Source organism: Sus scrofa, chromosome 16, assembly GCF_054392235.1.
Source record: "Sus scrofa isolate SSC_HxYL_T2T_F1_AM1 chromosome 16, Sscrofa_HxYL_maternal_Yorkshire_Landrace_v2.0, whole genome shotgun sequence".
NCBI classification, from domain to species: Eukaryota; Metazoa; Chordata; class Mammalia; order Artiodactyla; family Suidae; genus Sus; species Sus scrofa.
This window is the reverse complement of record NC_139398.1, coordinates 19,832,936-19,977,114: the sequence shown is the minus strand read 5'-3', so window position 1 is coordinate 19,977,114 and position 144,179 is coordinate 19,832,936.

Genomic DNA, 144,179 nt, shown 5'->3' with positions numbered 1-144,179 from the left:
ATAGGAACTCCACATAAGCACATTTAAAAAATATATATTTTATTGAAGTATGGTTGATTCACAATATTTTGTTAATTTCTGCTGTACAGCAAAGTGATTCAGTAATACACACACATACATATAATACATACATATTCTTTTTATATTATTGTCCATTATAACTTACCATAGAGTATTGAATACAGTTCCCTGAAGCACATTAATATAAAATATGCATAAGTAAAGATTTTTAGCCACAAATATTTGAGGGCTGCCTTTTTCAACTTTGGCCTCCTGTTTGTACACTCCCCCTCTTGTAGGTGATTTTGAAGTGACTGTATTTATTTGGGGGATCCAGCTATGGGAAAATGATTTGGGTGACTGTTACTTAGGAGTTAGCTTCATTCATTTATGTTCATAGTAACTTCAACACATTTTTTAAGTTATTTCCAAATTTCTTAATGTTGGAATATCTTCCAGAAACACTACTAGGGCCTGGACTTCTGACTCATACAAAATTATGAAACTAGAGTTTTATATAATATGTGTTTATACTACTCATTGTATTAATCTAATCAGAGAGGAAAAAGCTTCCTTCATAACATCTACATTTATTGGTTCTCGTTACCTTGCAATTTTTTAATGCATTCTTATTTCAAGTTCATCTAGCTGCTATTATGTAATTTTTAAGTTTAATAAAATTATCTGCCCACTAAAAATCTGTTCAGGTTTTGCAATATTTTAAAACTTATTTTCAAAATCTGAGATGTGAAACCCAAACACAAATAAAATGCTAATGTTTATTTTTAAAGTTGATATGGCTCAAATCTGTCATTCAATTGCAATTCTAAAAGACATTTCAGAATGTTTTAATAACACACAGGAGAAATAACACATGCTTAATTTCGAACAGTTATGAAAGGTATCCTTTTTGTTGGATTAATAGTAATTTATTGAAGAACTGAAAAAAATTTAGATTCTTAAATGAAATTTGAAACCACAATGACAAACATAATCAATGTAATTAACAGAGAATATTTTGATGTTAAGAAGTAAATTGTAACAAAAATTTAGATAATATAAAATGTAATAATTCATTAAGAAAAAGATACAAATTCCAAAATTAATTAATGAATAGTTTGAGTTTTGTTAATCCATTTATATAAAGAAATTAATCATAAGAATGTATATCAAAATTGTAAATCAATTGTTCATTTGACATATAAGACTGACACCAATGGGGATAATACAAAAGCAATAAAGTGTCATTTCCATAAAGATATTAAAGAAAAGCAGTTAATGAGTGAATACTGAAGATTATTAACTGAAATAAAAATTTAAGACACTTTGAAATCTTATGATTTATGGATTTAAAATGTTTAATAGGAATTTCCTCAACTTTACCAATTCTAAAAAATTGTACGACATTATAAAATATTTACTATGAGGCCCAAAGCTACTTTTCTAAATAATCAGTAATACTAATAATAATGTGTCAAGTATACAAAGAAAATATTGAAATATTTTCTTTAAAAACATTGTAAAACATTTTCATGTTAGAGGATGATCAGAGTATGTTGCCAAAAATATTACAGCAAGAGTTCCCACCTGGCTCAGGAGTTAACGAATCCGACTAGGAACCATGAGGTTGCAGGTTCGCTCTCTGGCCTTGCTCCATGGGTTAAGGATCTGGTGTTGCCATGAGCTGTGGTGTAGGTCAAAGACATGGCTTGGATCCCGCATTGCTCTGGCTGTGGTGTAGGCCAGCGGTTACAGGTCTGATTAGACCCCAGCCTGGGAACCTCCATATGCCGCGGGAGCGGCCCTAGAAAAGGCAAAAAGACAAAAAGACAAAAAAAAAAAAAAATATATATATATATATATATTACAGCAAAAGCAATATAGAGGTGTGTCAGGCAGTTGATTAATACAAATATGCTGTTTTTCCTAGCTTTATAATTTGTGAACCTTTTAAAATTTTATTATATTTTTATTTATTTTCTAATTTTAAATATAGAGTTGCTTACATACTTATTTTTCTATTTTTTTTTTCTTAAAAGTGCATCTTTATGTCCCATACTCTTGAATTTATCCCAACTTTGGAATGAGGAGTGTGTAAGTACATGTCTTTGCTAGTGGAAAGCAGTGGATATTTTTTATTTAAGCTTCGAGCAGACAGAGTTAACAGTAAGGACTCCAGTCAGGAATCCACTTCCTCCTTCCACACAGGTCAGTTGTTCTGCAGCCACCATATTACATAACATTTCCGCATACAAGATTCTCAAGGGAACTTAGAAAGTTTTCAGTGTTCCATATTTGCCATAATGATAAGAAGATAGATGGCAGGGTGTAGCTTAATTATTTACTTGAGTATAATACTTAAGATTATATCTCTGAAGTCTTGCGGAAACTTTGTTGAACCATTGATATTCTTGGTAGTGTTAATAGGATTCCTTTTAGATACACTGAGAGAGGATTCTGGGCAACACATACCATCAGAAGAGTCAGGGATAATGTCTGCAAAAGCTTTGGCCTCATGAACTTGTGGGGAAATACAGAAGGGGGCAGTTTGCTGCATGTATGATTTCATGGCATTCAATAGTCCAGCCAGATTTAAATTCAAAAGGAAACATTTACTATTACTTTTTTTGTGACATCTTCATTGAGATATACCTTACATGGGGTAAGTTCACCTATTGAAGAGTATAGTTCAATGATTTTGAGTGCATTTACAGAATATGAAAACATCAGCATAATTTAGCAGTACTTCCCTATCACACACTTTCACCTTCATCAGCCATAAGCAACCACTAATTTTTTTCTTGATGGGTTTTCTCTTTGTCTTTCTTTAGGGCCGCACCCATGGCATACGGAGGTTCCCAGGCTAGGGATCGAATCAGGGCTGTAGCTGCCAGCCTATGCCACAGCAAAGCCAGATCTGAGCCACATCTATGACCTACACCACGGCTCATAGCAATGCCGGATCCTTAATCCAGTGAGTGAGGCCAGGGCTCTGACCTTCATCTTCATGGATACTAGTCAGTTTCATTTCTTCTGAGACATGATGGGAACTCCCTGATGGGTTTTCTTATTTTGGATGTTTCATATAAAGAGAAAATCATACAATGCCATCTTTTGTGACTAGTTTCTTTCCCTTAGCACAGTGTTTATCTTTACTGCAGCATGTATCAACACCACAATCTTTCTATTGCCTAATAATATTCCAGTGTAAGGATGTATATCCCTATGTTTATCAATTTATCTTAAATGGACATTTGTGTTATTTCCTTTTTAAGCTATTAGGTTTAATGCTGCTGTGAACATTTACAGACATTTTTGTGTATATATCTTCTCTTGTCTCTTGGCTAGAAGTTTAGGATTGGAATTGCTAGATTAAATGGCAACTCTGTTTTTAAACTGCTAAACAATTTTCCAAAGTAGCTTCACTGATTTACTATTCCACCTACTATGTATGTGAGTTCCAGTTTCTCTACATCCATGTCAACACTCGTTACTGCCTGTACTATGGTTCTCTAGAGAAATGGAACCAATGGATCTTAAAGGAGTTTTATTATGAGGAATTGACTTCAGAAATTAGAGGGGGGCCAAAAAATCCCGTGTAAGATGGGGTCCTAGGAAAGCCATAAATTAGTCTAATTCTGAAGACCTGAGACCAAGGGGAGCTCATGATATAAATCCCTGTCCAAAGGCAGGAGAGGATGAAATGTGATATCCCACCTCAGCAGTGAGACAGCAAAAGAGGAGTCACATTCCAACTTCCTCTGCTTTTAGATCTATTCATGACCTCAGTGGATTGGATTGTGGCCACTCACATGGGAGAGTATGATTACTTCAATAAATCCATTGATTTAAATACTACTCTTATCCCAACACTCTCATAGACATACCCATAAATAATGTTTAAGTGAATATCTTGGCATCCCTGACCCAGAAAAGTAGACATGTACAAGTAATTATCACATGATCTCATTTATTATAGCCCTTCTGGTGAATGTGAAGTGATATATCATTATAATTTTGATCTGTGTCACCCTAACTAATGTTAGGTGACTTTTCATGTGTTTACTAGCCTTTTGTACATTTTTAGGGAACTATCTATTCAAATACTTTGATTTTTAATTTTAATTATCTTTTTATTTTGAGTACAATAACTATAATATTTGCATTAGTAGACTGTATTTTTGAAACAATTGTTGATTTATAGAAAAACTGAGCAGACAGTACAGAGTTCTCATATATTTTTACATCTCCCTGAAAAGTTCCCCTGTTATTAACATCTTACCAGAGTATGATAATTTATGATAATTTTCTTACCATTAATAAAATAATATTGACATATTATTCGCTATAAAGCCCATAGTTTATTCAGGGTGTTATTTTTTTTGGTCTTTGTAGGGCTGCACCCATGGCATATAGCAGTTCCCAGGCTAGGGGTTGAATGGGAGCTGTAACCATTGCCCTACACCACAGCCACAGCAAGGCGGGATCTGAGCTGCGTCTGTAACCTACACCACAGCTCGTGGCAATGCTGCATCCTTAACCCACTGAGCGAAGCCAGGGATTGAACTTGGATGTTATTCAGATTCCTTTCCACTGAGCCACGATGGGAACTCCATGGGTTTTTCTTTTTTTTTTAGTATTTGCCTAATGTCTGCAGCTTTTAACACCAATATTAAAATAACTAAATGACTTTTTCAATCATTTCTTGCTCCTTTGATTCTGCGCAACTTCATCACAAAGAAGGCAATAGAGTGTTTCTGAAGATAAAATATCAAAGGACTTTAAATATCCTTGGGCCAGATATATAGCCAACAAAATTCGAGCTTCACCCTCACTCTCATGAGCCCCTTCCAATGTCCTGTGTGGGACTCTAGCAATGTGTTCACATGATCACAATTTTTTAACTTAGAAAAATGATATGTTTGTAAATATAAGTACAAAAGCTTAAAATCCCAAATACTTTTCATTATTCTAGAATATAGGACAGGGTTCTCATCCAATTTTATATTCTGTATTAAACATTTCGAATTACCTATATTTTAACTGGTAGTTAAGGTAAAGGGTGCCCATCCAAGAAAACCTATTATTGGGAGTCAAAAAAGTATGATAGGAAAATATGTCATCTTTTCCCCATTAATCATCCCTAGGGAGAAATGCCATATCCTTAGGAGAAAATGGAAGGCAGGACAGTGGCAAATGCACTCTGCTTTTTTGGGTCCCACCAATTCTGTTTGAATAGTATCACTTCTATGATTAATGCTAGTCCTCTGTAAAATAAAGGCATTTTATATTTAAAAATCCATCAACACATTTCTTATCATGTCTGTTGAGAATATTGTTTCTTACATTATTCATATCTACTTGAAGACTCTTGTGAGAAATTCCTTCTGAGTCTTAGTTTACACATAATGCTACAGGGCAAATAATTTTACTTTTATCTTATGAATATGGTGAAGTGTATGAATTATAAAGTATCTGAGATATTTGCTAGAAAGCCTAGAGCTAAAATATAGGATATTCATCTAGTGAAGTGTCTGGATTGATTTATCTATCTATCTATCTATCTATCTAAAATCTATAAAATACCTTTTTAGCTCAAAGTCTTCTAACTCTTGTTTGGTCATATTTTCCTGCTAATACTTAGGATGTTTCATTTTATTTTATATGATATCTTTTTACAGGTCACTTTAAAATCTATTTTTAAGTGAGGCATATTATAAATAAAAATATATGTAATAATCAAATAATAAATACAAGTAACTTTGAGTAATAAACCTAGCTTTATGAGTAGTTTCATTAGTTTACTGACAGAGTTTTAAAGTTGAGAAAATGTAATTTAATCTCATTTTGCTATTTTAAAAAATAGCTTTTCTAGTATATTTTAGTTAGAAATTCCATGCTAATGCATGCTCATTGATTTCCGTTACCTAAATAGTATCTGCATTTCACCCATCAGTTTCCACAATCTAGATTTTGAAGTTTGATTGATTGATTTTTTTGGCAGTATTAAGATCCTTTTGGTACCCACTCAAGACTTACCTATTTGGCACTAATCTTGAATCAATTCTAACAATTAGTTTAAGAAATTTGCCTACAATTGTGAGATGTCTGGATTTAAATTTATAATTTCAAAGATCTATGAATATATCTAACCTTGTCATGCTAACACTTTATATCTGTTTTCTTATCAAAATTTTGTTTGATTTCCTTACTCATTCAATATATGCGGAAATTGAATCTATATCTTCAATTCAATTATTCTTGGAACCCTAAACTATATTATATCTCCCATTTCCCTAGAGAGAAATTGGATGCTTAGCCAAAACAAAAGAACCACATCCTACCATAAGCCTGATTCCAAAGGGTCCCCAATTTAAAATATCTTGTCTGCCCTGTTCCAAAATGATTGTTTATCTTGTGATCATTCGATGCCTAAGATTAAGACTTGCCTAAAAACTGATTAATGCTATTGCCCTATATCTGGCCTGTTTCAATAGCCTTACATCTCCATTGAGCCATGCTGCTGCAGTAGAACAAGGCTGCAGAATTATGACACGGTCACCTTCTTCTTGTTCTCCTTCCTATGGGGAAAATGAGCAAACATGGAACTTATTCCAATCATACCCATTTCTGCTTTGAAACAAGTTACAGTATTTCCATGCAAGATGTGCAAGGAATATTCAATAGTTTAGGCAAAACCAGTGCTTCACCTCAAACTCTAGTTAAGGGGATATGGAGTTCATTAAGGTACAGGGCTCATCTTGACCATCTTTTTGCCAATATTTTTGTTTTTCTTATAGCTCAGGGCCAGAATATGATAAAAAAAAATTTTATGAAAATTTCTCTTTCTCTCTCTCATTTTTGCACACACACTCACTCTTCACAAATATAAAATTTCAGCAGTAATGTTCTGGTTCAAGTTCTTCTAGGTTTTCCTGCAAAAGAGGCCCACTTGCACAGTGAAAACCCTGCCTCTGTAGAATCTCTGTATCTATCACAAAGGAAATTTGGAAACGCTCTCACCACCAAAATTGTCCACCATTTAGTGACTTTTTAAATTCTATGCCCAACCTATTGATTTTTTAGAGAGAAAAAGAGACTCCCAGAGGCATACTTGTTACTGTCAAGTCAAACGTGTGTTTTTACACTAATGGCTAAAAATCAGGGATTCTGTGCTTAAGAGACTAAGCAAGGAGTCCTAGGAGTAGAAATGCTTCTGCCTGTGAAGGCAGATGTGCTTACGAGTAATGAATGACGGGATTTCAAAGCTGAGCAAATAACATGGAGAGAAGATTGATAGATGCAAAAGCTGTAACAGGCAGATCCTTTAGATAGTTTATCTATTGAACATTCCATGGCATTTGTGTACTATGGATCACTAAATTCATCATATTAGCCTGCCACTACCATAGAAACCCTTTATGATTAATGATCAGAAACCATCCTAGTAATATAAGAATAGAGAAGGATATTCTGTTCAAGGTTGTGGAATATATTATCTCAGTAAGTACTGAAATGGCCACAGACCTGAAAACAATTAAGTGTCATGACCTGATTTGTTCTGGATGTTCCATCATAAACACTGTCCTTTATAAAGGGTGGCTTTTGTGATGGTTGTGTGTTGCAGAATATACTTTCAGTAGCAACATTAATTCTTGTTGCCATATATTAAATCTCAACAAATTGGGGACCCAAGAGAGTGCAAAACAAATTGTGAGACTAAAATAAATCTTTTGGAGTTGACCCATTTGAATAGTGAGGATAGACTGGGTTCTATTGTTCTATTGCAAAAACAAATATCAGGGGCTGAATCCAGCAGAGGTATGTATATTCCTTGATTGTGTCAAATACAACCTGAATTTCGTAAGTTTTTGGATAGCTGTTTTCTGTGTGATACCTCAGTAATTCTGCTACTTCCATCGTGCTGTTTCTCCACCTCCAAGCACAGACTCTTGGGTACCCCAAAGCCTAAGAGAGAACATAGAGAGCTTACACTTCTTAAATGCTTCCTCATAAAAATGGGACAGGTCACTATTGCTTGCACCCCATTGATGAGTACAAGGAAAATGCCCCATTAACTACAAGGCCTGAAAACTGTGGCCAGACAGCTGCACAGAAAATTGAGGACTAGAAATATCTACAACATTACAGGGCAAGAATATGAGGTGGTTTTCTTTTCTTTTTTTTTTTTTTTTTTTGTCTTTTTGACATTTCTTGGGCTGCTCCCACACCATATAGAGGTTCCCAGGCTAGGGGTCGAATTGGAGCTGTAGCCCCCGGCCTATGCCAGAGCCACAGCAACATGGGATCTGAGTCGAGTCTGAAACCTACACCACAGCTCACGGCAACCCCAGATCCCCAACCCACTGTGCAAGGCCAGGGATCGAACCTGCAACCTCATGGTTCCTAGTCGGATTCGTTTACCACTGAGCCACGATGGAAACTCCAACATGGTTTTCGAAATGAGGTGATATGGTGATATGATACAGATTCTGTCTAAATTGTCATGCTTTTTGTTATCCTGTTTCTACTATTTATTTTTTATTATAATACATTTTGAGTCGACCCTACTAGGGACTGGATTATTCCTTGTTTGAAATATATTTTGAATTCTGAGTCACTAAATTTAGAGAGATTAACTTATTTATATAAGAAAATCGTAAGATTATACATAGTGATTGTATTAAACACTATCTAGATGTCAAGGCATCTTTTGTTTCATCTCTACAGAACCTGTATTTCTAGACTGCATTTCTCACTAATTTATTACACAGAGATGGGACAAAACTGGGCATATACTGAAGAAGCAATGATGAACAAGATTAGGAACCAGTGTGAGGCAACTGTCACTTCTCTCTGCAGTATGTTTCCTCTCCTCACCCCTACTACCAAAACAAAGGCTACGGAAAATCAGCAGTTCTACAGTTCTCAGTTTTAGACATTAACGATGGAGGCCATGAGGACATACATACACATTTCCTAGCCAAGTTTATGTTTTCATTGAAGTATAATTGACTTACAACATTTTATCGGTTAGTGCTGCCCAATGTAGTGACTCAACATTAAATATATGTTCCAGAATGGTTGCCACAATCAGCCGTTGCCATCTGTCACCATACAAAGTTATTACAATGTTTTTGAGTATATCCCTATGCACTAGATTGCCTCTCTATGACTTAGAATTGGAAGTTAGTTCCCCTTAGTGCCCTTCTATTTTGTCAATTCTTCCACCTCCTACCACTCCGGTAATCACCAATTGGTTTTCTGTATCTCTAAGGCCATTTCTGTTTTGTTAAATTTGTTCCTTTGCTTTATATTTTAGATTCCACATGTAAGTGAAATTATAAGTCTCTGTATGACTTATTTCATTAGCATAATACCCTGTAGGTTAATCTATGCTGTCATAGTGGCAAAATTTTATTCTTTTTTATGGCTGGGTAGTATTCCCTTACAGTTATAAGCAGGAGCATAATATTAGTATTTGTAAACCTGATAACCTCCCTCCAACAAAATCTAAATAGGATTAAAAATCGTGTTTTCCTGTGGACTTCGGAAATATTGATTTCAAATTTGAATAAGTCCTTTTCCTTAAAAAATGAGATTTTTTTTTTTTTTTGGTCTTTTTAGGGCTGCACCTGTGGCATATGGAGGTTCCCAGGCTAGGGATCTAATTAGAGCTGTAGCCGCCAGCCTACACTATAGCCACAGCAATGTGGGATCAGAGCCATGTCTGCAACCTACACCACAGCTCACGGCAACGCTGGATCCTTAACCCACTTAGTGAGGCTAGGGATAGAACCTACAACCTCATGGTTCCTAGCTGGATTCATTAACCACTGAGCCATGACAGGAACTCCCAAAAAATGAGATTTATGCTAGAGTTTTAGACGCCTATTTAATTGCTCTTTCTTACATGCCAATATTAATGGTTAATTTTAGGAATATCATTTTAGGAAATGTATGTGTGTGTGTATATATATATATACACACACTTTATTTTATTTATTTATTTATTTATTTATTTTGCTTTTTAGGGCCATACCTGTGGCATATGGAAATTCCCAACCTAGGTGTCAATTGGAGATACAGCTATTGGACTATACTACAGCCACAGTAACACATGATCCAAGCCACGTCTGCAACCTACACCACACCTCACAGTAACATTGGATTCTTAACCCACTGAGCAAGGCCAGGGATCCAACCTCCATCCTCATGGGTCCTAGTTGGGTTTGCTACTGCTGAGCCACAATAGGAACTCCAGGAAAAGTTATTTGAATTGTATTTTTGACTGATAATGATTATAGGGTGTTTTTTTTTTCCCCAATGGCAGATTTTAGGCTTTAAATAAACTCCTTACACAGATCTCAGATTTTATAGAAAGATTTTACAGTTTCTGAGGTTCATTTTATATTGTATATGTTATGTTTGCTGAAATATCTAAGTGCAGAAATTATTAAATATTATGAAATTCTATAAAATTATTGAGGATTTAATGCATATATTTTCTTACATAAATAGTTTGATACCATCCATCAAATTTATTTCTACGATATCTCATTATACTGGTTTAAATATTTTAAGAAAGTGAATATTTACCACAAATATTAATGAGCAAATATTTAAATAACTTTCCCCCAGATAAAAAAATGGAATGTAGTTTACACATTTTCCAACAAGTTTTATTAGTTATATCAGTAGGTTTTTGTTGTTGTTAAAACAACTATTATGGGCATTTAACCAAACTGGGTCATAAGGTAATATACTTAGATTTCTTTATTGGATTTGGTTTGCTTTTAACAGTTTGTTTTCATGTTTGCTCTTGAGTGTTATTATATTACCTTTATTTCAAACTCTCTTTTTAGTTTCTGGTAAAAAAGTTTATGCTAGTTTTATAAAATGAAAAGGAGCATGACTTATCTTTTTCATCTATCAATATTAGAATTACTTGAATCTTAAGTAGTTGGTAAAACTTAGTAATGAGATAATCTAAGCTGTATGTATGTGTGTGTACGTTTGATTATTTTATTACTAATATAATCACTTTAACTGTAATAGGCCTATCATATTCAAGTTTTCAATTTCTCCTTTAATATGTTTCTGAAGGTTAATTTTTATAGATACTTTATTATATATAGATTTTTATTTTTTATTTTATTTTTTGTCTTTTTGCCATTTCTTGGGCCGCTTCAGCGGCATATGGAGGTTCCCAAGCTAGGGGTCGAATGGGAGCTGCAGCCACCGGCCTACACCAGAGCCACAGCAACGCAGGATCCGAGCCCGTCTGCAACCTACACCACAGCTCACGGCAATGCCGGATCCTTAACCCACTGAGCAAGGCCAGGGATGGAACCCCCAATCTCATGGTTCCTAATCGGATTCGTTAACCACTGAGCCACGATGGGAACTCCAATATATATAGATTTTTAAATGCTGGCATGAGTTGTTTGTATTTTCTTTTTTATTCCCGAGTTATTCTTTGCACCTTTGTTCTTTTTCTTTCTCTACCTCTAATCTCATAAGAAGGATGTTTATCTTACAAAATTTACCTCAATTTCTCAAATTAAAAAGGTATATGAGGATAACATTGGCCAACATATTTTTATTTTGTGGAAAAATTTGAGATAATAGGGTTAAAGTGATGCAAAATTTGATAATCAAAGGCATATGCAAATCTCATAAATTGTTAATCCTATAAATAGATAGATGATTAGAAGACAGATAAATATCATTGTCCCTTGGTATCCACAGGGGAATTTTTTCAGCCCCATAAACAAACACACAGATACCAAAGTCCATAAATGCTCAAGTTACTTACATAAAATGACATAGAATTTTCATATAAACTATATACATCCTCCATTTACTTTGAATTATCTCTAGATTACTTAGAATACTTACTACAAGGTAAATGTTCTGTAAATGTTTTGTGTGCCATAAATTCAAATTTTTTCTTTTTGGAAATTTTTGGAATTTTTTTCCAGATATTTTTAATAGAATCCATAGAGGTGAAATCCATGTACACAGAGGGCCCACTCCAGTGTATTTATAGATAACATATTTTAAAATTCAATCAGTTTGAGTTGATCACTAGAGTAATATAGTTTCAGGATTTTTTCAATCAGAATTTTATAATAATTACCTTAGTAATATACCTTTACTGACCAAGAAAATTATGCAGCTTTTTCCTGAAACTCACTCCTGTGTAATAAAAAAAATAGCAAGAGTAAATAGATTTTTTAAAAATAAATTTTATTATTAATCTATAAATGGATGAGCATTAATCAATGGATGGCCATTCTTCCTTAATTAAATTGGAGATAGTTTCATTTTGATAAACAGCTTCTCAGGAGAAATGGAGCTAGAACTAGAATAAGGAGTGTTTTGCCTTTTGAGCAAGAATGTGCTAGAAGTCAGCTGGGTCATAAAGATCATCTGGCTCTTAGTGGATGGGCTTTGTTTTCTTTTAAATTCTCTTTATTCATGTCTAGCATTAATGAGCAGGAGTGAAGCTGGGTGAAAAATATGACTTTCTGTTTAATTTCTGTTAACCATTTCAAATAATTTTTCTCAATTTTCTTAAGAAAATGATATACCTGAAACAAATATTGGACTTTCCCCCAACCTACCTTAATTGATATATATATATATATATATATATATATATATATATATATATATATATCAAAAAATTGACAAAACAAAATGCTTGTTAAAATATAATAGTTCACAGCAGAATATCTTCCAAATAGACCATCTGCAGTCAGCAACATCATAAGTCACCCCAAACTGGAAAATATGGCTTAAGGTAAGGTGAGTAAACTAGAGCAATCAGGGAACTCTATCTCAAATTTTAGTGTGGGAGTTCCCATCATGGCGCAGTGGAAACAAATCCAACTAAGAAACATGAGGTTGCAAGTTCAATCCCTGGCCTCGCTCATTGGGTTGGGTATCTGGAGTTGCTGTGAGCTTTGGTGTAGATCACAGATGTGGCTCGGATCTGGCATTGCTGTGGCTGTGGCAGAAGCCGGCAGCTGTAACTCCAATTAGATCCCTAGCCTAGGAACCTCCATATGCCACACGGGAGTGGCCCTAAAAAGCAAAAAATAAGAAAAAATTAAAAAAAAAATCAAATAGTAGTGAGGGAGAAATAAGTGTTCAGATTTTCTTGAGAGGCACCACAAATTTTAAAATTTTATGAAAAGGAAATTCAGAGATTGTTCTGATTATATTTACAATACTGTATTTTATCTTATATGTATATATGTTAAATATTTCAAAATAAATAATGAAGAAAGTTTCCATTTGTCCAAAGACTTTATTTGTCCCAATCTTTTTTTTTTTTTTTTTTTTTGTCTTTTGTCTTTTGTCTTTTTAGGGCTCCATCTGCAACATATGGAGGTTCCCAGGCTAGGGGTCCAACCAGAGCTGAAGCTGCCAGCCTACACCACAGCACAGCAACATGGGATCTGAGCTTCTTCTGAGACCTACACCACACCTCACCACAATGCCAGATCCTTAACCCACTGAGCGAGGCCAGGGATCGAACCCAAGTCCTCATGTTTACTAGTCGGGAACCATGTCAGGAACTCCTGTCCCAAACTTTTTAGCTTGCCTTAGTCTCACCTTTCTTTTCTTTGGGATTTTCTAAGATTCTGTTATCCTGAAGGGACTGTTTTACTAAGATGTTATTAACAGTTTGTATTTTTAATATACTTTCACATAGACAAAACTCCTGTTTCCATGTGGACCTTACGATTATTAGGATTTAAGAAAAAAACTGTTTTTCTCATTAAAAAAAGCTTTCTCTTTCTATTAGGGTGACATATTACTGAAATGAAGGCTTGCACTTTCAAAATACAATTTAAGCTGCTGTTTTACTTACAAAATTTTTTAAAATGATGCATGGTGTTACATATTGGGGTTTCCTGTGAAAATTAATTGCATGCTTCTAAATGGGTGGTTGCTTTCTGGTTTTCACTCCAGTAAAAATGATATGTTGATTTTTACTGAATATCCCTTGATATTAAATCTTTAGCATAAATGAATAAAATTTCTTGTTGTCTAATAGAGCTTGCGTGATAATTCATGGACACTTTTTGGTGTTAAAATAATGTGATATAGTGAACTCAGTATAGACATCATTTTTCTTTAGTAAACTATGACAAATTTGGGTTTTAGTATAAGTAGACTGTTTCAATTTATTTTTCTTCTTTCAGTATTTTGCTGTAGTTGCTGAATAGTTTCTTAGCAAGGGAAGAAAAAGGATTAACTTGACTAAAACCCAGTTAAAATGCAAATGAAATGAATTTCTGGGCAATAAAGCATGCATTAAGCTGGAACTTTAATGAACATAATAGTAAAAAGTCCCTGGAATATTTTATGCACCTCTATCTATTTCATCTTTATGCTCATTTAGATGTAAGTCTTCTGATTATTTTAGAGGCTTTGCATTCCTGCTTGCCACAAACATGATTAACAGCTGTATTACTCCATTTTCTCCAGAGAGGGCTTTGTACCTATTTCATTTCACTTTCTCGAAACCCAACCATGAAGCCCAAAAGAACTCATCTGACTTCTAAGTTTTACACTCATTTCAAAGAGATTACTGAAATTCAGTGTTAGAAGTCGTCTATATTATAAAAAAAAGGCAGAATATGGTTATGAGGCTTTGGTACTTCTTTGGAAATGAATTTTATATTTAAAACAAAAGAAAATGTAATGTTTGTATTATATGTGTGTGCTAATCATTAGAAATAGAGATAAGAAAGAATATTTCTGTATTTGTAGAAACAGAGACGCTAATCTTATCAACTTAAAGACAGAGGATTGACATTTGCTGGGTAGGGAGAAGACGGATTTTTTTGGGGGGGAAATGATGGATTTTGCTGAGTCAGGGATCTCTTTTGTTGAGACAAGTCAGAGTTTAAGCAAATGTAACTAGGTCATTTCTTTTACCTTGTTAGACCTATTCACATTTTGCTCAAAAGCTTTTTAAAAATTCAGAGGATTTGAATATATTATCCTATAAAATAATTGTATAATCTATTATTGTAATAGATCATAAAAGAGTACGGTCATTATGGAGTAAGCACTATTCTAGAATCATAAAATGTTAATAAGTGTTCAAGGTCAAGAAAATATAGGATAGGTTGACAGTTAAATCTACAGAAGCTGGTTCATTGTGAATCGAAATAGCTGCAAAAGATTCATGAAGTCTATTTGGTGCCAAGAACAGTATCCCTGAAACTCATTTAAATGATTAGTTTTACTTTTTTCCATGCTCATCCTTTAGAAAGCATATGGTCCAGCCTCAGTGATTATAGCAGTAAAAAAGGACAATTTGCTAGTCATGGCAATATTGTGACAATGAGATGTAAGGTCAAATAGAGCAAAAGAACAGTAGTCTTAAAACTAAGAGCCATAGAATGTGTCATTTAGTGTGCATTATCCACTTTATACACAGTAAGCTTTTGATATTAAAAAGAAGGTGTTTTGGTCTCAACTCTGTATTTCCATCTAAATATGACAGAGGGAAAAAAATCATGGAATTGGGTGGGGCAAATGAATTACTCCATGAATGACTCCTTCGACTCATCCAATTTGATAGACTATCTTGGTACTCTCTTTCTGAAGCCAGAATTAACTTTGCCAACTGCTTCGTGACCAAAAGATCCTCTATCAAGTATATGCACTGTCCTTAGGAGATACAAAGTATGGTTCTGCCTGGTGACTCAGAAACCACTTTAAGTAGCTGAGGAAATATAACTCTTTTACTGTCCTATTTAAATTACCTTTCTACAGTTAAAATTGCACCGTTATTTTATCATAAAATATGTATCTACATACTCATTTACACTGATTTACATGTGGTGGTGGAGTTCTTCATCCTAGTTTCTTGGGAACAATTAATTCTATTTCAGTCATGCTCTAGGTATTGCTCTTCCCTGCCATTCCTATCTGTTTCCACCTCAACATTCAACTGGAGTTCTAACCTATTATTAAAGAGAATAGTCTCAAGGTGCATATGCATTACCTGTGCTTTTCTGAGGTAGCAGTGCTTTGTCTCTATGAAATGTTTCTTTCTCTAATGCATAATATAGTATTTATACTTTAAGGCAATCCACTAGTTCAGTCATTAATAGTGGTGGTTGATAGTCTACATTATTGGCGAACTGTGTGCAGATTGGTTATTGGCTTAAAGATGAGAAAAGTAATTCACCTGATTAAATACCACTGCCATTGTGTGGCTGTCCAACACTTTTCCCTCTAATATCCCTACAGGTATAATGTCACCATCTATTTATAGGAGACTTTCATTCAGTAGGACATTCTTCTAGTAAACGCTCAAAGATCCAATGCCATTGCCCCATCCCTCACCTCTGTGATCAATTCAGGGATAATGGGTCAGCCTGATAAAACTCATCCCAGTAGCTGCTCTACTATAAAGGGAGGGGATACTTTTCTCTTTGTTTTGATGGAATCTATTTGTATAATCCAATATCAGAATAAGAGGTTGTTGTTCTAATGTGGTTATTTTGACAGGCTGGGACCTGGGACCTGGGACCTTTTGCTGCAGTGGCTGCAATGCTTGTAGGTAGACACACATCTCCTTGAGCAACAAAACACCAAGAAACTATAAGGGACAGAAAATAACTGCAGATATGCTGCAGTTGGGGCAAATTATAGACAATAAGATTCAAATAATCTAAAAACCCAGCTGACACTTCTGAAAAGCCAAGAGCAAGATAGCAAAAGCAGGGTACTTGGCCCCTGTATACAACTCCACCAAAGGAGTGGGCAGACCAACTAAACCATCCCTCTGGCAGGACCCCTGGACTTGCTCTTACCCTTGGCCATAAAATGAACCAGCTCACTCCTCCCAGGGAAGCTGGCAAGCAAGGGAACCTGTTGTTTGTTATCTACCCCCGCCACCCCTGCCCCTGCTGCAGCAGGGGCTGAATTCAAAGCCTTGCCTGAATTTTCCTTTTTGGCCTCTAGTCAATTTTTATTGATTAAGGAAGGCCAAGAACCCAGATCAGTGACAATTTCTATCAAGAAAGACAACAAAACACATATATTTTTTTCATATGCTTGATTTAAAAATGGATCTATTTTGACATGCATACTTTAATGTTTCTAAGAAGGAGTATATGCTATAATAATTGTATGATAAAAATTGATGCATGCAGTTTGAATCAAAATATAGCTTCAGGAGAGTATAGGAATGCATGGTATTCAACTAGAGACATTTCTTATAAAAATATGAAACATTATTTAAAAATAAGATACGGATAATTCTGTAAATGAAAATTGAGTAATACTTGTAACAAGTTGATAAATTCTGGAAAGGAGTAAAGCACTGGTTTGCTAATAATGTTTTCCTTGCAGCACCATGTTATCTAGGTGTTTGAGATTTTGAATGAACACTAAGATATATTTAAGTCAATTATTTAGGACTTAACTATTTACTAAAATATATATTAACAGGAATAGATTCAAAATGTTATAATAATAGCAGCAAATAACTTATAAATTCATTCTGGTGATTTTTAAAAATTGATAATCAATCCAATTTCTCCATAACCAGTGGAAGTAAGTTAATTTCACTCAGTCATCCTATTGTAAGTATCTAATATAATGCATTAGGCTATGCTTATCCATGGGGTATAAAAGCCTAAGAAATACACTCAACCCAGGATCCCTTTTGCAGCAAGTGTGTAATTATCATGGAATCACTACCATTAAAAATAGAAAGTTTTCATGTAGCCTAATGTGAGAAGAGTTTTTCTGAGAGGCCCCAAGCTATTTATAGTTTTCTTGTGCCCCTGAACTCTGGTTTTCTCATTCTTGTACTTTCTTCCTAAAGCTGTCTGTGGATGATGCCTTATTCAGATCCTCCTGCACACATTTATCTAAACCACACTGATGCCTGTAATAGGGGACTTCCCCATAGTCTTCATAAGGCTAGTGCCTCCAGGTTCAAAATCACAGATGGGTAGCAAGGACCTATTTTATAGCAGAGGGAAATTTACTCAACACTGTGTAATAATCTATGTGAGAAAAGAATCTGAAAAAGGAATGGATATTTATATATGTATAACTAATTTACTTTGCTGTATGCCTGAAATTAACATAACTTTGTAAGTCGACTATGCTCCAATAAACAAACAAAAAAAACAAAACAAAACAACAACAACAACAAAAAACCCCACAGCATTTCCAACCATCTTCACTGCAGTAGTTTACCTTTTCTTTTTCACAACTTCCCTTCCCTTAAACACCAGCCCTCTCTGTAGAGAAAGATCATATATCATTTCCAAGCATCTCAAGCATGAAAGCTTCTAGCTGGTGCCAACTCTGACTTGGATTAGAGTAGGAAATGGAATTTTTTCTCCCTGAAACCACAGCAACGGGTGGGTGACCATCCCTGACAGATGCTCATCTCTATCCCTATGTGCCTGGGCTGTGTGCAGGGTCGTTCCAATAATGGAGTGACATGGAGGTGTGGATTATCAGAAGCCACTTGTGCTAGTCCAGGTGATGCAAGTTCTTAGTCCTCCACAGTCAAGGGTCTTGGAGGGCAGCGACGTACAAACTGCACCAAACTGGACAAATGTAGGCTTTTGTGTGTATATATGCCTTTATTACCACTGCTAAGAGAGAGAATTAGGCTGAGGAAACCTAGTTGAGAAGGTTCAAAGGTATAATGTGAGAAGAATTGGGATTTATAATAGTGGGTGATTAGAAATCTATTACTCTTAATACTTTGAAAGAGAGAAGAAACAGAACCCCAGATGATTGGAATCACATGATAACTGTTAAAAGAAATGTGTTTGTTCAAAAATGTTTATATGAATAAATGATGATAACACTCAGAGGAGAGAATCCAGGTGTTTCTGTCCCATTTGAATTGGTTGCTCTCTTGATTCCTTCTCAGACTCACTATTGTCTTGCTTTTTTTTCCTTCCTTCTCTGTCTCCCATGGGACTCAGCTTCACTAGTGCTTTCTCTCTATGAAATATTTCTTCTCCTAATGTTAATGTGTTATGCTCTTTATGTTAGTTGATACGTCACCCAAGTCATTAATGTTGGTCATTTCTACTCTACATTCTAGATGGAACCCATATAGGTTATAGGCTAGAAGGCTGACAGGTTAAGTTGTTTGACTTCTTGACTAACCACAGCTATGAGCCAGGAGAGCCTGAAAATAGAAAGATTTTACAGCAAGGAGCCATAGTATTTAAAGGGAATAAAAGATTAAACATAATATTCAGATACCACCACAGGAATTTACATTTGATTAGGAAAATCTTATATTAAATAATATTCAAATTCCAATTGGTGTGTTTGTTTGAAGTTCAGGGAACAATACATAATGTCTCCACTCCACGGTCATTACAAACCAGTTGAGGGAGATTTTTCTCACGGTTGTGATGGAGATGGAGACATTCTCTTCTTGGTTTGAACTACACTGAAAATACACGGAAGGACCAAATGAGGTCTGTCCTCATCTTCTCAATGATAAACCATTTTTGAAAATTTAATGGTAAGATACAAATCATTATATCACAGGATTTTTAAGGGAACAGATTACTTTTAACATTTCATCACATAATGTTTTGCTTCAAAAGCAGATTATTTTATATTAATAGCAAATGTATCAAGGGTAGTTTGCAAACGAGACCCAAAGTGCCTTTTTTAGGCATTCTCTTCTGCTCATGATTTTGTACTGATTAAAATAAAACACAACCTGTCCCACCAGTTGTAAGCTATAATTTTGTCCTAGAGTACTTTGAATATAAAGAGATTCAACTATTTTATCTAATATTATTCAATTAAAAATAAAAAAAACTGGTAGTTTGGCTGGACTGTTCTGTTTTAGCATAACACTGTGTAAGACCATACCTTAGTCTTAAACACTTTTTAACATTTTCCACATTTTACTGCTAATGCTCTTATTTTGTTCCCATTTTACCTCCCATCTTTTAAAAGTAGATCTCATCTTCATGTTTGTAGAAGCCATATTTTTTAAACAAAATTTTCACTGCAGCTATCCTTCTCAATTTTTATCTACAAACATTTTGAATATAACTTCAGGAGTGTTCTTTAATGATGAATTATATCATGGTTCACTCCAAGGCATTCTCCATATCCCAAGTGGAAAATGCCTTGGGATGAAATTTATGGATTTTAAAACGTGGTACTTATTGATGCCATGCAGCTTCATACAGCCCAAACTCTGTTCTGGGTTCTGCAATATAGCACTCAACAACTTAAAGTCACTTGTATGAGACATCTCTTGCACAATTTCTGATCTGCCCTTCCTCACCCTTCTGTTTTGTTCAGCTTGGTGGTAAGCATCTCTCCAGTTACCACCTGCCCGCCTGTGTGCCAGTCCAGTATCATGTGCTTCTTGTTTCAGAGTTGCTTTTGACATCACTATAAGAATCTACATCCTGTCCATGCATTTACAACCTGAGATCTTAATGCCATGTGGGATGAAACTTGGATGGATGGGAAAGGGGAGCCAAAAGACAAATTCCTTCTTTTTTTCCATCAACTGAGAGTTCCAAAATGCACTTTATGCAGTTTCTTTGGGACTTAGCAACACTGTAAACTACTCCAAATTGTATAAATGTACCTTTGACCCTTACACCTCCTTATAATTATGCATCCTAGTAATGAATAGCACATGTGCCCTTAATTTTATATTCTACTTTATAATAACCTATACAAAAACAGTTGGTATCAGAAATGTCTCTAGATAAGTATTTATTGCTGAATTACTAAGAACCAGAAGACCAATAATGATCTCTGTGAAAGAAAGAACTGTGTGGTGATACCCCTGGCACTTAATGGCATCAGAACAATCCTGGTTTTCACTTGTGCCCAAGTAGGATGACCTCAGGAGTAAAGTGAACTGGTGTGATGCCCATTTGCAGCAGACTTAACCCATATGGGAGAAATAAATATAAAGATGGCAGGTTTGTTTGGTTAACTAATATAAAGTCTCAAATATCAAAATGCTAGGCTAGGAGAAGCACAGTTCAACTAAATGATAAAGATGTTTTATCTAAGGTGACTTTTAAACAGATCCTCATCTTCTAGAGCTACAGAGAGGTCTGTGCGAAAAATCAGATCCAGGATCAAAATATGAGGGTGGCTGACCTACAAAGGTTAGATGGATTTCTTATGTCAGAGTCAAGATGCTCTGGAAAAGAAATTAGTGGAAATCAAACCTGGAATGAAATGTATGGATAAGAAACCCAAGAATCTTAAACTCCAACTATCCCTTGAACACTCAAGAGGGGGTTCTAAATATGCACATTTAAGTTTAAGGTAAAGAATAATTTTGTCCTTTTTGAGGATTGAGGTCTAAATATACATAATGGGAAGTAATGCATCTCGGGAGAATTACTAAGGGTGAGGGTAATCTAGAACATGTGGTGGAGAGGGAAGATGATGAATATCAATTACAGCCTGTAATCAGCTGTAATGATAGGGTACATAGCTTGCTTAGTGTCTTTCATTTATGGTATGCTGTGGTTCATTGAACTTTGACTTTAACTCTTGAAAAATAAGCAAGGACCTCTTATGCTCATAAAAAATGGTATCCATGTATTATATTATGGGAATCTTCTGTAATAAAGGAAATGAGGTGGTCCTAGTCATACAGGGAGTAAACTGCATCAGACACATCAAATATGGCATTTCATATCTACTTTGCCTCACCTGTATCTTTTTCCAGTTGCCCCAATTAGCTCTGAACACAGGTGTACTTGACTTCACCTGACTTCATGCCAGCTTAGCATGTCTCTCAACTAATTTTCTGAATTATACTCCTGATTCCATTATGGGAATCCTTAGGTACCCATTCATATGCTACCTCGGAGGGTGGAGGAATTGAGAAGAAAAAGATGTCTTTTTAACAATGGAACAACAGAACTAGTGGGTAAATCCCCATGATTGGTGTTCTGAGATGTACTTTAAATGGCAAACATAGTATGTGCCTGCAGTTCAGACAATTGCTTATTTACAGTGGTGTCTTGGAACCTTGATAAAGCATATTTTGTTCTTGTACTGGGCCAACCTCCTTTCATCCTCTGGTTCCCTCCTCATGTTCTTTGTATTACATGATAATGAGGTAATAGCAACAGAGATCTCTGCCCCAGATTTCATTTCATTTTCTGGGAAACTCTGATTAAAAGATCATTCAATAAACACAATTAAATTATTTTAAATTAACAAATAAACCTATTTAGTGTATAGGTAATACGCTAAAACTAAATTTGGCAAATTTCTTTCTTTTCCATTTTAAAATTTAGTTTTTGTAAGAAATCTACTATACCGTACTTCTGTTTCTCAGAGTTTCTTATATGCTGCTGCTCCCTTCTCTGAGAGAAAATATGGAGACAGTTGCAATAATTTGTCCAAATGATCTAATATAAAAAGTATGCAAGATATTTCATAATTATGGCTATCCTATGATTTATGCAATATGAGGAAAACATCATAAACATATGTATAGTCAAGATACATAATTTAAATAAAATGTGATACATATAAAGGATGAAATATTATGCAATGGTTAAAATTCACATTCTAGAAGCATATGTAAATGTCTATAATATGATCCTAGGGAAAAGTCTGTTAAAACCTAAATACAGTATGTGAATTTCATCTTAGATAGATGCCAAAGTATCAACATAATATTAATAAGTATTATAGATACCTATACTTTTTGTAGAACATTTTCTTATTTTGGATATACTTTTTAGGTTTTAAAATTTTATGTAATAAAATTATTTCTAATTTAGATAAATGACATTTATTATCATAAATAATTTTATTTTTGTATGGTAATATTTTATCTTTAAATACTTCACATCTATTTTCATGATAAATGATCACTCCTTTAAATATTTCACAGTAAATAAATGTTCATGTCTTTCTCCTACCAAGTGCTCTCCAAATACTTTTCTCTTCTCAAGTAATGTTCACGACAGAATGTATCATAGAGATTCAAACACTTGTTAGCTAGTCTCTTACCAACATTTCCAGAATCTGTAATGGAAGATAAGCAGTATATTTTAAGACTATAACAACTAGTTGGCCTATTCTAGAAATATTATCAATGCTAATATTATTAAAATATAAGAAACAATATCAAGACGTTAATATTATATTTACTTTTCCTAGATAAATTTATTTTCATGTAAAAATCTAAAATTATATTCAAATGTTATGAGCAAGAATCCTAATGACACCTAATTAATATTCCTAAGTTTTCTACTGATAGCTCTTATCAGATATCAGATAATTTCTTTCTCCAAATTACTCCTTCAACCTCCAGTATTTACCATCTCATTGGTAGCAAGATTATACATCCATCTGCTTTCTACCTAAAACCTGAAATTCATTTTATTTCTTCCCTCTCCTCAATCATTTTAAGGTCTATATCCAATACATTAAAAAAAAAAAAACCTTTGGCTTAATACTCCAAATATATTTAGAACCAACCAAGCAGAATGCTTATAATATATAGTTTTCTTATGGTCAGTTCCAGTTTTACCAACCAAGAGCACAGCTCCAGTTCTTACTTTGCTAAAGCACAGCTAAAAGAGTCCCACAATATCATTCTCCTTCTTAAGAGGAGCAGTATTGGCGTCTTTGAAAAATAAATAGTATGTTATTAGCTCTTTGCTAAAACAAGAAAACAAAACCATGATCAAATGTGCCTCTGTTGCATGTAGGGTAACTCAGGTGTCTCAAATGCCTTACTCTTCTCAGATTTTCTGGGTCTCAATGATCTCATCCCTTCCTACCTCTTGCATCCCTTCAACTTACACCTCCTCTCCGGAAAGATGTTCTGTCCTTCTTTTCCCATCTTCTCCCACATGATGCTCCATTCTTGATGAACATAAAATGAGAGTGCTTAAACTCTCTTCCCCAAAACTTCATGTGGCTGGCTCCTTCTCATTAACTGGGTCATTGCTTAGAGGTCATCTGAAATAAGTGTCCTCTACTCTGACCACCTACTTAAAGAGGATTTCCTTTAGAAGTCACTCTCCGTAATGGTTTTGTTATATCTTCTTTGTAGCACTTAACACAAACTAATAATAACCTATTTTTGAATTTAAATTATTAATTTCTGTCCACTAGAAAAAGGCTCCAGCAGAGCATGGATTTCTGCCTTTCATCCCTTTTGTATTCACCTAGTATAGTTTCTGTCAGAGAAGAAAAAGAACGAACCTAAAATAAAGCAGCAACTTCCTTTTCTCATCCTCCTCCATCCCACCTCCTCCCCCTCATCCACATCATCTTCCGACAATCTGTCACAGGTGCAATATAAAGATCATGATGTAAATTTAGGCAAATTAAGAGAGTCACTTGATACCTGAACAACTTAACAAATTACAAATTGGAGCATCACTCATGATTTAAATCTTGTGTTTTTCTTTTATTCTATCATGGTTTTAATTATGATAAAGAATAAAGAAAACCAGGAAAATCTTCAAAGCCAAGGTCATTCTTATAACATTTCATGAAGGTGATGGAAAAACTAGAGATTGGTATGTTGGAAACAGATTGTTGGAAACATTGTAGAATGGCCTCAGAATTTCTAAAGAACCTCTACTCTATATCCACATGAACATTGCTCAAAGCTTCCAACTCATTTGTTGTCATGAGACATGTTTCTACAATATTTTCTTAGCCTCTTTGCTGAAAACTCCATCTTGTCCTGCTTTACTTTACCCCATCTTCCTACTTGGAAAACAGGCACAGTGCTGGTAAATGACTTAAGTTTAAGAACAAAGACCTAGGAGTTCCCGTCATGGCGCAGTGGTTAACGAATCCAACTAGGAATCATGTGGTTGCGGGTTCGATCCCTGGCCTTGCTCAGTGGGTTAACCATCCGGCGTTGCCGTGAGCTGTGGTGTAGGTTGCAGAGGCGGCTCGGATCCCGCGTTGCTGTGGCTCTGGCGTAGTTCCGGTGGCTACAGCTCCGATTGGACCCCTAGCCTGGGAACCTCCATATGCCGCGGGAGTGGCTCAAGAAAAGGCAAAAAGACAAAAACAAAAAAACAAAAACCTAAAGGCATAAGTTATACATAGGGTCAGCTGAATGAGGACTTAATACATTGGTCTAGGTGCACTGGACCTGTGCAGATTGCACAGCATGATACAGCCTCTTAAGAATAAAAGAAAGAGGAGCCTCATGGCCCCAAGGGATTTATGAGGGGTCATTAGCAGGATATGCATTAGCAAGGAGAACCTAGGTGCAAACCTAGGCACACTGGGTTGCTGCAGATAGGCAATAGGCACTCCATCTGCAGAAGCACAATGGTGATTCTCTGGATGCTATGCATAGATAGCTGACACCAAGCTTCCTCAAATGCTAATGATTGTTAAATGCCTAAAGTTCAGAATAAAAGCTTAATCAGCAACCGGCTATGTGACTTTTAAAATAACTTAAAAAAAAACCTATATCCTGCATCTACAACCCCCCTTCTCTCTTGACTTAATCCTAAAAAACAAGATAAAACCAGTGTGGTTTCTTGAGGTGGTGCTCTTGGTTCCTGAGACCTTGAGTGCCCCAGTTCCCACCTTTACTTAAGAAAAATGTCTCTGTGTCTTGTTTTATGTTAACTTTTTTCCTTAAGTTTCACAGCACCCGTTCTTTAGCCCCATCCTGCTGAGCTGGTCTCGGCAATTTGTCACCTAAATCTGGTGAAGGGGACTGGAGAGAGCTACCCTGTCTTCCACTCCCTTCCTGAATCTAGCAAGCATTTGGCCCAGTTGGTTCTTCATCTTGTGGTGCATATGAGAAAGAGTGTCATACAGCCATTCAATGTGGGATTGAATATCATGAGATGCTAGGAGACAACTTTCCATTAAATCCGATAAGTTATTGTTCAGTGGCAAGGAGAAAAAAATGAGGCACTTTTTTGATTTGCTGAAACCACCTGTCTAACCTGTGTAAAATAGGTTAAAGATCATACAATTTCCATATCTTCCGTGTGGCCATGACTGTGTAGAAAGGCTGCTTCAGCACAGCCTGGAGGTTCTGCTCTCAGAGAAAATATCTATGTGCCTTCAGCCACTAAAGATAAAGTCCAGTGGTAGAGACAAAGTCACTTTGCAGAAATTATGATAATTGCATTCAATTTTGCTTGCTAACATCTAATTCTTTCTTGGTTAGTAAGAAAACCATAGTTAATAGCTTTGGAAAACTTTTTGACACATTATTTCTGGAAATGCCATGATCAACAGCAACTAAAGTCAGAGAGAACATTTATTGTTGCTTCTTGAAGCTCAGGCAATAAGAGAGTCAATTATTGACAACTGATTTGAAAATATATATTAACATGTGCTCCAATAGCTAATGATATGGAAATATTTACCTTTTATTTACCTTAAATATCTCAAAAAGACAAATCAGCTGAAGAAATTATAAGATTGGGCACTGGCCTATATTTCTTTTTTTTGTTTGTTTTGTTTTGTTTGCCTTTTCTAGGGCTATTTCCCAAGGCATATGGAGGTTCCCAGGTTAGGGGTCTAATCAGAGCTGTAGCCACAGGCCTACACCACAGCCATAGCAACAGCAACTTGGGATCCGAGCCACATCTGCCACCTACACCACAGCTCACGGCAGTGCCGGATCCCCAACCCGCTGAGCAAGGTCAAGCTCATGGTTCCTAGTCGGATTTGTTAACCACTGTGCCATGATGGGAACTCTCTGGCCTATGTTTCAATATGCCTACTTGGTTGGCAAAACCTTAACTACTGCTATCTTTTTCTTTTTGACTTTTGAAGGTCAACTCCCTGACCAAGGATGACTGTTAAGACTACTGCCATTAAGGAGTTCTCGTCGTGGCGCAGTGGTTAACGAATCCGACTAGGAACCATGAGGTTGCGGGTTCCATCCCTGGCCTTGCTCAGTGGGTTGAGGATCCAGCGTTGCCGTGAGCTGTGGTGTAGGTTGCAGAGGCGGCTCAGATCCCGCATTGCTATGGCTGTGGTGTAGGCTAAAGCTCTGATTCGACCCCTAGCCTGGAAATCTCCATATGCCGCGGAAGCGGCCCTAGAAAAGGCAAAAAGACAAAAAAAAAAAAAAAGACTACTACCATTAAAAAATATGTTCCAGGGGAATACATAGCCAGAGGACCAGAGAATGAATGTTCTAACCTTTGTTTTCTATGTAAGCCCACACGTTATAATATAAATATTCTAACCAATCTGACTGTTTTTCTAGTTTAGTTGTGTAGAGATTTGATATTTTATTAACCTAATGAAAAGGAAAAAAAGCCTATGTACTTCCATAATGGGGCTATGAGCAGGTACAACACTTTATTTGGGATTCTAATGATTAAAATAGTCACATTTCCTCAGGAATGGTGAGTAAAAATAATAGTAATAATAACAGAATACTACTACTAATGTATGTCCAGTACAATTATATATATACACACACACACACATATATATAAAATGCCTATCTAAAATCTCATTTAAATGGCAATTATATATATGTATATATGTACATACATATATATGATGTATAAATGTAAAGAAAGATAGATTATAGATGCTGAATAAACCTATAAAACATCAATTTATCAGCACTGTTTTGGAATTCCTCCAACACAAAAGGAAGTAAGTTCTTTCATTTGCTGAAGAATGCCCAACAAATAATTCTAGCAATTTAGTACTAGCTACAACTCCCTCGGTCTTCTCATTTTCTTCCTTACCAGCTTACATTCTACGGCTGATTCTTATGAAGCCTTACAATTACCCCAGCTTCTTCTTTCCTTTTTTTCACAATAATATGCAGTTGATAAAATCACACTCCTGCTCAAACCTAACTATCCAGAACTCCTGCTCAGCTGCTCCACTTGAATGCACTTCAGGGCACTGCTGACAGAATTACACAGGTCTGACAAGCTGCACTTAAATAAACAATTCAGTCACATTGTTCCGCAAAACAGTGAACCTAGACTTTACAAAAATGTCAGTGTCATGAAAAAAAAAAAAAAAAAAAAAGAGGCTAAGGACCTGATCTCTGTTCAAAGAGGGTAAAGAGACATGACAAATAAAAATAATGTGCAACCCTTGCTTGGATCCTGAATCAAACAGAAAACCATGCCTACGAAGTTCATCATTGAGATAGTTGGATAAATCTGAGTACTGACTGCTTATTAGGATGTGGCATGTATAAATAAAACCATAGTATATTCATATGTATTATATTATTTATTAGGTAATATTGCATTATATTCCTGAGGGTGATAACTATACTGCGGTTATGCAGAAGGATGTTCCTTTAAAAATGTCAATAGATTGTCAAAAGGAGCAGAGTCGAGAGAAGTTAATCCACAACCCCAGTAGAAGAGCATTGCTGAAGGACTGAGCAGTGGTGTCCACGCAGAGCAAGACAGAAAAGGGGGTGGTGAAATGAACACAAGAGTCTCTAAGAGAAGGTTAAACCCTAAAACTCCTGGACCACAGAGGCTTGTCTTTTCCTATTTGGAAGGAATAGCAGGTCTGGCTTATGCCTTGACAAGCATTGCAAAGGGAAGGAACTTCCTGAAGAGCCAGTTTATGCGTTGAAGACATCAAACATGAGAGAGTCTGCGTGAATCCTCAGAGATCATTGGTAGATCTGTTTTCCAAAACAAGAGCTCCTAGGCCTATTGTTAAGAAGCTCCAAGCATTTAGTTAGCTAAATTGTTCTTAATACTGAAGGCTATGAATAATCTTGTTAGAAATGTTGACTTCTAAATCTAGAGTTAAGTTTAGGAATCTACGTTTTAACAAAGAATACTGGTAACTTTATGCAGGTACTTTAAAGATCTCATAAAGAAACTTAGATCTAAATTATTTTTTTTCCTATGTGTTTTTGTGATAGTTCTCAACTTACTATGGTTATTTTTTTCCTGATAAGATTGAAAATATTCATCTCTATTTTGCATTTCCAGATGACTTTTTTTCACAATGCTGGAGAGGTCTGCCACGCTGTATGGCTATCAATGATCATAACTCATCACCTATATATTTTAATTACCCAAGTGTGTTTATATAGAATGATGTTTTTCTGAAGTGAACCTGAGAGCTGCTGCTCTGCCAGGTTGGTAGGGCAGGGGCCAACCTCATTTTCCACATGAGAAAATAAATTATAGACACCTTAAATAACATTTGTGTAACTTCATTAACAATTTTTATGAAAATGTATATTGTCAAGAAAACAGCACTTTATGTTACTCTGGTTTTATGTCTTAAATTACTGCATTCACACAACTCTTGGTCATTGGTTGGCAGAATAAATACCTTCTGAGGGTAGGTGCTGCTATATCTTTAGCACCTAGAAGTATGACTGGTGAAAACAAAAACTAAAAAGAGAGAGAGAAAGGATAAAAGTAAGAAGAAGAAGAAAAAAAAAAAAGAATGGGAGGAAAGGAAACAGATCTAAATGTGTAGTGATGAAACTAAAATATCCCTAGAAGTTTCATTTTACTTCCCCCCCCCCACCAAGGGAGGAAAAATATGTATTGTGCCTCTTGTGCTTAAGTGTAGCTTTATCTTCTTATCCAAAAATCTCTTCTTATGCTTCAAGCCCCCAGGTATCTCTTCATTTTCCATTATATTCCATTCTGAAACACTTTTCTTACCCCGTAGTAAATTTGAATTAAAGAACCATATGCTCTTCTAAAGAGCTTGTTTCTATTATGTGTTCATTACAATTATGGGCACCATTTTCAATTTTTTGCTGCTGGGTAGAAGAACAGGAAGCAAATCAAATAAATATGATATGTGCATGCATGTGAATACGCTTTTTGACCTATATCCTTACCTTTGCATATGATTAATATTTTACCTCTGTCAAAATTGTAGTCAAATATGTTGATTTATTTTATTCAAGTGATTGATGCAAGTAAAATGCAATAGAAATATAGAACTATTTTTAAGAATCATATTTGCAGCTTTAGGTCATAAACTGCAACCATTTCATGTGTAAAAGAAGAGTGTAAAGATATATGCTTGAAACATATAAAATCTGTTTTGACTATCAGGCGATAATAATTTGGATTATATAAAAATTTTTCAAACATTCTTTGGCATGTGTGTGTGTATGAATCAATTTTCCATTTGATTTTAAACAGGCAGTGTTTTACTGGCATTCATTTCCTACTACACAATCTCAAATTACCCAGAGTTCTTCCTTCCTAGAAAAATTTAGCAAGTTCTTCTCCATAGTAAAAGGAGGTATACTAACATCATTATTTTTAAAAATATTTATGAATCTTGGAAAAATTACATATTCTAGGGAGAATGGCTTTGGGGATTTTATTTTATTAAATTTATAATTGTTTTCAATCCCCATAAACCCAATATTTTGAAACTTCATGATTCAAAGCTTTTTAAACAAATCCTATGAGTATTTTTCTCAGGCAGAGTATAAATACTGGGATAGCAGATATTAAATATGCATTACAGTTGAATAAATCTGTTTTATCTATAGAGTGTGTATCTGTAAATACATTCCTAGTCCTACAATGACTGGTGCTATAGGTTGGAGTGGATAGGGAAAAAGAAAATAATAAAGTAGACTTTTACCGTGAAAGAGTGGTCCATTGTATTTCATTCTACACCTTCTTCAAAAACACAGGCTTCCCTCCCTCACTTATTCTTTGCCTCCATATTTGAATTATTCCCTCCACTGCAAATAACACAGGGAGACTTTTCCTCTTTAAGAGCAAACATAGTCATTAGCCCCAAGGACCTTTCGCTTAAGACGATCTTTGATCTTTGTTACTTTTAAATTATAAGCTATTTCTTACATGCAGTTCTGAAAGACAGTTCCCAGCTTTTCAACACTACCGTTAACTTCGTGCAATTTTCATTTTTTCTAAGAAAGTAAAAATTTGCTTGTACAAAGGAACCATGGTCTATACTCAATAGATGAGTTAACAATTAAGGAGCCTGTGGTAAAATGAGATTTGTAAAACATTAAATATAAGGTAAATTTCTGTATTAGCTGTTGTCTCTACAATGTATGACTGCTTAATACTGAAGCACTGATTTAAAACACGGAGAAGAGAAAGGGTGATTTTTCCTCCCCTGCATCTCTCTCTGATGCCTAGTAAAGTGAAATGAATATAAAGCAGTTAAAATAAAGTTCACAATTTGAATAACTAATGTGGAATATGGAGGGAGGATGCCATTATTTAGCATTTTCCTAAACCACTGTGCACAGAGTATACCATATACAAGAAAAGAAAAAGGAGAAGGGATAATAACCGAGAAGAAAATGTAAGAAAAGTGTTTAGAAGAACTATTGTTTCAGGAAGCAGAAAATATTAAGGCAAGTACTTAACTCTTTTGCAAAACTTTTTGAAAGTTTGTGAAAAACTTTAAGCAAAACTTTATGAAATGTTCTATTTTTATCACTGTGAATTATCTTTGATTTTTACTGTGTTTGAGCCATTTTAGAAATCAGTATAGATAACTGATAGTAATGCAAATGATTCTAGTCTACACAAGTGTAAATCATAGCATGTGGTATAAAACTGATTTTTACCCTGTGGATTCTGATGAATTTTTGCAAATTTGTAAATTTATTTTGTTACCACAAATGGCATATATGTGTGAGTGTGTATATGTGTTTTGAAACTGTCTTTGAATCAATTTTAGCATCTTACTGCTTTCCTCATTATTAATAAGTTAAATAAATCTTTTCATTATTTAACCTTTTTTTTGTATTTAATTGTAATTTTATTTTAAAAAATAGATCCCTTTTCAAATATCTGTTAACCCAGACCACACAAACACTAAAATAATCATAATTTTGATAATATCACAGAAGGCTATGGCAAATGAGCAGGAGAATATAGGAAATGAATAGTAATAAAAAACAGTAATGATTCAAATTCATTAGAAGTAGACAGAATTAAGTCAACAACACTGAAGCCATAGTCAGTAACATGAAGAATAGTTTAAGAAAATAATAATCCAGAAAAATAGTAAAGTATTGAATTGAGTGAATAAATAAGATTTTTGTGGAAAAATTTATATGAAATAGAGACACCATTAAATTTTAGGAAAGAATTAAAGTAATAGGCTAAAGAATTCAATTTTTTTTTTTTTTTCAAGGCTGCAACCATGGCATATGGAAGTTCCCAGACTAGGGGTCTAATCAGAGCTATAGCTGCTGGCCTACGCCACAGCCACAGCAACACAGGATCTGAGCTGTGTTTGTGACGATGTATATACCACAGCTCAAGGCAACACCAGATCGGATCCTTAACCCACTGAGCAAGGCCAGGGATTGAAACCGTGTCCTCATGGATGCTAATCAGATTCATTAACCACTGAGCCACAATGGGAACTCCAGAATTAAAATAATATCAATAATAAAAAAGTTTTCTGGTTTTCAGCTATAAAAATGACGATCTTAGAATGGAAAAAAAAAATAAGGGTGACCTGATCTTTCATCAAAAATAAAGAAAAAAAAAATCAGTCAGAAAACAATAAAGAAAAGTTAGGAGAGAGATATAAAATAATGAGAAATTAGGAGTTCCTGCTATGGTGCAACAGAATCAGCGGTATCTTGAGAATTCTGGGTCATAGATTTGATTCCTGGCCCAGCACAATTGGGTTAAGGATCCAGTGTTGCAGCAGCTGTGGCTTAGGTTGCAACTGTGGCTTAGATCTGATGCCCAGTCTGGGAACTCCATATGATTTGGGGTGGCTGAAAATGAAAAAAATAAAAGTAATTATTAAATGTCAAAAGAAAATGAAACCAGTTTCTTCCATAAAACTAAGGACTTGAGGACACAGGAAAGATTATGGCAGAGTCAGCCTAGAATTTTAATCTTTTGATTGTCCTAATTTCTCCCCCCCAAAATGAGTAAATCAGATCATTATACAAACAAACAAACATCACTGACAGATGACTGCATATGACCACCAAGCATCTGTGTGAATTAAAGCGGACCCAAGCAAATTATCCACTTATCCATCTGAGGATGGGAAAACCTACAAAGGATGAAGAGGTACTCATGGGCAAGTGGGAGTGGCCAATTTAAAATCAGCCTCTGATAGTGTGAGTGAACAGGAAACTTGGAGAGCTAGTAAATCTGGAAGCCAAGTAAACTGTTTAAGACAATGCCATACCCATGATAAAGACCAATAAAAAAGTTCCACAGTGTATATATACCACATCTTCCGAATCCAGTCATCTGTCGATATACACAATGGAATACTACTCAGCCATAAAAAAGAATGACATAATGCCATTTGCAGCAACATGGATGGAACTAGAGAATCTCATCCTGAGTGAAATGAGCCAGAAAGACAAAGACATACACCATATGATATCACTTATAACTGGAATCTAATATCCAGCACAAATGAACATCTCCTCAGAAAAGAAAATCATGGACTTGGAGAAGAGACTTGTGGCTGCCTGATGGGAGGGGGAGGGAGTGGGAGGGATCGGGAGCTTGGGCTTATCAGACACAACCTAGAATAGATTTACAAGGAGATCCTGCTGAATAGCATTGAGAACTTTAGATACTCATGTTGCAACAGAACAAAGGATGGGGGAAAAATAATGTAATTGTAATGTATACATCTAAGGATAACCTGACCCCCTTGCTGTACAGTGGGGAAAAAAAAAAAAAAAAGAATGTCAAAGTGACGATATTAAAAACAAAAAAACAAACAAACAAACAAACAAAAAGTTCCACAGGAGCAGGGACCCTAAGGACAAAGGAAGTAGAACTTTCAAATGAAAATGAGGGCGAGAAAGAGAAGAACTCCCACATTCCCTTAAGCTATACTTTGGAGTACTGACGAAACCAGTAGAAGATGCTCTAGCATTGTGAAATTACAAGTCTATTCCCACCTACCTCACCTCCCCCACTAGAACATACCTCCTTAGAAAATTTGGGAACATGAACTTCACATAAAATAAACAACTGAAAAGGATTGCAGTTAGATCATATAAAGATTGTCTTTTATTAGAGTAATGTAATTAAAGCAATATCTCCCCAAAGGTAGAAGAGAAAGAAAATAATTTCATCTTAAATATGCACTAAAATAGAATGTGATGCACCTCACAGTCAATCCACTAAACAACAGCCAAGGCAAAAGGAAACCTCACCCTTTAATGTAGCTGAGCAGTTACAACTCATTATATAATGTCCTCACAAGCAATAACTAGTCATAAAGAAAGAGGATTTGACAGTACATTTTGTCACTCACAGGTCAGCTTAAGTGCACCTGGTCATCTGGGGTGGCCATCTGCATTAACTCCATGTAATAGAAAAAATGTGATAACACATAGTATTGCAACTTGGAATGAGGCTCCCACAGAAGCTCCTCACCTCCTGCAGGAGCCAAGAGAAACTGAGGCTCTGCTTCCCTTAAGGATTACATTTCAAAGAGATGGTTCCCAGTTTCCTTAAAAAGAATTTTCTGGGTTCTTAAGCTGGGCAAAATGTACATTTAGGTTTTTATTTTTATTTTTTTTATTTCCCCAATACATTAGCATTTTTTAAAGTTTCATGTATATTTAAAGAGAGAGAGAAAGAACTTTGTTGATTAAATAAGAAAAGGAGTCGTTTTCAGAGGGAGAACTAAGCCTTTTTGGTTTCTTATAGTTGTAGACCTCCTATTCAGTGTAGCAATTACCTACTTAGAATCAATGATTAACGATTGTCATCTTGGATTGTGTGTGTGTGTGTGTGTGTGTTGTGTGTGTGTGTGTGTGTGTGTGTGAAAAAGTAACTCTGTTTTCCAAAACAAAACAAAAAATAGTGAATTGAAGGTCACTATTTTACATTTTCGCATTTCTTTTTAACTCCTGGCTTAAAAGTATATTGCTGCATTGTCATTCCTTCTTCCGCATTCAAAGTGTCACCAAATGTTATGGTTGAAGTATATGATGAAAAATATATGTGCTATATATGCTCTATATTAGAATGGAACAGCAGATGTTGCTATAGCCTTGGACTTTGGCAGATGCCACATTGTGGCCCCAGGGTTCAGCGTCAAAAGCCCTGTTCAGGCTCCCTGGCCATTCTGTCTCCAGAAAGAATAGAGAACTCAAACTCATGCATGTACAGTTTACTCCTGTCATCTGGCTTCAAGTGGTCGCTTTCCAGCACAATCTTTAAGCCAGGGTCTGTCCTTCTCCACCTAATCCAGCCTCTAGGGTGAGGTTTCAACACACTTTGATGCCAGGAGCTCTGTTAGGGAGGGGTGGCGCTTCCAAGTATTGCAGTTGTGTGTTAAGTGTTGTGAACCATACTTTTTACTGGCTATAGTCTGGTGTAAGGGACCTCAAGTCCAGGGACACCCAGGTGTTTCTCATCCCAGGACTCCCCTGCCAGCCCCGGTAGAACTTCAGAGATCTCACGAGACTAGGCTTCCTCTAGAAAGAGTGGGAAAAAAGGCTATGCGTTATAGTATAGTGAAGGGGGTCCTCCCGATTACTGAAGAAGAAAATATGTTATTTAATACAGAATAGATGTTGGATCCAGGATAGGACTATAAAAAGGGGAGTAGGTACATAGGTTTGCGAGTAGGAGAAGTCAAAGGAAGAAACTTATCTTGGTCTAGAAATTTGCCTGAGTGTCTGAAGTGCTCCTCTAATTTTGTTAGAATTCAAAAAAATAAATTTAAATGAATTGAAATATTGTTATACTACACCAGGCTGGATAGTTTCCCCAGGCTACCTGGACAGAGTTTCTGTTGGGAGGAGTGTAGTTATGTGCAAACAAATGTAATTTTATGCTTTAATATAAAAACACAGCAATTTGCACTATTTGAACACCTTTGCAAAAGAAATTATGGAGGCACGTGTCCTAAAAATTTCAGTATGGTACATGAAATTACCATTGAAATTTACACTAGAAGGATTATTCACAGGTATAACTTATTTACTTTGGAGATTGAGCAGTGTTTGTGGAATTTGATGTAGGGAACATATTTTGAGATAGACAAGAGGTATTAACAAACATAATGTTTAACTGTAAAGTACTCAACATCCTAAATATATAGTGATGAACATTTCTAAAATTCATCGAGTAACTTATCTTTCATTATACGGTGGCTCCTGTGTGTGTACCTGTGTTTGCATTTCAGATTATAACATATTGATTTATACAATCCTAGTTAGGCTACTCCCAAATGCCATTAGTTTTATCTTTCTATTTAGCCAACATTTAATAAAACATCATAATTTTCATAGTTAATTTGAAAATATCAACCCCCTCTAAGAGAAAAGAGCTATATTTAAAAAAAAAAATAAGAAGAGGGCATGTTTAATCCTATTTTCCAGATACAACCATTGTTAATATATTTGCTGTTTTCCATTTTTGGCAAGTTCATATGCAGTGCCAGGTGCATTTTATGAGAAATTGGCTTATGCCAATTTTCATCAGTATATTATAAAATATCAATCACATCTCTAGGCATAAATTTGCAAATAATGTGAATCTCCACAGATTAAAATTTTGTCAAAAATTAATTAATTTTGAAGTTCTCGGGCCCAACAAATTCCAAAATGTTTTTATACTGATGCCACATGATACCACTACTTAAGCTAAAATAGAGAAAGCTCTCCCAGATTTTATTAAGACAAGCCTTGAATTATGAACTATTCGAATTGAGCCAAGTATTCAGTCTTGCATCTCTCACAAAAATGCCACATTCCTGAGTATATTTCTCTCTCTCTTTTTTTTTTGTTTGTTTTTTTTTCACATGTGTAGACTATGCTGTTTCCAGTGCAACCAGGTTAAATCTCCCTGAAGTTTCTGTGAGACTAACCAGGAATTTAATTTTGATGTAAAAAGATGCTTTCTAAAACTGTGACTATTATCCAGATATTACATGAAGAACTGTTACATATATTTAACAAGGGTAGATATCATGAAGTGTTTATACAATATCTGTGAAATTCCACTTTTTCCCAGAATTTCTTCTTCCTTTTTATTTACCATTTATCCTGAGAATATGGGGTGACCTGTCTATTGAACTTGTCTCAAAGGTGTAATAGAGTTATGATTTTGGATGGCTCTATGGTCTACTGTTTATACTCTACTGGAGATAATAAATGATCTCAAAATACCATTTCCCAAAACCACCTGTTAGAAAAAAATTGCCTATAGGTCTGCAGTAAACCCTTTAGGAAAAATAAAAAGAGCTAGACTTAATCGCACTGTATTGCCTTGACATATGATGAAATCCTATCATTAATTGATGGCTGAAAAAAGTGTGATGTCTTCATGTCTGGTAACACACACACAAACCCTTCAAGTGGGCTTGGTTTCTGTGTTCTGAATGATGTTCCCATTACTATGTTAAAATTTATGTATATACTTACATTTTATATAATGTATGTATATATGTGAGCACATACATGCATATATAGGTATACATACATATAGCTACATATACATATAAATATACATATACATGCATACATACATATGTATATATAATGTTTTAAAGAGGCATATTCAAAGAAGTATCTTCTGGCTTAAAGAAGTAAGTCTTACTGAATTTTGACAAGATCCTGATCTGTTCCATCATCTGTTTCTTTCATTTAACATTATGTCATGAGTGTTTTCCTTTTGTCATTAAGTAATCTGTAACAACCTGATTTTTTATGACTTATACTTCTACTACTAACTACCACCACCACTACTAGTACAACTACTACTACAGATTACCATCATCACCACTGGTAGTACAACTACTGCTACTATACTATCACTACTGCTAGTATTATTACTGCTCTTCTCTCTACCACCATCTATGTCAGTAACTCCTCATTTTAGGACAAAGCGATTGAAGCATAAAAGGGATATGCAGGTTGTCAAGGTCACACATCTATTAAGTAGCAAAAGCCAGATTTCAATCCATGTTACTTTCACTCCAGAACTCTCACTCATAATCACTCTGACAATGTCTCACAAATGACTTCATATAATTTTACCTCAAAACTATAGCACAATTCATTTCTATGACTATTTAGAGTTGTCCAAAATGAAATTTTATAAATATCAATGCAGTAAATATATTGTATAGAGGCTTCTTTTTGGTTTGAAATTACACTAAGTTAATGCAGATTTATATTCCCACATGTTAAGCCTCATCACTGTTATAATATATATATGTTATATATATATTATAATTATAATTTATATATATATAAAAACTTTAGATATGGTTTCTTTTAAAGCAGTACATGTTTACCTCATGCTGAATTTTTTTGATGAAAAATATGCAAGTGGTTTATTTTATACAATTGTTGATATAACATTGATTTCAGACTAAGCACTTTAAATGAAATAAACATCTAACTGGAAAACAGAAAATTTGGAGGCAAAATATTTTATAATGAAAATGCAAGAGAAGAGCTGAAAATGAAATAGGTAGAAAATTCACATCCCTTTTACACACATGAGATTTTTGAGCCCACATAGGACTTGAATAATTTTGTATCTTAACATAACACACCTTCTGACATTGTTTCTTGATATGTTAAAGGAGAATTTATTATTAGAAGCAAGTTTTAAACAGTGATTTGATTATGTCTGAACCCTCATTATTCAAGAGATAAAAGGGTATAAAAATGCTAAAACAAGTAGACACCTTTGTTAAGACTAAAAAAAGTATAAATGTAACTTCCCAGATTTTAATAATAATTTAACATTTCCTTTCTTCACACATATACATGCAAATAGCCAGGGATAATTTGTAAAAGTTAGCTTTACCTCAGCTCATATGTTCTTTTGAATATTTTTCATTATTCATATATTCATTTTGTGCATGTTTGTCTTTCTTGACTCCATCTTAATTTTTTTTTCAGCCCTAATCCTTACCTCTCCAATTTCTGCACATAATTATTGGTTAATTTTATTATACTAAGTTTTATTGATTTTTGAGGTTTCTTTGAACTCTTTCAGGACAGATGGAGTATAAATCAATATTTAGCCCTAATGGGGGTGTCATCAACCACTGCCTCAGTTTGGAAAGTCTCAAGAATCTTTAATTCTGCTTTCTTCAATTACCAGCGCAAGTAGAGATATGAATTACCCATCACCATTTTGTTTGTTTTTTGGGATACAAATCTCTTTTACCTGAAAATAAAGTAACCCTGGGTTATTATGTGAAGAAATGCCTATTCCAATGGTGTGAAAAATAGTAGGATAGGTATTGTTAATTTTGCTATACAGTTAGTGTGTTGGAGATGCTTAGAAAAGAGGCAGTAATGGAAGGAGCAGCCAGCTGAGTCCTTGAATGCTGGCAGCAGGTCTTTCTTGTTGGAATAAGATTTGGGGGATTTATATGTGCTGCCTCACCCACCACTTTGCTCCCAGACCATTGTAGACTCTACCTTTATTATTTGCAATTAGTTCTTCTCTTGATAATGCCTTTTGTTTGCCCTCAGCCTCATACGCTCACTATTTTCTTGGTAGTAAACTTTCTACTTCTCTCCACTGCTTTCCCTTTTTAAAATATCCCTAATGATAATCATGTCATTATCATATTAGAAGGATAGAAAGCTGGCAAAATCAACATGATACAACTGGTTTTGAAATATATTACTTATTCTTTTCCATTTTTTTTTACTAAGATATAACTGGAATACAGCATTTACATTGTATATAATGTAGATTCCAGCATGTTGATTTGATACACTTCTGAATTGCAAAATGATTACAACCATAACATTAATGGTTATAAAGCATTATACAGTGATATATATGATTTGATATAACCTCCATCATATCACAAAATTATCATTTTTTGTGATGAGAATATTTAAAGATCTAGTCTCTTAGTAACTTTCAATTATATAATACAGAATCTACCATGATCACAATACTGTGCCTCAGATCCTCAGAATTTATTCATCTTCTAATTGCAAGTTTGCCCTTTGACCAACATCTTTCCAATTCCCCCACCTCTGAGCACCCGATCACCACCATTCCACTCTACTATTTATAGGAGTTTGGACTTTTTTGATTCTACATATAAATGATATCACCCAGTATTTATCCTTCTCTGTATGATTTATTTCACTTAGCATAATGCCCTGAAGTTACATCCATGTTGTTATAAATGGTAAAATTTCCTTCTCACGGCTCTGTGTGTATGTGACATCTTCTTTATCCATTCGTTCTTTGATGGACATTTAGGTTGTTTTCATATCTTGGACATTATGAATAATGCTGCAATAAACATGGGAGTGAAGATATCTTTTAAAATCATCTTTCCATTTCCTTTGGATATATAACCAGAGGTGGAATCACTGGATCATATGGTAGTTCCAATTTTAACTTTTTGTGGAACCTCCCTACTTTTTGTGGAACCTCCCACTTTCCATAGTGTCTGAATCAATTTACATTCCCACCAAAAATGCACAAGGACATGGATAGCCTTTTATGCACATCCTCACTAATAACTGGAATCCCTTATCTTTTTGATAATAACCATTCTAACAGGTGTCAAGTGATCTCTGTTTGTGTTTTGACTCACATTTACCTACTTACTAGTGATGTTAAAGAAGCTTTTCATGTATCATTGACCATTTGGATGTCTTCTTTGGACAAATGTATATTCAGTTACTCTGCCCATTTTCAATTAGACTTTTTTTGTTCATTTTTTTGGGGGGTATGTTTTGCTATTGAGCTGTAAGTCTTCCTTAATCTTCTGGATATAAACTCCGTACCAGATTTATTATTTGCAAATATTTTCTCCATTTGTGTATGTTGCCTTTCATTTTGTTGACTCTTTCTCATGTTGTGAGGAAGTATTTTATTTTATTTTTAATTTTAATTGATATTCTTTTTATGGCTGGGCTAGGGTCAAATTGGAGCTGCATCTTCAACCCATGTCACTGACATAGCAACACAGGATTCAAGTTGTAGCTGAAACCTATGCCACAGCTGGTAGCAACAGCAGATCCTTAATCCACTGAGTGAGGCCAAGGTTCGAACCCACATCCTCACAGAGATTACATTGTATTCTTTTTTTGTTGTTGTTGTTGTTGTTGTTGCTATTTCTTGGGCCGCTCCCGCGGCATATGGAGGTTCCCAGGCTAGGGGTCGAATCGGAGCTGTAGCCACCGGCCTACGCCAGAGCCACAGCAACGCGGGATCCGAGCCGCGTCTGCAACCTACACCACAGCTCACGGCAACGCCAGATCATTAACCCACTGAGCAAGGGCAGGGACCGAACCCGCAACCTCATGGTTCCTAGTCGGATTCGTTAACCACTGCGCCACGACGGGAACTCCTACATTGTATTCTTAACCCTGTGAGGCACAATGGGAACTCTCTGGAGAAGACTTTTAGATTTATGAAGTCCCAGTTATTTCTTTTGGCTTTTATTGCTTTGCTTTTGGTGTCATATCAAAAAAAAAAAAATATTACCAAGATAGATGCCAGTGTACTTTTTAGCTAGGTTCTTTTTTAAAAGTGTTACAGTTTCAGATTTTATGTTTAAGTCTTCAATTAATTTTGAGTTAATTTCTGTAAGTGGTATAAGAAAGGACTTTGATTTCATTATTCTATATGTCATTATCCAGTTTCCTTCACACACTTTATTAAAGAGACTTTATTTTACCTTTGAGTAACCTTGGTTCGCTTGTCAAATATTAATTGACTATTTATGCAAGGGCTGATTTCTGGGCTATTGATTCTGTTCCATTGGTCTATGTATCTCTTCTTATGCCAGTACTATACTCGTTTAGCTACTAAAGTGTAATATAGTTGTCAATCAGGCAATGTGATGCCTTCAGCTTTGTTCTTTTTCAGTATTGCCTGGGCTATTTGGTGTCTTTTGCAGTTCCAGGCAAATTTATGGTTTTTATTTTATTTATGTAAAAAAGGTCATGAGAATATGAATAGGAATTGTATCAAATCCATAGCTGGATTTGGATATTATGAAAATTTTGCAATATTAACTCTTCTATAGAATAGACTAATAAATTCCTAGAGATATATATGCAACATACCAAGGCTGAATCAGAAGAAATAGAAAATATGAATAGATCAATAATGAGTAAAGATAGTGTATTGATAGATAAAAACCTCCCAATTAAAAAAAGCTCAAAGACCAGATAGTATTACTGGTGAATTCTACCACATATTTAAAAAAAAATGAATTCCAGTCCTTCTCAAAGTCTTTAAAAAACTGAAGGAGAGAAAACACACCCAAACTCATTTATTAAGCCAGCCAGAAATCAAAGTCACCCATACACTAAAATAAAACTACAAATATACCTCATAATATAGATGCAAAATTCTAAAAAAAAAAAAAAAATCAGCAAAACAAAATCAACAGCACAGTAAAAGAATTATATGTCATGACCAAGTGAAATTTCATCCTGGGATGCAAGGACAGTTCATTACTTAAAGCAATAAATGAAAAACGCCACATTAATAGAATGAAAGAAGAAAATCATATGGCCCTCACAATAAATTAAGAAAAAGAATTTGACAAAATACAACATCTTTTCTTTATGAAAACCTTAAGAAACTGGGTGTATGGGAACATACACAATGCAATAAAAGTCCTATGTGACAGGCCCAAGCTAACATCATCCTCAGTGGTGAAAAGTTGAAAGCTTTTCCTTTAAGATCAGGAGCAAGATAAAGGTGTTCACGCTTCCAGGTCTTATTCAACATAGTCCTGGAAATCCTACCCAGAATAATCAAGCAATATAAAAAAGAAAAAAAAGGCATCTAAGTTGGAAAGGAAGAAGTAAAAATGTCTATATTTGGAGATGATGTGATCTCATATATAGAAAATCTTAAAAACTCACCCCTAAAACTGTTGGACCTAGTCAACAAGTTTAGCAATGTTGTAAGATACAAAACCAACATACAGAAATCATTTGCATTTCTATAAACTAATAATGAAATAATTGGAAAATAAAGAAAGCAATCCATTAAAATTAAAACAAAATACTCAGAAATAAATTTTTAAAAAGACATGAAATATCTCTGATTTAAAAAAAAAAGCTATAAAGTGTTGATGAAAGAAATTGAAGAAGACACAAATTATTGAATGATAACCTGTGCTCATGGACCAGAGAATTTATATTTTTGAAATGTCTCCTCTGTTCTCTTATCTCCTTTAAAATATCTCTCCTGGCTCTCAAGTTGTTTTCCCCAAAGGAATTTTTGTCATTCCATGTTTTCTGTGATCAGACTTTTAGTTCTTTGCCTAATTTCTGAACCCATTTTTTTTGTACATTTGACCCTTGAATAATATGGCAGTTAGGGTGCCCTATATTGTCAACAGTTGAAAATCCACATACAACTTTCCAGTCAGCTCTCTGTATCACATCCAGAATTCTGCATCCAAACAGTCAACCAATCATGGATCATGCAGTTTTGTAGTACATATTTATCGAAAAAAATCCACCTATAAATGGGCCTGTGCATTTCAAGCCCCTATTATTTAAGTATCAACTATAAATAGGGCTCAAGTGAAGAGACACAATAGTAGTATCTAGCCCATAAAAGACCGATTGGTCCAAGATAGTTTTTTTTTTTTTTTTCAATTTACCCCCAGCTCCAACTCCAAATTAAACATTTAAGAATTTTTGGAAACAGGCCCTGTGTCCTTTCACTGTTTATAATATCTCCTCAAGTGATTGTGATTCACAGAGAAGATCAAGAGGCACTAGTTTAATTTACTCATCTTTGTTCATTCCTCCTGCCAATAAATACCCCAATCCCCTTGCTAGGAATTGATCTGGTCAGGGATAGAGTTGCATTTTTACAATCTTGACCAACGAGACATTAGAAGTTTTCTAGGGGACCTCTGAGAAATGTTTACTCACTCTTCAAAGTTAAATAAGGATGAAGCATACTTAATTTTATTCGACTGTTCCCTTGTCAGGATCTGAGTCCTGCAGTTCTGCATCGAGTGATCCTGAAGTAATAACAGGATAAATCCAAGAAACTGAGGAGTGCTAAGCATTAGACAGGGGGAAAAAAGTGGTTTTTAAACATATTTTAATGAAATTTACTAAAAAAATGTTTACAACATTTAAGTATTGATTGATCAATCCAGGTACAAGAACATCTCATAATTAATACTTAGTGGTTTAAGATATGTTATATTAGATTTTTGGCTCCATGCAACTCAGAATTTTTATTGTGTTTAACAATTCCTAAATTGTGTTGTTACTGGCCAGAAAACTTGCTTCTCTTACTATTTAATCCCTAGAAGTTAGCAAGAACAAAGAAGTACATTCATAATTTTAGAGAAAAAAGATAATGGGGAAAAAAAGAACATATGAGTCGCTATATTAATACAGTCTAAAGGGATCATATCTCACAAAGCTTTCATTAGTCACTATAAAAAAACAATCATTTTCTAATGCCATCTCACATTTATTTACCATTCAAACTTGAATATTGCATATTTCAAGCAATATGTGGATGTGATCTTTTGGAAACTTGAAAAATAAGACACCATTGTCTGAATAATAATGATTTTTTTTTTTTCCTGCTCAGGTATGGTATGGGCTCTGTGAACCTTAGAAAGTTAAAATTTCCCTGTACCTTGCTCAAACATAATTCTCATTTACTTTTGATAAACCAAGACAAATTTTAACATCTCATAGATCTTTTAATTATAATTTCTTTTGGGACTTAACTAAAGGGTGCTTGCTGGGTACATGTGTTTCAACACACGTCGACCCTATAGAAACCCATATGCTCAGTGGAATTGAGTGATGATAGAAAATAAGGAACTTGAAACATAACAAAAAATACCTTTGTTAAGTAAATTAAGCTGATTGTTCTCACGGCTGCATCACTGATCACATATTACCGCCCTCTCATCCACCTAATGTCAAAGGCAGTCACTAACTGCAAAGTCACCCATACAAAAATTTTCCCTCTTATGTAAACATTACATGATCTATTACGTGTAAAGACTGGATTACAATAGTATTCTCACAGAACTGCCCTATGGCAATCATGGGTCAAACACAAGCCCAGAACATAGAACATTCACTATCTATCATAACATGATGATATGGCTCTTATGTTGAATGTCACTTTCCTCCTGCCCCCACTTCCCATATAGATGCTTTTGGGCACAAAAGTATGAACTATAGTCATGTACTGGAGAAATCAGAGAGGTGACAGACACTGGATTGATTCCCTTGTATCTCTACATCACACTTGAAAAAGCAGAATCTATCATTAAACAGAGAAAATGCAAAATAGCAATAAAATCAATGAAAAAAATCAGCATATAGTTTTGTATTGGGTAATACAAAATATATTAAATAGGCATTGCTCTTGTTTTTAAAGTGTTTAATTTAAAATACTAAAATGTAACTGAATTGTAGTTCTTTTTCCTTACAGTTTTATTGATATATAATTGACATATAACACTGCAATTTTTTTTTTCTTTTTTATGATTGAACCTGCAGAATATGGAATATGGTTCTCAGGCTAGGTGTTGAATTGGAACTGCAGCTGCAGGCCCAGGCCACAGACACAACAACAGTGGATCCTTAATCCACTGAGCAAGGCCAGGGATTGAACTCATAGTCTCATAGACACTACACTCTTAATCCACTGACCCTCAATGGGTACTCTGAGCACAGTAGGTTTAAGATGTAGAGCATAATGATTTACATACATACATCATCATGAATGATTATGCCTTACATACATCATGAAATGATTACCATAATATATTTAGTGAACAGCTATCATCTCATACAGATACTAAATTTTTAAAAAAGATATTTTTCTATGAGGAGAACTCTTAGGATTTACTCTCGTAACATATTTTGTATATAACCTAATCACAGTGTTAATTATATTAACTATGTTGTACATTACATCCTAATACTTATCGCTGGAAGTTTGTACCTTTTAATCATCTTCATCCTATCCCTCCACCTGCTGCCACATCTTTCACCTCTGGTAACCACAAATCTGACCTTTTTTTCTATGAGTGTGTGTATCTATTTATTTTAAAGTATAATTGCCCTACAACACTGTATTAGTCCCTGGAGCATACCACAGTGATTCAATATTTTTATATACAAATTGACTACTGAGGTAAGTCTAGTTACCATACAAAGATATTACATTATTACTGATGATATTCCCCATACTATACATTTCATTCCTATGACTCATTTATTTTGTAACTGAAAGTTTGCACCATCCAATTTTCCTCACCTATTTCACTCATTCTCCAACCCCTCTCCCCTCTGGCAAGTCATAGATACAGAGAACAAACAGTTTTAGTTCTTTGTACGCATAATATTGAAATCTCTATACCCTAGACCATGTATGGGATGTTAGAATTTGACAGAATTTAATATTCACTAGAATGCTACATAATGACAACACTCTAGTTTCCTATTATAACCCAGAGAACTGGGTTCTAGTATTAGGGTCTTTGCTGTTGAGAAATAGCTTTGTGACTATTGTCTCTAAACACTAAACACATCTTGACATGGTACCTATGAAGACACTATCAATTTTGTTGTTTCAGGTCCCCATATAAAATTTTCACTAATATTTTATTGCTCTAGGAAAAACGCTATCTTTTCTAATGGTTTGGTGAGCATACTTTCGAAGGATAATTAAACTCACAAAACTCATCCTGTTTATGTACTTGCCTTAGCCATCAAGAAACCTAGCATTAAAATCTCTTCTCATTCCCAGTTATTCCTCTCAGGCTAGATTCTTTGGAAAATGATTCTCCCTTTACTCCATTCCTTTTCCATAATCATTTGATTTTTGCTTTCATTGCCTTATTATTTTATTGTAATTTAGCTTATTACAAGCATCCTCCAACAATGTGACCACATGTTCACTCTTTGATGGTGTCATTTTATTTAATCCAGGAAATATTGCTTTGCTACAATTAGTATTATTTATGTACTTATGTTGTTTATGTTTTAGAGATGAGAAAATTGGGTGAAGCAAAGTTAAATAATTTGTCCAGGATTGCATGGTAAATATATTCCCTAGGTCTCTAGCTGGAGTTTCAGGTAAGTCAGAAAAATTGTTTATGTTCTATTCTAAACAAAAAAACCTGTTCATTTTCTGTTTCTTTCTCTTTTCCCTCTCTCCCCTCCTTCCTTCCTTTTTTCTTTCCTTCATTCCCTTATATATTTTCTTCTACTTTTCTTTTTAAATGTTTATCTTTTTTCCTTTCTTTTTGTCAAGAGTTCTTACTAATTGAACATTAATATCTGTCATCGCTGTTCCAGGTGCTGAAAAAAGCAGTGAAAAACAGAAAACAAACTCAGAGACTCTGTTTCCATCAGAGAAGAAGGAAAATGTCATAGTTTTCATCCTCATCTTCAAATAGGAAAATTAAAAATTAATAACATCCTATCATGATTCCTTTAATTTTATATGTCTAACATATTACAAACAGCTTTTCTGTTTTACTATTGAGTGCATTTTGGTATTTATTCTATAGAAGACTCAGGTAAAAAAATCAAAGATCTAATCTTGCAATGAAAACATTTTCCATATGGGCCTATAAAACTTAAAACATAACAGCCAACAAGTTTTATGATTGCTATAATTATTTGTTGTCACATGAAACCTTCCCATTCTTATCTTTCTTCCCCAAGCCTAGACTGTAAAATGTTCAAGCATCATGAAAACTCATTAAGTAAAGGGATAACTGTATGTTTAATGTTCAATTTCTGGCCTATTACTTTAGAAAATTTCTGAAAATATGGATAAAGCACACTGCCCCACATTAATAGCTCTAGTTGAAGATTCACTATCATTTTGTAGTTATTTATAAGCTTTTGGCAGATTTTTCTCCATCCCATCTTCTTTATGTTACCTTACTTCTATTGGAATGCATTATTTTAAAAATTGTTCCCTCAGAATTTCATTCAGCCTTTGGCAACTCATCTCTAATTTTTAGATTCCTTCTTAATGGTAATGATGTGTCTCTCAGTGTATTACCAGGAATATTCAATTTACTGTCATTTGACAATTTAAAAATAAGCAGCTTGCTACACACTCCTTATTTCCTTATTCAGAATAGGATTTAATGCCATGTATTGTTTGGTTTGCTTCAGCCTTTGATGCACTATTCTATATTCTTAACATATGGTTTTATCCCACTGTAATTGTGAAAAACTACTTAAAATATTCAAATATATATACATTTTTATCCTGTATATATATTGGATAAAAATCTATCATATGTTGTATGTATGTATGTATTTATGTATGCATGTATGTATCATCTATTATTACAGTGGTATTTTGTACGGAACTCTAAGGGTCATAATAGCTGCAGTAATAGAAAATATTCTTAACATTACAATAAAGTTTTAAGTGATTTGTTTTTTAAATCTCACAGTAAGCCTATGGTGTAGGTATTGCTGCTATAATCATTTTACTAAAGAAGGAGTTGAGGCAGGAAGATATTAAGTAAATGGAAAGACCACCACGGTTGGCAGGTCAGAGAGATCTGGTACCAGCAGGTTCTGTTTCTACTGTTAATCTGTTCTGGCTGGATCCCAAAGTGCTGCCTTAACTGATTTCAGGATATATGCTTTTTTAGTGTGTATTACACACAGCACAATCAGCCACTAGACTAAACTAACTTTTGAAAGTCCCATGTTGCAAATGATTTAGAGAAAGGAAAAAAACCGCTATTCTAATTTAGTACAGAAATATTGAGTGCAAGGTTTGCTTCCACATACCAGATGCAAATGTAAATGTGCAGGATAAAATGTAAATGTGACTATGGATAGGATACCTGCTTTATTAGATCTCCCTTTGTAATTCTGCAAATTTTTTTTCACTGAATCTCTTTAAAAAATTGTTGATCAATTTTACCTCAGGAAAAGCTTGACAAGATTAAAATAGATATATGTCTCCACAAAGAAAGTTTCTATAGTAACAGAAAATACACAAAAGAGGGAAGCACAAAAATGTAAAGTTCAATTCACACTGAGCGATTGTATTTATTCTATTTATAAATCCAATACCATGTTGGAGTCAATGTTAATTTCCATCCTCAAAATTTTCTAGTTAGTTTGTCTTAAAAGCCCATAGAGTGTTCATTCTTGAAAGATAATTGAAGAAAAGATATTCCCATTTTCTACCATGAAAGGGAACAAGGAACAACTGAAAGAAACAATGATTAGACATGCATTTTAAGTCTTTGTATGTGTATCCCTCCCTCCTCCAACCCATGCACCCACTTCCTAAGAAGATTACATTCTGCAACATGTCCTTGAGAACTCAGCCCATAAAGACATTTATGCTCATTTATCCCAGTTCTGATCAGATATCCAAGACTCTCCTCCCAGTAGAGCTATTATGTATCTTAGTTTGATCCAGTCTAACACCATTCTCCCTGTTACCACCACTTAAAAAAAAAAAAAGAAAAGAAAAGAAAAGAAAAAAACTGAAAATAACAACTCGGCCCTTTCCTCTAGTTTCTTGGACTTAAATTCTGCCGTAATTAAATTTTATTATAACACTCTCCATTTCTTTTATCAATCTCCCTTTAACTTTTGGCTTTAAATGAAACCTAGTTATTCCTTAAAAACAATGCTCCCCTTCTTTGAAATCTTAATGTCTGAGTGTATATGTTTTTATTCTCCATGTGCCTGAAGATGGTATAAATTTCTCGCAATATGTTGCTTCTTCTTACACATGATTTACCTTCAATAATCTCACTCTCTTTAAGACTGTAGGCATAGTCTCTCACTGCTTCTCTAATTTACAATATTTCCAGAATTCTTCTATTACATACAGTATTCACTCTCTTGATGAACTGTCTTTTCCTTAGGACTCCAGTACAACTGGATTACAATTAGGCATACCTACAAAAGAGGTCCAGCTATTATGTGTCCAACACTCTTCTACATTGTTTCTCTTGATCTTCTGCATTTCAGTTAATAGCCTCATCATTTACTTAGAGTAAAATATGGGAGCCTTTCCTGACTCATCTTTTACTTGCACTTCATTACATACTCATCAGCAAGTCCCATAACATGTAAACACATAGGGACTTTTAGACTACTTTGAGCAGTCTGTATTGTATTGTGTTCAGATTCTGATTGTAACCCACTGGAAGTTTTTAAGTACTGAAAAGCATCTGACTGTCGAACATACCCCTGTGGCTAATCCATAGGGAAATGGCTGAAGTGGAACACTAGTGGAAGCTGGAAGACCAGGGAGAGGCTGCTTCAAAGTTAGAGAAATAAAGCACTGATACAGACGTGGGAGATTTCAGTAGAATAGATGAAAAGTGGGTACTCTTCCAGATGTTCATTCCAATCTGGCCAGGTTTTCTTGCAGATTCTAAAACACAGGGAGCTCATTCTTGCCTTAGGGCTTCTCCCTTTGTTGTTCCCTTAACTTTGAAACATTATCCAGTTACTTTGCAAGGTATTACCTTATTTCTTAACAGTCTGTTCAGATATCACCTTAGAGAAGCCATCTTAGTACATCTTTAAATACTCTCAATCAATCACAATCTATTTCACAATCTCATTTAGTTTTATCTCACATATTATTGTGTTATATCAATCATACAGGCCTATATATATATGCATATAAGTAATATAAATATATTATATACCATATGTGTTTATTTTATACCATTTATAAATGAATGATTTATAAACTTTGGGCTTTTAATTATCTTTTTAAACATAAATCTTTAGTACCTACAACAATGAAAAACTATATGATGTTTCAAACAATGGTTGACTGAAAGAATGGAAGTTTATTAAGTTTAGAGCTTAGAAAATTTCCTGCTGTGGTGCAGTGGGTTAAGAATCCTACTGCAGCAGATTGGCCTGCTGGTTCAATCCCTGGCTTGGGATCCCTGGCTTCGTGGGATCCAGCTTTGTCATGGCTACAGCATAGATCACAGCTGAGATTTGTATTCAGTCCCTGGCCTGGAAACTTCCATATACCATGAGTATAGACATGAAAAAAAAAAAATAGAGCTTAAGGTAGAATGTAGTCAAATGAAGACAATTTATACTAACATCTTTATTTTTTAGGTGAAAAAACTAAGGTCTGGAGAAAATAGGGCAAATATTTAAAGCGATAACCAGATTATTGCAAAGCTAGGTGTAACACAAATTTTCAGTTCCAAGACTGTACTATTTTACAAAATGCATTAAACAGATAGAAAATTACATATATATGTATATATATATATAGTATATATATTTAAGTGGAAAGATATGGGATTCTGGAATGAGACTATCTGTCTTAAAACTCTATACCCACTTTTTTTCAAACTATGAGAAATTGGAAAGATTACTTAAACATTTTGAGTCTCACTTCTTCAGTCTTGTTCAATGACAGTAACTGCACTTCCCTTGCAAATTTGTATCAGGATTTATCGACTCTATGGGAAGTAACTAATAGTGGACACATGTCACTACAATCTTAAATAAATGATAGTTCTGTGATGTTGCTCTTGGTTATCACTGCTACTCTGAGCCAAAGAAGCTACAATTTGAAGTGGTCAAATATTTTCTCTGTAATTAGCTAATAGTGGACTATATTTTTCATCATGGCTATCTTGTAAAATTGTGTCAGGAATGAATTACATAAGATTTATAGGAAAAGCAATATGCACTTTATTACCAATAATGTGTGTGTTTCTGTACATCAAAATTAAATATACATTTGCTTCTAAATCAAATAATCCTTCTGTCAAGAAATTAATCAAATCATCCATTTTTCATTTGATTTGTTTGCTATGGATTTATTCAAGCGTATTAGTTTCTGCTGTATAGCTGTTATCTAATCTTGACTTAGATACTTTTTCATTCATTAACAAATATATTGCTTAAGGGTAGACTATGTTCCTTTTTTTTCACAACAATTTCATATGTGAAGTTTATTTACATTAATCCAATATTATTTGTCCTAACTGAAAGTACCCTTGTGCAATATATTTAGGGCATTTATTTTAGCTTATGCAGTGCAAAGATCTTCCCACACAACTCTCGGCAAAAAGCAGACATTTCATTGTGTGTGGGAGTGTTGTCTGACAGTCTAATGGATAAATGACATTTAAACAATTTTACTATATTAAAGATTTTTGTCTAAAGCGTTTTGGGGTTACTTTATTTCCAGTAGTAAATGACATATTTTAGAAACTTGAAGTTGATGTTCCTTGTTTAACCTGCCAATTTTAGTCTGAGAAAACATGGTGTTCAGAAGTCAGGCTATAAGCATAGCTTTTTACATATTTTCTACATTGGTTCTGTTTTCTTGCATTAATAACTTCTATGATGCTATCACATATTTGTACCTCACTTAAAAATTAAAAAAAAATTATCATGGATATTGGATTACCCATTAAAAGGTTATTAGGAATAAGTCAAGTTAAATATAGCCTATTGTTGACATTGCTCATTGGAAAATCCTATTTATTTTTGTTTCTCTTGTATTACACAGCTTTCTTCTTTGAATGCTGTAACTACCTCTTCTGATTGGCTGGTTTTCTCTTCCTTCTCCTTAAAGATTTAGTTCTTTGTTATGTTCTTCATTATATGTATCCTTACCCCCCACATCCAGAAATTATGTCTGAGCTCAAAGAGTTAAACATCATCTCTCTGTGGATGAAACACTTCACACTAATAGGAAAACCAGGTTTTCCTTCCATCTAAGAATATTATCCAATGATCCATACATGAACAACTCTTGCTCAGAAAGGAGAAATTCAATTACGGCTAGAGAGAGCAAAAACAACTACTACCACAACACCAAAACCTTGGCCCTGATGGTTCCAGCCTATTTACAAAGTTATACTGTAGTAAAACTGTAAGCAGGTGCTTCTGTTATGTCATCAACCTGTGCAAATGTCTTTAGTAAAATTTCTCTCATAAGGACACTCATGTTTGTTTATGTGTATGTGGACATATATTTCCATGAGTTATTCACTATCAAAACATATTCATGCACAAACAACATTGCATGGAATCTAGAAGGTCATTGATTTTAGGCTATGCCACTGTTTTAATTATCCTTAAGAAAGAAATTAAAGTAAGCCTATGAGTTAAATTGTGACAATCAATTCTAGGACATTTTCTAATTTTAAAGATTATGAAATGTGAAAAACTATGACCTAGAGTTCATTCATCCTATATATTCTATTTCCACAAGAAGTTGGGAATTCTTCAAAGGTTGGCCAATTTTCCAATTGGAATTTTTTTCCATTTCTTTTTTTTAAATGATATTTTCTATTTCCATTATAGTTGGTTTACATTGTTCTGTCAATTTTCTACCACACAGCAAAGTCACACATACTTATATACATTATTTTTATCACATTATCCTCCAACATGCTCCATCATAAGTGACTATATATCATTCCCAGTGCTATTCAGCAGGATGTCATTGCTTATCCATTCCAAAGGCAATAGTTTGCATCTATTAACCCCAGACTCCCAGTCCATCCCACTCCCTCCCTCTCCCCCATGGCAATCACAAGTCTGTTCTCCAAGTCCATGATTTCTTTTCTGTGGAAAGCTTAATTTATGCCATATATTAGATTTCAGATATAAGTGATATCATATGGTATTTGTCTTTCTCTTTCTGACTGACTTCACTCAGTATGAGAGTCTCTCGTTCCATCCATGTTGCTGAAAATGGTATTATTTTATTCTTTTTCTTATGGCAAGACATGAAAACAACCTAAATGCCCAGAGACAGAATACTACTCAGCCAATTTAATTTTTTTTTATTTATACAGGAGCACTGGAAGATGGGAGGATAGAGCTAGGTAATAGATAAGAGTTATGTAGCAAGTCAAATTACATGCTATATTCTAGAAAGATGAGAGTCTATGCAGTGCATGGTCAGAGGTAGATGGGAAGAGAAACTGATGTCTTTCAACAAGATACTGGAAAAATTCAAAGGGTAATATAAAAGTGTCCTACTGGGTTCCCAAAGCCAATCAATGTGCCTCAGTAAGGAATGGTTGGATAGCATCATTATTAAAGCCCAACCTAGGTGATATAGTTTGAGGTGGCAGAGAAATAAGCACAAGAAGCACAGTATACCTTTCCATTTTTACTCATATGGATTTGTCCAGTAAATGGATCTCTTACTCTGCAGGACATATTAGAACTACGGAAATTAGAGAGCATTCCATTCATGGATTTTACAATCAGGGGGACTATAGGTGAAGTAAATTAAAGTCAGAGAAAGAGAGAGAGAAATATGTAGAGATAGAGAGGTCTTTTACCTTAAAACAGTTACTGAGATAATGATGAAAGGACTTTGGACAAATGTTGTACTCATTTTCCATTACTAATATATGCACTTTTCTCCTATTTAGAGGCTTAAAACCACACAAATGAACTCTTTCATGGTTCTGAAGGCCAGAAAGCTAAGTGGACTCAACTGGTTTCTATGTTTAGGGTCAGTTCAGGGTCTGCCAAGATTGAAATTAAGGAATTGTCGGCCTAGGATTTATTCAATAGAATAAAAAGAAAGAAGAATCTGCTTGCAACAAAAGTAAGAGTGTGAGCAGAATTCAGTTCCAAGTGGTTGTAGGACTGACATCCCTGCTTCCTTGCTGGCTGCCCACTGGAAGTCATTTTCAGCTTTTAGATGCCATCTGAAGTCCCTGGTTCATGGCCTCCTTCATCTTTTCAGTCAGCAAGCCACTCCCACCCTCATCACTCTTGCTTCCAATAAAGTTCTCTGCTTTTAAGGGATCGTGTAATTGGACTGGATAATCCAGGGTAATGATCCCTATCTTTTAAATCCATGCAAAATACATTTTGCCACATGAGGCCACCTAGTCATATGTTCCAGAGACATTTGGGAGGACCATTCTGCCTACCATGTATATATACATCATGCACAACTTTTTAAAGTCAGGACATGCTGAGACATAATGGCTTATCTGAGGTTAACACACTGAATTTGAGTGCTTCATTTCTCTTCCTAACTCTAGTTCTTGTCCCCTCCTCATCACCTACCTGCTGATATCATTGAAATTATAATTTTACATCTTATACATTTCACTCTCCACTCTAGGAGTTAGCATCCCAAAGAGTATGAAATCATGTTTGAATATGCCTCAAGGCAAATCACTCACTCAACCTATACTTTATTAAATAAACATAAGAGTTATGTACTTTGGAAACATCTATAATTAAATAGCACTATGGCATATATAAAATAAATTAGTACCTTTGTTTTTCATTTTCATTTGGTGAGTTCTTAATACACTTAAGCAGTTAAATGAAAAAGTATATTCCTAAAAATTTGGTATATGTTTATCCATATTTTGGAAAAAGTATAAAGTATCTATTACATTTTCTACTCTAGCTACAGGAAGTACAGCAGTGAACTAGACAATGCATCTACTCTTGTGGAATTTACATTTTAATTATCAAATTCCAGAAGGTTAAAGTGATAGAGGAAAACAATATTAAAAGTTTTCTTTGACTTTTCAAGACTTAAATTTCAGATGTATCAAGTGATAAAGAAAATTAATTTTAGTAATGCAGTTTTTAAAAGTGTAATTAAAGGGAAAGATGTTTATTTTGTCCTCAGCTCGTGCTTCAAAGATTATAAACTTATTGCTGGGAGCTGCAGGTAGGAATTTAATGATGCTGAAGTTCTTTGCATCTGTTAATTAAATTAAATCAGTCTAATCAGTATCCACTTCATATTTTCACCAGGGTTTCATATGAAGGGAGAATAGTCTTGGTCATGAGCCACAGGATATCATAGGGAAGTCTTTCAGGAAGAACAATGCTGGTAATATACACTACCACATATCAAGACATTCTATACAAATCAGCAGTAATTAAGAGAGTATATAGGCATAAAGATAGATAAAACTATTTTAAAATGTCCGTAAGCAAATCTGTGCTTATATAAGTCCTTGATTTATTTAAAAAAATGGTAGTATACAACAGTGGGAAAGAATAGTCTCATCAATAAGTGAATCTTGATTAATCATAGACCCATATGAATGGGAAAACATTGGGCTCCACAGCACACATATAAAGAAGGAACATTAAACGCAGTCCACTATGGGACAAAATATAAAATGTAAAAAAATGAATTATAGGTACTTTAAGATTTCCATTTTAAGATAAGATTTTAACCTGACCATAGAAAGGGCAAAGATTTCTTAAACAGGACACCAAAAAGAAAAAATTCATAAACATTGAATATTAAAATTAAGAACTTCTGTTCATGAAATTGTACTGTTATGATGAAAAAAAAAACACACACAGTGAAAGAAAGTATTTCTAATGAATATACTGACAAAATACTAATATCCAGGTCATATTTAGAGTTATGCAAAATGTCTTCAAATAAATTAACAAAATGATGAAAATAGAGATATACGTAGTCAAGAGTTTTGAACTGGGGAGTTTTTGTTGCGGCTCAGTGGTAATGAACCCAACTAGTATCCATGAGGATGCGGATTTGACCCCTGGCCTTGCCCAGACTGTTAACCATCTGGTATTGCCATGAGCTGTGGTAGAGGTCACAGACACAGTTTGGATCCGGTATTGCTATGGCTGTGGTATAGGTTGGCAGCTGCAGCTCTGATTCAACCCCTAGCCTGGAAACTTCCATATGTTACAGATGTAGCCCTAAAAAGCAAAAGCATAAAAAAAAAAAAAGAAAGAAAAGAGTTTTGAAATGGTAGTTCACAAAACAAGGATAGCTAAAATGTCAGTGAACATATGAGAAGAAAAATAAAACTTTACATAAATAAACACTGGAACATGAACATGTGGTATGTATGGTGGGGTGGGGTTGTGGCTGAAAATAACAAGTGGTGGGATGGAATTTAAGCACTTGGAATTAAGATACATTATTGTTGGAGAAAGTTAAGAGTTTGACAGTTCCAACACAATGAACGCGTGCATATCCCATGACTCATCAATTCCACTCTGAATGTAATAGTAACACATAGAATTGCAGACCAAGAGGTCTGTACAGGGATACTCAAAAAAGCACAATTTGTATGATCTCCAAGATGGAAAAGCATCCTTATCACAAATAGGAAGAAAAATTCATTTTGGAATATTCATTTTACACAATACTGAATAGCACTTTAAATGAACAAACCTAACCCAATGTACGACATGGAAAAATCTTGTAAAATCTGATGCATAATAATAAATATTGCATGATTTCATTTATATAAAGTTGAACAACAGGCAAACCTTAGCTATAGTGTTTACCTCAAGGGAGGATTTGTGATAAGTTGCAAGAGGGCTACTTTTGGAATTCCGGAAATGTTCTACTTCTTTATATACACAGCAGTTACATGGGTATGTTCATTCTACATTTAGATGTTACTGTATACTTATTTGTGTAAACAATGGTACATAATGATTTGCTACTTTATATGTGTTTACATCTGTTTGTCTACATTCTTGCTTCAGTTCAAACTATAAACAAACAAAAAGTATAGACTTTAGACTTGTACTAACCAAGTAAAGTTTTAATTCCTAAACACTATACATTATTATAACCTTGCACAATTTACTTTAACCTCTCTGAACCTGTTCGCTCATGTGTGAGACCAGATCTATATTACGGAACCAAAAGATCTTTGAATAATAAAATGACTAACTTTTTGTGTCTTTTTATGTGCCAGTTCTTGTACATTGTGTGCAGAATTCCATCAAACTCATAATAATACCATGAGGAATGTGTCAATATATAGCCCCTATTTTAGAGATGAGGTCATACAGGCTTAGAAGTAATTAAATATCTTGCTTAAAAGCCTTACAGCTAGCAATTGACAATGCCATGATCCTTTTTCTTATCCTCTTTATCATAGGTGTAAATACGTAATATTAAATGGCACCATGCTTTTACTGCAGAAATTCTAGGCTTTTGGTTACAAGTAGTAGAATCACAGCTCACATTGATGCAGGAGATTTTGTATCTACTAAGTAAACCTGGAAAAAAGACAAGAGGCAATGCTTTCAATAAAGTAATAGCCTGCCTACATATGCCTGTCGGCTTGTTGTTAATCCACAGATTTCTAAACACATTGGTTTGGGTCCTAGACCCTTCCCTGCGGCCAGAGTACTGTACTAGTATGACTGGTTAGTTCCTGGTGGGAAAAAAAACAAAAAAACAAAACTTGGCTGGACAGAAGGGAGAAACAGCTCCTTCAACATACAATTCTCTGAATTGTATTTGTATATAAAAAGTGGGTTATGTGGAAACAAACTGTACACATCCATTGCAACATGAGCATGGCACTATTTGAGAAATGTCAACCATTAGAATAGTTTCATCATGTTTAGAGAAAGACATTGTCATCTTTGATGTCTAAGCCTTCCTCATGTTTTAAAAGTGAATACATCTTCTCACTCGTCTCTTAGTCGTTTGTCAGCACATGCCGTGGATAGCATTTCTAGCTCTGGGGTTCTCTGAATTTGAGGTTGTTTTAAACATTTTCTTTATAGCTAGCAGACTTTGAAGAATATAGTAAAGATGGGGGAAATTGTATTTCTGCATAGGGGGTAGAATGGTGATTCTTCTCCCACTGGCTCCATTTTACCCAGAGTAAGAGCGGAAAGCGGTACTCCTCAGGTAGCAAGCTTGCTAAATAGGGCTCGTCCGTGAAAACATTCTTCTAGATGATCTATGACTTTCTCGCTCTCCTCATCACAGTGTGTTTGAAACTGCTGACAGTAGGGATAAAATAAGAACTAGAAGTTAGATCGATCAAATTGCTCTTATAAAGGGCGCCTTATCCTGTATGTTTGAATCTGAATCTCAAATTCTAAATTCAAAGACAAATAATCTTTTACTTATTCATTATCAGAGATTAGGCATGTGGGTTTAGATAATCTACATCTGACTGTAATACCCCGGTGGCCTCAGGAAATTAATGACTTCCAAAATTAAGTTAGAACAGTGAGGGAATATGTTAAAAGAGTGGTTCTCGTCCTTGACTATGCAGTAGAAATGCATAGGCAGCTCTTAGAAATACAATGCTAGACTCCATAACAGACCAATTAAAACAACATCCCTAAGGGCATGTCCTAGGGATAGTATTATCTAAAATGTTCTCTAGGTGAATCAAACATTCCCAGAATATTATGTAGATCTTAAGAGAAATGGGATATCTTATTATAAGCCACTGAATTAATTCCAGAAAGAATTGAGCTTAATAAATACTATTTTTTTTCCTGGTGTATTTTAACATATTTTGGAAATATTTCTATATTATATCATTTGCATTTTAAGTAGAGCAGAGGAGAAAAGATTTGAATTTTCCCCCTTTTCACTTCATAACACTAATGAATCTGAGCACAAATGCTGAGTCAAATCTCTGTCTTTTTTTCATTTGTCTCAGCTGAGTTGAGATAAAATGTACATCAGTTAGGGAAAGGGGAAAAAAAAGGAAACTTCAAAATGCTGAACTTGCTTTTGCTATAAGTAGAACCAATTACTTCCCTGGCTCTTCTACACACATAAAAGGTATCTGATGCTCAAGCAAGTTTCAAATTATAGGCATGAGCTGATCTTACTTGTAAGTCTTAATCACCTGTGGCAGTGTCATTTTGAGGTCATAAACATGCTTTGTCAGCTCCTATTTTTCTCTTTCAAAGAGCCTCGAGCTTATCATTCACAATATGTCTATGTATTTGTTCATCGAACTCATAAGTTTTTTTCAATGATGCAAAAATAAATACATACCTATGCATCCTCAGATGTATCTCATTTTTTCTTAAAGTAACATTTTCCCAAATAGCTAGCTTTTTCCTTGCTTTCTAGCAATGAATTGAAAATAGACTTTTATTTTCTCAATACTTTTTCCTTACAATAACTTTGCTTTGTTCCTTATTATTTTCATATATGTATTTGTATATCTAAATCGATACACACACATATATAATGTCCTTCAAGAAATAGAGATGACAAATATTTTACCAGTAAAATTTACTTTTACACTTCAAATGGGCTTACACTGAGTTAATTTTTTAAACTAGTTGATGGCAGAAGAAGTATATACTTTAAGACCAAGAAATTTAAATACGTTTCCAGTATTATAGTAAGTAGGTCTCATTGTTATTTATAACACATATTTATGATGATGTTAAATCTATAGAATTTTTTTAGCAAGCTACTATTTAGTAAATGAATGATTAAATGAAAGTAAAAGCAAATTAATTAGTTAATAATCAGTATTTCTGGAATTTTCTGAGCACAGAGAACTAGGTACAAGAGAAAATGGATAAGTTTATGCAAATACTTTTTTAAAAATTTACCAGTGAAAATAAAAGTTTAAGTTGTCTATTTATGATTACCTCTGACACGTAAGCATTCAAAGATTTCCATGAATTCAGTATAACAAATGTTTAATCAAAATATAATAAAATCACTGCTTCTGAGGTCTATGTTTCTTATTATTTCATTTTACTTGCTAAACTGTAAGGCAAATTATAAGATGTTTATCAGATAAAATTATAGAACTTTATTGGAAGACAGTATAATATACATAACTTAAGAGAGACATATACCAATTTATAAATAGGAAGAATAAATAATCTGAAGCTGTGGATTTTCTCTTAATATAAACATAGTCAATAAGTGTATAGGTTCCACAACAGAGTAATTCATAGAGCTTAAAAAGAACATTCTCCAATATATAAATTATTGATATAGTAAGGTCATTTCTTTGAAAGGACCAAAGGCAACAACTGGTCATTCATGATACCAGGACTTATTGAGCAATGTTAACATTGATGTTGTGGCATTAACTAGAGATTAATCAATGGAGTAGGATAGGAATCCTGTAAACAGACAATTTTGGTAGGTGACACAGTTGCTTGTCAGGTCATTGAGGAAAAAAATGAAGCTGGAAACAAATGATATGAAAAGAAGATGGATTTGGTTCCAAAATGTAATCTATATTCAAAGATTAACTTTAGACAAGACACTCTTAAAGGTGAAAGTCATCACCAATACAAAACAGCAACTGAAAAAACCTTAGAAATAATGATAAGAATATATAACTGAATTGTTTATACTTTAAAGGTCTTGAAGGGTTTCTTTAACAAGACATAAAAATGTTGGTCATAAGAAAATATACATGTGTGTAGTTAACTGAAAAACCAGTAGAAGAGACCAGAAACAAAAGACACATATGGTTTTTTCTTGGATTATAAGTCTTCATTTTTAAAAAATGCTGATTTTCCCTATTTAACCTTAAAGACATCTATTGCTTCCTTACATTTTCTCTTTAGAATGCAAGCTTCATGAGAATGAGATTTTCATCTATTTTTCATGCTTGCATCTTCAATGTTCAAAATAGCATTCAATGCAACCTTGGTGCTTAATACTTGCTGATATTGAATGACACTTCCAGATGGGGTGATTTTGTCATATGAATATCTAAAATTCCCTTAGGAACTAAAAATATGTGTGAAATAATTCATTAAGTTTATTTGTTAGACTAATTCACCCTCAGATGAATGATAAATATTCCTATAAAAAATCAATAAACTATTGGGCTAGATGCTAGGAGAAAAGTGATATTTTTAGGAGATAAAGAAAAAATATAAATGGTGGAAATAAATTTAGGGAATGTACATAAATGCATTTTTAAAGTATAAAATAATAGAGATGTACAAATAGAAGAAAAGGATAATATTTTTGACTGAAATATCTCAAAGTTTTCAAAACATTTCAAACCTATCACATATAATTTCAAATCCAGCCATTCACAATACCAGCAATACACACATATTTATATTTATATTTTACTTAGAGTTTAAACTGTTATTTTGTCTTGAGTTCTATAATGGGAGAGCATGAATAAGAAGACTATTTTTTTTCTAATTTGACTAGCAGAGTAACAATTTTAAATGTTTTTTTAAATATACTCATATAATTTTAAAAATGTAAATTAAAATATAACACTACATGTAAGTAAAGTGCATGCTTTTGAAAACATCCAATTCAATAAAAAATATTAGATATACTGTAGCATTGTTTTTAATCATAATAAATGTGCAAAATAACACGATTTTATTCACTTAAACTTTAATGCCTCTTCATAGGAATTTAATTAAAAGAAACTACGTACTCTTTCTAATTAACAAGGCAAATTTAAGTTGATTTTTAAAAAATGAATGATATTATGCTCATAGAGTCTGTGCTGATACCTTGACTTCAGATGCAGACTAACATATAAGACATCTTTCTGGGTAGCAGTTAGGGCCTTGTGAGCTTTTAACTGGCCTTGAAATATTTTTCACAGATGGTCAAGTTGTTAAGCAGATGGCTGTTTCCTTGACCTTTAAAATCTTTGCTTTTCTTTTCATAATTACCTGTGCCTCATAATGGATCAAATGCTTCATTTTGTGTAATTAGTTTTTATATTTCTCTTATGTGTCTGCTCTAAAATATTACTTGAAGTAGAAAGCTCACACATACTCATAAGTAGAGACCTTCACTAAAACCCATTTTCATTGGATGAGGAATTTTAGAGTAGAATAATTTTCTAAATTAAAAGACACTTAGCACAGTGTGTACATGGAACAGATATCTTACCTTTTTCCATTTCCTTAAACTAAAAGCTACATCTCACATAGATATAGTAGAGGAGGGAGAACAAGGGACACTATAGCGGGAATAATTATTCCATTTTCCTTAATGAAGACAGAGGCCTTTTTATAAAGGATGTATTAAGTTTGATGTGGTTATAAAGAATGATTCTGAGCATTTATTCCGGCAATGAGTCCTAAAGAGCTAAGACTTGATAGAATGTCTTGATTCTAGCAGACACTGTGTTTGCTCAGAGATTTGGGCAGTGTGGGATGTTTAATGACCGTGTCTACCAAAGTTCAAGAAATATATCTTGGTATATCCTGTCAATTAGGTATTCTTTGACCACACGCTGATGAAAGTGAAATTTTTCTCTAGTAAGTTAACATTTCCAGAATCTCGGTGGCATCTAAGATAAACCAAATATGACAGCAACTCTGTCAACTGAGGAATTTTGGAAAAATGTTCTCTTAGTATGGATCAAAATAAGTAAAAACCCTAATAAATGTCTTCCACTCCCAGCTGCACCATTGCATATGGAGGGATGAGCCTGGTGATGTTTATGGCTGTCCACTTCATAGTTTGTGGCAACAAAGACCGTCACCCCCTGTGAGGACCCCCAGAAGCTTGGAAGGCCATCGGGGACAGGATCTACTGCACTAAAGACTGTGGGGAGTGCAGCAGAGCAGGGTGATACCAACCCCTAGAGCACTAAAAATACTGCAGAGTACACGTTCTAGTTTTTCACCCCTTTTACTCAAATCTGTGCAATCCCAGCCCAGAGTTTTTCTTTTTCTTTTTCTTTTTTGTCTTTTTAGGGCTGCACTCGCAGCATATGGAGGTTCCCAGGCTAGAGGTCAGATCAGAGCTGTAGCTGCTGGACTATATCTCTACCACAGCAATTCTGGATCTGAGCCATGTCTGCGACCGACACCACAGCTCAGGACAATGCCAGATCCTAAACCCACTGAGCAAGGCCAGGGATCTAACCTACATCCTCTTGGATGCTAGGCAGATTCCTTTCTGCTGGGCCATGACGAGAACTCTAGAGATTTATTCTTTACTCATCTTTACAGTCTGCACAGTTGCCACCTCCTCACCCTCACTTAACATGACCTTTTCCAGGGCTGTTCTGTTGTGAAGGTTAGTCCCTGCTTCCACTTCCCAACCCCTATACATTTCTTCATCTGAATCCCAACTCAGAACCCAATACCTGTGCTCTTTCCTTTCAGAGAACATCCAAAAATGGGCAGGCTAACTATTTTTCAACTAATATGAAATCATATTAAAATTGAGAAGCTAAAACTCTCAAAATTAAGATTATAAGTAATACTCTTACATCTGTAAGATCTTATTATCCCTTTCACCCTCCAATGGCCTTCTATTTAATAAAATTCATATAAATGCATATCACCATAAGTTTAACTGGATGTTTTCATATGACTTTATTTTTTTTATTTTCTTAAGATTTTTATTTTTTCTGTTATAGTTGATTTACAGCATTCTGTTAATTTCTGCTGTATAGCAGAATGACCCAGTCACATACACACACACAAACACATACATATATATATATATACATATATGTTCTTTTTCTCACATTATCCTCCATCATGTTCCATCACAAGTGGCTAGATACAGTTCCCTGTGCTATACAGCAGGATCTCATTGCTTATCCACTCTAAATGCAATAGTTTGCATCTACTAACCCCAAACTCCCCATCCACCCCACTCCCTCCTCCTTCCTCTTGGCAACTACAAATCTGTTCTCCAAGATCAAGAGGTTTTTTTTTTTTTTTTTTCTTTTTTCTGTAGATAGGTTGATTTCTGTATAAACACCAGACCTGAGTCACATCTGTGACCTGCACCACAGCTTGTCGCACCGTATCCTTAACCCACCCAGCCAGGCCAGGGATCAAACCTGCATCCTCATGAACACTAGTCAGGCTCGTTTCTTCTGAGCCCCAATGGGAACTCCCCTAGATCTTTTCTAAGCCTAATGATTTGTGCTAATAGAACTTACATTTGTATGTGTTCTCCCACTTTTATTTTGGTCAAGCTTCACAGGCATAGTTTTGGTGGACTCATGTGCTGTTACTAATCATATTAGGGATTGTGGCATCTCAGTATGTAATAATTAATGAAACATTTCCTCTGGGTGATTATAGACACTGATCTTTATCTTGATCTAAATAGCTTTTTAATCTTTTGATCTTCATATATACTTATATTTGCACATAAATATATAATTCATATATATACAAGATGAGTTTTAAAGCTATTACATTAAATATACAATCTTAGAATTTACAGAGGAAAAAGAGAATAATATTGTAGTTATATTTATTCTCAATATAGGCTTTTTAAACTCATTAAAAATTTGTTTATTCATCATTGGATTATAATTACTTTGTCCAAAATAGTTCACTGTACTATAGTAATTATTTGGGGGAAAAAAAGAGATTTTTAACACAGTTATTCATACATTTATGTGATCTCTCTCTCATCTAGTTTTATGACTTTAACTACATATATAAGGTAGTAATTCCTAAACCAAGAATGGTATATATGAATGTATATTTTGGCTGTCACATACTCTTCTCTGGCTCATATGTCCAAAGGCCTGAACATATTATGTGCACTTGGATGTCTCAGAGACTACAACTATTACAGCCAAAAATCTTGATTTCTCCCCAAAACCTGTTCTACATTATTTCTCATGTAAAATAACAGCACCATATTTTTAGCGCAGCTCAAAACCCTAGGTGTTTGTTTCATTCTCCCTTTTCATATATAAATGATCAGAAATCACTTTTCTCAAAGTCTGACAACATTTGACTCTATTCCACTACCTCTACTACAGCTGGCTCAAGACACCATCTCACACAGAGACCATGATAATAGTCCTCTCTGCAGCCTTTCTGCTTCCTCTTCTGCCCATCTTGAGTGCCAAGTTCTCCATAGAGCAGCCGACGTGATTTATTCCAACTGCGAGGTCCCTGTACCCAGCTGGCCAACGTTTTCCTTTTCAAATTAGAATGACTTTGAAATGTCTTGCCATAGCCTGCCTACCTCATCACATGGGATGTGATCTCTCCTTCCTCATTGACATCGTCTCCACCACTTACCTTCAGTCATGACACCCACTCAGACTGGTCGCCTTTTTTTTTTTTTGCTTTTTAGGGCTGCTCAGGTCTAAACGGAGCTGCAGCTGCTGGCCTATGCCATGGCCACAGTAATGCAGGATCTGAGTCACGTCTGCAACCTACACCACAGCTTAAGGCAACTCCAGATGCTTAAGCCACTGAGCGAGGCAAGGGATCAAACCTGCAACCTCATGGTTCCTAGCTGGATTCGTTTCCACTGCGCCACAATGGAAACTCCACCAGTCACCTTCTTTGGTTGTCCAGAGCCTGCATTATCACTCTGGTGACGGCATGACCACCACTTCCCTAGCACGAAGCTCATTGCCTCTAAGTATCTTCATGACAGGCTACATCTTATTAAAAATTCTCTTAAGTACCTCCCCTTCCTATATCCAGTTTTATTTATATCCCAATTTTTTCATAATGTAAAATTAATATCTTTATTTACTTGGGTGTTTTAGTTCTTCTTCTAGAGAATGTGAGCTCACTGACATCGGCAACTGTTTTTGTCTGAACTCTAGCACCATATCTTCGGTATCCCGAGTAGTGCCTCACACAAAAGAAGCACTCAAGAAATATTTATTTTAATTAATGAACAACTATTTATTCATTTCCACATACCTTCAAGCCATTATTCCTTTTCCTTTCTAAAAAAGGAAAAAAAGATACCCATACATTTTTTTTTCCTAAAAAAAAAGGAAAAAGACACACATCCATTAATTAGGGCAATGTTTTGCCCTAATTTGAATTTCTAGTTTCTTTTGGCCACCTGTTATCGTGTTTGTTAAATCAAAATTCTATTCTTCTAATGTGATGGTTTTACTAATATTATGACTTCTTTATAAGAATATATTTGATTTTTATCTCATCAAATATTTTTAAAAATGCAACTATTAAAGTTTATCATTTAAAGGATAATTCTCCCTGTCTATCATGTGGTGTTCGGAAAAGAATACTCTGAATACCTATATACACCTAGTTGTTATGTTGTGTAAAATTCTTCTGTTTCAGATAAATTTTATTGTATGTAGTAAAATCAGAGAAGGTAGAGGCAAAGCTGATAGGATTTTTCTTTGATTGAATACACAAATCTTATCACAACAGTGGCAAGAGATAAATTCCATCCCTATATATTTGTACTAAAAGACTTCTCATTACCTTATTTTTTGTTTTTTAGATATAATAATACACTAAAATCATAATTTTATAATATTTTATAAAAAGTAAAAATTGCTATTAACTGTATTCAAAAAGAGCATACTATTTCATTAGTTTTGTTTTCACTTTCATTGGCGTCTCCCACAAAAGGAGGATTATTAAAATATGGCAGTTGTGGCATGATTTTTCCTATGTTTCAGGAAACCTGTCAGTAAACACTGGGAATTAAATAGGTTAGACAAATGCTGTCATCAAATATGCACATACATTAATTGGGGCAATGTTTTATTTCAATCTGAAAGACTGGGCTCAGTTTCTATAACTGCCCTATACATGCGAGCTTCTAGCTGTGTGATTTACTTACCTTTCCATTGGTTAAATCATAACGAGACATCTTGTCAAGTTCTAGATAGGACCATAGACATGGTGCATGTGACCCTCTGCCTGTACCAAGCACATACTTATAAATCACTCACTTATCTATTATTATTCAGTAATTTTTGCTGTTCAGATATATACTGTTGGTTGCCTAAAGGCCTAATTAGATTCTCTATGATACATAGATTCTATATCTAGGTTTTCTTCTACTTGTTTATTACTTGATTATTTACCAAAATTCATGAAACATATAACTTCCATTAATATCTTTTAAGTATATATACCACATGCCATTAAAAGAAATAAACTTGAATGACTATCAATTAAAACGAAAGAAAATTAATTTATAAAACACACTAAAATGATGACATGAACTCACTGAAGATTTGAATTATTGCTAATTTTCTGTGTTACTTCCATTTTTTATCTCATAAATTTTTCACATTTTATTTAATAGGTTCATTGAACATTTTTTCCTGTTTTGGCTACTTTTTTTTCTGGGGGACATCTCAAGATAGGTGGAAGCCAACCAATCCATCTGCTACAGAAGCTGAAGTCCAGTAGATAATCCCTTCCCCTCCCTTTTGGCAGCCTGTAATCTAAGCTCACTAGTCACACCCACCCCCTCCAGCTGAAGACTTTGAATCTTGAAATGAAACAAAAGCACAATGATATTTAGATGCTGTTGAAAGCAGAATCAGCACAGTGGGAAAGCCTAATGACCTAGGACAATGGCCAGTAAAACTAAACCCAGCAAGAGAGCAGCATGTGCCCAGATGCAGGTGTCCCAGAGGAAGAGGAAGTGAGGCATGATTTGACAGCAACAGTGTTCTGAGGTGGCTAATCTAGGTAGTTTTTAATTTTTATGTAGTGTTTAATGAGCTTGATTTTCAGCAACCTTTTCCATATTAGGATCCATCAAATTCTCTGTCAATAAATATCATTTGTGATTAAGTTAACTGAGTTAAGTATAATTACATGGAAGCAAGAATTGCAACCACTTTAGAATTTATCCTGGAAGAGTTGGGATTGGTCCAAAAGGAGAATACTGAAAATCCAGCTAATTCGGAATGGTAAAATCCTGGCAGGCAGTTTTCAAGCATTTAAGAAATGTCACCTAAAGTTCTGATTAAAGGCAAGTCTTATGGAACCAATGGTTCTCATCACTGTGCAGAACATATTTTATGTCATATGAAAACATGGACATGAAAATTTTAGGAGATGTGTAGCAATGAACAGCTAAAGAAACAAAATGACAATCTAAAGTCCATTGATTCTCAACTGACATCAGGACTGAGAACCTTCCAACAATCTTGCTTTAAAGGATTTTTGATTATCTCTTACCTGAAGCAAATTAATCTAGTTTCTGGTCCTTGATATGCAGCTTGATTTGACAAATATGTTTTCTATATAGCGATAAACAGAACACAGGAAACAATTAAATACAAGTCACAGTATTCCTTTGCTCTGTGAGTTAGGTTTATATCACTCTCCATCATTTAGTGAGGAGAGATATAGTTAGACTTACCAAGACATTTCTGAATCCACTTTTATAGAAGACAACCTGCTAATGGAATCTAATAGACAAAAATTATGAAGTTTTCCAGCTACTTTGGTTGGGAATGTGCATGACAGATAATGGAGATATAACCCAAGAAAGTTACTGAGCCTGCTACCAAGTTGAAGACTGCATGATCAAACCAAACTTAAAAGCACAGTGCTACACTTTCTACTCTGACTTTCCAGCCACAAAGAAAGAGGAATAATTCTTTGAGGGCTTTACTAATTTTAAAGGGAATGTTTGCATTATTTGTGCAACTCTAAACTAGGGTTTTAATGGTTCCCAGAGTAAGAAAAAACGTATTTCAATGGTCTAAGATATAATTGAAAGAACTTCATCACCAACTGAACCTTATGAACAATTGGATCCAGTTCTATGCAAATCCTATGTGGCAAAACACTGTTGTATAAAATGTAGTGTCTGTGGTAAAGTTGAAACAGAATAGTCACAGCTCAGGTGTCTGTGCTTTTGGAGAAAAGCTCTGGTAGAAAGAACACTCTGTTTTCTTGAGAAACTGCTTCTGGTTTGCTCTTGGAGCTCTGATAGATAATAAGGAATCGATCATCAGAAAAAAAATCCTACAAATTTGATGAATACATCAAGAACTGAGGTTCAGCTGACATACTAAGCTATAAAAGTATATTTAATAAATCCCCATTATTTTGTTGCTGTCAGTCAGCTTGTGTCTCCAATCATCTCAGTACTTAAGAGACCGAAGACAAAGGGGCCAATGTGTCAGGGTAGAGGAGTGAGGTTTATCTGGATGCTCCCTGAGGTACTGCTTGATCTACAGTATGCCTGGAACACACGATCTACTCCAGGTTTTTAAGCAGATATTGATTAAATGCAGATACCACGAGCCAAAATACTGTTAACTTCTCTGGTTTGCAAACAAGAAACTCAAGTGGTAAAAATGTATATTAGGTATATGAAATGTGTATTAAGTACCAACATTATTGGAACACATTCTGTTTCACCTTTTATACATTCTTTTATTTGTAATTCAGTAAATATTTTTTCAATCTATACAGAATGTATTTCAGGATCTATGCTGAATTGCATAAATCCAGAGATGAGCTTGAGAGACACAAAACCCGACTTCATGGGGTTTTACTGTATGCATTTTTGGTTATTCGTATAGACGAGTAATAGTAGCAGCAGCTGTTGTTGTTGTGTATTAGGGAGCAGGTTTGAGGAAATAGCTGGTATTTCAGTTCCAGACATGCTGAAAATGCAGAACTATTGAGACATCAGAATGTGAAGCGCACCAGTTAAGTCTGGGCTGAAAATGCAGATTTGAGGATATTGATTTCTACTTCATTTGTGATGACCTTGTTTGGGATCAGAGCAACCAGAAAAAGTATGGCATGACCTGCTTTCACCAAACAAAAGCAGTGGGAGGACTGAGTCTTACAGAATGCTGACTTAGTAAGAGAAAGAATGGTAGAAGCATCAGGATGAAACCAGGCAGTGTCTAACTCACATTTCAAAAGTCACATTAGAATTCTAATCTTACAGAAAGTATTGCTAGACAAAAATATCAAAATCTGATTTCATTTAATTTTTTCCAGCATATAAATAGCTCTGATGGGGAGACATTGCACCGTAATGGCTAGAGCATGGGTTCTGGGATCAGACTGCTGGCCTTACCACTAGGTAAGATCGTGAGATACTTTACTTCTGAGCCAGTTTCCCCTTCTGTGACATAGGAATACTAGGATACCTAGCATTAGATCCATTATAACAATTACATAATATGAAAAATGTGTCAAAGATAGTTCTGATTCAGAGTAGACTCTCAGCATATGGTAGTCATTAATTTTGCACTTTTACCTACAGGCATTGGCTATAAATATCTACCTTTATATTCATTCTCTCTAAGACAGTGAATTATTTATGGTACTTGTTCCATAAATCCTTGTGGAATCATATGATTTATAATTTTAAAGTTTATTTCACCATGTAGTTTAAGACTTACGGAATTAACATTTGGAAGAAGTCATCATGTAAAGCTACCAGTAGCTAAATGACCTGAATTACCAGTGGATGTTCAGTACATCACTATGAATCTAAAATAGAGAGGAACACAATATCCCAAGGCATTGCCTCTAACTCTGGGTTTGATTTCCATATCAAACAGCCACAGACTTCCATTGACTCCCTAAGTTGCTGACTGACCACAGGCAGAACTTCCTGAAAATGTTTTACTTCCATAGAAAGTAAAGAGTTCCATACTGTGCTTTGAGCTTGTAGATTTTTCAATCTAACTACTAGCATTTACATCTGTTACATCTTAGCTCTTTTTTTTTGCCAATTATATATTATACTTTTTTTATTATTTATTTCTTTATTTCTGCTGTACAGCATGGGGACCAAGTTACACATACATGTATCCATACTTTTTCCTCCCATTGTTGTGTTGCGATGTAAGTATCTAGACATAGTTCTCAATGCTACACAGCAGGATCTCATTGTAAATCCATTCCAAGAGCAATAGTTTGCATCCATTAACCCCAAGCTCCCGATCCCTCCCACTCCCTCCCTTTCCCCCGCCGGGGCAGCCACAAGTCTATTCTCCAAGTCTATGATTTTATTTTCTGTGGAAACATTCATTTGTGCTGTATAAGCTTTTTAAATTCAGCTTGTTGATTATGGCTGTGAAGATTCTGGGGTATCCTGATTCTGTCAAAATATCTTTGATAGAAAATAATCTCATAAGAATTAACTGTTTAATAGGTTCACTTTTTTTTTTTTTTTTTTTTTTTGGCTCCATATGGAAATTCCTGTACCAGGAGTTGAATCTGAGCCACAGTTGGGACATATGCCACAGCTGCAGGAAAGTGGATGCTTAACCCAGTGCACCAAAGATCAAACCCCCACCTCAGCAGTGACCTGAGCCACTGCAGAGAAAACACTGGATCCTTAACCTGCTGTGCCACAGCAAAAACTCTTAGGTTTACTCTCTTGATTGACATATAAAGAAATATTTCAAAAATTGTTCATTTTCAATCTCCCAACATATATGGTAATACAACAGTTATGATAGGAGATCTGATGTCATAATCTCTTTAAAAAGAAGCCAATCTTGGAGTTCCAGTCATGGCTCAGTGGTTAACGAACCCAACTAGCATCGATGAGGGTGAGGGTTCGATCCCTGGCCTTGCTCAGTGGGTTGGGGATCCGGCCTTACTGTGAGATGTGGCATAGGTCACAAAACATGGCTTGGATCCTGCATTGCTGAGGCTGTGGTGTAGGCCAGCAGCTACAGCTCTGATTCGACCCCTAGCCTGTGAATCTCCATATGTCATTGGTGCAACCCTAAAAAGGCAAAAGCCAAAATAGAAAGAAAGAAGGAAGCCAAACTTCTCCATGCTGTTTTTTAAAACGATCTTGTTTAAAATAATTTCTAGTTTACTCTTCCAGATCCTCTCTCTCTCTATTCATCCTGAACAATGCCCAGTATCCTGGGGACTAGAGTATATCACCCAAACATAGATATGTAACTTTCAGTTGGATTGGGTCAATGGGAAACACTAGTAAGAGACTGGAAGGTGTGTGTGTGTGTGTGTGTGTGTGTGTGTATGTGTGTGTGTGTGTGTGTGTGTGTGTGTTTGAGAGAGAGAGAGAGAGGGAAAGGTCTTAGTTATCCATGATTCCTCCTATCAGACTATTGGCCATTACAGTCATAGTGACTGTTCCTTATTCTAAGGCCAGAGGCTCCAGAGCTGCAGGTCCTTCCAGGTACTGGTAACCCTCTTTCATCCCTTGTTCCTTCAGACATGGTTATGCTAATGACTTCCTGCTATCACTATCCACAGGATGCATTATCTTTGTTGGTTCATAATTCTGTAAATTGTCTCTTAAAAAAAAATCTTAAATTACAATTTTCGGATGCTGCCTTTTTTTTCTGTCAGGAATCAGACTGCTATGTACAATTTAGGTATGTATATATAAAGATATTTTTACTGGGTTTTTTTCCTTTGGTGCCCTGAATTTAAGCAATGCATTATTTGTCTCATGAAAAGGTACTTATACAATGTTATATTAGTGGTAAGAAAAAAGAACTACAAGTTTACATAATATCACATTTTTAGAGTGTTTAATAGAAACAAGTTTTTTATTTGCATTATATATAAGGTCTCATATGGTGTTGTTACATACTTTGATTATCAAGTTACTTTTTTGGAATCTCTAATCTGCATATTTTAGAGTTTATGCTAAAGAAATTTCCTACCAAAATATAGCTTATATAGATGTAGTAAGTTTGGATAAGAGTATTAATATTTTCATAAATATCATGGGGAAAAGGAAAAATGGAAATGGATAAAGATAATAAATGTACAAAATATTTAACCTACACCAAGAAAAAGAGCTATTGAGTTAGTTTAAAATTACATGAAATTCACAGCTGCAACATTAGCAAGGGAATATGGGATTGGTCTGTAACTACTCTTCATTACCCATTCAAATTCATATGACTCAAAACTAGACTCAAGCTTCTAATTGGTATGGGATCAAGTTCTCTGCAGCAACTGCTAATTTATTTCTATTCTAAGATTCACTCTGGGGCTTTTATAGTCATAAATCTAGTAAAAATACAGAAAAATGAAATTCATAGAATTCATTTTATTCACCAAATGTGGCATATTTCATTTCCTGGGAACTGAAATTATCTTTACAGTTTCATACACAATTTTTTTCTTCTCAATTCCACAGTAATTACTTGTATATAATTCAAGAATATGAGGTAATGACTAGGCATCATAGATTGTAAAAATATGCATTTATTAATATAATATATTAACATGTCTTTCAATATTACTTTTTCACTTTGAAAATGTGAGTAACTGGGGAAGGGAAGAAGGAAAGCATAGAGGAAGAGTAGAGAGAGAATGAACTTAAAGCATATTTTAACTTTAACCTCTAAAAGGGACTAGATTGACTAAATCCTTGTTAAGATCAGTGGTATAATATTGTATTATAAACTGTGAGTCCTTTCTAGTATCCCTAAAATAATAGATGGGTTCTCTTATTTCAAATGGAATTTTCTCAAAAGTTTTAAAAGTTGAGTGATACATAAGTTTCATATTCACTTTCTTGAAAGTTTAGGCATAGATGCATTATTTTCTAGTGGTTATCTTTGAAATAGATGGGAATAACCTTTTTCACACGACATGGAATAAAGGAGATAATTGGGAACACAACAAGCTTATGTGAAGATATTTATCTTGTAATTAGAATGTGAGACAACTGCATGAGAAAAAAAAATGCCTAATTCCCCTGTGTCAAAGATATAGTTATGATATCCAACAAACATATGTAAAATTTTAAATTAAGTTTAAACATATGTAGAATTGCTGTGGAATAGCATATTTTACTTTGTAGAGATATTTGCAATTAAAAAATTGACTCACCTCATTTCCAACTATATATCATGCAATGATTGACTGATAATTATTATTTTTCTACTAAGAGGGTGAAAATTAATCTTATAGGGTAACTAATGTTATAATGCAAGAAAATTATAACTTTCTACTGGATATCCCTAATGAAATATTTGTTAAAATCATTTAATTTTAGGGGATTAAAAATAGATTAAGAATAAAAAATTAGATTAAGAAAAAATAAAAAATAGATTAAGAAAATTTTCACAGCAAAATTGGTTAATATTTATTTGCATCAGAATTGATTTCATTTATTATGAAAATTATATTAAAAATAGATGAAGAAATACTATGTGTCAACATTTTTGAGCCTCATGACATATAATTACATTTATTGAAGTCACTGTGTATTCTACAATTTATAATTGTGCAAGATTTTGGTATGAGGAAACTCACTTCCTAGAAAATTATCTTAGTATATAAAAAAACCATCAGTTGTGTTCTTTTTAGGATTTTTGAAGTTTGCAAATGGGTTTAAAATAGAAAGATTCCTAGCAATTAACTTTCTTGCACTCCAGAAATAAAAAATCTAGGAGTTAATTTATTCTAAATGGCATGCTGAGCTTGTTCAGTGGAAATTACTACTGATACAATTTGCCATGTGTGATTATTTTATTAACATGGCATAGTGAGGAAAGGCAGTGGCAAGCATTTAAAAAAAATTAAACAGCACAAGCTTCTGCATTTATTCTTGGTTTCAAAAGAAAGAGCTAACTTTTTTAAAATCGAACAACAGTTGACTTAAAATGTTATGTTAGTTTCAGCTGTACAACAGTGATTCGGTTACTTACACACACATATGTGTAAATAGATATATTCTTATTCAGATTCATTTCCATTATAGGTCATTATAAAATATTGAGTGTAGTTTCCTGTGATATACAGTAAGTCCTTGTTAGTTATCTATTCTATGTATAGTAGTGTGTATATGTTAATCTTAGCCTCTTAATTCTTCCCTCACCTTCCTTTCCCTTTTGATAATCGTGTTTATTTTCTATGTCTGTGGGTCTATTTCTGTTTTGTATATAAGTTCATTTGTATCATTTTTTTTTTTAGATTCCACATATAAGTGATATCATATATGTATCTTTGTCTGGTTTATTTCACTTAGTATAATAATCTTTTCTACAAATCAGTTTCTACTTCTATAAAATGGTAAAACTATAGTTCAAAGTGAATTTTCTTTATATATTAGATATAGCTTTTAAACTACAATTAAAATAATTAAGAAGGCATGTATTTGCTACAGTGTTTGAAACTTGTTAGGCAATGATAAGTTTACATGTAAGAGTTATGGGAAGTTCCTGTTGTGGCTCAGCAGTAGTGAACCTGGCTAGTATACATGAGGATGGGTGTTTGATCCCTGGCCTCACCCAGTGGGTTGGGGATCTAGCCTTGCTGTGAGATGTGGCATAGGTCACAGACACGGTGCGGATCCCACATTGCTGTGTCTCTGGTGTGAGCCAGGCCAGCAGCTGCAGCTCCATCATGATCCCTAGCCTGGGAACTTCCATATGTCACAGGTGTGGCACTAAATAGCAAAAAAAAAAAAAAAAAAAAAAAAAAAAGTGACTACTAGATCCTCTAAGTCCTAGAGTATGAATTTTTTAAATCTCCAATAGTTCAGACATGTAGCACTTTTTATGTGGAAATTAAAAGTGAGGAAAGATGAAATCTCTATTAATCTGGAATAAATTAAAGGTAAATAAGTTAAAGCATATGGACTCTGAACACCCCAACTGCCTTGACTCAATTTTGAGTTCAGACCTTTGCTGACTTTTGCCAGAGTGCACCTAGTTGGTTTTCTTTCTCTTTAATCAAGCCACTGTTTTATAAAATTCAAAAAATGCTTTTATGCCCCTGATTATTAGTATTAACTGTGTTAAAAATGTTTTTTTTTCCATTAGTATCCATCCATGGGATATGTGGTTAAGTATATTGCACTCATTTGGTAAAAATGATGATTTATTAATAAAATTTTCCAAAATAAAATTAAAGATTTCAATTTCCAAAGCATTTTGAAAAACCTGTGTTTTTATATTAGTAAGCTTGTATTTTATATTAGTTGATTAATAATCAGCTGATGATTGGCTGGTGAAGTGAAAAACAATTTACTCAAACTACATTTGGATGTGGAAGGACATGCAGTTTGATTAAGTCCCATTTATTTATTTTTGTTTTTATTGTCATTGCTCTAGGAGGTAGATCTTAGATGTTGCTGTCATTTATGTCAGAAAGTGTTTGGCCTATGTTTTCCTACAAGAGTTTTATAGTATCTGGTCTTATATCTAGATCTTTAACCCATTTTGAGTTTATTTTTGTGTTTAGAGTTAGAAGTGATCTAATTTCATTCTTTAACATGAGACTGTCCAGTTTTCCCAGCACCACTTATTGAACAAGCTGTCTTTTCTCCTTGTACATTTTTTGCCTCCTTTGTCATAGATTAGTTGACTGTAGATGCATGGGTTTAATTCTAGGATTTCTATACTATTCCACTGATCTATATTTCTGTCTTCATGACCATTTTGATGACTGTTTTGATGACTATTGCTTTGTAGTATATTCTGAAGTCAGGGAGCCTGATTCCTCCAGCTCCACTTTTCTTTTTCAGGATGTCTTTGTTCTTCTGGGTCTTTTGTGCTTCCAAACAAACTTTAAAATGTTTCGTTTGAGTTCTGTGAAAAATGGCTTTGGTAATTTAATAGGGGTTGCATTAAATATGCAGATTGCCTTGGGTAGTACAGTCATTTTGATAACATTGACTGTTCCAATCCAAGACCATGGTATGTCTTTCCATCTAATTGTGTCATCTTTGATTTCTTTCATCAGTGTCATAGTTTTCAGAGTACAGGTCTTTCATCTCTTTAGGTAAGTTTATTCCTAGGTATTTTATTCTTTTTGATGTGATGGTAAATGAGATTGCTTCTCTAATTTCTCTTTCTGATCTTTCATTGTTAGTATAGAAATGCCATCAATTTCTGTGTATTAATTTTGTATCCTATGGCTTTGCCAAATTTATTGATGAGCTCTAACAGTTTTCTGGTAGAGTCTTTAGGATTCTCTAGGAATAGTATCATGTCATCTGCAAATAGTGATAGTTTTACTTCTTCCTTTCCCATTTGAATTACTTTTGTTTCTTGTTCTTCCGTGAATGCTGTGGCTAGGACTTCCAAAACTATTTTGAATAGGAGTGGCAAGAGCAGACATCCTTCTCTTGTTTCTGACCTCAGTGGGAATTCTTTCAGCTTTTCACCATTGAGAATGATGTTCACTGGGGTTTGTCATATATGGTCTTTATTATGTTGAGGTAGGTTCCCTCCATGCCCACTTTCTGAAGGGTTTTTATCAGAAACGATTGTTGGGTTTTGTCATAAGGCTTTTTCCATGTCTATTGAGAGGATAATATGGTTTTTATTCTTCAGTTTGTTAATTTAGTGTATCACACTGATTGATTTGCAGATATTGAAGAATCCTTGCATCCCTGGGATACATCCCACTTGATCATGATGTACAATCCTTTTAATGTATTGTTGAATTCAGTTTGCTAGTTATTTTATTGAGGATTTTTGCATCTATGTTCATCAGTGAAATTGGCCTGTAATTTTCTTTTTTTGTGGTATCTTTGTCTGGTTTTGGCATCAGGGTGATGGTGGCCTCACAGATGAGTTTGGGAGTGTCTCTTCCTCTGCAATTTTTTGGAATAGTTTCAGAAGGATAGGTATTAGCTCTTCACTAAATGTTTGATAGAATCCGCCTGTGAAGCCGTCTGGTCCTGGACTTTTGTTTGTTGGAAGTTTTTTAATCACAGTTTCAATTTAAGAACTTGTGATTGGTCCTTTCATCTTTTCTATTTCATCTTGGTTTAGTCTTGGTAGAATGTACTTTTCTAAGAATTTGTCCATTTTTTCTAGGTTTTCTGTTTTATTGGCATATAGTTGCATATAGTAGTCTCTTAGATCCTTTGTATTTCTGTGATGTCCGTTGTAACTTCTCCTTTTTCATTTCTCATTTTATTGATTTGAGTCCTCTCTCTTTTTTGCTTGATAAATCTGGCTAATGGTTTATCAATTTTGTTGATCTTTTCAAAGAACAAGCTTTTCGTTTCAATTGAAATTTTCTATGCTTCTCTTTGTTTCTATTTCATTAATTTCTGCTACTAAGCAACTAATGGATCACTGAAGAAATCAAGGGAAATTAAAAATTACCTAGAAGCAAATGACAACAAAAATATGACACTCCAAAATCTATGTGATGCAGCAATAGAAGTTCTAAGAGGAAAGTTTATAGCAATAAAAGCCCACCTCAGGAAACAAGAAAAAGCTCAAATAAACAACCTGAATTTTCATCTAAAGCATCTAGGAAAATAAGAACAGACAAGACCTAAAGTTAGTAAAAGGAAATAAATCATGCAGTTTATTCTTTATAATTGGCCTAACATCCTGCAAAGCCCCCATTACTAAGACAACAAGAGGGGAAACATACTCAATGTAATACAAATCACTAATAATAATCATAGGCAGTACATTCTTTGATATCAATCCTAGTATAGATATAGATATAGATATGATCTCCCATATCAGGCCAAGGCAATAAAAGCAAAAATAAACAAATGAGACTACATCAAACTAAAAAGCTTTTATACATTAAAGGAAACCATCACCAAAATGAAAAAGGCTACCTACTGAATTGGAGAAAATTTGCAAATTGTATATCCAATAAGGGGTTAATATGCAGATAAAATATCTGATTAAAAAATAAGGAATAGTTCCCATGACTCAGTGAAAATGAATCTGACTAGCATCCATAAGGATGCAGGTTCATTCCCTGGCCTTGTACAGAATGAGTTAAGGATCTGGCATTGCCATGAGCCATGGTGTAAGTCGCAGATGTGGCTTGGATCCTGCATGGCTGTGGCTGGGGCAGAGGCCTGCATCTAAGCTCCGATTTGACCCCTAGACTGGAATCTGCATATGCTATGGGTATGGTGCTAAAAAGACCAAAAAAAAACCAAAAAACACACATTCATCTGAGGAAATCATTCAGATGGCTATGGACACATAAAAAGGTGCTCAATACCGTTAAGCATCAAGAAAATGGAAATCAGAACACAATGAGCTATCACTCATACCTTTCAGAACAGCTGTCATCAATAAATATTTTCTGTGAGCATGAGGGAAGATATTTAAACAGAGAGTCTAGCAACTTCTCTACTATGGATAGAGGTTTCTGCCTCTTATCTGAATTTAGTAAAGAGCTAGCTTATTTTAGACTGAGTTGGGCAAGGTAGACTCTTGAAGAGGGGTGAGTGGCATGCACACTTTACAAAGGATAGCCTTTCTATTATCATACACAACTAAATGGGTTAGAGAAAAAAATAAAAAAGACTATTTGGATTAGCAGTAGACAAGTGAATAGGAGAAATCTTCAAAGTAAATCTGCGTACAGATATTCTGAGTTTATGACAACTTGCCCCCTTCTGGTTTCAAGAAGTAATGTACATTTGTATAAATGTGTTGCAAAAGTGCTGCAAAGAACAAAGTGTACAGCAGAGAGAGGGTAATAATGGCTTCCATTTTGAGCCCTTATGATAATGTATTCAATAAACATTGAGTTATATGTGAATACACATATACAAATGAACCATATATAGGCCAAAAGAAAATGCCATTTGCAGCAAATGGATGAAGCTAGAGATTCTCATACTAAGTGAAGTAAGCCAGAAAGAGAAAGATAAATACCATGTGATATCACTTATATCTGGAATCTAATATACAGTAGAAAAGAACCTGTCTAGAGAAAAGAAACAAACTCATGGACATGGAGAACAGACTTGTGGTTGCCAAGGGGGATGAGAAGGGAATGGGGTGGACTGGGATTCTGTAGTTAGTACATGCAAACTATTTCTTTTTGAGTATTCAATGGGATCCTACTGTATAGCACAGAGAATTCTATATAGTCACTTGTGATGGAACATGATGAGGGTAATGTGAGAAAAAGAATGTATATACAGGTATGATTGGTCCACTTTGCTGTACAGAGGGAACTGACATAATATTGCAAAGCAACTATAACAGAAATAAATTAAGATACGCAAAATAAAAACAATCATTTGTAATAATGACAGATGTCAATATATTTTTTTCCTTAAAAGGGTTTGTATATAGAATTGATGTGGCCTGAAACACAATGTTTCCCTTTCTCCCTGAGAATATTACACAAAAGCAGCAAGGAAAATAGAAAAGGAAACAAAAGAAAGAGGAAACAGAATTGGAAAGAAAACCCTAGATTTAAACATGTATTATGGCTTCTAAAATCAATTGAGATTTGTCAGAACCAGTGCAGGGATAAATAATCTTTAGGAGAAATAGGCATGTCTGTATTTATTTTAAATGCTATTAGCTAGCATATGTATGTATATATGTATACAGATCTATATAGATGCCTGACACTGGTTTATCTATAAGCTTTTTTTTTATATACTATGCTATTTATTCCTTATATTCAGCCAATGAAATAGGCAGTATCTTGAAGATTAAAAAAAATTGAGACATAGAAACAAAAAGAACTGGATAAGAACATACAGTTAAACAGTAGTGGGAAAAGCAGTATTCAAGGCTAGGCAGCTTTGGTTTTGGAGGCTAAACTTGTAAGGACTGAATAGATGTCTCTTCTAAGGCTGATTACCAAACATATCCACATACCAAATTGCATGATTTTAGTAGCAAAAATTGGCAAGAACATAAATATTAGTTCTAATAGTAGTAGCAATTGGTTTAATGAATGACACCACATCTATTTAATGGAAAGCTATGCTGTTGTTGAATAGAATGAGGTGGTTCTACATGTATAGATGAGGACTATCCTCCAAGGCATGTAGTTTAATAGAAAAGCAAGCTTCACCTATAGCATTTGGAGTGGATAGGTAATGGGATCCTTCTGTATAGCACAGAACTGTATCTAGTCACTTGCAATGGAACATGATAAAAGACAGTGTGAGAGAAGGAAGATATATATCTATATATCTATATATATAGATATATATATGACTGGGTCACTTTGCTGTATAGCAGAAATTGACAGAACATTGTAAATCAACTATAATAAAACTTCAAAAAAATAAAAGCAAACTTCAGAACATAATGGATAGCACTTTATGAGGAAAACATTCATCTGCCTATTTTTTATGTGCAGAAAGTTTCTGAGTTGTTTAGACTCACACCCACGATTGCCTCTGAAGAGGGGAAATAAATATCTGGATTAAGAGATCACGATTTTTATTGTAAACCTTTTCTGTAATTTTAATATTTATTTATTTATTTAATTTGCCTTTTTGTCCTTTTAATGACATGCCAGTGGCGTATGGAGGTTCCCAGGCTAAGGGTCTAATCAGAGCTGTTGCTGCCAGCCTACACCAGAACCACAGCAATGCCAGATCCGAGACAAGTCTGAAAACTACACCAGAGCTCATGGCAATGCCAGATCCTCAACCCACTGAGCAAGGCCAAGGATCGAACCGAAACCTCATGGTTCCTAGTTCGATTCGTTTTCGTTGTGCCAAGATGGGAACTCATTTTTTCTGTAATTTTTTAAATTGGGTAATATTCAAGTATTACTTTTTCAAAAATTAACATTTTTATATTGAAAGCATGTTTAACAACAGGAAAATGAAGTTTCACACTGGAGAGCATGCAGGCTATATTCTCACAAAAGAAATCCCAAGTGTTTACGGTGAATTCTATAAAACATTTTAATAAAAAATAATACCAACTCTCTACAAACACTTCATAAAATGAGGAAGGAACACTTTCCAAGTCATTCTATGAGGCCGCTATAACCAAGGTATCAAAACAAAAGCTCAACCTTGTAAATATACTAAAATAACTGAATTTTACACTTTAAAGGAGTGAATTTTATCATGTGCAAATTATAATATCAATTACCAAATAAGACGTGTTAAACAAATCATAATATGGGAAATAAAGAAAAAATATTTGTGCTCAAGTACAGCCTTTAAATCACCTTTAGAAAACAGAGAAAATAAAGACAAGTAATTGGTAAAAAGTCCAAATATTGATAAATAAGATGTCTTTTAATTAAAAGGGAACTAGTAGGGCATGCTTATAAAACATTCATGGAGAGACACATAAGGAAATAATTGAAAATTACAGACATAAAGATTAATTGTAGTTTAAGCAATAACATTAGGTGGTTATGAATCAGTGAGTACTAGAGGGGGAAAAAAAATTATAATCCAAACATTTGCAATAAAGGAAAATCCAGACCCTGATGGCTTTACTGGTGAATTCTGCATCTATTTCAATAATTAATTCTAATTCTTTACGAACTCTTTCAAAATTCAAATGAGGAGGGACCATTTCCCAATTCATTCTATATAGACAGCATTACCCTGATACTAAAACCAGACAAGAGTAAATGACCAAAGAAAACTAGAGCTTAATATACTTATGAATGTAGTTGTAAAAATCCTCCCCAAACTAACTGAATTTAGCCACATATAAGAAGGCTTGCATACCATGACAGGGTAGGATTTATTCCTTGGATGCAAGGCTGGTTCAACATTTGAAAAATGGAATTCACCACGTGGGAAGAAAAACAAAAATCTCACAATTGTATCAATTGTCTCAAAAAAATTATTGGATAAAATCCAACACCTGTTGATCATTAAAAAAAAAATCAGTTAGTTAAGAGCAGAGGGGAATTCAACTAGTAAAGATTATCTACCAAAAAAAGTGCACTAACATCACACTTAAAATTGAAAGAATTAATTATCGTTTAGTGATTTCATTTAGTATCCTAGAATTAAATGTTACCTATATATTGGACACTGTCTTTATTATCATGTATTGGTTCCCCAAGAAAGAGACCTTGACTTTAGGATTCAAGTGAACATAATTTATTTGGGGAAAGATCTTAGAAAACATGAGCCGGCAAATAGGGTAGTTAGTTGGTCAGGAAATTAATGGAGGCAAATAAATGTGTTATCAAACAAGTTATCAGGAGAAATCAGAGCTTAAAATCCTACTGGGGAAACATGAGAATCAGAAAGTAAACATGTGCCTCGGTTGTCCCACCCAATAGGTGAGAAACATAGGCACGTTTATCCACCTTGATCTGTCAGTTACTGGTAGAGGGCTCATCCAAAAGGGTATCATTGCATGGCAATTCCAACCAGCCCAGACTTCTCCCTCCATCCACCAAAGAACATTAGACAAAAAGTCAAAGCTGCCTGCAGCCTTAAATTGACTAAGTTTTGCAATCATACAGTACATATAAAACAATATGGCAGGGGCATCAATAGCATTTGTTACTACTCCAATATTTTCACCAGTCTGGTCACCTCCTCTAAACTCTTGGCTCATATGGGCATATGCCCTCTTGACATCACCACTAAGGATTCTAAGGCATCAGAAGCTCTATTTTACTAGAGCTTAACCCACATGTCCACCCTACCTTTATTTCTCCTGCAATTTCCCCATTTCATGGAACAGTAATTCCAACCTTGCAATGGCTCAGGACAAAAGGATTGGAGTCACTCCTGAGTCTTCTCATTCTCTCACACTCCTCTCTCTGCCCATCCAATCTGTCAACACAATCTTCAGACTTTTCTGTGTATACATGTCTCTACTCAGTGCCCGCCCTTTCCTTGGCTACCACCCTCTCTGAGCTGGAATATGACAATGAGCTTCTAACTTGTCTGTCTTGTTCTGTTATGATTCCCTTTACAGCATCCAAAAGGACTCTGATTAGAAACTAAAAGCCATAATATTTTTCCTCTGATCAAACAGTCTAGTAGTATTCTATATCACTCGGAATAAAAATCAACATCTTGAAATGCCTGCAAGAACCTTCAAAGACATGCACTGAGGATTACCTCTCTAAGCTCATCTATTACTTTCCTATTGGTTCCTACCAGCCAGGCTGAACTCCTGTTGTGCCTTCATATAAAAGCATGATCTCTTTTTGGTGCCCTTGTGCTTGGTCTCTGGCCCCACCTCCTAGAATAGTCTCATCCTATAGCTACTGAGGGGCTCCCTCACCTCCTATGTCTTTGCTTATGATACTTTCCCTGAAAATTCTATATAAAATTTGCAAATCTTCCTCTAGTTCCCATCTTGTTTTCTTATATTTTGTTCTCATAGCAATGACCACTGAATGGAATAATATATAATATTTAAATGCAATATTTTATATCCTTCTTCAGTCCTAGAAATACATGTTGCAGGTGAGTAAGTTTTTTTTTTCTCTTTTATTCATGCATTTATTCCCCCAAACCTAGAATAGATTTTAGTGCTACTGTGTGTGCACTAAAATATTCATTGTAGGAATGAACTTATTGAATTGTATATTTACTTGAGGATTAACTGGAAGACTCTTGAAAAACAAAGCTTTTATTTCATCCACCACCAGAAAATGCTGGATTTTCAAACGTGTTTGTAGAACACAATGATCATAAGACCAAAAAAGTACATGAAAGCAACAACATCTTGGAAATTTCATTTCTCAAATTTACATTTTTGCATCTTCTTATTACTCTTTTATATTAGTATGTCTGGTTTCATTACACTTTCAGTTACTATTATTGTCATGGTTTTATAAGAAAAAAGTATACCTGGAATGAACCCAAAGGCAAATAAAAAGTAGTATGTGATAAAGGAAACCAAGTGAGGGAAATTTCACTCAATGTCATCATTGTTGCATCTTGACTAGAAAACAATTGTAAGTTATATTTATGTAGCAGTGGACATGATGTTTAGTGCACTTGTTAATAGAGATATTAATAACTATATTAGCATTTTTTCTCTCATATATAAATGTATTTTTTTTCCTTTTGTATGGATTGTGTTGGGTTTGTCTGGATAGCTGTAGTGGAGGGGAAAAACAACAACAAGATTTTGGGAGGTCTACATCAAAATACATATATAGAAAGATTGTCTCTCTGGATGAATGCCTTTTTTAAAGTAACATGACTATAGAAGAACAGAAGTTACAATATCAGTACTTTTCTTTTGCAATAAAAACAAGTTTATTTCCTACTAAGTGTTGATAGCCAAGGACGATGGTTCCTGACCCATGGTAAACTTGACAAATATGTAAATGGATAACTGAACAAGAATTGTTACATGTTAAAGATGCTGGCTAGAAAGAAGGAAACTGATGCTGACTATTCCATCAAACAATTATTTTAACAAAATTTGATTAGGACAAAGTAACTTAATCAAATATTTAATCAAATCATTTGTTGATAGGACACTGATTTCTGCAGTATAAACAGTAAAATATCAAATAAGCAAGGACATGTGTTCAATTATTTGTTATATTATATTTCTTAGTCTCTAGACTAGATGATTTGTCAGTATGTTTGTTTGCTTCTACCTTGGTATCCTTTAGGCAGAACATTTAGCACCTGGGAGTAGATACCAAACAGAGTTTTAACTGGACACGCAAGTTTGTAGAAATATGTTTTTATAAAAGGAATGATATGAATATAAATAAATTTGCAGTGGAACTAGTTTAAAATTTTCAGTTTACATAGAGTATCATGTGGGAAAACACACTGGGAATGAGGACATGAAAAACTTTGGCATAAAGGGATTAATTCCCAAATATATATGAGCAGCTCATACAGATCAATATCAACAAGTCAAACGACTTAATCAACAAATGAGCAGAACAGCTAAAAAGACAGTTTTCCAAAGAAGACATACAGATAGCCAACAGACACATGAAAAGATGCTCAACTTCACTAATTATTAGAGGAACACTAATCAAAATGACAATGAAGTATCACCTCACGTCAATCAGAACAGCAATCATCAAAAGTATACAACCAAGAAACACTAGGGAGGTATGGGAAAAAGAAAACCCTTCCATATTGGTGGAAATGTAAATTGGGAAGCCACTATGGAAAACAGTACTGAGGTTCCTTAAAAAAATGAAAATAGAGTTACCACATAATCCATCAATCCCAGTACTGGGCATACATCCAGAAAACATAAAAAACTAACTTGAAAAGATGCATGCATGCCAGTGTTCATAGCAGCACTATTTACAATAGCCAAGACATGGAAGGAACCTAAACCTCCATCAACAGAGGACTGGATAAAGATATGATACATACATACAATGGAATATTATGCAGCCATAAAAAGAATGAAATAATGCCACTTTCAGCAATGTTAATGGAGCTAGAGATTATGACACTAAAAGAAGAAAGACAGACAAAGACATTATGACACTAAAAGAAGAAAGTCAGACAAAGACAAGTAACATATGATATCACTTATCTATGCACTTGAAACAACAATTAGACAAATGAACTTATTTACAACACAGAAATAGGAAAGCAAATTTATGGTTACCAAAGAGGAAAAGAGCAGAAAAGATAAATTAAGAATTTGGGATTAACAGGTACACATTGATACATATAAAATAAACAAAAAGGACATACTCTAGAGCACAGGGAAGTATCTTAAAAAATACTGAAGGGAGTTCCCGTCATTGTGCAGTGGTTAACGAATCTGACTAGGAACCGTGAGGTTGCGGGTTTGATCTCTGGCCTTGCTCAGTATGTTAAGGATCCGGTGTTGCAGTGAGCTGTGGTGTAGGTTGCAGATGCGGCTCGGATGCCGTGTTGCTGTGACTCGCGTAGGCCGGCATCTTCAGCTCTGATTAGACCCCTAGCCTGGGAACCTCCATATGCCACGGGAGCAGCCCTAGAAAAGTCAAAAAGACAAAAAAAAAAAAAAAAAAAAAAAAAAAAAAAGATATTGAATATATTTTGATAACCTATGATGGAAAAGAATCTGAAAAAAAAATATATATATAACTGAATCACTTTGCTGTGCACCTGAAACACTGTAAATCAATAACCTTCAATTAAAAAAAAATCCAGAGTGTGCTTGTGGTATTGTCACTGCTGTGGCTCTGGCCACTGCTGCTTCCGGAGTTCTCTTGTAGTATTGTCCCTGCTGTGGCTCTGGTCACTTCTGTAGTGTGGGTTCAATCCCTGACCCAGGAACGTCCATATGCCGCAGGCATGGCCAAAAATTAAAAAATAAATAAATAAATGAATTTCAAGAAAAAAAAAGAAATTGGGGGTAACAAAGGAAGCTCAGGTCATAAGGAATAAGGGATGAAAATATAGAGGAAAATTTTAACTAGAATGTTACATGTTTGCCTGTGGCTCTATTGTCACCAATCTTTATGTATACCACTGAAGACTCTTTACAATGTTACTCAGAAAATCCTTGAGCACAGTAATGTGCCTACTCCATCTTTCACAGCATGGTTTGGAAGCTTCATGTACTAATGGGTGGAATAGATACTTAGAAATTATGACACTATTTTGTTATATGTTTTAATTACTTCTGGAAGAACATAAAGTCTTTGAATTATTAGTGAGGATGCTTTTACTTATCCTCCAATCATATCATAGCTCTTGTTTTAACACAGGACATTAATATAAACCAAATGTAATGTGTATTTACTAGCCTTGGTCATAATAAGTTAAAAGGATTTTACCACAAATTAACTCCACAAAACTGAGAATTTCTTAAAATGAAAAGCTTCTTGTTGTCTATTCTCTGGATTAATGCTAGAAACAATTTCTGAAATCAATCACTAGTCTCTTGAAAACAGAACAATAAATTCCTTCCCAGAACATATTTGCTTTTTCTTTCAGACAGTCTCATTATCTTAAAAAAAAAAAATGTGTCGTGGGAGGTGGGATGGTGTTGAGTTTATACACAACATCATCCCACAGGGCACCGAGCTGGTTAATAGAAACACTGCTAAAATTTACAGCAGTACAGGATTTTCCCTTAGGCTATAAATAATACATTACTTTGGTGTTTAATTCAATGCTGACAAGAAGAAGAATGAGTTGGCATCCATATGGCAAATATTAACCACATTTCTAGCTATTGTTGCACTTAAATATTTAAGGCCTTACTTATAGATTGCAATAAAATGAAGTAAGAAATTAATATATTGAATATGAAATTGTAAACAAGATCATGTGCAGTAAAGTCATTATAAAATATTTCCTCTCTAACAAATCTGTCTTGTCTGATTAACAGAGAAACTGCAAAAGCATAGCATAGCATAATTATCAAGACGCAGAATTTATCTCCTTGCAAATAATTGGGATCTTGATGTAGGTATTGTTCAGGTGAGACTGCATGGTGTGGTGTTACAGTGTTAAAAATTGCTTGGGTATTCTCAGTGCTGCCAATTCATTGCACATACAACAGGGAGAATAATAACTATCCTATATTGATAGTACCTTTATAATAATTGAGATATATTTATAAAAGAATGTGTAAATTATACAAGACTTTTTTTCTTTTTGGAAGTTCCAAAGCTGAGAGTCAAATTGGAGCTGCATCTGCAGGCCTACGCCACAGCCACAGCAAAGTTGGATCCTGGCTACATCTGCAATACATGGTATAGCTTGTGGCAACACCAGATCCTTAACCGAGTGAACAAGGCCAGAGATCGAACCTGCATCCTCACAGTGTGTTCTTAACCCACTGAGCCACAATGGGAACTCTGGTTATAAAATATTTTAATGGTAATTTTTTTATTTGCTTCTTTTTAATGGGTTATGATTCTTAGAGAGAAAGATCTGTATTCTCTCCATATTTACAAACTTTCCTGGAGTCTTATATGTACGAAATTATCATTCAATATTTATTAAATGAATAAATGCAAGAAAGAATAAGCAAGTAAAAAAAAAGTAATTCCGATCACTGTGTTATGTTTTCCAAATTATACAGTGAAAAACTTCACTATTGTTAGCAAAGCCCATGAAAACTTTTATTCTTTTTCATCTAAATCATAAAATGGATTTTTACTACCAATAGAAATAAAGTTATCCTGTGCATTCGAAAGTGCTTTTGAAATTGGATTAATATCATTCTTCTTCTGTATTTATATTTCATGCTATTTTGGACACTGTGTTGTTGTGAGAGGCTGAGGGATTGTTATGCTTTACAGAGATTCTCATAGATAGTATTTCATCTTAATTTTCTGGGTAAGGAAGCTCTTCAGTGTAATCCACTAGAAAGTGGATTCCCATGAACTTGTTATTACAGCTGGACTTGCCAGGTATTAGCTGTGAATTCTGAGCAAGTTATTCTTCATTAATCATTTTAGAATACTTATATTTCTTACCTTATTCACCTAGAAGGTTTTAAGTATCAGCTGGGCCAATATGTATAAAGGGACGTGACAAAATACACACATAAATAGAGATAAAAGCAATTATTAACATTAGACATCACAGGGTCTCCGGTTTTAGATTCTATTTTTAGCATCATTTACATTTTTAGTTTATCTTACATATTGTAGATTTAGGAGTTCTCACTGTGGCTCAGTGGTTAACAAATCTGACCAGGAACCATGAGGTTGTGGGTTTGATCCCCAGGCTTGCTCAGTGGGTTAAGGATTTGTTGTTGCGATGACCTGTGGTGTAGGTCGCAGACATAGCTCAGATCCTGCATTGCTGTGGCTGTGGTGTAAGCTGAAGACTACAGCTCCGATTGGACCCCTAGCCTGGGAACCTCCATATACCGCCAGTGCAGCCCTAGAAAAGACAAAAAGACCAAAAAAAAAAAAAAATACTGTAGATTTATTTAACATCCAACTTGAAGCTCTGCATGAGTTTGTGGTCAAGATTATTAGTTTAATATAACTAAAGGTAATGCATGATTAAAAACATATTCTTGAGAGTTCCCACTGGGCTCGGTGGTAATGAACCTGAGTAGTACCAATGAGGGCAAGGGTAGGATCTCTGGCCTCACTCAGTGGGTTACAGATCCAGCATTGCCAAGAGCTGTGGTGTAGGTCACAGACACGGCTTGGATCTGGCCTTGTTGTGGCTGTGGCATAGGCTAGCAGTTGTGCCTCTGATTCTGACCCCTAAGCCTGGGAACTTCCATATGCCACCAGTGCAGCACAAAATAAATAAATAAATAAATAAAATTCCTGATTTCGAAAAGGATTAAACAAAAAAATTATCATGGGACGAGCAAGCCATTTTATTTATTTTTATTTATTTAGTTAGTTAGCTAGTTAGTTACTTTTTCTTCTTAGGGCCACACCTACAGCATATGTAAGTTCCCTGGCCAGGGATCAAATCATAACTACAGATTCTGCCTATGTCATAGCCACAGTAACTCTGGATCTGAGCGGTGTTTGTAACCTACACCGTAGCTCATGGCAAGAACAGATCTTTAACCTACTGATCAAGGCCAGGGATTGAACCCATATCTTCAGGGATTCTAGTAGGGTTTGTTACTGCTAGCCAGAATGGGAACTCCAAGCAAGCCATTTTAAATGTGATTTTTTACCAAGGATAAAAATGTAACAGATATAAATTTAAAAATAATATAATGTTATGCCACTTCTGCTGTCAAAATACCTTGTCTGTGACCTAAAATAAAATGTATGATAAATAGATTATTTATATTTAATAGATTGTTTAGATTATAATTATTTTAATAAATAGATTATTTATGTTAATAAAATAACATTATTTTCACTATATGTTCTATTCATGTCCCCAATCCTTTGGGTAGTTTCTCAATTAATGTTCTGTTAAAACTGAACTAAATTACATTAAATTTTACATATTTACATATAATTATTTTTATAAATACCAAATGGCTACTTAATATTGCTTTTAATATTTTTCTTCAAATAAAATATTTTATTAATTCCCATTACTTATTCTTCTTGAAAAACAAATAATTTCACATATAAAAATCATAATCCAAAATCATTCCCCAGTTTGAATTATTGTAGCATTATATTCCCAAATGATGCATTAATAGGGTATAAAAAGGTTTATTACTCACATAATACGACTTTTTGGGAGAGCAGCCTGGGTCCCAAGTAGTCTGAAAATAGCTGTAGAGAACAGTCAGGAGTGATAGCTTAGGGTTTTATGTTATCTAGGGGATGGAGCTAGAGTAAGTTTCCTTTACATGGATCATGGCTTCCATGGTGTGAACCTCCCATCAGTACCAAAAAATCGCCCCTCAAAAAGCATCTATCAGCTAATTCGGATGTGGGGCATTAGGGGGAAGAGGAGTCATGGGGCTTGGAAAGTGTAAACAGTCAAACATTAATGATAGAATAAGATAATTTATTAAAGTTAACCTGTGATGCTTGACCAAAGATTGAAATACGCCATGTTTCATTTAATTGAATTTGAACTTGTTTAAGTAAGCCATTATGGTGTTCAAGAGGCCGATAGCTTGAGGCTGGAACAGAAGGTGACAGTTCCACTGAACCCTTTATTTAAGAGCCCACCATGGTATATTTTGGAAAGTTAAATGAGTGACTGGGTAGCTATCAATAATTCCTAGAACTTCAAAGGAGATAATTCATATCCTGATCAGTTCTAGAACTATAGTAGAATGTATAGGGACTTGTGTGACCTAGATTTATATTTTGTGTATCTGAAAGGCAAGAGATTCCTAGAATTTTCTACCCCAGAGGTAGAAAGCTTGGATAAGGAATTAATGTAGTTTCCACTGAACAGACTCACATAGCCAAACCATTGGCAATAGCTTAAGAGTCTATAAAAATTTGCAAATGGATCTTTAAATAGAGAGAGCATCAATTGCTAAGATGACAGCCTGAAGTTTGGGGAACTGTGCTCATAAATGTGTTCCTATCATTTATCAGGGACATCTCATATGGTTAAGAAATAAGACAGCTCTTCAGCAGGCCCCATGACATGTGACTATGTCACTGTTGTCCATTAAGTACGCAAATTCCTTCTGCTGCTCATGTAGTTCATCCCAAACGACCAGCAAGAGGTCTGGGGGAGGACTCCTCTCCAGCAGCGCTATGGCATCTCACAAAGAACTGAAGGTCAGGTGAGATCACAACTTCTTGGAGGTGCGATCAGCAGAGGAGCTAGCTAGTTACCACTTACATTTTAGCCAGGAGGACCTGATGTGCAGAGTCCTGATATCATGTCCTGAAGTATAAAGGGAAATTGAATATATAGCCTATAAGATTTATAGGTTAGCCTATAACTTCAGGTCAGCCTGGGAAATCTGTTTCAGGAGAATAAAGTGTGAGTCCATAAGACAAGGGACCATGGTGGGCAGTGCTTTCAACTAAAAGTTTTTGACTTCTTATAGCCAGATGATCAGGAGACACCTGAAGGCATGAGAGGAGACTGCTAAACCTTGTATAATGGAGGACTCTCTGGAGATATGAATGGAAATAACTATATATTATGGCAATTGGGGCAGATTCTAGATCCTTTTGAAGTGGTGTGATTTGCAAATGAAAATATAAATGGGCTTAAGCAGAATTTGTGAAGAGTAATATGTTACCTCTGAAACCAAAGGCCTAAGAGGTAGTTTTAATGCTATAAATCTTAAATGAGTTGCTAGTTCTTTCTTAAAAATGTCAGGGATTGAGCTGCCTACAAGCTGTCGAAGAGCTTTTTTTGCCTTTCTTATTTTATATCTTGAATAAGACATATGTAATACATATTATGCTCTTTCACCAGTGAAAAAATTTGAAAAAATTTGAGTTATGCTTCCCTTCTCCTCTTTCTTCTTCCTTTTTTTTTTTTTTTTTTTTTTTTTTGGCCTCACCAGTGGCAGTTGGAAGTTCCCAGGCAAGGGATAGAATCCATGCCACAGTAGTGATCAGAGCCAAGAGCCCAGAGCCACTGCCATGACAATGCAACATCCTTACCTTGCTATGCCACAAGAAAATTCTATTCTTCCCTTCTTTTGATTTTTCAGTTCCAACACTGATTCATTCTATCATAGCAATAAGGCTCTTCCTGAGCCTATGATTTCAGTCCCTAAATTATACCATGTTGAAAATCTTCTGATGGATGTGTAGGAAGTGTTAAATTCATGAACAAGGGGAACACAATGTTGTTTTCATTAATATCAGTGGCTTAATTAATAAAAATTTATATTCACTTGTCTGAACCCTACTTGTTCTGTTAGAGTTATATCTGATTTTGATTAACATATATTCCTAAATTTTATGGGTTATTTGCCCTCTTGGAATATAAATATTTAAGCAATTATGATAATATGCTTTTGTTACAAGCATCTTGGGCTAACCTATAAATCTTATATCCTGCTGTTTTCCCCACTCCACATCGATTTGCATCTGGAAATCCTATTATACTACCTTAAATATGCTCATATGGCTTTAAATAAATAACCACAAAAGCTAAAGTTGAATAAGTTATTATATAAAATTATGAAAAAATTAAGAGTTAAAACTGATTTTACTTAAGTAACATGCAAGGAAACACACAATAAAAAGAGTTCACTGAGTGTATCACTAAGGGATAAAGCCAAAGATTTTATGAACAGGAAGATGAAGGGTCATGATCTATTAACTGGAGTTGAAAAGCCTGCAGTTTGGATGAGGTGGAAAAGATACCAGTCTCTACATCCTTTATTCAAACAAGTCCCATTGTTCATCAGCCAGAGAAGACTATTCCTTTAGGTCCGCTGAGGATCTGGTATGTGAACTCACTAAAAGTGTCTAGTCATGGCCCACTCTCATCTGGAAGTTGCCTAAAGTTCATCCCTATTTAAGAGTTTGAGCAGATTAAAACAACATTCTTTTTGTTTTTTGGTTCAATCTCCTAGACAAGTGCTTCTGTACATGAACATCATTCTTATTATAAATTCTGACATTTTCTCATTAACCATACTGCTTTTAAGTTCACCCAATGTAAGAGATCCTCAGTTCTCACCTAGATAGATTTCTAACTGGTTTCCCAGTTTATATCCTTGTTCCCTTACAAAAATGATCATTTTGGAAACCTAAGATAAATTACATCACTTCCCTCTTCAAAAATCCAGCTCTGACTCCTCATTTAACTCAGAGTAAAAACAAAATTTATTGAAATAGCTTGAAATACTAAAAATTCTCTATACTACCACCCCATTATAACTGAATTTATCTTACTATCCTCTATCACTTACTTGTCCCCCCAAATCTTATTTTTCCCAATACTACTACTTACTAAGGGCTTTGATTTAGCTGTTCCCACTGACTGGAACCATCCCCATAATATCTCCTGGGATTTCTCTTTCACCTTGTTCCAGACCTCTCTCAGGTATCATCTTCTCTAAAGAGGTTAATTTGATGATCCTACATAAATTTGCAAATCACTCATTGTGTACCAATTTTCTCCTAGAAAAATTCATCATAATTACATTTTCAAATATACTGTATAATTTACTTATCCATACATCTATTTATTATGTATTATGCATTTCTTACCTCTCCATAAAAGAATTTTAACTAAGCAGAAAGTATAGGTGTATGCTTTCTGTTATGTTCACAAATATATCTCAAGCATAAAGTAAGCAATCAATAGATAGTTAAATAATCATTGATATTTAATGCAATAGCATATATTACATCATAGCATAAATCTCAAAATTTAAATAACTGAAACTTTATTCTTTGGCAGTAAGACAATACAATGGAAAACAAATAAAAAAATACCAAGAAAAACTACCCCAGTTGCAAATTTATTAAATAAACAAGTCTTGTTAAATGAATAAAAAATAAATTAACAATACCATAAACCTAACTTAATCTTTTTTTTCCCTTAGAAGCACTTTTTTACGGTTTTATATTGAAAACTTGTGGTTGAAATTTGACATTTGCAGTTAGTCTTTGGTGAGCAAATTTATATCCAGTGTCACAGTTGATTTTTTCCCAAATTTTATGCTTTTATTTCCTTTTAATTCTACCCAAATATTTCTGAATTGTTTTTTGTCTTTTATTATCATTTTTCATAGTTATTTCCCCAGAATGATTTTTTTCTACTGTACAGCATGGTGACCCAGTTACAGATTACATGTACACATATTATTTTTGCACATTATCATGCTCCATCATAAGTGACTAGACATAGTTCTCGGTGCTACACAGCAGGATCTTATTGCTAATCCATTCCAAAGGCAATAGTTTGTACCTATTAACCCCAATCTCCCCAATCACCCCACTCCCTTCCCCTCCCCCTTGGCAACCACAAGGCTATTCTGCAAGTCCATGATTTTCTTTTCTGTGGAAAGGTTCATTTGTGCCTTGTATTAGATTCTAGATATAAGTGATATCATTTGGTATGTATCTTTATCTTTCTGACTTACTTGACTCAGTATGGCATTCTCTAGTTCCATCCATGTTGCTGCAAATGACACTATGTCATTCTTTTTGTGGCTGAGTAGTATTCCATTGTGTATATATACCACATCTTCCTAAACCAATCATCTGGCAATGGACATTTGGGTTGCTTCCATGTCTTGGCTTTTGTGAATAGTGCTGCAATGAACAAGCCGGTGCATGTGTCTTTTTTAAGGAATGTTTTGTCTGGATATATGCCCAAGAGTGGGGTTGCTGGGTCATATGGTAGTCCTATGCATAGATTTCTAAGGCACCTCTGTACTGATCTCCATAGGGGCTGTACCAGCTTACATTCCCACCAACAGGGCAGGAGGGTTCCCTTTTCTCCACAACTCCTCCAGCACTTATTATTTGGGGACTTATTAATAGACGGCCATTCTGACTGGTGTGAGGTAGTATCTCATGGTAGTTTTGATTTGCATTTCTCTAATAATCAGAGATGTTAAGCATTTTTTCATGTGCTTGTTGGCTTCATCTGTATATCTTTGGAGAACAGTCTACTCAGATCTTTTGCCCATTTTTCCATTGGGTGGTTGGCTTTTTTGCTGTTGAGTTGTATAAGTTGCTTATATATTCTAGAGATTAAACCCTTGTCCATTGCATCATTTGAAATTATTTTCTCCCATTCTGTGAGTTGTCCTTTTGTTGTCTTTTTGGTTTCTTTTGCTGTGCAAAAGCTTGTCAGTTTGATTAGGTCCCATTGGTTCATTTTTGCTCTTATTTCTATTGCTTTGGGAGACTGACCTGAGAAAACATTCATGAGGTTTATGTCAGAGAGTGTTTTGCCTATGTTCTCTTCCATGAGTTTGATGGTGTCTTGCCTTATATTTAAGTCTTTCAGCCATTTTGAGTTTATTTTTGTGCATAGTGTGAGGGTGTGTTCTAGTATCATTGATTTGCATGTACCTGTCCAGGTTTCCCAGCAATGCTTGCTGAATAGACCGTCTTTTCCCCATTTTATGCTCTTGCCTCCTTTGTCATAGGTGTCTGGGTTTATGTCTAGGTTCTCTATTCTGTTTCATTGGTCTGTATGTCTGTCTTGGTACCAGTAGCACACTGTCTTGATGACTGTGGCTTTGTAATATTGCTTGACGTCTGGGAGGGTTATGCCTCCTGCTTGGTTTTTGTTCTTCAGAATTTCTTTGGCAATTCTGGGTCTTTTGTGGTTCCTGAGGATTGCTTTGGAAATTCTGGGTCTTTTTGCTTCCATATAAATGTTTGGATTGTTTGTTCTAGTTCTGTGAAAAATGTCCTGGGTAATTTGGTAGGGATAGCATTGAATCTGTAGATTGCTTTGGGTAGTATGGCCATTTTTTCAATATTGATTTTTCCAATCCATGAACATGGAATAGCTTTCCATTTCTTTACATCCTCTTTAATTTCCTTGATGAATGTTTTATAGTTCTTGACATATATAGTTCTTGACATATAAATCCTTTACCTCCTTGGTCAGGTGTATTCCCAGGTATTCGATTTTTTGCAATTTTAAAACGTATTGCATTTTTGTATTCCTTTTCTAATATTTCATTGCTGGTATACAGAAGTGTGACTGATTCCTGAATGTTAATCTTATATCCTGCTACTTGGTTATCATTTCAAGTAGTTTTTGGGTTGAGTCCTTAGGGTTTTCTATAGATAGTATCATGTCATCTGCGTGCAGTGACAGTTTTACCTCTTCTCTTCCTATCTGGATGCCTTTTATTTTCTTGTTTGTCTGCTGTGGCTGGGACTTCCAGTACTATGTTGAATAACAGTGGTGAAAGTGGGCATTCTTGTCTTATTCCAGATTTTAGTGGGAAGGCTTTCAGCTGTTCTCCATTGAGTATTATATTTGCTGTGGGTTTGCCATAAATGCCTTTGATTATGTTGAGGTATGTTCCCTCTATACCCACTTTGGTAAGAGTTTTGATCATGAATGGATGTTGGGCTTTGTCAAGTGCTTTTTCTGCATCTATTGAGATGATCATGTTGTTGTAGACTTTTCTTTTTTTAATGTGGTGTATGACATTTATTGATTTGCATATGTTGAACCATCCTTGTGCACTGGGATGAATCCCATCTGGTCCTGGTGTATGATCTTTTTTATATGTTGTTTGATTCAGATGGCTAGATTTTGTTAAGAAGTTTTGCATCTATATTCATCAAAGATATTGGCCTATAGTTTTCTTTTTTGTTGGTATCTTTGTCTGGTTTTGGAATTAGGGTGATGGTAGTATCATAGAATGTGTTTGGAAGTGTTCCTTCTTTTTCAACCTTCTGAAAAAGTTTAAGGAGGATGGGTATAAATTCCTCTTTGTATGTTTGTACCTGTGAAGCCATCTGGTCCTGGGCTTTTATTTGTAGGGAGTGTTTTTATGAGATATTTAATTTCATTTCTAGTGATCAGTCTGTTCAGTTGATCTATTTCTTCTTGATTCAGTTTTGGCAGGCTATAAGTCTCTAGAAAGTTGTCCATTTCTTCCAGGTTGTCATTTCTTCCAGGTTGTCAAATTTGTTGGCATATAATTGTTCATAGTATCATCTCATGGTTTTTTGTATTTCTGTAGTATCCGTTGTGACTTTTCCTTTTTCATTTCTTATTTTGTTTAATTGGGTTTTTTCCTCTCCTCTTCTTGGCAAGTCTACTCAGAGGTTTGTCAATTTTGTTTACCTTTTCAAAGAACCAGCTCTAGGTTTTATTGATTTTTCTATTTTTTTTAATCTTTATTTTATTGATTTCCTCTTTGATCTTTATGATTTCCTTCCTTATACTGACTTTAGGTTTTGTTTGCTCTTTTTCTAATTCATTTAGCTGTGGGTTAAGTTGTCAATTTGAGATTTTTCTTCTTTTTTGAGGAAATCCGGTATTGCTATCAACTTTCCTCTGAGCACTGCTTTTGTGGCATCCCATAGATTTTGAGTTGATATGGTTTTTTGATGTGTATTTTTTTAATATTTGCACAATTAATTTCTAGAAATAATGCACTGATTAAATAATGTAGTCTCAACTACTTCTGTTTTCTATAAACACTGTTTATTGCTTGATAATTACTTTTTTGAAATAAATATTCTAATGGCCACTTGAGAAGACATAGTGACTTCTGCATAGTTGAACTGGGCAATAGATTTGAAAGGGTGATAACATATGCTTAATTGTATTTAATACATTTTTTTTTCTTTTTAGCGTTGTACCCAAAACATATAGAAGTTTTCAGGAGAGGGGTCTAATTGGAGCTACAGCTTCCAGCCCACACCACAGCCACAGCAATGCAAGATCAAAGCCACTTCTGCAACCTAGTTCACAGCTCATAGCAATGCTAGATCCCTGATCCACTGACTGAGGCCAAGGATTGAACCCACATCCTCGTGAATACTAGTCAGATTTGTTTCTGCTGTGTCACAATGGGAACTCATTATTTGGTGTTTTGAAAAAAAACATGTGAATCCAAATTACAATTTTGTATTAAAAATATTAAATTAAAAATTAAATTAGATTAAATTTTCAAAAAGTGTCAATATTATTTGTAAGAACCAAATTGTTAATAAGAACAAAAGTCAGGTTTGTTAAACATTTTAAAAACAAATATCCCTGATTTATGCAAATAAGAATGAAAGATATTGTTTCACCTTTGAAACCTGGTACCTTAATGCACTTATAAAAGAAATATAACGTCTTCACACTCATTTTTATTTGTACAAATATACTTAATAGCTAAAATTAAGCTTTTGAGTTTTGGACTAATATGAGGAAAGACTTTGTTAATTAACTCATATCTCTGCTTTCCTCAAAAGCTGTAAAAAATTTTTAAAAAATCATGGCATGCAAGTAACATAATAATTAATAAGGGGGAGTATAAGCAACAGAACAGAGTCTCTAGAAGTAAAATTCAAGGAATAATTCTTCAATTCTAATTGAACTATAGATATAAAATTAGGCTTTAAATGGTGTGTGTGTGTGTGTAGTTTTATATTACATTGTATACATTATCTGCAACATGACCCATATATTTTTGGAATTAAACAATCACCATATATTACATAGGTTTGCAATGGCACAAATGAAAATCATTTTTTTTTTCAGTGTTAAATGAATTTTATTTTTTCCATTATAGTTGGTTTACAGTGCTCTGTCAATTTCTACTCTATGGCATAGTGCCCAGTCACACACACGCACACACACACACACACACACACACATATATATATTCTTTTCTCACATTATCCTCCATAATATTCCATCATAAGTGACTAAATAGAGTTTCTTGTGCTATACAGCAGGATCTCACTGCTTATCCACTCCAGATGCAATAGTTTGCATCTACTCACTGCAAACTCCCAGTCTATACCACTCTCTCCCCCTCCCCTTGGCAACAATAAGTCTGTTCTCCAAGTCCATGAGTTTCTTTTCTGTCAAAACATTCACTTGTGCCACATATTAGATTCCAGATATAAGTGATATCATATGGTATTTTTCTTTCTTTCTGAATTACTTCACTTAGTATGAAAGTCTCTATTTCCATACACCATTTTCTTAGTACACTTATTTTTCCTCAAAATTAGCCCGTGGCTTGTTCAGTTCCATATTACATTGTATCTTTTTAGGCCCTATTTCTCCCAGATGTACAATAGAATATATTTCTGCTTTGCTACTTCTTTTACCTTCATTGTAATTCACAGGAGATAATTATTATCCACTCAGTAGATGAACAAATATTTCCTTGAAAACACTGACTGACTTAACTGAATGGGAAAATTTATGTAAAATCTAGACCTGAGCACTAAGAGGTTGGCATTGGAAAGATGGATTAAATGATTATATATAAATTAAGAGAAAGTATATAGTAATTATTATTATCATTGTTATAAAAGAATTAGCATTTAGTGAGCATTTGCTGGATGTTTTGATAAACAGCTTTATGTGAAATAGTTCATATTGGATGGACGGGATTTAAAATATATTCTGTTTGAATCTTAACCTATTTTACGCTAAACTAAAATATCACCTTCCATTTCTACAGAAGACCAATTGCTAAGAAGCTCACTTTTTAACTAAAGATTGCACTGAATTTCAGTTCTCATTTATAATTTGAGTGTGCATTACATGTAACCAGATTAAGTTAATGGGAGAATTGATAAAAAGGAGATTATGTTTTACATGAGTTTTTCTTTCAAAATTCAACTCATGAAGCAATATTCACCTATAATAAAACTTGTCATGGAATACGAACATGCCAGATTAAAATAATTTGAAAAGTTCAACCCATCCAGTTTTTCTGTAGTATTAACATAGGATGCTCTGTGTGTGTGTCTGTGTGTGTGTGTATGTTTGAGAAATAGATGAAGTTATTCTTTTGTGTTGGGTAGCCATAATGAATGAAAAAAAAAACCCTAAAAAACAATAAAATTAACAATCAAATTCAGAATGTTTTTTCCAGCTATTATATATCCCCAGGAATAAGATCAGCTGTGGAAACTATTGACTCGTGTGTTTGATCTTATTTATTCTCATACAACTCATTACAATCTCATACAAACCCTCATTAAAAGGAGAAATTATTTGCATATTCTTTTATTTCATCGTATATTTGGCCATTTTTTCCTCCATCCTCTCCATAATTTCAGGATGCCTTTTTCATCAGTTAAAACATATGTTGAGAAATACTATATCAGGTTTATAAAACAATGTAATCTCTTAACTCTTGGCCTTTAGCATATGTGATACCACTATTACTGTAATATTCAAACTCCTAAGTGTATAGAGACAATTTATTTAGTAGAAACCAATCTATGATTTGGGAAAGTGGGAAAATAAAGGAGAGGATTAGTTCATCAATGACAGAATCTGAAGGGAAATTACACCAAGGGACAAGGTAATTAGTGCTATTATTTTGTTAGAGCATCTTAGTGCTGGAACTCCACAAATGGGAAAGGATTTTTAATTTAGTGAGTTCTCTTAGGAGAATATTTGAAGGGACAGACAGATCAGAATATTTCATTTTTAACGATATTATTAGAAAAGATGGAAGGGGGAGAAAATGAGAATAAAATCCTAGTTGATTAGTTTCAAGATTTCTAAAAACTTCCCAGATTAGGGTCATCTATTTTGTTATGGAAAAATGTGCAAACAAATATCCCTTGAGACACTACACAGGGGTCATGCCATATTAATTCAAGGTGAATTCAGCCAAGATTCAAAAGGATGCAAATTACTCTCAATCTGTCATTAAGGGTGATTAGCAAAGAGTTTGTGGAGAATGGCATGCTGTAAATTTAGGTGCTTTAGTCCATAGATCCAGAACTCTGTATTATGCACATTCTAATGGGCCAGACATTGTGGTAAGATCATGTTATGAACTAAAAGGAAATTTTAATAAGCCTAGAGACTACAATTAAAATGGCAGTCTCCTCTTTTTCTTTTTCTTTTTTTTTTTTTCCCTAATTGTCCTTGAAAATGTGCTGTTTGAATGTGTATTTTGCTCTGGATAGGACCTAAACTCATCTCTTTTCACTAGAAATCAAGTGCTTAAAAGAGATACTGTCATCTGGATAAGCCACCTTTCCAACAGCTTTTTTTAAATGAAAATATGGACCAAAATTGCTAAAAGATAGAGACCATTCTAGTGCACTCTACCTGCATAAACTGTCACACACTGTTAATAGCCATTCTCCCTGGGTCATCCCTATGTTTATCTATCAGGCCACACATTCCTTTGCAAAGGAATATTTTCTATGCAAAATGTGAATCATATATCACAAGAAGTTTTACATAGTTCCTTACCAAAATATGATCACAGTACTTATACTGATTGGCACTTTGCCTTATCTCCTCCCAGATTTATCATAATTTTTTTAGGTTAATAAACATAGCTGCCTTGTTTTATTCCAATGGTCACCCAAAACTCAATTGTGTAGATAGGATATGATGTATGTAATCATTCCTCTTCTGAATAATATATGTTTTTTGCACGGATTAGCTTTTATAGAAATGCTGTATTGACTATATTCATACGTATAACCTATGCTCTATTATATATCAAATAAATATTTCTAATGGAAATTGCTGAATACTAAAATATATGCAATTACCATGTAGGATACAAATAAATTATTTTTAAAAATTGGGACTAATTTATATTCTTATCATCAACAAGGGATACTTCTAATCCTGCCTCTAATATCTTCCCCACAGTGCATTCTAACTGCTTTTTAAAATAATTTTGCCAGTATTTTCACTTTAAAAGATGTCTCTATGTATTAATTTACATTTTTAGTATTTTAGATGGTTGAGAATTATTTCAAGTATTTATTAACCACATATATATCTTTGACAAATTATCTTCTGCTTTATTTTCACTGATATTTCAGGCCTATGGTGCAAAGAATTTTAATTAAACATTACTTTGCTTCTGAATAAATGGCAAGAATTCAGAAACACATGTATTTGGACACTTAAGGGAGATTGTGATTATAACTCAAGGTCAACAATGTACATTAATATTTTGCTGTCTCATGTTCTGGTGGTACACTTAACCTTCAACCAAATGTTGGGAATTTTGCAAGAAGAAACAGAGGTCAGGGAGTTCCCATCGTGGCACAGTGGTTAACGAATCTGACTAGGAACCATTAGGCTGCGGGTTCAATCCCTGGCCTTGCTCAGTGGGTTGGGGATCTGGTGTTGCCATGAGCTGTGATGTGTGTTGCAGATGCAGCTTGGATCCCACGTTGCTGTGGCTCTGGTGTAGGTCAGTGGCTACAGCTCTGATTCCTCCACATGCCGTGAGAGCAGCCCAAAAAATGGCAAAAAAAAAAAAAAAAAGAAAAGAAACAGAGGCCAGGCTGGAGAATTAAGCAGGGGCCAGTCCAAGTAGTAGCTGGTAAAGCATATTAAATAGTATTGACTTCAGTTAATTCAGTTATATTCGGTGGACAACAAAAATATATTCAGAAGAGGTATATATATCATGATTAGATGGTTAATTTTAGAAGTTCATATATGCTAAAAATAGAGAGTGGGTTGTATATGATTAGGATGGGAAATGGACTGGACAAGAAAGTTTGACCTGTACAGATAAATTAAGTGGGTGACTTGAAGTATACTAGAGACAATGGAGACTGAGAGAGTAGGGTTGGGTTTGGACAGATTTTGAAAGAATTGATCAGCAGATTTTGATTGGATGTGGACTGAGAAGGAGAGTAAGAATTAAATGTGACATCTTACTTTATGATTGCTTAAGTGTATTATTTATTGAAACGAAAAAATTTAGAGTAGTATACAGAACAAGTTAAGTGTGTAGACATTTGGATATATCTATATGAGGGATGTCTGAATCTTATTTTATTATTCTGTAGGAAATATGCATAACTACATCAAAGTAGATTATTTCTTATCTTTACAGAGTTCATTTTTAATCATAAGTTGTTATATAATTGTATTCAATGAATTAGGTGTATTTTTAGATTGAATTATATGGTTTAAGCTTCATTTTAAAATAAGTATTTTCCATTAAACCAATGATATTATTGTCTATTTTATAAAGTCATTATCCAATTTACTTTCTTAGATATCTGAATATGGAGGACACAAAAGTGAAAGTCTACAGAATTCTAAATAATAACCTTTACAGAATCAAAGTTTTATTTTTTTTCTAGTCTTTTTTTGTTTTTACAATTCACATGACTATACCTGCTTTGTTAAATCAATTATCTTTCAATTCAAAGGTGTTAGAGTGAAATCAAAGTAATTTTCTTCCATAATTTTATTGAATATAAAAAACTTACATTATCATTTAGGCACTGATGAAATGTTGTAACAGCAAAGGGAACACATAACATGTCTCAATAACTGGAAAAGTAATGGCAAGTCTTATTAAGATATTTCAAAGATAAAGAAGGAAAACACAAGAAGAAGAAAGAAAAGAAAGGAGGGAATAAAAGGGATAGAATGAGCAAACACCATTGTCCTTTGATTTTTCTTTAGCAGAACTGTGCTTCTTTCTGACTCCTCTGGAACATCAGGGTGCAGTTAAATATTTCACAAAGAGAAATATGAAAAAGATCAAAAAGTTTCTTTTTGAAATTAAAATGAAGTAGATCAGTGTAAAGGACTCCTTCTTGTAAATCCCTTGCTTTATAGTTCATCATTTCATTTTGCTATAAAATTAGAGTAGCCTATAAGAATTTGATGCCATTTTTGCCCAGTCTTTCATTTAGCTTTGATTTTTAAATATCATTAATCCTGTTTTCCACTGAATTCTACTTTGTACATTTTAATATTTTCCAACCTAGTAAATTTTCTTCGTGTAAAATAATATTATACATACCCACACACACATTTTGTTTCCCAGTATCATTCAGTTTTCTTTTCTTTCATGTGTGCCAAAAAGGTTTTGTTCATATTTATTTAAACATTGAATAACATTAGTGCTTAAATAATTTATTGAGGCATTAAAGAAGCAGTTTACTTATTATTATTATTATTATTATTATTATTATTTTACTGAATCATTTTTGGAACACTCCTGGACTGAAGTGATTAAATTAGTTCGCAGTATTTTATCCCCAATGTATTGCACTGACTTTTTAGTTCATGTCTTTTTAATACGTCATGGTGTCACTTCACTCTTTAGTGTGATGTGACAAGCAGGGCTGCCCAAATATGACCATGGAAATTTATCAAGTTTGCCTGGATAATGAGCTACCTGGGAGCACTTCAGTTTTCCCTGAAAAGCCTGTTTCCCGCAGGACTAGTGACTTCTCCCCACTGTCTGCACCTAAATCCACCTCCAGATAAGTCCTAAGTCCACAGAAGCAGGGCAGCTGCCACCTATATCAAGATTTATGCTACCTCATTAGTGTACTTGTCCATACTGACGGTCACTGTCTTTTTGAACTATGAGAAGGGAAAGGAATCAGAAGCAGGGTTCCTTTTTCCTGGAATGCAAATGTGTGCTGTTTGTCCTTCAGCATACTCTAGCCTTTGCTTATGTCTTTTCTGATTATAACAAGTCTGAGAACTAAATCTCTTTTTGGTTGACCCAGACTTGTAAGTCCTCAATGAAAAGCTTTTTTTCTTTTTTTTTTTTTAATTTTTTAAATGGGTACTATGCAAAATTGTGGAATTGGTCAAGAATCTCCATTTCCTATCAGATGACAATTGCTAAAATGCCTATTTTTCAGGATTCTTACCTGGCCTAATTCCAATGTCACTTTTTAAATTAAAAGAAGGCATAAAGTTCCACCTCATTTCTTGTTCATTTCATTATACTCCTATGGTAAAATTTCAATCCTAGATACATCCATCTCTCAGAGTTTTCCTTGAGGATAGTGGACTCTGACTGGTGAAAAACATAAAACCATAGCAGCTGGTGTCGCTGAATGACAATTTATCTCAAATGACTCATTACTCATACTGTTAGTCTATTACCTTCCCTTCAAATAACAATAATTTCTCTCCATACCCAGGCCCAGGTAATTTCCTCTCCTGTTTTTTGTTTTTGTTTTTGTTTTTTTAACTGAGTAAACTGAAACATCAGAAAAGAACTCCCAGGATCTCTCATTGCCCCATCCTTTCAGTGAGGTACAAACACCTGTGTCCAGAAACTGCCATTCTTCCTGTTACCATGGATACCACATACAGTGCATTTGTCAGGGGTCAAGTCTTCAATATATACCTCCTCTATAGCTGATGTCATCCATTCTTTTGAATTTAAATGACTTATCTAGACTGACCACTCCCTTATGTATATTTCTATATGAAAAATTTCCACTGAATTCCTTCTTAGTGTTCTCTTGAGAATATATAACCATTATTTCAAACTTAATGCCCCAAACTATATTTTTTAATCTCTCCAGCCACAGAATTATGGTTTTCACACATTGTTAGAAAAACAGCACACTGATTCTTTTCAGTAGTTTAAGTCAAATATAGTCACTTCTAATCTATTATTTTTCTTCCATCCTGTTTTTAATGTACCAACAAAGCTGTTGGTTCTGCATTAAAATGATCAGAATTCAATAGATTTTACTACAAATGTCCTGGTTCAAAAGCCATCCTGTCTTTCTTTCCTGGGTAGTTACATTAGGTTTCCAAGGGCTCCCTAACCCATTGCAGTATTTCTCCAGATAGTAATCAGCATTTACTTTAAAATTTAGTCAAATCATTTATTTCTATCATGAAAAACATTCAGTACTCCCATATCTGCTTAGTAAAATGCTTATGGGTTTTTACTAACCTACAAAATTCTATGATATTTTGTTCCTACTACATTTGAGATTTCCTTTTCCATGGTCTTCATCTGGTTCATTAGTCATCTGGTCCACTCTTACAACCTTTTCTGAATGTCCTTCATCAAACCATCTACATGGTGTTACCCCAATTCTTCAAAGCCTTATTCAAATATCCCCTTCTCAATGAAGTGTGTGACCTTGCTATGGAAAAATTACACCCCCCAAGATTTCTCTCTCCTTATTTCCACATTTGCTTTTTTTTATTTCATCATAATGCTTACCGCCATTCACAATGATATAAAATTCCCCCTTTCTCATTTTCAAAGAGATCTGTAATTATCTACTTATCTCTGATCCTTTACATAGAACTTGACCTGTTTATTCAGAAAAAGAGGGTTCTCAATGAATATTTTTAATCTAAATGTCACTGTTATTGCTACAAAATGATTTAGCATTATTTTAGTAGCTGATATAAAATAACAGCAAGTGAGGGGGTTTCTAAATGTTATAATTGGTATAAGGTAAAATGATAAGTCCACATATTCTCAACATTTTAAAATCAGGGATAAATAGTTAAATACCTAGAAATAAACCTGACCAAGGAGGTGAAAAACTTACACACTGAGAACTATAAACCATTAATCAAGGAAATTAAAGGGGATTCAAAGAAATGGAAAGGTATTCCATGCTTCTGGTTTGGAAGAATTAATATTGTAAAAATGGCCACACTGACCAAAGTAATCTACAGATTCAATGCAGTTGCTATCAAATTACCAAGGACATTTTTTCACAGAAATACAAAGTATGATCCAAAAATTTATATGGAACCATAAAAGACCCAGAATTGTCAAAGAAATCTCAGGGGGAAAAAAAACAAGCAATAGGCATAACGCTCCCAGATTTCAGGCAATATTACAGAGACAATCCTACACTGTTTGTAGGAATGTAAATTGGTACAATCACTATGGAAAATGGTATGGAGATAGCTTAGAAAACTAAATATCAAAGTGCCATTTGACCCAGCAATCCCCCTCTTGGGCATATATCCAAACAAAGCTTTCCCTGAAAAAGACACATGCACCCATATGTTCATCAAAGCACTATTAACAATAACCAAGATGTGGAAACAATTTAATGCCCATCAACAGATGAATGGATTAAGACGATGTGGTATATATACACAATGGAATACTACTCAGCCATCAAAAGAACAAAATAATGCCATTTGCAGCAACATGGATGGAACTAGAAACTCTCATATTAACTGAAGTAAGTCAGAAAGAGAAAGACAAATACCATATGATATCACTTATATATGGAATCTAGTATATGGCACAGATATACTTTTCCACAGAAAAGAAACTCATGGACTTAGAGAAAAGACTTGTTGCCACAGGGGATGGGGAGGGAATGGGAAAGACTGGGAGTCTGGGGTTAATAGATGAAAACTACTGCATTTGGAATAGATAATGAATGATATCCTTCTGTATAGCACAGGGAACTATTTCTAGTCACTTGTGATGGAACATGATGAAGGATAATGTGAGAAAAATAAAGTATATATATATAAAAATAAAGTATATAGGAGTTCCCGTCGTGGCGCAGTGGTTAACGAATCCGACTAGGAACCATGAGGTTGCGGGTTTGGTCCCTGCCCTTGCTCAGTGGGTTAACGATCCGGCGTTGCCTTGAGCTGTGGTGTAGGTTGCAGACGTGGCTCGGATCCCGCGTTGCTGTGGCTCTGGCGTAGGCCAGTGGCTACAGCTCCGATTCAACCCCTAGCCTGGGAACCTCCATGTGCCGCGGGAGCGACCCAAGAAATAGCAACAACAACAACAACAACAACAAAAAGACAAAAAAAAAAAAAAGACCAAAAAAAAAAAATAAATAAAGTATATATATATATATATATATATATATATGTAGGTCACTTTGCTGTACAGTAGAAATTGACAGAACATGGTAAATCAACTATAATGGAGTAAATAAAAATCATAAAATATTTTAAAATATCAGGATTAGAATAAACAAAAGTATTTTTGGAAAATAAATTCTACAAATAAATACAAATAAAATGTATTTAAGGATAATAATTTTGTACCCAAATAAAATAAAATCCTCAGACACATGTAGAACTTTATGATTCTTCAGATACTTAAACTAATAGGAACTAAGATTCTATCAAAATGTTAAGATATGGTTATTGAGTAAAATACATATATTTACTAATACAAATCTTTTGGGACTTTTCTGTTTAGTGCAAAGTTTAAATCTAATTCTTAAGAAAAATTTTAACTATTTAAACCGATGGATCAGTTCACTCATTTATTCAAACAGATTTTGCTGTATGCAGCCATATTTTTCTCTGCTAAGGGGAATGGTGATATAAAACTGAATGAGAAATATACACTCAGAAATGTTAAAGTAATCAGCTCTCTGAAAGACACATATTTTTCATGAAGGAGTTATCACCTGACATAAGTGGCCAGGAAGAAGCCTTGCAAGAAAGCATTAAATTTGGTCAATTTGACACAGTATGGGATTAAACTTTCTGCCTTGAAAATTGAGTAAATGTTTATTCAGTGCCCTGAGTTGATTGAATATGAGAATCTGACTTACACGAAACATATGCAAGAGATGGCATATGTAGTTCAGACCTCACACTTATTATCTGAGGTATGTCAGTCTGAGAGTTGGAAATTTGCAGTGGCTTCAACAGTTTAATGTCTTCCTGAAAGCACGTTATCTGCTATAGCAAAACATTTTTAACATGCTGTCTGGATAATCCTATTAACACACAAAAAAAAGAAATACTTGTCCACCTGTCAAATTCACTCTTTTTTATAAGAAAGTAGGATGGAAATAAAAATAAATAATTACACTTCTCTTCAATGCAAAGACATCAGTGTAAAAACAAGGATTTAGCTTTACTGAATTCTGTAACAACTAGTTAAATTATTTCACCTAAAATGTTGGAAAAAGATTAAATATGAGCACTTTGTGTTTGTAATGGATTCTTTTTCCTGCATATTTCCAACAATTTAGTGGCTTCAAAAACACCCATTTATTAACTCCCAATTTTTGTAGGTCAGAAGTCTGGTCACAGCGTCTGTAGGTTCTCAACTTAGATCTTATAAGACTACAATATAGATATCAGTGCAGTAGTTAATTCCTATCTGAGGTTTGAGGTCTTCTTCCAAAATCATTCAAGTCATGGACAGAATTCAGTTACTGCTTTTATAAGTTTAAGGTCCTTGATTTCTTCATATCTTTAAGAGAGCCAGGGATGCTAACAGCACCTATGGGTTTCCTGGAGTGTTTTGGTCCTCCATAGTTTGTAACACTGAAGTCAGTTAACTTCTCCAGGTCTGGCCAAAAAGAATCTATTTGATTTCCTCTTGTCAGAGTCTTACATAATAGCCTTGAATAAGGTCTTCCTTACTATCTATTTTCACAAGCGTCAGAAAAAAAATTGTTCTTTACAAGATGAAGTGTCTCATTACCAAATAAAATAACCGCTAATTGCAGCATTTGTAATAGGAAATGAACATTAAATGTAATGTGGAGCAATGGGGGTGAGGAGACAAAAGTCGGATACAGGAGTATAGGAGGGTATAGTCTTACATAACAGCATCTCTGTAAGTCAGCATCTCCAGTAAGACTTGAGAGATGAATAGGAGCTAGATATTTGAACACTTCCAAGGAAAATATTCTAGGTAGCAGACATGTAACTTAAGAATATAAGGGAGAGAAAAGTGTTTGAGATCTTAGAGAGAGAGAGAGACAGAGACAGAGAGAGCCATATATCTAGAGTCAAGTGAGTGACTGAGAAACATGACACGCTGAAGAAGAAATGAGATTGAAATGAGAAATTTTAACACTAACCTTAATTGAAGGACATTTTCAAAAGAATTTGTCAGTACTTTTCAAAAGTATCAGTGTCCTCAAAGTCAAGGAAAGAGTGAGGAGCCATTACACATAGGAGGAAACTAAGGTGAAAGGACATCTAAATGCAATGTGGGAGCCCAGTTTGAATTCTTGAATAGAAAAAAAAATGACACTGTGAAAAAGTAGTGATATTTGAATAATTTCTGTAACTCACTTACTAGTATTTTACCAATATTAATTTCCTAGTTTTGATCACTTTAATATGGCTATATAAGATGTTAACATTAGGGGAAGCTGGGTGAAGGGTATACAGTAACTCTCTGTATATTTTTACAACTGTTCTGAATATCTAAAATCATTTGTAAATAAAAAGTAAAATGCAAACAAACAAAAAATATAAATAAGATTGATATTATCATATTATCATTTCAATAAGAGAATTAACTTTTTTCCCTTTAATGTGAGAAAGTAACTTTCAGGGAGATTTGGGCATCATGTATGTATCAGGATCCAATCAAGGAAACAGTTTAAAGGATAAGCAATTTGACATAGGAATCAGACATTGCATATTTTGAGAAGGAACTGGGAAAATAAGGGTCCAGGAAAGGAAGTTGGAGGATAAGGAAAAAGTCACAAATCAGCCCACTAGAATTCCTAATATACGTGGGACATACTTAAGTTAGGTTTGATCTCCTATTACCAGTGCTTAAAGCATAATCAGCATTTGCTTCAAAGGAAATAGAATTTGTCATTTAAAATATCTTCATATGAGGAATTCCTGTTGTGGCTCAGCGGGTTAAGAATTGAACATGTCTCCATGAGGATGTGGGTTTGATCCCTGGCCTCACTCACTGGGTTAAGGATCCAGTATTGCCACAAACTGCAGCAGAGGTCACAGATGCAGCTCATATCTAGTGTTGCTGTGGCTGTGGTGTAGGCCTGCAGCTGTGGCTCAGATTCAATCCCTTGTTCAGGAACTTCCATATTTCCCAGGTGTGTCCATAAAAAGAAAAAAAAAAAGACATGTATCTCTCTCTCTCTCTCTCTCTCTCTCTCTCTCTCTATATATATATATATATATATATATGACTTTAAAAATAATGCACTACTTTATTTGACTTCAGGATTTGTATGCAGAAGACAGACTGTTTCCCCAAATATATCTCTGGATCTTAGAACAGTATCTAGAACTTACATTGTGTATTGAGTAAATTAAAATACTTTACATTTTCAAAATTTTTTTCTTGCAAAGGTAAAACAAGAAATAAGGACTAACTTTTAAGTGTTTATGTAAGAAATAAATATAATAAGGATTAAATAGCAGCAGTACCTGGCTCATAAGTACTGAATATCAAGAAATCACTTAAGATCTCATAATAATTGCTTTTTTAGGCAGGCAATCAATCAATGTGCATTTAATGAAACTGTGTCACGGCATTGTGCTAAACATTAAAAAATGAAATCTTTTGAGATATTCAAAGCGCATATTGTTATTATCCTGTGGAGCCGTGAAAGCAGCATGGGATTGGATTTAGAAAGACAATATTTTAAATTTTCCCTCCTTGGATTACTTAGTATTTGAATTTGCTAAGTTACTTATCCTGTCTGAATGTCAGTGTTCTTTTTTTTTTAATGTTGGCAATGATACACATTGTCAAGGGTTTAATGAAGATTAAATAACAATATTTATAAAGCTTTTGTTTAAGGAAGATACTCAAACATATTATTTTTATATCCTATTGAGGGAAAGATGAATCTTCAGTCAAAACAGACAATGAGATTCAATACATTTCGTATTTTATAATTTCTAATAAACAAATCAGTTATAAAAGAATTCAAAATTAATGCCTATTCTACCAAGACATAATTTTCTAAAGTATCCCCAAAAAGCCCATCTATCAAATACTATGCCAATAGACTGCAACTGACTTAATAGTTTGAAACTAAAATAAACATAAGTTGAAGAGCAGTTTTTATTAATGAAGAAGTGAGTGAAAACACTACAACAAGCTAAATACTGCCACACCAGGAAGTAGAGTCTGGATATTCCAATTAATTTAATGGAAAAGTTGAATACTTGAAAGATTGCACAGAACTTTGCAAATGATGGCATTTCACAATTCATTCATAAATATCTCTTGAAGAAGAGTCCATGTATCATTTGAAAGTATATGTCAGTGCAATTTCATCTAAACCAAATGGCATTTTCAAAAACTTTTATATCTTTATTTAATGGTTTCTTCCAGCACTGTAAGTATTAATAGATTATCAAATTGAAAGATGTTTGTTCTGACCTTCACATAGCTCCATTTCTCTGGTGGCTTAATGTCTCTTTCAAAGTACCAGAAGTGCATTAAGTAATTTCTCACTTCTCTATGATTCCATGATGCCATTGTCACAGACAAATGATGAATCAATCAGTGGGTGAAAATCCAAATAAGGGCACACAATAAAATACTTTCTATTTTCTTCTGACACCATAATTCATAATGCTTCAACAGAAAAACACCTAGATATTTCAATTCTACACTGTTTTCCTAGACAGTTTTGTTTAGTTAATTGTTAGATATTTGGAGGCAAATAATAATAATAATAATATATATACATAAAATTCATGCTTATTTTTAGAAACTAAAAAAGAAAATTAAAAATGATAAGGGAACAGAGGTTTCTTACACATATCATACACATAAGGGATCTTTGAAACGCACTTCACAAAGTCATCTTTATAAAGCAAACCAATATCTCATGATCTCAGATGGCATTTTTAATTAGGGAGAGCATGGAGGATGTGCTTCCACAAAATGATGAAAGTACAAAAGAAAAGGTGATATATTAAGAGGATAAAGAAGTTTAGCCCAGCAAAATAGTCATGGAAAATACTATGAAGTTAAATTTCCACTCAACCATGGAGTCAAGAGTTTAGATAAATCAGAAAGTGGTAGGGATGTGAGAAGGAAGTCTACAAGGAAAATGATATTATTCTCAGTAAATTTTCAAGAAGTCTATTAGAGCAAAATAAGAAATTCATATAGGAATAGGTATACAGAAAACAAAATGGATACTTCAAGGGAAGTGTTAAGTAAATAAAATCTAAGAGGAAGAAAATTTGATGCCTGAACAATATTTAGCTCAGCAGTGAACAATATTTATGTAGAGATAGTATGTCACAGTGTATTTGAATATAAGTAATGGAACAAAAGGACTTAGGATTTCACCTGCTCTGAAATTTATAAGTTTTGTGTCTTGGTTTCCTTATATGTACATTAACAATACCTTTGTCATTAAATGAATTCATAGATATAACATGCTTAGAACAGTGACCTGTACTATTGCTTTTTATTTTCTTGAGTTATGATACCTACTGTCCTAACTAAATTTATGAAATAGCTCAAATAGAGAAGATGTGATAAAAAGAATATGTTTATTGAAGATGCTTTAGTCATACAATAGAGAAGATTATTCCTTTCAATTCTTGAATTATTAATTATATAAATTACTAATATTAAAATATATATTGATATTGAAAACTTTACTAAAATAATTTTTGGAGTTTTTATAAGAAGCAATATGGAAGATTTAAAATATTGCTTTTTCTTAGACATAATTTATTGATTCTTAATCTCTGTTCATGTGTTATGTTTATAAAGAAATAGGGAATACTTTTATAAATATAGTTTGGGGTTGTTTGTTGTAAATAATTTTATGTCATATTAATTCCTAAATGTGTAATGAGTCTAAAGAGAAAAAAGATGAAGAGGAATAATGTGTATTTATGTTGGAGGGTAATTCTCCATGGGATCTCTACTTTTTCTCTGTGTAAGAGCCTCTGTGCCGGATTATCTTTTCAAGGCTATTTGGATTGCAAACACGTCTGGAAAATAGAGGTAGAGTTCTCTTCTGGTGTAGAGGACCGATTTATTTTCTCACAAGAATAATAAAGATAACACATTGCTTCAGAGAAAAAGTTCAGAAGGTTTGCTAATTGCCCTCTTACAAAGATTTTTTTTTTTCTTCTTGAACTTGAGATCCCTCAGATGTGATTCAAACCAACTGTGTGTGCAAAATTCACCCAGGATGCTCTGCGAGAAATGTTCCTATGGGAATTTGGGAATGAGGCAAAGGGATGCAAACATGATGGCATGCTGCCATCTGTGCTCTGAGTAATAAACTCTATGGTTTCTGAATGAGAGTCTCCTATCTTCTGTCAGTATTTATGAAACTGCTGCAAGCTGACCTTTTGGCTGGTTAGTGGGGTAAAATCTCACTCTCTTCACAAACCTTGACACTTTTTTAAATATTTGTAGAAAAGGAAAGAATGATGGAAGAATTAGTGGTGTCTGGCTGAAGCAATGCATCAGCGACTTTGCTTAAGTGACAGTAAATTTATTTCATTGGACTTGGTTGTTTAAGTGGTCCGAAGCCATCCTGAGTTATGCATAAACATTTATTTAAATTTTGATATAGTCCATCCTGCTTGTGGTAGAGTTCATGAGCTTTAGAGGACTCTCTGGAGAGCACAGGGAAACGTGGATTGTGCTATTAAAAGAAAGAGGAAAATAAAATTTATTAAAGACTAGTTTAATTTTATAACTGAATCATCACACATATGGGAACTAGTTTGCTAAATAGCAATATTAGAAAAAAGAATTAGTAAAAAAACACATCAAGTAAACCATTTCTAACATTCCTGAAGCCCTTAGTTGCCCTCTGATTTACTCCCTGGCACTTTCTAAACCAAAGATGTACATTATCATGATTTCACACATCAAGGAGAAGTTTGAATACATAAAAATTTTGACAATTCTGGATATTTTAATGTGTCCTAAATTCTAGTACACGAAACAACTCTTTAATAGAAATAGGTTAACTATTAAACCTATCTATTATGCTTTTATTTATTTATTTTTGTATCTTTAGAGTCCCACCTGTGGCACGTGGAGGTTCCCAGGCTGGGGGTCGAATCAGAGCTGCTGCTGCCAGCTTAGCCACAGCCACAGCAAAGGGGGATCTGAGCTGTGTGTGTGACCTCCACACAGCTCACAGCAATGCTGGATCCTTAACCCATGAGCAAGGCCAGGGATCGAACCTTCATCCTCATGGATACTAGTCAGATTTGTTTCTGCTGAGCCATGATGGGGGGCTTTTAAATTTTAGAATTTTATTTTGGTTCTTATTCTATTTGCAGATATTATTATCTCAATCTTTTTTTAAAAATTAAAGTGTAGTTGATTTACTATGTTGTGACAATTTCTGCAGTACTGCAGACAACCCAGTCATGCATATATACACATTCTTTTCCTTATATTATCTTCCAGCTTGGCCTATCCAAAAAAATTGGACATAGTTACCTGTGTTATACAGTAGGACTTTATTCTTTATATGCATCTATTCTCACTCTTATTATTATTATTTTTGTACTGCATAAGGTAGTCTCAGATGACTTTATTATCAAAATTCATTTTGAGATCAATTTTAGTCTTTACTATTTTATTCTATTATGTTTTCATATTTTTCATTATTTTTAATTATCACTGATTATGTGGGAAAAAAGAAGAAAAAATTATTCCAGAATTAAGCTATTTTCCTCCAGAAAACATTTATGATTGCTTCTGGCAGGAGACGAGATTTTATCCATCCCTAATCACTTCAGTCTAATTTTGGCGATTGAGATACTTTGAATCTTGGTTTTAGTGCCTGTGAAGGCTTTACTATTTCCAATTATGTTTACCCTAGAGGTTACTTGGAGTCCCAATTAAAAAATATGTGACATTTACTAGGAATTCACTTATTTGGCAATATCTGAACTCCAGTCTTTGTGTCCCTGGGTATGACGCACTCAAAATCTCTACCATTTGTGTGGCCTCTCAGGTACTTCTTTCTCTACTCCACCCATGTTCCCTGGGATATGCTACCCAAAATGTTAGGCTAATTCCTTTGTAATTCCTTCTCTGGAAAGATCTTGACCACATAATTCATCCATACTTTTCAAATTGATCTCAGAAGATTTGTTCTGCATTTGCTAATTCAGCACCACCAGAAGTAAAAATCTGAGCTCATTTTCAGTCAAGGTGCTTTGAAAGACAGAATGAACATTTTTATTTTTTCAACATTGTACTGGTTTCCTAGGGTTGCCGTAACATGCAATGGGTTGTGGCTTATACATGTTTACTTGTCTACATGTTTTCCTCTTATACTTCTATAGGCCAATATTTTGAAATAAAGGTGTTGGCAGGACCATGTTTCTTTCAAAACCTTTTTATTTTCCAGGCATGCAGGAAGTTCCCTGGCCAGGGACTGAACCTGCACCACAGCTGTAACCAGAGCCACAACATAGAAAACGCCAGATCCTTAACCTGTTAAGCCACAAGGGAACTCCCAAAAGCTTCTTTTCTCACCGCCCCCAACACACACACACATATACACACCCAGCCTCTGGTGGTCCCAAGAGTTCCTTAGCTTGTGGCTAAATCATTCCAATCACAGTCATAACTGTGGATTAGGATGTAGACATATCTTTTGGGAACCCATCATTCAACCCACTACAAATATATTAAAACTCATTCTAAAACAAACTCAGGGTGCAAAAATATTTTAAGGAAACAGAGGTCCTAAGATTTAAAGTCAAGACATGAAATTTAACCACCATATTAAACAAAGGATTTTCATTACATTAATATAAAGAGGGGTTATTTTTAAAAAATAAACTGAAATGGGAGTTCCTGTCGTGGCTCAGTGGTTAACGAATCCAACTAGGAACCATGAGGATGTGGATTCGATCCCTGGCCTTGCTCAGTGGGTTAAGGATCCGGCATTGCCGTGAGCTGTGGTGTAGGTCGCAGACGCAGCTCAGATCCCGCGATGCTGTGGTTATGGCATAAATACTGGAAGATGCTAAGTCCAGGAGAGGAGGATGAGTGAAACAGTGGCTACATCACCTAACTACCTGAAAACCGTATTGATCCAGTGGGTTAGAGGGACTATAGAACCCAGACAAGACCTGAATTAGAAAACATGATCATGGAGTTCCCGTCATGGCGCAGCGGTTAACGAATCCGACTAGGAACCATGAGGTTGCGGGTTCGGTCCCTGCCCTTGCTCAGTGGGTTAATGATCCGGCGTTGCCGTGAGCTGTGGTGTAGGTTGCAGACGCGGCTCGGATCCCGCGTTGCTGTGGCTCTGGCGTAGGCCTGCGGCTACAGCTCCAATTCGACCCCTAGCCTGGGAACCTCCATATGCCGCGGGAGTGGCCCAAGAAATAGCAACAACAACAATAACAACAACAACAAAAGACAAAAAAAAAAAAAGAAAACATGATCATGAGACTTTGGAAATGGGCAAGAAATTTAAGGGGTATTAAATTAGAGAAGAGTGAAGAAAGGCAAGAAAAATGAACAAGAATAGAGCACCCAGATTACATCTGTAAAGCAAACACCGACCTTGAAATATTTTAAACATTTCTCCTGATTTGTAGAATATCAGGTTTTTAAGATGAGAAAAAGATTATTGCCCTAAATGGAGTTTTTCCTCAAAAAAAAAAATTTGATTTTACTTTCTTGAGTCTCTAAAGTTTGGCAAGGTAAGCTCTTGAAAACTTTTCTGGATTAAGCTGGCCATTCAGTATTTCCCTTCAGTTTACTGACAGGCTTTCGTGCATTTTCCTTACTAAATATTGCTTTTAAATTTCACTTTACAAAGTTATTTTTGCAGATACTTGAATGGTGCCAGTTGTATGGCTTTGTATAGGCCACATTTCTACTCACAGACACAGCCAGAACATAATTATAATGTATTGAGCTCTCATATTTAACATGTGTCAAACATTGGTAAATAGCAATCCTGTAGTGAGCCAGTGGGATGCTGTCTTCTCATTAGAGAATCTCCTTTGGAAGGAAAATATATGAGAATTATTTTTTAAGGAAGAACTGCTAATTATTCAGGGGCAATGCTAATTTCCCTTGAAATTTTAAAATAAAATTTTTAAATTTGGGATAGGAATTTTTACCACACATCCCCTTCCAGAAACATCATTTTGAATACTTATTGTCACATGAAGATGTCTTCGCAAGATCTAATGATTCCAGGTGAAAGATTCTGGTACTTGAGTGAAGGGTAGAAATAAGAAAAATGCATTGAGAAGGGTACGAAAGACAGATTCATATTCACCTTGTCACTCCTCTCCCAAGCCCAAGCCTTTCAGCCTGGAGAGAGAGACACCTGCCAGGTAAGAGAATGAGAGTGAAGTGAGCACCTGATTTCACTATAGTCCCCAACATAAGGCCTACTCCCCCAGCCTAGAGGGCTCCAGGTCCCTGTATGGCTCCCATGAACCCTGGCCCCAGCACACGCATGAATTTGCTGGCTTCCATAGACCCAGGTAACTCCCATGACACTAGGTCTCTGGTGGATTTCAATAGGCCCAGTTGAGTGGCACCAGACTCCTGGTTCATCCCAGAACTAGCCAGCTCTCATAGTTGACCCCAGGTGATAGCTATGGCTCCAGAATCCTAGTAAGGCTCCCTCAAAACCAGGTCCCCAGCTAGCAAAAGGCTGACTACCCTAAAACCCAGCTTTTCACCTCTTTCAGCACCAACCTGGCTCCCATGGGCCCAGGACCTGGCACGCTCCAACACCAGGGCAGCCCCTGTGGCCCCAGCCTCCTCCCTGGATCCCATGGTTTAGGCTCTCTGTCCACCCCACTGCCTGACTAAAACCTTCAGGCTGGAACCTCAAGCTAACTCCCATGGCCTTAGTGTCAGGCTACCACTACAGCCCCAGCCTCAAGGCCAAATCCAGAGAAGCCAGGCTACAGCCTGTCGAAGTACCAGACTGGCCCCTACAGACCAAAATACCAGGCCCACCCAAGTTATGCATCATTTTATAACTTTTCTCCATGCACGTGATTTACTATGTGCTTTTGCATACATTTTTATGTATGAAGAAAACTAAATACTGATTGATATATAAATAAAAGAATAAAGCTAGCTGCATTTATTCTTTGTCCATTTCAGTTTCTTTTCTTTTTTTTTTTTTTTTTTTTTTGTCTTTTTTGCCATTTTTTGGGCTGCTCCCGCAGCATGGGGAGGTTCCCAGGCTAGGGGTCTAATCAGAGCTGTAGCCGCCAGCCTACACCAGAGCCACAGCAACACAGGATCTGAGCCGTGTCTGCAACCTACACCACAGCTCACAGCAACGCCAGATCGTTAACCCACTGAGCAAAGGCAGGGATCGAACCCGCAACCTCATGGTTCCTAGCCAGATTCGTTAACCACTGCACCACGACGGGAACTCCCCAGTATTTACTTTTTTCAATGACACGCTCTTCCACCCAGTAGCTAAGAAGAAAGTAAAATCAAATGTAGGTTCTTTCCTTTCTTCTGTCACTGAGCCTGAGTCCATTGCTAAAGACACAATGGAATCGCTGAAGAGTTTCCTCTCTCTTTCTGTCTCTGTCCCTCTCTGTGCAGTTTCCACTTCTCCTATAATCTGCCCCACAAATTCTAAGTGCATTCACCTCTCTGATCTCCAGCCTCTATCTCCTCAACTCTGCAGTACTGTCTGGTCTACTTGTGAAACTTTCTCTGTGTTTGTTGCTTCCTGGAAATTTTCCAGGCAGCGAACTGGACACTGTTAGAGTCTGCCCCATGTATTTTTCTCCTACCAGGAATCATTATCTTTGCTCCTTGTTATTTAAAGACAGAAAACACATGACATGCATGGATGTCTAGGCATGTGTATGTGAGTGTGTGTGTGTGTGTGTGTGTGTGTGTGTGTGTGTGTGTGTATGTGTGGTTTCCTATTTGTTTAAGGTTAGATGGTAAATCTAGTCCCTGATCTAGTCCCTTTTTATTCCTTCATAGACAGACATGTTTGCTAAAGAGAATTTCTACTTAGATTTGAATATATATGGACTTTACAAAAGTAATACACATCATTTTTTTAAAAGTCTTTGTTCCACTATGACAACTTTTCTTGTTTTCTTCAACTAGCTGAGTGGCAACTTTCAGGAAATAAGAGGAAAGGACTATTAAAAGTAAATGGTATACATTGAGGGATCCTAGCTAGGAAATTAAGTCTTACTCCCACAAGAAACTATAATAGTCTCTATTTTCGGATGTTTTTGCTCTGATCTTCAGCAATACAGCAATCATCCTCTGGGCTCTATGCTGTACTTTTTAACAGGTGTGTTGTGCTTTGGAGAGATGGAAGGCATCAATATTCATCATAGTTGGTTGGCTAGACCAATGTGCTAATTTGGGGTCCTGGGAGTTCTTAACATGCTTTGCTTTCCTATTGATGCCTTCCATTTCTCCAAAGCACAACACACCTGTTAAAAAGTACAGCATAGAGACCAGAGGATAATTCCTGTATTGCTGAAGGATCAGAGCAAAGACATCCAAAAGTCGACACCATTATAGGTTCTTGTTGGAACAAGACTTAATTCCCTTGCTAGGATCCCTCAATATATAACATGTACTTTCCACAGTACTTTCCTCTTATTTCCTGAGAGTTGCCACTCATCATAGTTGACTGGCTAGACCTATGTGCTAATTGTGGGGCCTGGGTTCTCTTGACATTGGCTAGCAGTTGTGTCAGACGTACTTCAAATGCTCAGACCCAACATTACATACATCATTGTATTGTTGGATATATAAATTACACAATACCCTATCAATACCTTCTAGAACTTTATGGTACTTTCCAGAACTTGATAACAATTTTGGCATATATAAATGGTTTATTTCCTTGAGAGAATTAGCTGTATGCTTAACTGTAATTGAGTAATATAATCACAATATTAACTAATATTTTAGAAAAACCTGTTTATAAGAAAAGAAAGTAAGCATGTTTAACCTCTTTCAGTATGAGACAGCTATATAATCACTTGAATGCAAATGCAGAATGAAGCATTCTTGGCAAAATTGTATTTCACACATCACAGTATGAAGCACAGCGCTAAAAATTAAAAGGGAAATTAATGAAAAAATATAGTCAGAAATTTCAAAACCTCACTCTGAGTAGTTGATTTACAGGTTACATGTAAACAGATAATGCACAAGGGTATGGAAAATTTGAACCCTATCAACTTGGTTCTAATGGGGAAAAAAAAAGAGGGGACAAGTTACCAATATCTAGAATGATATAATGAACATTATATTCATGTCCTAAACATTGTAAAATGACAATAAGTTCATTATGAACCATATTATGCCAATACATATATGCCAATAAATATGTCAATACATATTTTAACAGTGATAAATAGAAAAATGCATTGAAAGGCACAATCTACCATATTAATTCAAGAATAAAGAAATAACATGAGTTGCCCTATAGCAATTAATTGAACTCTTAACTTAAATTTTCAATAACAACAACTATAACAACAAAAACTTCAGTTGCAAATGGATTCACTGAAGAATTCTGCAAAATTCTTAAGGAATAAAAAGCACTACATTATGAAAATTGGTCAGAACATAGAACATGAAGAAGAACTGTACAAATCATTCTGATATTGAGATTACAATGACCCTAAAACTAGACTTCACAAGGAGAGGAAAATATGGGCCAATATTCCTAATCAACATATAGGCACAAAATTCCTTAAGAAAATTGTAGAATGTAAATTCATCAATACATAAAAAGGATGAATCACTGTGATCACTCTGGAGTTTATTCAAATAAGGGATGCAAAGTTGATTTATCAACTGAATCTAACATTGTTGCAGCTGTTGCATAAGTTGCAGTGGAGGTTTGATTCAATTCCTAGCCCATGAACTTCCATATGCCTCGGGTGTGCCCCCCCCAAATAAATAAAATATAAGGCACATGGTTATATTAACACATGAAAAACATGCATTTGACAATATTCAACATATTTTCATTATGAAATCCCTTATCAAACTACAAATATTAGGGAACACATTTTATCTTATAAATGGTATCCACAAAATGAAGCACCTAAGACTTGCTGATGATTACTGAATGCTTTCTCACTAAGACTAGAAGAGCTAGGATCCAAAATATGTGGTTTCCTGTCAGTCTGGAGGTTCCTGCCTTTCTCTGTCTGCCCATGAACACTGTGTTTACATGATGTGTTGTTTCCTGCCACCTGGCCCTGTGACCTCCTTTCTCTGCTCATACCTAGATATCTGCCTGCTGTAACAAAAGTACTTTTACCAGGGTTACTTGAGATGCTGCCTCCTGGGCTAAAGTCCTCAGTTTCGTCCACCAAATAAAATATAACTCTTGACTTTCAGGTTGTTACAAGAGTAAATTATTTTATGTGATCTAAACTGATAGACATGGCAACAAGCTAACATATTTCTAGAAGACAAATACAGCTCAAAATAAGGAAAATGGGAGTTTTCTAAAGATGACATGTCCTCAGAAGGAAATGTTTTTATTTTCCTGGTAATATACTAGGGTAGCCTGAATGCCTGTTATGTAAACTATTTTAAAAGTCCTCAATCAGTTGAGTTGTTAGAACAGAAAATCTTTAAGAACAACTTCAAACTTAAAGATATTTTATTTTTAGTATTACAAGTATCTTCAGGCCTAAAGCACTCAGTGATTTCCTCATCTCTATACTTCTTGTAAATCATATAGTACAGGTTTCGCTTTGAGATAAAAGTTCTGACTTCTTGAACTCCTATTCAATTAAGTTATATATAGCAAAATTTTAAAACATAGAGGTTAAATGAGGATCATTAAATATTGTTTAATAAACACACTTTTAAAGTGGAAGTAAAATGCAGGCATTAATTAAGCCAGCCTAGGGCAAAGTAAGCAATAATAGTTAATATATTTAGAGTTTATAAATATTTAATAACATATTAGAACTGCAAGTAAACTTGCAATTCAAGAGCAATCAACCTTGTTCTATGTGTATAGACTAAAATTGCAGCATTGAGCAAATAAAGAGAATATTTATTTGTTGAAAATTAATTCTTCCTTTTTCAATAATCATTAGTAAATGCAATTATTTCATGCACATTCATGAATATATTTCTTGAGATAGAAAAGGTGTGTAAACTCAAGGTTATTGTGATGGTAGTCCGCCAATAATTGATCTTTCTCTAAGTCCTAAACTCCTGAAGGAGGTTATCAGACATGAAATAATCATTATTTTTTAACATCTAACTATTGGTTGGGAAAAATGAACTTCCTCTTCTCAAATTATTTATCAAGTTACTATTTTAGCATGAATAATTTTAATAAAAATTTTGATTTAAATGACGATATATGTTTTGAGGTGAAGTTCAGTGTCTTCTTTGCACTTCTAAAACTGCCCTGCATAATTATAATAGTTCCCAGTGGTTTTAATTATTTAGCATTAACCAGCTACAGGGGAGTCAGATAATCTGATTCCAAATATAGAACAATTATTTATTGCCGTGTGACCTTGAGAAAATTTCTACCCAATCTGGACCTTTATATGTAAAATGAAAATAAAATGAAGTGTAATGTTTTCCATTTTATAATATACATCTTGAAATGTTTTTGAGAGTTAAAGTACAGATTAAGAAACTAATGTCTTTGAAATTTCTGATCAATGTTATAAATTTATGAATTCTAGTTGTTTGTTTGTTTACCAGCACTTTTTTTCTTTTACAACATCATAGAAATGATCTAGACCAGAATTCAGAAAATTCCGCAGAGGAGACTATCTTATATCTTTACTGCTTTTGTAAATAAAGTTTATGGGAACATGGCCGTGCTCATTTGTTTGTTGCTAATTTTCTATGGCTACTTCCATGCAAAATTAAATAGTTGCAACAGACCATCTGGCCCACAAAGTTGAAACTATTTACTACCTAGTTCTTTAAGCTGTTTCTGATCCCTGATCTAGAGAACTAGAGAATATGCTTTAATTTACCCAAATTTCTGGAGAATTCATGCACAGCTACTTTTATCTTTACTCTTGTTCTCATCTGAAAGGATTTTGAAAATCACTGTATTTATACTTTTTGATCAATAATGTATGTCATTTCTATTATTAATACTGATAAGACTTCAACAAGTCAGCCATCTAAAATTTAAACTGTCTGATATTGTGATATATTAATGTTTCTAAGTTTTAAAATCTCTTTGAATTTTGGCTGTTATTCAGCTGTCAACTGTTATCCTAACAACTCTTCTTTCAATTTCAACTTTGTACTTATTCTATGGTGATCGACATGTTTCAATTTTACAGGTCCTCCAGAGTTAAAATCAGTGAAACTAGATTGTGCTTCATTCTTACGCAAATACAGAAAGTAACCCTCCTTCCTGTGAGGTGTGGGAATGGGAACCCTCCGCTACAGAGGGTTGTGACCATTGGGCAAGATTTGATTTGGCTCTAAAAACATGGTAATCCTGAATTAGAGTTATTATTATTACTTCCATAACCTTTAAAAAAAAATTAGTCAACTTGTCCTGGTGGTTAAAATTATTTACATGTGATTGAGAAAAGTACTGCTTTACAATTATTTTGCTTTGTTTTGTATCTATAATTAGAGTTCCATTCATTATTTTGAATAATTTAAAATGTATGCTACTAGTTTTTGGGTTTTTTTTTTTAATTTTGCTGATTTCTCTTTTTTTCAAAAATCAAGATTGTGTTTTCATTAGTTCTACATTTTAGCATATTTTCTAATCAATTTAGAGAAGTTATTTTTACTCTGCTGCCCTACTTGGGTTTATTTTTTGGTTCTATTCTTATATTTTTAAAATATTGAAGTAAAGTTAATTTACCATATTGGGTTAATTTCAGGTGTACAGCATAGTAATTCAGTTATTGTTTTTCAGATTATATTCCATTATATGTTGTTGAAGATGTTGCTGTTGTTTATGTCAGAGAGTGTTTGGCCTATGTTTTCCTCCAAGAGTTTTATAGTGTCGAGTCTTATATTTAGGTGTTTAATCCATTTTGAGTATTTTTCTGTATGGTGTTAGGAAGTGTTCTAATTTCATTCTTTTACATGTGGCTGTCCAGTTTTCTTAGCACTACTTATTGAATGGGCTGTCTTTTCTCCATTGCATGTTCTTGCCTCTTTTGTCATAGATTAGCTGATTGTAGGTGCTTGGGTTTAACTCTGGGCTTTCTCTCCTGTTCCACTGATCTGTATTTCTGTCTTTGTGCCAGTACCATACGGTTTTGATGACTCTTGCTTTGTAATATACTCTGAAGTCCGGGAGCCTGATTCCTCCAGCTCCATTTTTCTTTTTCAGGATGTCTTTGGCTATTCTGGATCTTTTGTGCTTCCAAACAAACTTTAAAATATTTTGTTCGAGTTCTGTGAAAAATGTCCTTGGTAATTTGACAGGGATTGCATTGAATCGTAGATTGCCTTGGGTAGTATAGTTATTTTGATGATATTAATTCTTCCAATCCAAGAGCATGATATGTCTTTCAATATGTTTATGTCATCTTTGATTTCTTTCATCAGTTCTCATAGTTCATAGATAACAGGTTTTTTTTTTTCTTTCTCTTTACATAGGTTTATTCCCAAGTATATTATTCTTTTTGATGTGAAGGTAAATGGGATTGTTTCCCTAATTTCTCTTTCTGCTCTTTCATTGTTAGTGTATAGAAATGCCATCAATTTCTGTGTATTAATTTTGTATCCTGCAAATTTGCCAAATTCATTGATGAGCTCTAACAGTTTTCTGGTAGAGTCTTTAGGATTCTCTAGGTATAGTGTCATGTCATCTGCAAATTGTGATAGTTTTACTTCTTCCTTTCCAATCTGGATTCCTTTTCTTCCTTTTTATTCTCTGATTTCCGTGGCTAGGACTTCCAAAACTACGTTGAACTGTAGTGTTGAGAGCAGATATCCTTGTCCTATTTCTGATCTCACCAGGAATTTTTTCAGCTTTTCACCATTGAGAATGATGTTAGTTCTGTGTGGTCATATATGGCCTTTATTATGTTGAGGTAGATTCCCACTATACACACTTTTTGAATGGTTTTTAATCAGAAATGGTTGTTGTTTTTTGTCATAAGGCTTTTTCTGCATATATTGAGAGGATCATGTGGTTTTTATTCTTCATTTTGTTAATGGGGTGCATCACATTGATTAATTTGTGGATATTGAAGAATCCTTGCATCCCTGGGATAAATACCACTTGGTCATGATTGAAAATCCTTTTAATATATTGTTGGATTCAGTTTGCTAGTATCTTATTGAGGATTTTTACATCTATGTTCATCAGTGAAATTGGCCTGTAATTTTCTTCTTTTGTGGTATCTTTGTCTGGTTTTGGCATCAGGGTGATGGTGGCCTCCAGAGATTAAGTCTGGAAATGTTCCTTCCTCTGTGATTTTTTGGAATAGTTTCAGAAGGATAGGTGTTAGCCCTTCTCTAAATGTTTGATAGAACTTGCCTGTGAAGCCATCTGGTCCTGGACTTTTGTTTGTTGGAACTTTTTAAATCACAGTTTTAATTTCAGTATTTGTGGTTGGTATGTTCATCTTTTCTATTTAATCTTGTTTTAGACTTGGAAGATTGTAGTTTTCTAAGAATTTGTCCATTTCTTCTGGGTTTTCCATTTTATTGGCATATAGTTTCATGTAATAGTCTCTTATGATCCTTCATATTTCTGCAATGTCCTTTGTAACTTCTACTTTTTCATTTCTAATTTTATTGATTTGAGTCCTCTCTCTTTTTTTCTTGATAAGTCTGGCTAAGGGTTTATCAATTTTGTTGATCTTTTCAAAGAACCAGCTTTTGGTTTCATTGATCTTTCCTATGGTTTTCTTCATTTCTATTTCAGTGATTTCTGCTCTGATCTTTATGATTTCTTTCCTTCTGCTAACCCTAGGTCTTCTCTGTTCTTGTCTCTCTAGCTGCCTTAGATGTAAAGTTAGCTTCTCTATTTGAGCTTTTTCTTGTTTCCTGAGGTAGGCTTGTATTAATATAAACTTCCCACTGAGAACTGCTTTTGCTGCATCCCATAGCTTTTGGAGTGTTGCATCTTTGTTGTCATTTGATTCTATGTGTTTCTTAATTTCCTCTTTGTTTTCTTCAGTGATCTATTGGTCTTTTAACTAAGCATGTTGTTTAGTCTTCATGTGTTTTTGTTTTTTGCAGTTTTTTCTTGTTGTTGATTTCCAGTCATATAGCATTGTGATCAAAAAAGATGCTTGATATGATTTCAATTTTCTTAAAATTACTGAGGCTTGATTTGTGGCCCAGAATGTGATCAATCTCAGAGAATGTTCCCTGTGCACTTGGAAGAATGTATATTCTGCTCCTTCTGGCTGGAATGTCCTATAAATATCTATTAAATCCATCTGGTCTAATGTTTCATTTAGGGCCTGTGTTTCCATGTTGATTTTCTTTCTGGATGATCTGTCTATTGCTGTAAGTGGGGAGTTAAAGTCCACTGCTATTATTTTGTTATTGTCAATTTCTCCTTTTAAGGTTGTTAGCAATTGCTTTATATATTGAGGTGACCCTATGTTATATATTTTTAATTGTTATATCTTCTTGGATGGATCCTTTGATCATTATGTAACGTTCTTCTTTGCCTCTTATAATATTCTTTATTTTAAGGTATATTTTGTCTGATATTTGTATTGCTACTCCAGCTTTCTTTTGATTCCCATTTACATGGAATATCTTCTTCCATCCTCTCACTTTCAATTTGTGTGTGTCCCTAGAAGTGAAGTGGGTCCTTGAAGATAGCATATATATGAATTTTTTTTTGTACCCATTCAGCCAGTCTGTTTTTGGTTGGGCATTCAGTCCATTTACATTTAAGATAATTATTGATATATATGTTCTTATTTGGATTTGTTTTTGTTGCTCTTTTTTTTTCTTCCCTTCTTCTCTTGTTGTCTCTTCTTGTGGTTTGATAAGTATATTTAGTTTTGTATTAGAGTTTATTTTTCTTATTTGTCTGTGTATATATTGCATATTTTTGGTTTGCAGTTACCTTAAAGTTTTGATACAGGAGTCTATATATAGATATATAAGATTGTTTTAATTTGTTGGTCTCTGAATTGTGAATCTCCAGTGTCCTGCATTTGTACTCTCCTCTTCTCAAGATTTCTGATTTTGAGAGCATATTTGTGCATGGGTGATTTACTGCCTTTACTGTATATATGCCTTTACTGGTGAGCCTTGTCATTTTTGGTATTTTTGTTTCCTGTTGCTGCTTTTTTTTTTTTCCTGCCTAGAGAAGTTCCTTTAGTATTTGTTGTAAAGGTGGTTTAGTGTTGCTGAATTCTCTTAGCTTTTCCTTGTCTGTAAATCTTTGGATTTCTCCTTCAGATCTGAATGAGAGCCTTGCCAGGTAAAGTAATCCTGGCTGGAGGTTTTTACTATCATCACATTAAGTATATTGTGCCACTCCCTTTTGGCCTGCAGAGTTTCTGCTGAAAAATCTGCCAACAACCTCATCGGGGTTCCTTTATATGTTATTTGTTTCTTTTCTCTAGCTGCTTTCAATATTTTCTCTTTATCTTAATTTTAGTCAGTTTGATTAATATGTATCTCAGGGTGTTCCTACATGGGTTTATTTTATATGGTAGTAGTTGTATGTCCTAGATTTGAGTGACTGGTTCCTTTCTCATATTAGGGAAGTTTTCAGGTATTATCTCCTCAAACATTTTTTCTGTCCCTTTCTCTCTCTCTTCTCCTTATGGCATCCCTATAATATGGACGTTGGTGCATTTAACATTGTCCCAGACTTCTCTGAGACTCTCTTCATTTTAAATCTTTTTTTTTTCTCTCTTTTCTGTCCTGCATCAATGATGTCCCCTAGTCTGTCCTCCACCTCACTTATTAGTTCTTCTGCTTCCTGTGTTCTGCTGTTGGTTGCTTTTTTTTTTTTTTTTAATTTCAGTTATTGTATTTTGCATCTCTGCTTGCTTAAGTTTTTAATCTTGTATTTCTCTGTCCAGTGTCTCCTGTAAATTATCAGTCTTTGCCTCAAGTTTATTTCCAGTGTCATGCATCATCTTCAGAAGCATCAGTCTTAAGTCTTTTTCCTGAAGGCTGATAATCTTCAGATCACTTGGCTGTTTTTCTATTTTTTATTTTCTCCCTTATCCAAGTTATAGTTCTATGTTTTTTCTTTTTTATAGGTTTTTGGTGTGGTGTCCTTTTTGCAGACAATAGAGTTTTAGCCTCTTTTTTTTTTTTTTTTTTTTGGCTTTTTGCCATTTCTTGGGCTGCTCCCATGGCATATGGAGGTTCCCAGGCTAGGGGTCGAATTGGAGCTGCTGTAGCCACTGGCCTATGCCAGAGCCACAGCAATGTGGGATCCGAGCCATGTCTGCAACCTACACCACAGCTCATGGCAATGCTGGATCCTTAACCCACTGAGCAAGGCCAGGGATTGAACCTGCAACCTCATGGTTCCCAGTCAGATTCGCTAACCACTGAGCCAAGATGGGAACTCCTAGCCTCTCTTACTTCTGATGTCTGCCCTCCTTGTGACTTTGCATATTAAGTAGCAAATTTCCCTATGGTGTTCCCTTTTAGTTGACTTATGTCTTTCTTTAGTAAGTTGTCTTATAATTTATCTTGGTCTATATTTTGTTTCATTTTTTTCTACTCTGTCTTACAGAAATACAAAATATATTCATGTTAAATATGTTTTGTCTACTATCTTTAATTTTCTATTTTTCTTGTAGTTTTTTCTCTTTGCATTGGGTTTTTCCTGATTTTTTTCCTTAAATATATCCTTAAAAATGTCTGAATATTTTCATCTATATCTGCTTTTTTTTCCTTTTTCTAACATAAATGAATTTAATTTTTTTTACATTTACCACCATTTCTTTTATGTTTTCTATATCTTATCATCTAACCTCTTACATGTTTCATATCTGTTTTATCTCTTACTCTAGATAATTTATATATTGTTTATTTTACTTAGCTTCCTTCTTTGTTGTATATACACATTGTTTATCTTCCATATTGGTTTTCTTTTTTGTCTCTTTGCTTTTCTTTCTTTCCTTCCTTCCTTTTTCTTTCTTTCATCCTTTTCATCTTTCTCTTTCTTTTCTTTCCTTTGGTATATGGCATAAGCTTCACACAGGTTGTATTTATTCATTATAAACATTGTAATTCAGAACAACCATTCAGTCCAGCTATTTGTTGAAAAAGATGGTAGTGATGGTGAACAGGAAAACCTAGATATCACAAATTAAAAAAATTTTTCTTGCTGATCTCAGATCTCCAACCTCACATGGTACGTTTTAGGGTATGTACACACATTGATGATATTTTTATTTCTTAATGCTATAACATAGTTTCTCATTAACTCCTTGATCAATGCTTTCCTCTAGATAGGAAGAACTCCCAGGGTTGAAATTAGCACTTACTCCTGTTGCCATCTTGACAGCATCCAGAAGCCAGTCTTCTTTGTTTTTCCTCCATTGATTCTACTCAGCCTTCAGTAAGCATTTCAGTTTTAAAACATGTTTTGTTCTTTTGTGAGTAATGCCTTTTTAAAATTGTCTATTTCTTATCTGTTACTCTCTAAGATTCCATTTATTTCAATATTAAAATTCCTGATTCTATATCCAATGTTTCTTTTTTTTTCTTATTTGTCTTGAGATCTGAGATAATTCCCAGAATTTAGTGTATAGATTACTAATATATTCTTAGCAATTATCTATTCTATTTTTCACTACTTGCTATAAAACTTATCTTTAATAAAACTTATCTTTATTTCAATTACATGAGCCTTTCTTTATTCACATATTTTCTATTCTTTAAATAATTCAAAGGTATTAAGTTTTTTTTGTTTGTTTTTGTTGTTGTTTTTGATTTTTTGCTTTTTATGACTGCACCAGGCCAGGGGTCAAATCAGAGCACAGCTACCAGCCTATGCCACAGCCACAGCAATGCAGGATCCATGCTACATCTATGAAGTACACCACATCACACAACAATGACGGATCCACGATCCACTGAGCAAGGCCAGGGATTGAGTTCTCATCCTCATGGATACTAGTCAGATTCATTCTGCTGTGCCACAATGGGAACTCCAATTTAGCCTTATATTATATACTTTTTATTCTCTTCTGTTTTGTTTTTATTATTAGGTCCACCCAAGAGGTAGAATCTTATTCTGACCTTTGTGTTTTTTGCTCTATTTCCTTTAAGTTCTTGAATAATATTCATTGTCTGAGACTAATTGACTCTACAGGCGTGACTCTGAATATACTCATATTGAACTGCTCCATATAAAGCAATAATATTCCTGGGCAGCTGTGTGGGGACAACTGCTGAGTGCCCCAGATGGTGGTGGGCTGTCAATACCCCCTGAGGGGTATGAGGCAGAATCACTGTCTCTGGTCAGTAAGTGTTCAGATATTCTGGCTTCTTCTTCCTCCAGAGAAGAGCATAGTGCCTCGATCTCCAAAAGGCTATATCTTAAGAATCATATCTATTAGAAACTTAAATTATGAGTACATGAGGGGGCTGTGGCTATAGATGAAGTGTTATATTCATAACCTGGAAATTACTAAAGTAGATGAATCACACCACCAGAAATATAGAAAATATAAAAAGAATTCTATAGGTGAACCTAAGCTAAAATATGTTTCATAGAAATATGATTTGGGGTTTTGATTAGTTGATTATTTACTGGAAGAATATCAACACAGCAAAAACAGGAGAGATTTACACTTTTAAATCAGCAGAAAGACATATTAGAATATGAACTAGTGTCATTCTATTATATTACTCTATCACTTTCTGTAATTTTCATTACAATATTAAAAATTTCTGACTTTGTAAAAAATAGGTCTATTTGGTAGAAATAATTCTACTATAGGATATAAATAAGATGTGAATAAATGATGGGACACAATATTTTCCTAAGTAGGAAGATTTATTAGTATTAAGATAATATCCTTCCTTCCATATTAAATATGTACTTTAGGAAACACAAAAATGAATTAAATTTTACCTTTGTTAATTTGACTATAGCAATCTGAATCTAAAATTCACAGGAAATGATAAAAGATGAAAAATTAATCATTTTTATTTTTTATTTTATTTATTAAAAAAAATTTTTGTCTGTACTGTATAGCATAGGGACCAAGTTACACATACATGTACACATTGTTTTTCCTTCCATTGTTGTGATACAATGTAAGTATCTAAACATTGTTCTCAGTGCTACACAGCAGGTTCTCATTGCTAATCCATTCCAAAGGCAATAGTCTGCATCTGTTAACCCCAAGCTCCCAATCCTTCCCACTCCCTCCCTCTCCCCCCAGGCAGCCACAAGTCTATTCTCCAAGTCCATGAGTTTCTTTTCCATGGAGGAAGGTTCATTTGTGCTGTATATTAGATTCCGGTTATAAGTGATAACATATGGTATGTGTCCTCCTCTTTCTGACTTATTTCACTCAGGATGAGAGTCTCTAGTTCCATCCATGTTGCTGCAAATGGCATGATTTTGTTCTTTTTGATGGCTGAGTAGTACTCCATTGTGTATATATACCACATCTTCCTAATCCAATCATCTGGCAATGGACACTTGGGTTGCTTCCATGTCTTGGCTTTTGTGAATAGTGCTGCAATGAACATTCCAGTGCATGTGTCTTTTTTAAGGAATGTTTGTCCAGATATATGCCCAAGAGTGGGGTTGCTGAGTCATATGGTAATCCTATGCATAGATTTCTAAGGCACCTCTGTACTGATCTCCATAGGGGCTGTATCAGCTTACATTCCCACCAACAGGGCAGGAGGGTTCCCTTTTCTCCACAACTCCTCCAGCACTTGTTATTTGGGGACTTATTAATAGATGGCCATTCTGACTGGTGTGAGGTGGTATCTCATGGTAGTTTTGATTTGCATTTCTCTAACAATCAGGGATGTTGAGCATTGTTTCAAGTGCTTGTTGGCCATCTGTATGTCTTCCTTGGAGAAATGTCTCTTCCGGTCTTTTGCCCATTTTTCCACTGGGTTGTTGGCCCTTTTGCTGTTGAGTTGTATAAGTTGTTTGTATATTCTAGAGATTAAACCCTTGTCCGTTGCATCATTTGAAACTATTTTCTCCCATTCTGTAAGTTGTCTTTTTGTTTTTTTTTTTTTTGGGGGGGTTTCCTTTGCTGTGCAAAAGCTTGTCAGTTCGATGAGGTCCCATGGGTTTATTTTTGCTCTTATTTCTGTTGCCTTGGGAGAATGACCTGAGAAAATATTCATGAGGTTTATGTCAGAGAGTGTTTTGCCTATGTTCTTTTCCAGGAGTTTGATGGTGTCTTGCCTTATATTTAAGTCTTTCAGCCATTTTGAGTTTATTTTTGTGCATAGTGTGAGGGTGTGTTCTAGCTTCATTGCTTTGCATGTACGTGTCCAGATTTCCCAGCAATGCTTGCTGAATAGACCGTCTTTTCCCCATTTTATGCTCTTGCCTCCTTTGTCAAAGATTAATGACCACAGGTGTGAGGGTTTATTTCTGGGTTCTCTACTCTATTCCATTGGTCTGTCTGTCTGTTTTGATACCAGTAGCACACTGTCTTGATGACTGTGGCTTTGTAATATTGCTTGACGTCTGGGAGGGTTATGCCTCCTGCTTGGTTTCTGTTCTTCAGAATTTCTTTGGTGATTCTGGGTCTTTTGTGGTTCCATATCAGTTTTTGGATTGTTTGTTCTAGTTCTGTGAAAAATGTCCTGGGTAATTTGATAGGGGTTGCATTGAATATGTAGATTGCTTTGGGTAGTATGGCCCTTTTTACAATATTAATTTTTCCAACCCAGGAGCATGGAATATCTTTCCAGTTCTTTACATCTTCTTTAATTTCCTTGATGAATGTTTTATAGTTCTCGGCATATAAGTCCTTTACCTCCTTCATTTTATGCCTCAAAAAATTTTAAATATCAAAAGTGACAGGAAATTTATTTCTACATAAACCAAGCAAATGGTCATCTGGGAAAATAAAATTGATTATAAATATGCATATATGCGTATTTTTACATGCTAAATATGTGTACATGTGTATACATTTATGCTTATATGGATATATATGGGTATCCACACTTATGTATGTGCAATGCATGACTATATATGACTATATATATTATGTATATATGTATTGTATATTTTAAATACATATATAGTGTGTGCTATATGTGTATGCAATTTGTATTAAATTTAAAATATCTAATTATAAGTGTTCACTGAGCTCTTAGGAGAGTCATCCAGGAGAATGTTGAAGCTACTTAGAATTTTTCCTCTTGTCTTTATTTTCTGGTTTTTACACAGAATGACATGTATTTCAGAATATGACATCATTATAAATTGACCACTTTTTCAACTCTAGTGAAGAATACATATTTATAATTAAATTATGACACAATTTTTAAAATTATCTTCCCAGCCCATGTTTTGTGTGAATTGCATTGATATGAAAGATCTTGCAATTTCCTATGCCCTCAGTTTCATTTCACATCATGTGATAAGCAATCATTTTGCAACCCAGCTTCATCTTTATGTTTATATTTCCCATTCTTAAGTTCAAAACATTTAAAGCAAGTAAGAAATTACAGTCTTTCCTCCAACCATAAATATTTGTTTCAATAATGTCAATTTTGTTTCACTATCTTTGTTTCCAATGTAATGAAACTCTCCTTTAGTTTCCTGCTAGAGATATATGAAAGTTACATTTATTTTTGTTTTCACAATCTACTGTAATCTTTTTGAAGTCTTTTAGAGGTAATTAATTCCAATATGTAGTGACAATAATGTGAATGTCTTAACTCTAAAGACAGCTACTTGAACAGCTATGTGTATATGGTCAGGAAATGGTATCTTTGTCACAAATGACTCATGGCTGATATATGATATGATGAAATAAATTCTAAAACACTTCCCATTTCAAAAGGGTTCAAATGGGAAAGAAATACTTATGCACTGATCAAATACAGTGTGTTGATAAAATAGAATGATTACAAGGATTTTTTTTTCCTATATGTCTCTTGAAATGACTTTAGTAAAAAAACAAACAAAAAAATCTATCTAGTTCCACAATTTAATGTCTCCATTATTTATAAATTATATGATCTTAATTTATTGAGAACTCAAATTGCATGCAAATTCAAGTTTCCAAAGAATGTGAGAGCCTACTTTTAAAATAGAAACAAAACATCCTTCTGAGACTGACAAACAGAGAGCTAGGGTAATTACTGGTTTTAAAGTTTCCTTAGTTAGATGCTAAGTTGAAACACAAGTACTCAAAGAGAAATTGGTCTATCTGTTTTTAGTACATACCTATTATCCTTTCAAGTAACATATTTTGGAACAGGGGATTTAAAAATCTGTAGACAAAGACTAAAATGGTCCCTTTGGTCATCCACACAGCATTCAAAAATGTTGCATGTCAAATCAACTACAGTTGCTATAGTTTGTACTGATTATTTAATTTCTTAAAGGAGGAAAGTCTGAACCAATATCCTCAAGTGCAGCAAGAACATTAGCTTTTATAATTGTTTTTTTAAAGACTAACAAGAAAATAAATACATTTTAGAGTTTAAAATAGCGTATGTGTGTTCTATAATCTAATTAAGCAGCAATTCTCCACCTTTACTCCTTTGGAATTTGTAAGCTGTTTACATTCCCAAAATGCACCAGAAACAGGAGGTTTAGTGCTCAAATGGATCCCCAGAGTAAAGGATTTCTACCAGAAGGGGGAAATGAGGCTATTAAGGCAGAAATAGTAGCTCTCTACTAGGCCTTAACAAATATGGCAAAATGTTTACTCAATTATCTGAAGATAAAAAACTGATATATATATATATATATATATATATATATATATATATATATACACATATATATTTCCTATTATACAAAAATCTCATCTTTAGGTACTTGTAGGTTTTTGTCTGTTTGTATATGCTTTATTTTCTGTACCATTTCCAAAAGCAAAATTGCCATGTTAATGAGAGTTAGGCATTTTTATGGGTTTTTAAGGGTTTTTTTTATGACTTATCAAATTTCTTTTCGCAATTGATAAAACATTTTCTGATTATTTCCAAAGTATGTTCCATGGTTTCTGTTACTTTTATTTGTTAGGGTTCAGGGTAAAAGATATAGTAAAAAAATTTTCAAAATGCCATAACTTAAATGAGGATAAGTTCATCTTTTTCTCTTATTAGAGATGAATAGGCAGTCCAAGGTGAATGGGATGGTGCTCCTTTTCCACAAATATGACCTCCCCTTGGAGTTTAAGACACTGTTACATTTCCTCCCATTTCTGTGTCATCAGGAAGAAAAAAAGAGGAAGTGAACACGAGCGACATTAAGCTGTGATATGCTATAAAATTTGGTTGTGATGATGGTTGTACACCTATAAATGTAATAAAATTCATTAAATAATTTATAAAAAAGCTGTGAAATTGTGATCTGTAGGAGGTTAAGACACTGTTCCATTTCCTTCCATTTCTGAGTCAACAGGAAGAAAAAAAGAGGAAGTGAACAGGAAAGACATTAAGCTATGAAATCATGACCTATAGACATCATTTTTGCTTCCTTTTAATTGTCCAGGTTTATTCTTCCTTTTAATTGTCCAGTTATTTTCTCACACAGAGTAGGAAGGGATGCAAAAAATATAGACTCTAGTTTTGTTTTTGTGCTGAGCTAAAGTGTATGGGGCATAGTATTAAATATGTTCTAATTCAATGTTTATTTTTTTCTCATACAGGTTTTAAATAGCTCGATTTATAAAATAGTTTATCACATATCTTTGGATTAATTATTTTATATTATGCCTTTTCATGTTTTTGTTCTTATATTATTTCCCTACTGAAAGTTTTTTGCTGTTTATACTATAATTTAGTTGAATGATATATGTATATAGTCTTTGGTCATGTCTTTAGAATTCATGCTTAGAAATTACATACTTCTTCTTTAATGTTCTAAAAATGTTCAATTACTTTCCTTTTAGAATTTCTGTGAAATGAAAATTTCACACTTAAATTTTTGATCATGGGGTTAGTATTAAATAATTACAGTTACTGATATAGTTTTTTTCTTTTAATGAATTATTCCATTCCACCTAACAGAATGCAAAAACTGGCCTTGATGGTAAAAAGTGGCTGAATAGATAGGTAGATAGGTAGATAGGTAGATATATAGATGGATAGATAGATAATAAGAAAAGAGAGATTAATTTTTAAATCTATTGTTACCAAAAAAGTAACACAAATTACTCTTTTAAAAATTATTTTTTTGAGGAAGGGAAGATGGTGGAAGAGTAGGGGTACAAGCTCACCCTCTCCCAGAAACACAACAAAAAACCCCCACATTTACAGGTTAATCAACTCACACAGAACATCAGTTAAATGCTGGCAGAAGAAATTAAACCTCCAATAATGGCAAGAATCTGATGACATAATTGGGTAAAACAAGAGAAAAGAGGAGAGTGAGAGAAGGGGAATTGGGACTGGACCGGCACTCCTGAAAAGGAACTGTGGAGGAGAAAGGGAACCAACACCCTGGAAAGTCACCTAATCGATGGAAAGATCAACCAAATTGGAGGGATCTCCAGATGCTGAGAAGAGCACAGCAGTAGGTCTGAGATCTGAAAAGCAGAGTGAGAACCGAACAGATCATTTCAACTACTGGCACACTCACCAAAAACCAAAACACTCGGGTGGGGGCTGGGCACCAAGACTTCAACTCCTGAGGTTAGTCCCCAGGAGTGGGCTAGGGTTGGCAGTGCAAAGACTGCCTGAGGGACTAGGAAGCATTTGGTTGGGTTGGCAGTGTGGAGACAGCCTGAGGGATTAGGGAGCAGTGCATCGCGGGTGGAGGGAGCAACGTGCTAAGGGCTGGGGAGTGGAAAGCCACAGCAAAGGGAACCTGGGGGAAGAGCTGGACCCATAGGAGAGACAAGGCAGCAGTGTTGGGGAGGGGAGAGGAGGAGGGGCGGGCCTCTCATAGAACACTCCTTGAGCCACAGTGAGTGTTCTGGCCCACCAGCTAGTAGAGAGCAGTGCTTCCCAGTGCATCCCCCCTCCCCCTACTCCACACGTGCACCTGACTTGAGGCCACCTGCCATCCCAGAGGGCTGGCCTCACCACTTGCGGGAAGCCGACTACCTCAGGGCCTTTCCCCACCCTGGCCTGCTTGCCCTCTGGAGGGGCTACACGCCCATGGAGCAGTGCCCAGCACTGCCAGCCCCCTGGAAGAGCCCCGCAGCCCAGAAACGCCTGAGCAAGCTCTGCCAGGCTGCTTGAAATCTGCTTCCATTGTGGGTTGGTCCTGCCAGTCCCAGCTGCCCTGGGGAAGTGTCCCTTTGTCTGCCAGTGGCCTGGCTAGCCACTCCCACCCTCGGGAGGTGCTGCACTCCCTAGGAGCAGCATCCCAGCACTGCCTGCCCCCCAGAACAGCTCTGTGGCACAGAAACACCAGAGCAAGCTCTGCCCGGCCACAGGAAGTATGTCTCCATTGCAGGGTGGTCCTGCCAGATCTTGATGTCCTGGGGAAGTGTTCCTTGTCTCCCAGGAGCCCAGCTAGCTTCTCCCACCCTCAGGAGGTGCGGCACTTGCATGGAGCAGCTGCTCAGAACTGCCCATCCCCTGGAAGACCTCCACAGCCCCAAAACACCAGAGCAAGCTCTGCCCGGCCAAGGGAAGTCTAAATCCATCGAAGCACAGATCTGCCAGTCCTGCCTGCCCTCAGAAAGTCCTCCTGTGCTTCAGAGTGACCCTGCTAGCCACACTCACCCTCAGGAAACACCACGCTGCTTCAAAGAATACCAGCCAACATCACCAGCCCTCGGGAAACACTCCACAGCAGTGCCAGGGCAAACCCTGCCTGGCCACAGAGGGTACACTTCTACCAAGAAAAAGAAAATAACAAGCAAGATGAAGAAGCTGAGAAACTAGTCCCAGTTAAACCAATAGGAGAACTCACCTAAAGCAGTCAACAATGAAACAGATCTCTGCAGTCTGACAGACTTTGAGTTCAAGAGGCAAATAGTGAAAATACTGAAAGAAATCAAAGAAGATATGAACAGTAATGCACACTCCCTCAGAAAGGAACTAGAAAATATAAGTAGGAGTCAAGAAAAACTAGAAAATTCATTTGCGGAGATACAAACTGAGCTAAGGGCAATAAAAACCAGAATGAATAATACAGAAGAACAAATTAGTGATGTGGAAGATAGAAAAATGGAAATCACCCAAACAGGACAGCAAACAGAAAACCAAATGAAAAAACATGAAAGCAATATAAGAGACCTATGGGATAATATAAAGCGGCCAATCTACACATAATAGAAATTCCAGAAGGAATAGAAAAAGATGAGGGGATGGAAAATATATTTGAAGAAATTATCACTGGAAACTTCCCAAATCTAAAGGTACTGATTTCAAGGTAGAGGAAACACAGAGGGCCCCAAACAAGTTGAACTCAAATAGACCTACACCAAGAAACATTTTAATAAAAATGGCAAAAGTTAATGATAAAGAGAGGATCATAAAGGCAACAAGAGAAAAGCAAAATGTTGCTTATAAGGGAACCCCATAAGACTATCAGCTGATTTCTCTACAGAAACTCTACAGGCCAGGAGGGAATGGCAAGAGATATTTATAGCCCTGAAAGGAAAAAATCTGCAACCTAGAATACTATATCCAGCAAGAATATCATTTAAAATAGAAGGAGAAATAAATTTTTTTTCCAACAAACAAAAGCTAAAAGAATACAGCAATGCAAAACCCATTCTAAAAGAAATATTGAAAGGGCTTCTCTGAATCAAAAAGAAAAAAAAAAAAAAGAGAGAGGAAAAACTAGGATTGAGGAAACCACAATCAGAGAGCAGTCACTCAAATAAGCCAGCATACAGATCTAATCATGAACATGTTTAAAACGAAATAAAATTAAAATGAAAAAAAGAGACACCAAAATAATAAAAGGTGGGTAAGGGAAGTAAGGAAATAAATAGATTCTTTTTTTAATTTTCTATTTTTTTTTCTTCTTAATTTTAGTATGGTAATGAAGTGTTTGAACCTACAGGACTATCAGGCTAAAACACACAATGATAGGAAGGGTTTAACATACTTAAAAAACAGTGCAACCATAAATCAAAAGCAAACATTACATTTGCAAAAAATGAAAAGAAAAACACTCAAGCAGAAAATAATTGGAGACCATCCAACCAAAAAAAGAAAGGAAGAATGGAGAATTATAGAGTCAACTAGAAAACGAGGTTTAAAATGGCAATAAATAATCATCTATCAATTATCACCTTAAATGTCAATGGACTGAATGCCCCAATCAAAAGACACAGAGTGGCTGATTGGATAAAAAAAAAAAAAAAAAAAACCCTTCAATCTGCTGCCTACAAGAAACTCACCTTAGGACAATAGACACATATAGATTGAAAGTGAGAGGGTGGGGAAAAATATTTCATGCCAATAGACATGACAGAAAAGCAGGAGTCACAACACTCATATCAGACAAAATAGACTTTAAAACAAAAGACATAAAGAAAGACAAAGAAGGACACTATTTAATGATTAAGGGATCCATCCAAGGGGACGATGTTACTATCGTCAACATATATGCCCCAAATATAGGAGCACCCAGATACACACAACAAATATTAACAGACATAAAGGGAGATATTGATGAGAATGCAATCATAGTAGGAGACCTAAATACCCCCCTCACATCAATGGACAGATCCTCTAGACAGAAAACCAATAAAGCAACAGAGATCCTAAAGGAAACAATAGAAAACTTAGACTTAATTGACATCTCCAGGACACTACATCCAAAAAAATCAGAATACACTACATCCAATAAAATCAAGAGCACATGGAACATTTTCAAGAATCGATCATATATTGGGGCACAAAGCTAACCTCAACAAATTTAGGAGAATAGAAATTATTTCAAGTATCTTCTCTGACCACAATGGCATGAAACTTGAAATCAACCACAGGAGAAGAAATGAGAAAAAACCTACTACATGGAGACTAAACAACATGCTACTAAAAACCAATGGGTCAATGAAGAAATCAAGAAGGAAAGTAAATACCTTGAGATAAATGATAATGAAGGCACAACTGCTCTAAATCTAGGGGATGCTGCAAAAGCAGTGCTCAGAGAGAAATTCATAGCAATACAGGCCTTCCTCAAAATGAAGAAAGATCTCAAATTGACAACTTAACCCACTATCTAAATGAATTAGTAAAAAAAGAACAAAAAAGACCTAAAGTCAGCAGGAGGAAGGAAATTATAAAGATCGAAGAGGAAATCAATAAAATAGAGAAGCAAAAAGCAATAGAAAAAATTAATAAAACCAAAAGCTCGTTCTTTGAAAAGGTAAACAAAATTGACAAACCCCTGGCTAGACTCACTAACAAGAGGAGAGAAAGAAACCAAATAATCAAAATTAGAAATGAAAAAGTAGAAATCACAATGGACACTGAAGAAATACAAAAAACAATAAGAGAATACTATGAACAACTATATGCCAACAAATTTGACAATCTGCAAGAAATGGACAACTTTCTAGAATCTTATAGCCTGCCAAAACTGAATCAAGAAGAAACAGACCAAATGAACATATGCAAATCAATCAACCTCATACACCACATTAACAAAAGAAATGGCAAAAACAATATGATCATCTCAACAGATGCAGAAAAAGCACTTGACAAAGTTCAGCATCCATTCATGATAAAAACTCTCACCAAAGTGGGTAAAGAGGGAACATACCACAACATAATCACAGCCATTTATGACAAACCCACAGCAAATATAATACTCAATGGAGAAATATTGATAGCCTTCTCACTCAAATCTGAAACAAGACAGGGATGCCCACTCTCAACCACTGCTATTCAACATAGTACTGGAAGTCCCAGCCACAGCAATTAGACAAACAAAAGAAATAAAAGGCATCCAAATAGGAAGAGAAGAGGTAAAACTGTCACTGCATGCGGATGACATGATACTATCTATAAAAAACACTAAGGACTCAAATCAAAAACTACTTGAACTGATTAACAAATTCAGCAATGTAGCAGGATAAAAGATTAATGTTCAGAAATCAGTTGCATTTCTGTATACCAGCAATGAAATATTAGAAAAGGAATACAAAAATACAATGCCTTTTAAAATTCAACCCCCAAAAAATCAAATACCTGGGAAAACACCTGACTAAGGAGGTAAAGGACTTATATGCCGAGAACTATAAAACATTCATCAAGGAAATTAAAGAAGATGTAAAGAACTGGAAAGATATTCCATGCTCCTGGGTTGGAAAAATTAATATTGTAAAAAGGGCCATACTACCCAAAGCAATCTACATATTCAATGCAACCCCTATCAAATTACCCAGGACATTTTTCACAGAACTAGAACAAACAATCCAAAAACTGATATGGAACCACAAAAGACCCAGAATCACCAAAGAAATTCTGAAGAACAGAAACCAAGCAGGAGGCATAACCCTCCCAGACGTCAAGCAATATTACAAAGCCACAGTCATCAAGACAGTGTGCTACTGGTATCAAAACAGACAGACAGACCAATGGAATAGAGTAGAGAACCCAGAAATAAACCCTCACACCTGTGGTCATTAATCTTTGACAAAGGAGGCAAGAGCATAAAATGGGGAAAAGACGGTCTATTCAGCAAGCATTGCTGGGAAATCTGGACACGTACATGCAAAGCAATGAAGCTAGAACACACCCTCACACTATGCACAAAAATAAACTCAAAATGGCTGAAAGACTTAAATATAAGGCAAGACACCATCAAACTCCTGGAAAAGAACATAGGCAAAACACTCTCTGACATAAACCTCATGAATATTTTCTCAGGTCATTCTCCCAAGGCAACAGAAATAAGAGCAAAAATAAACCCATGGGACCTCATCGAACTGACAAGCTTTTGCACAGCAAAGGAAACCCCCCCAAAAAAAAAAAAAACAAAAACAAAAAGACAACTTACAGAATGGGAGAAAATAGTTTCAAATGATGCAACGGACAAGGGTTTAATCTCTAGAATATACAAACAACTTATACAACTCAACAGCAAAAGGGCCAACAACCCAGTGGAAAAATGGGCAAAAGACCGGAAGAGACATTTCTCCAAGGAAGACATACAGATGGCCAACAAGCACTTGAAACAATGCTCAACATCCCTGATTGTTAGAGAAATGCAAATCAAAACTACCATGAGATACCACCTCACACCAGTCAGAATGGCCATCTATTAATAAGTCCCCAAATAACAAGTGCTGGAGGAGTTGTGGAGAAAAGGGAACACTCCTGCACTGCTGGTGGGAATGTAAGCTGCTACAGCCACTATGGAGATCAGTACAGAGGTGCCTTAGAAATCTATGCATAGGACTACCATATGACTCAGCAACCCCACTCTTGGGCATATATCTGGACAAACATTCCTTAAAAAAGACACATGCACTGGAATGTTCATTGCAGCACTATTCACAAAAGCCAAGACATGGAAGCAACCCAAGTGTCCATTGCCAGATGATTGGATTAGGAAGATGTGGTATATATACACAATGGAGTACTACTCAGCCATCAAAAAGAACAAAATCATGCCATTTGCAGCAACATGGATGGAACTAGAGACTCTCATCCTGAGTGAA